This window comes from Cynocephalus volans, chromosome 1, assembly GCF_027409185.1.
Source record: "Cynocephalus volans isolate mCynVol1 chromosome 1, mCynVol1.pri, whole genome shotgun sequence".
In the NCBI taxonomy this organism is placed as follows: Eukaryota; Metazoa; Chordata; class Mammalia; order Dermoptera; family Cynocephalidae; genus Cynocephalus; species Cynocephalus volans.
This window is the reverse complement of record NC_084460.1, coordinates 122,457,223-122,601,401: the sequence shown is the minus strand read 5'-3', so window position 1 is coordinate 122,601,401 and position 144,179 is coordinate 122,457,223. Positions and strand designations below refer to the sequence as shown.

General features: G+C 45.6%; 1 protein-coding gene across 1 annotated transcript; it reads left to right on the top strand.

Annotated features, from left to right (window-relative positions):
* Window positions 1-32,729: 32,729 nt before the first annotated feature.
* On the top strand, window positions 32,730-121,011 carry PDIA5 (protein disulfide isomerase family A member 5). The gene is made up of 17 exons (XM_063113371.1): window positions 32,730-32,784; window positions 54,559-54,685; window positions 58,268-58,355; window positions 67,710-67,793; window positions 68,047-68,092; window positions 72,604-72,696; window positions 75,892-75,952; window positions 80,897-80,964; window positions 88,054-88,145; window positions 88,237-88,308; window positions 95,145-95,281; window positions 104,887-104,957; window positions 105,476-105,636; window positions 109,527-109,657; window positions 114,082-114,152; window positions 120,383-120,517; window positions 120,829-121,011. Exons 1-17 carry the CDS (start codon window positions 32,740-32,742, stop codon window positions 120,907-120,909), a joined length of 1,563 nt encoding a protein of 520 aa, XP_062969441.1. The 5' UTR covers window positions 32,730-32,739; the 3' UTR covers window positions 120,910-121,011.
* Window positions 121,012-144,179: the final 23,168 nt, after the last annotated feature.

Here is a 144,179-nt window from a genome sequence, read left to right as displayed (position 1 = left end):
GCTTGGTTAGAATCTGTGAATCATTTACTTGGAACAAAACCTGGAACATTGATCCCATCATCACAGTGTCATCACCAGTTTCTGCCACCTTACTTAGACCTTTGTAATAACCTGTACAATAATTACTTCCATTAGGAGCTCTTCTCTGCCTACCGAAACACTTAATTAAGCAGAATGCAAATATACTAATTAATACAGAATTATCCAAAGCAAACAAGCTAAAGAGTAGTGAACATAGGGAGTGAGAAAGAGTTCTTAGAATTCACTCTTGACCTAGAGATTCCAAACTCATCTTGAACTAAGGTTCCAAAAGATTAAGAAGTAAATCTAAATTCTCATGTCCAAGGGTGGCAACGCTGAGAGCACAATGCTGTCTCCTCCCTCCCACCTGAGGGCATTTTCTGGGAGATCTGAAAAAACAAGTGCAGCCTCTCCTAGAAGGCCATCAGCGTGTGTTTGTGTGTATCCATGTATCTGTGTGTGTGTGTTTGTGCGTGTTTGCACTTATGCTTGTGCGTAACCCGGGCACAAGCACAAATCTTGTCTTACAGCGAAAAGCAAACAACAGTCAGTCATGTACTGACAGCAGAGAGAGAATTGAAAATAGAAAGGCAGCAATCGCATACAATGTCCAAATAGTTTCCTGGTCCCAGAATTGCCTGCTCATTGTGCCTGGGGACGGCAAAGAAAAAAGAAAATTCCCAAGTCATTGTCGATTTATGAACCAAAAGTATACTCAGGTCAGAGGAACTGAAGTGTCACTGAATGACAGCTTTGCCATTGTCCTGAACTAATGGGAGAGAAGAGACCTTCCTTCCTTCCTTCCTTCTCTAACATTTAAGTGTCACTCACTATGCTAGGTAGAGAGGTCATAGGAAGATCTTCATGAGCAGGCAGGGGAGGCAGATATAATCATAGCCAATGTGAGCACTGCCACAGGACCAGAGCTCTGCAGGCACGTGGAGGGCCAATGACCAGCTCTGCCTGGAAGGGCAAGGAAGTCTTCACTGAAAAGGGTCATTCTAGTTGGGAATAGAAGATGGGGCAGGAATTTGCCAGACAGAGAAGTGGGTGGAGCCAGAGTATTTCAGGCAGAGGAAACAGCATGTATAAAAGCACAAGACGATGTAATTAGATTTCTGTTTGAAGAATTACTTGGCCGTGGTTAACAGATTCAGAGAGAGCTGAAGCAGTAAATGTGAGCAGGTGCATCATCTGGTGGAAAGAGCACTGCACCAGCAGTTAGGGCTTCTCGGTTCTAAGACAAGCCCAGCCACTGACAAGCTGATGTCCCTGGACAAGCCTCTTAATCTCCCCTATCTCATTTCCTCATGGATAAAATGGAAGGAGTTAATCACCTGGTTTCTAAGGTCCTCCTTGCTTATACATTCTATGACTCTAAGTCTACCTGCAGATACTTCTTTAAATTCAGCTCTAGATTATGCTCTTTACCATATTTATGCACTTAGTCCTTTCCATGTGTGTAGCACTTTACAGTTTACAAAAGTATTCACCGCTTCCTTTGACTTCCACACCCATGTGAAGGAGGCAGTGACACTGAAGCCCTAGATGACCTTGTCCAGTCTGTTGGCTGTGAGCACCATCTCTATGCTGATAATGCCCGAGTTTGCATCTGTAGCTCTGACCTCTCTTAAAATCCAGATGCATATAACCAACTGCCTGCTCCCCTCCTCTTCGTGACCATCTAATAGGCATTTCAAACTTCAAATGTCCAACACTTAAACTCTCATTTTTTTTTTCCCCACACCACCTCCTCTCTCAGACTTCTTCATCCTGGTAAATAAAAACTCCATTCTTCTAATTCCTCAGGGCCAAAATCTTGAAGTCATTCCATACCCCACATCCAAACCATCAATAAATCCAGTTGTCTCTGCCTTTGAAATATTTTCAGAATCTGACCGCTAGCACCCCAATTCAAACCAGTCTCTTCTCTCACCTGGCCGCTTGCTCTGCCTGCTTTCACCTTTGCGCCTGCACTCTATTTTCCACATAGAAGCCCTGCTAAGTCAGATCCTGTCACTCCTCTGCTCAGCAACCTTCTATAGCTCCCCAGCTCTCCAGAGAAAAAGCCTCATCTTTACTAGCCCCATAGGGCCCTTTCTGACATCATTTCCTACCATTCTCCACCCCTCACTTCTCTTCAGCCCCACCAGCCTTGCTGCTCTTTCTCAAACACGTGAGGCTGTTACCTCCAGGCCTTTGTACTTGATGTTCTCTCTGCCTGGAAAGCTCTTCTGCCAAATGTCCACATGGGTCATTTCTTCACTTCCTCCAATCTCTGTTCAAACATCAGTTCATCACCAATACGTTGCCATCTTTTCAAAAGTGACACCAGTCACTATCTCCTGACATTGTACATATTTATTGTCTGTCTCCCCTAACCAGAATATAAATTCCATGAAAGCAGAGGCTTTGCTTGCTCTGTTCATTGCTATAAACTTAGCACACAAAACAGTGCTTGGTAAAAAGAAGCACACAATAATGATTTAGTGAATTAATTATCATCATCAACCTCATTTTACAGATAGGAAAACTGAGGCTCAGCGATGCAATTGCTAATTTTCAGAGCTGAGACTTTTCAGATTTTTTTATATCAAAAAGTTCTCTCTAATTAATTCTTAGTTAATATTTATATTAGCACTTTAAAAACTTTTAAATAGTAAATGCATTCTATAGTAAAACATATACTGATGGTTTTTCAACACAGGTAACCACATGGGTCCATTGGCCCACACACAGCAGCACTCCAAGTCACACATAGTGAAGAGTGAGCTCTGAAAACCCAAACCTCTAGAGTGGTCACCAATCCTCCATACACACATTTATCCTGGAATCACTTTTGTTTCTTGTGTTATAGCTTCAGTATTTTTCATATTCTGTTTCCATGCCTCCCAAGTCAAGGGTGCGGTGAGAGAGAAGGAAGGCTGGCTTTGTAGCTTGCCCTTGGGCTGACACCCAGGGGTAATCACATCTCTGTCCCCAGGCTCTCCTGAGCACCTCTCGCCCTTCCTCTTTCCTGCTGTCCTGCACAGACTGTCAGATTTGAGCTGAGAATCAGTGAGGAGGAAGCGAAGTTGGGAGGGGTATGAGACCAGAAGCAAGAGAGGCGTGCTGGGCTCGGGAGGACACCAGGCTTCCTGACAGATGAGCAAGATAAAGGGCCAGGTCAAGTGCTCAAGTCCAGGAGAGGGGGCAGGAGTCACTCTCAGGATGTTTAGACCCAAGGGAGAACACAAGGTGTGGTCACCCTTCTTGAAGACATTTGAAAACAAGAGATTTGCGTCTGTGATTATCTCCCAGGACCAGGGTGAAGCCACAGATGTCCTGGATAAGATCAGGACAGGATGGTTGTTGGCTGAGGTCTCCTAAGGCAGTATCCACAGAGAGGGATCTGCATCCCATTAAGAAGAGGATCCTAGGCTGTAAACAAGGAGAGGCATGGGCCTGATGCTTACCAGCCCCTAGCAGGATCAGACCCCTGGACAGGTGATAAGAAGTAATCTGAAGGAGTACCTCCTGCCTGAGTGGAGGGAGAAAACCACTGGAGCCATTGAGAGGTCCAGAGAGGATCCTTTGCCCTGACCGAAATGTTTCTCCTTTTGTTCCATGGCCAAAAATTCTCACAGTAGGGAAACAATGTGTTGGCCTAATGCTGTATCTAAACAAGGCAACCATAAATTAAAAGCACCTTAGCAGGGGTGAGGGATAAACAGTCATTCCTTTTCAATTATATACCAGCACATCACTGTCCCAGGACAATACAAAGCACCTAGAACCCTAGCCCACAGACAGGAAGCATCCAAAACATTATTATTGATGGAATGCATGGAGGATACAGTAGGGGATATGCTGGACCATGGGAGGGCCACATTAGAGAGGCCTTAAATACCCTGTAAGGGGATTGGATTTTTTTTTTCCTAGAGGCCAGGCAAGGGGAATCATCTGAGGTTTGGTGCAGGAGGCTGATGGGGTGAGATGGGTGGCAGTGGATGGACTTGAGTGAGGGAGACCAGTTAGGAGACTGTTACGACAACCTAACAACTTGCTAGGACCTTGATTAGGGCAGAGGTGACAACAATAATGAAAACCCATTACCCACCTTTGTTACATGAGGTAGGACCCTAAGGGATTGGAACGCAGAATAGGGAACTGAGATGGAGAAGAATAAAAAGGAATAAGAGAAGGAATATGGGTGCTCAGAAAAGGAAGGGGGAGGACGCAAGACAAGTGAATAGTGAGCAAAGGCCTGATGAAGAGAACTTCGCCCCTGTCAATGTGGTTTAGCACTGCCTCTGCCCCAAGTCTGGGAAATAAAGAGGGATAAGATGCGCCCTTAACACATCCTGGTGATGCTGCAGGGAGCTTGGATCTCAGATGTTAGCCGAGAAGCCCTGATTTGAGGGAGAGGCAGCAGGCTTCTTCGTTTCAATTAAATAGGAATTTTTGCACCCCTGGTATTTGCTCAGTTCTGTACTGAGGCTAGAGAGGACACAGATAAAGGATAAGCAGTGCTTAAGGGATGATCATCTTATTGGGAACGTGAGGTGCATGCAAGAAGTAAATAGCAGGTAAATGCCAGATTGGCTGCTCCAGGCGATAAACACTAGACAAATGCAGGGGAGAGGGAGCCTCTGGGGCTTAGTGTCCAGGAAGGCTTCTTGAAGAAGGTGGAATTTCCGTGGACCACAAAGAAAATGTAGGAGTAAGCAGGTACAGAGGAAGGGAAAGATGAATTTAGTGGAGTTCTTCGAGAAAGTAAGGGGAAACACCTATGATCTACTTAGACTTTTAAAGAGCTTCTGACAACATTCTCTAAGAAAGATTCTTTTAAAAGGTTAAGTCACCATAGGGCTCAAAGGGGAGAAGGGAATGATGTCTCTTTCATCAAGATCTTATCAAGATTAGGGAATGGCTTGGAAACTGAAAACAAAATGTTGGAGCAAATTTAGGTTTCTCTAGATGATACACTTTTAAAACTCTCTTCTCAAGAATCTGTGCAATGAATGGATAAACAAAATGTGGTATAGACATGCAATGGAATGTTATTCAACCTTAAAAAGGAAGGCAATTCTGACACAGGCTACAACATGGATGAACGATGAAGCCTTTATGCTAAGTGAAAGAAGCCGGACACAAAATGACATACTACGTGATTCCACTTACAGATACAGAGTAGTCAAATTCACAGGTAGAATGGTGGTTGCCGGTGGTCAGGGGAAGGAAGATATGGGGAGTTAGTGTTTAATGGGTACAGAATTTTGGTTTGGAGTGATGAAAAAGTTCTGGAAACAAATGGTGGTGATGGTTGCATAACAATGTGAATGTACTTAATTCCATTGAACAGTGCACTTAAAAATCATTGAGACAGTAAATTTTATGTTCGTGTATTTCATTATGATTAAAAAAGAAAAAAATTATGTAGAATGATCCAGTTTATATATTAAAAAATAAATATATTTTTTAAAAAATGGCTAACATGATAAATGTTATGTATATTTTACCACAACAACAGCAAGAAAAGAATATAAGCCAAGACTGATCTGACTTATCATCTTTATAAATGTTCTGGAAGGGAAGGTCACATGACAAACCTTACATTGCAGACGACTCCAAACGTATTCTTCCAGTTATAGTAAAAAATCAACTGACAGGCTTTGACAAGAGGAGGGACCAGAGCGATGGTTCTCAACTCTGAATGGAAATTAAAATCATCAGGGAGAGCTTTTAGAGAAGCCTCCCAGAGTCTGATTTAACTGCCGTGGGGTGGGGCCCAGGGAATGGATGGTTTGTACAAAGCTCCCAGGTGATTCTAATCAAGGTCAGCATTAATGACTTAGAGCCTCAAGATTTGAGTCTAGGCTCTGCCATTTGCCAACTGTGTGATGATCAAGTTACTTAATTTTTCTGTTTCCCAACATTCTCTTCTTCAAAACTGGGTAATAACAGTCTCTGTCTCATAGGGTTGCAGAGAGGATTAGGAGAGATACTGCGAGTAGAACATTTAGCACAGTGCCTGGGGCATTTTAAAAGCTCACCAAGTGTTAATTGTTATTGTGATCAACTGAATTCATATAAATTGGCAGGAAAGGGGAAGATAAATTTAACACAGCATGTGCAAATATGTTTTAAAATAAATAAATCCAAACTCTTTGACTGATGTCTGTCAAAAGCCAGGAAAGGGCCTTCAGAAGCATCTTGCCTTCCAATGGGTGAGTTTGAAGTACTGCTTTGCTCCAAAGGCCAGAAAACACATCAGACATTAGCAAGGAGAGGGGTTGGCTGAAAATAACTGAGCCCACACTCCCACATTTCTTTAAACATGGTCCATCCACCCCTCATTGATTTGTGACAAGTTCTAGTCACTGAACCTCTAATGTTCTGAAGCCTGGAGAAGTAACAGAAGAATTGAGGGCTGTCGAGGGAAGATGGGCTATAGAAGGTTAGAACTCTCCAAACTGGAAAAGGACACAATGGAAATCAGTAAATTCATCAATAACCAGAGGAAGGTGAACAAGGACTTATTCAACCCAAACACTCGCTGGAGGGTAAGATGAGCGAGGAACAGTCAGAACAAATGAAAGGGATGGGTAATAAATTCGTGGAACACATTACTCCAAGATGTAGTACATGAGGAAAATATAAATGAATTCACAAATGGTCTGGATAAATTAATGTCAGAGATGTAAATGGACGCCCAGGGAAGCTGACATATGCCCACCCCGAACGTTGGCATCAGGGAAGGCGGTGAGCATGTCTCTTCCAACAAGGTCCATGGTCTGAACAGGATACGCACTCTGATTTTCTTAGTGTCCCCAGGGAGGGATCTGCCAAAGGGTCAGGAATGAATATGAATGCGCTGGATAGGTAAGACTGGATGAGGTTATCAAGGAGGGGCTGAAGGTAGTCCAAGAACCACGGAATGCTGTAGCTACTGTAGTCTAACCCCTTCCTTTACAAGATTAAAAATGGAGCTCAAGGGGATAAATTCACTTGTCCCAGGGCCTGCAACATGTTAACAACAGAGCAGAGATGGGAATTCTGAAGCTTTTCCACTATATCATGTGCTGGACTGGGTCTGTGAAGGACTTCAGAGAAAGACCATTTCTAAATCAACGACCTTGAGAGAGTGTCTTATCTCCTCTGAGCCTGCCATGAAATATCAGAACCCTCCCCAGGCCACTTTAGCCTGGGGTATTTCTTGGGCTCCAGACCTTTAGCTCAGTGGGAATTGCGGCTTTCTCCAAATTCTTCCCAGTAAGTCCCGGCAAGCCTCAGTACACATCTCAGCCAATCCCTGGGCCCAAGTCCTATCAGATGTCCTTGCTTTGTCCCTCCTCCTTGCTTTGGTTGTTTGGGTTAATGTCCACAGACTCTACTGTTGTCTCATTTGAGTGCCCTCCCGGAGTCCAACAATATATCCAACTCAAGTGTCCTGATGTTTGCGTTGAGGGCATTGTTCCACAGGATGCAGAACCACTGGCCTTGATTTTCCTCTCATTGTGCTTTTTTACTGTCTCTTGAAAACAGAACTGAAGCAACTTAGGGTGTTTCTCTGAGTGTGCTGCTGCTGTCATGCTTTAGGACTGTGGTCGGGGTTAGAGGACAATCTGAGTGAGGTACTTACTCCCCACTTTATTCAGAATTCTCTCCTCCAGAACGGGCTCATTGCCCTTGCATTTCTCACAGTTGTATCCCCTGGGCCTAGCACAGTGTTGGGTACATTGTAGATGCTCAATAAATATTTGTTGAACGAATTAATGAACAAATTTCTCTTTTCCAGCTGGATTCTCTCTTCGAGGCTAGAAAATTAAATTTTTTCACAAGAACCTCAAACCAATCCCTTTATCCTTGTTCACTCATTCCCCTGAAGCCTCCAGATAGGCTTGTCTGAACTTTAGGGTAAACACAGCTTAGGCTCCAGCAAGGACCCCATAAATTTGGGATGCCTGCAATTAGATAATGTAGGTAAACGTGTCTAGCATACAGCCTGGGATATCGTAGATAACTCAACACTGTTATTCCTTTTCTTTCTTTTGCCTAACAAGAATCACTAACTCAGAAGGGGGGAGAACATCAAAGGCTCCACACAAAGAAATTTATTCAGAATGAAAGCAATTGGAGACAGGAAAATTATAGTGCCTCCACAGCTGGCATAATGTGGGTAGTTCTAGTCATTGAACCTTTAAAGGGCGACAATAGTGTTATTTATTACAATTTTACTTTAGACCTCATCTATTTCTGAAAAGGATTCAAGGCAAGTAAAAAAGTTAAAAAATACAAATAAACAAACACCTATGCAGAAGAAAAAAAGGATGAGAAACATAAACATATCAAACAGTTGGTTAGGTTCATTTAATTCAGGAATGAAGATGGAGGTCGAGATTATACTTAGGAGCAGAGTGACAGGTCCCAGGTGCAGGGGACCAACGGCTGGGGAGGGTAGAGACAGTTGGATGAATGTGTCACAGGTCGGTGTGTTTGGGATGGAGACCAAAGATGTACAGCTGCGGAAGTTCCTGAATGAGGGGGAAGTTCTCATTGTTTCTTTGATCAGCCTAAACAGAAAGTAGAAACCTGGTTAAAAGGCAACAAAAGAGGCACGTAGGTAGATTTGAACTTGAAAAATAGCATCGCTCTGGAGGAGGCAATTTGTACAGATGCAACAGAATGATATTTGAGATGTTGATCGCTGTGCTCTTTTCTCTTCTTTTTCCTCTTCTCCATCTCATTCTGGCCTCAGAGCAAGGGAAGAAGCCCCCTGGATTTTCTAGTCCTTGGGAGTGGCGTGAGAGGGCACGTCTAGTTCTTATGAGTGGGGCAAGAAAGTTAACTGAGAGAGTGAGGAGAGAGCATGTTCTGAAGCCCTAGGAAGGGTATCTCAGTTGGGACAAGGGAACACACATCAGAGGGATGTGGTGTGGGCAGTCCCTCCAGTGAATGTGCGTGGTAGGACTGCCACCCAGGGATCCCCAGCACCGAGACAGTGCAGACTCCATTCAAGGGGGGACGGCACATTACCCCAGCCACACCCGACTGTGAGGCCCACCGAAGCTGCCGACAGACACGCCTCCACTCAGAACCCCACTGCAGCCGGGATCCATGGAATCCCACCTTCCCCTGGGAGCTCAGGAAAGGGGAAGTCATCCTGAATTGACTAAGTTTTAAATCAAAAATGGCTAAGAAATACTGAATTGTGTTGAGTGTCTAGAATACATTTCTTGCATCAGGCAGAATAGGGGCTTGGGTCAGAAATTAACTTGTCATTAGAAATGAAGTTACACGTTTGCACACCTAAGTCTGCGGATATGAAATTTGTGTCTATTATTCTGATTTTATTGTTGCTGTTGTTACAGTAACACTTCAGTTAACTAGAGAGCATCCTTCCAGGTGCTATAAGCTTCGGAAATCGCCCCAAAATGAAGATGAAAGCTATTTCTGATGGCAAATAGTCCCTGGATGTGGAGTGATGACAATGAAAACAGTAAAAGAAGAAAAGGTCTGGTAGAGTTCATGCTGAGATTGGTTGATTTGTATGCCAGAAGCCTTTATATTCTCTTCTCTCCTCTACCACATCTGAGCTGTGTGACCTTGGGCAAGTCATTTAACCTCTCTGAGAACAAGGACTGTGGTGGAAGAATTGTGAGCGTGCCTGGGAAATCATGATGTGCTACATGTGTGCAACCCATAATTTCCCAATTAGATGATTTTCTTCTGAGAGACATGCCAGGTTGTATTCTACTCTCAGCCCCCTAATACAGTGTTTGGCTTATGCTAAATGTTCACTATATGTGTGTTGAACTTAACTGACAACAGCTAGTAAGGTCAAAGTGCTCCCTGGGGAAATAAAGAATGCAAGAAGAGGATAAAGAGAGAAAGGAGGGGAAAAAGGGGGAGGAAACAGAGCAAAGAATGAACAGAGCTGGGAATGGTGGGAAAGTCCGGCAGGAGCCCTCCAGAGCCAGGCTCACCAGCTGTGTGACCTTGGGAAAGTTAATTTCTGGACCTCATTCTGGACCTCATCTGACAAATGGTAATAATAATAGTACCTACTGCGTAGGGTCCATGTGAGGATTAAATGAGTCAGCATAAGTAAAGTACCTGCTGCATAGTAAGACCTCCATGTTATTTCTATTATTAGACACAAACACAGGGCATATGAAAAATGTGCATTCTCACTAGTAATTAAAGCAATGCATATGAAAACAAAATACCATTGTCACCTACTGGCAAAGAACTTTTAAAAATTATTTACAATTCTTGAATCCCTCACATTTTACGAGGATATAAAAGGAATTGAGGGGATGGCAATTGGAGAGTTTTAAGATGCTTTCTTTGGAGAGAATTGTGCTAAGTCACATACACACACAAACACCTTCAAGGGTTGGATGCTGGTGCCTGTCCCTTAACTCAAGTCTAGTTAAGGGGGATTCAACAGGATCACTCAGAAAACTAAATACGTGACCCCTGCAGTTGGAGGAGAAGAGAGCAGGAAACTAGTGTCTGTCTTCCGCTCCATCAAACCTGGAGGACATGAGAGATGGGCAGGTGGGCTGCTTGGGAGGCTGAGAGCAGGAGAACTGTAGTCAAAGAGACACAGCAGGAGGGTCTCAAAAATGTACATGAAGGTGCCCAGGAGAGAAGCAGTCAGCTCTAAATATCTGCTGGGCTGTGAGAGCACAAGGCCATTTTATGACGGTACCAGTTAAATAAAAACTTTCTTTTCCTCCTTCCCACTCCTTCCTCCCTTGCTGTGACCATGGAGGGATATAAAGCAGCCGGCAGTGAGAAGAAAAGAAGCTGAGCATATCTCTTTGCCAAAGGCAGACATTTTACCAGCAACTAATCCCAGTTGGCGGGATAGGGGAGGAGGCTTATCTTTGAATGAAGATTAAAGTGCTAATAGAATTAACATTTTATTACTGAATTTAAGATTATGTTTGCATCTTAAAGTAATCACAGGCTGTTTTATTATTTAGAAGTGAGTAGAGTTTAAATTCACCGAGAGAGGGTAGATTTCTTCCACCAAGCAGTTTTAAAGAAACATGGGAAGTAGAAAAAAAGTTGTTTTATTATTATATTCTATGAGTCCTATTTGCTCAATGTCCTGATTGTGTATTGTTTTTAGGCTGTTGCTCTGGATGGCTGTATTTGCCTGCCCAGCATCCAGTTCCCCTCTGCTGGCAGAACAGTTCTGGTATGCATGGGGGTTTTGGGGGGTTTTTTTGGAGGCTGGCTGGTATGGGGATCCGAACCCTTGACCTCAGTGTTACCAGCACCACACTCTAATCAAGTGAGCTAACCAGCCAGCCCCTGGTATGCATGTCAGTCAAGGTGCCCCACTAGTCTCTGGCTAAGAGAAGGGCATGTACCCAATCTCAGCCAGTCAGACTTTCTCTCCAAACTCTTGAATCTTGATGGCAGGACTGGCATGCAGGACTTAATTCTTCCTGGCCACTGTAATTAGTTCCTGGAGCCAGATCTCTGGAACTTCCCTTGATTCCACGGGCTGTCACATGTCCTTTAAGTAAATTCCTTTTTCAATAAATTAGCCAGGGTTGGTTTCTGCTATTTGCAATGGAAAGATCTTAAGTGTCAAACTGCAGGGAAGACATATGTGGCAGAACAGAATTGGCGATATGACAAGTGTCATCCTATGAGAGAGATTCCCAAGTTCCTCTAATGAAAATGTCACAGAACACATCTCAGCTTTTGTAGAATGTGGACAGTTATAAAAGGTGGCAGGTAGATGGATGGATGGATGGATGGATAGATAGATACAGACATATAGGTAAACATGGATAAAATTTCTATTTTAAATAGAGTATAGTCCTCCTCTTTCTGCCCCAGTGCTAATTGAAAAGGCAAATAGATTTGAACAAGCACATGTAGTTGATGGAGTCATGTATTTTCTAAAGGGCTTGCATTGGCATTTCAAACTGAGGCACAGAATTAGAAGATTATACCAAGTTAGTAGAAAGCAATCACTTTGTCATGAAGCTGTATACCAATTTTGTGGCTTTTTCAAGGAACTCTTTTTTGAATACTGTCTCTCTTGAACAGTTTTATAGTGTTCTGAAACCAGTGTGTTATTACGTGAGGCTTATTTATCTCAGTAGGTGTCAGTGAATCAAACGTCCTGGGGTTTAAGCAGAATAAAATAGATTAAAATCAAGAAATGTGTATTAAGCCCTATAGCAGACGTTGCTGCGCTCCCTACCTGGTAGCTACTTCCTTGCTGATAGAATAGGTGCACTCTTCAGATATCAGGCAGTCATGTATTTCAGGGATGAATTTCCCCAGCCCCAGTCCAACAGATAGCCATTCAAACTAATTCTGTTTATTTTGCTGGTGATCAGCTTTGAAAAGAGCATGAGACTGAATTCTGTCAGGTGAGATATTAGTAGCCATTTGCTCAGTAGATTGTTCCAAGAGAAGTTTCTTGATCTTAAATAAAAGTGCAGGGAAAAAAAGGTTGTCCCTTTTCTGCCTCTGGATGTTGGTATGTGAAGATGTGATACCTGGAGACAGTGCAGCCATTTCGTGACTGAGAAATGCCAACTAGCGTGCTGAGGATGGCAGAAAGGAAAGATGGACAGAACTCGGGCCCTTGACGCTGTTGTTAAGCCAATAAATTGACCAACCCTAAAACTGCCTTACCTCTCTGTTCTTGTTATATGAACTAATGCTAAATCTCTTCATCTTTTCTGCCATTTTAGGTCATGTTCTGTTATTTGAAAACCCTTTTCCTCGAGGAGTTTACAATCTTTTTTAGAAAATTCACTGAATGGATCTTTCAAATATATGGCACCATTTGCTCTCAGACAAAGATATTTTTCCTAACTGATATTAACATCCTTTTGAATCTTTCATGAGTGATTATTTGAGAACCACAGAATTCCCTAGGTAAGCAAAGCTATCTTATTACTAGATAATTATGAAATGCTCCCTGAAGTTATGATTGAACAACACTCTCACCATCTTCCTGCCCTCTCCTGTCACCCTCCCGCCTCCACGTTACTTCCTGATCTGACCTGTGGACCAAGGGGATATTCAAAATATGAAGTATTATTACAAAACAAATGTCATGAGCAAGCTGCTCTATCATGTAGACACTACAGAGGATTTTTTCAGCCTTGTGACAATATTAAAGATATGGCTTTCATATTGCTTATGCCTGAGAAGTTGTTTAAAGTCAAACATTAAAAAGAACTTGTGAATTGTGACCAGTGGCATATTTGGAGAAACATATCACCTGGTGGTGGGAAAGATGATGATGTCAGTGACAGATAAACTGAGGTCAAAACACTCCTGCACAACTTCTTAGCAATGGCAAAAGATAATCTTCCTTCACACCCAAACACAAACCTCCAAAACATGAAGAAGGCACAGTGGGTCTGGGTCTAGCTCCTGGTGGTGGAGATGCACAAATAACTGACACAGCTCTCATGGCTGCTGAAGAGTTAAAGACACCAGTGTTTACAGTGAATAAGAAAAAGCTGTTCTGGAGGACCAAGCAATCACTGGGGAGAAGGCAGCTCTGACCTTTGGTTCACTAATTAATTTTGCAGTAAGGCAACCTGCAGTACATTGTCCCCAAGAGCAGGGGGACACAACCTTCACCTAGCTTTGTGAGAGAGAAACAAATAGCCAAAAAACAAGCTGACTTTGGGGCTTTTCCAAGAGAGCAATCTGCAGGGTGTTTCCTGGGGTCAGTGATCACTCAGCCCTATGGCCATCCTGTCTGTGCCAATTACTGCAGTACAAAGACATGGAGGGTTTGGGGAGGCTGACCTGGGAGACTGCAAAGCATGGAGGGACAGCCTGGGCTTTGATGCCACCTCTCTCCTGCCACTCCTGCCTCCAGTCTCTACCTATCACTAGTTGTGTGAATGTGGCCAAATTCCTTATCCCTTCTCTCTCTCTCTCTCTCTCTCTCTCTTTTTTAATGTGTGACCGGTAAGGGGATCGTAACCCTAGGCGTGGTGTCGCTGGCACCGCGCTCAGCCAGTGATCGCACCGGCCATTCCTATATAGGATCCGAACCCGCGGCCTCGGCGCTCCCAGCGCAGCACCGCACTCTCCCGAGTGAGCCACAGGGTCGGCCCTCCTTATCCCTTCTCAACCTTAGTTTTTCTACTTGTAAAATACAGATAATAAGCTCACCTGCCTTATGAGGTCATTGTAAAGATTACAGGAGATAATGTGACTGTACTAGTGGATGCCTATTGTTCTGTGGATCCATGTCACTTTATATGGGGACCCCTCCAACTTCACCTACTCCAATTTTTAGGACAGTCATCCTGTTGGTACCAAGACCCCCTGCTCCTTGGCTACAGTTGATTGGTTCCGAGATACACACCAACCAAACTGGGCCAACTAGAGTCCTATTCTGGGAAGTTTAGAAACTGAAAGAACAGAGAAAGAAAGGCCGGTCTCACTCCTAAAACCGAGGACCAATAAACTTGGAAGATAAAAGCAGCCCTCTTCTGCAGAGCAGAAAAAGATGGTCCGCAGTGGGAGACTAAGGAAGGAGGAGCCCAAAGATTAGCAGAGGCGAGAAGACGGAGCTCGTCCTCGGGGTCCACCGGCGCCAGCCTGGTCCCAGTCACTTCACAGTCCTACAACTCCACTACAGACCCCGTAAAGCCCTCTGATACACCTCCATTTTTACCTCGCTTAGTAAAAGTCATTTTCTGATACAACGGATGGAGTCCTTCATAATACAGCATATTAAAGGTCCGAAGGTTCTCACTCACCCACTCAACAAATATGTCTTGGGTGCCTTCTCTGTGCTAGGCATGTTCTAGGGGCTTTGACACTGTCCCCATGCTCACAGAATTTACAACCCAGTAGGGAATATGGGTATTTTATCCAGATAAATATATTATGGTATAACTCTTGGTTCTTTTCCCTCATGTTATTAGAAGAAGGCTAAACTGAGTCCCATACAGACACTTAAGAAGACAGGGAAGCATCTTCATGGGGTTAAAGGTCAAGTCCTGGCACTTCAACAGTTAAACTTCAGTCACGTGGAAAATGTACTAATCCCAGCAGCTCTCTCCCTCCTGCCAGATGAGGGAGGCAGCCCTGTGCATCTGTGGCTTCACGCTTCCCATCATCACCTTCATTGCTCTCTTTAAATCCTGGGGTTTCAATTTTTCTTCCCATCAGAATGACTCTGCTTTTAACAACCCCAGACCTTTCTCTCTGTTATTCTGTTGCAGACCCAGGCTGGTGCAACCACATCATATGAGAGAGGCATCTCTCCCGAGAGGAGGGCTGCGCAGAACCCAAGGAGCTGTGTTGTCACTGATTTATGACTCCCCTTCCTCGGCTTGTTGAGGAAAATCACTTTGTCAAGATGAAAAGTCAGGGTGGGGGTGGAGCAGGTTTCCTGATTGGCTCCAGTCACTCTCCTGAATATTTCAGAGGCACTTATATTTACAAGTCATCAGGACTGCGTGTGGATGAGGTGGAGAGAAATGGCCAAATATTGAACAGAGGTGTGTGATTTGTCTTACATTTATTCAGTCATGATTTCAGGATTTAAAGGGTGGGGTGCAGCAATTCTGAGTGTAAAAATAAGGAGCAGCGAGCAGCCTGCCTGCACACATTTTAGGGGAGACACTTTTCTGCCTCTTAATCTCCCATTCAACAGTTCCGAATGCACTTGGGGCTCATTAGTATCACTTTTATTGTCATCAGTATCACTTTTATCGTCATCAGTATCATGATCATCACATTTCAGAACCAGAGGTTCTCAAGCATCCTCCTTGTTGAATCCATTGTTTCACAGGGAGGAAACTGAGGTCCAGAAAGGAGGACTTGCTCAAGGTCAAGCTGTGAAGTTGGGGCAGGGGCTAAAAGCCAGGCCCTCTGACTTCTGATCCATTCTGACCAGGCCTTTTGAAGGCAGCCTGAGGTGCTGGATGTTATGCAGTGGCCTTAGAATGGCGTGTAGCGATCTGAACATTAGGGTGCCCCCAGCCTCAGACAGATGGATGAGAAAACAAACAAGGCAGAGTTTTCTTTTTCCACTATTTGTTTCCATCTAAGTAGTAATGTAATCATATTATAAAAACTTGTGAAGTAGGAAAAAGGAAAATTAGTCTTATTATCCTAACATAATCTATGTTAGTGTTTTGCTTTTATCCTTTCTAATTTTTTTCTTTATGTTTAGTTTTCTCTGCATGTAGTTGTGACTATTGCATATCTGCACATTCTCCTGTCCTGTGTTTTCATTTAATTTTGTGGCATAAGCATTTTCTATGTTACTACTTTGTCTTCACAGCCATAATTGTAATGGTTGCTTAATATTCTACCAAATAGATGTACCACAGTTTACTTACCCATTCCTGTGTCATTGGACATTGAGTTTTCCATCAACACAAATAATGCTGTAACAAATATCATAGAATATAGCTTTCTCCTTATACTGTATTTATGTTATTTCTTTAGGATAGCTTCCAAAAATGGAATAAGTAGGTCAATGATTTGGGGTAGTTTTATGGCTCTCGATACATATTGCCAAATTGCCTGCTGAAAGCTTCTAGCAATTTATATAAAGAATTTCAGATAAGAGTCAAAAGGTGACCAAATAAAAACTTAGAAAAAAATTAAGCAAGAACCACTGCATGTACGCATCACGGAGGCATGACGGTTAAAAGCCTTCTGGCTTGGATGCTCTGGGATAATTACATCTCACTCACAGAGTCGAAAGGAGGAAGAAAGTAAAGGCCCTCAGGCTTGTTATGCCATTATCATTTCCAGGCTTCTGCACAGTAGTTCTCAGGGCTGCACAACAGAGTCGCCTGAAATAAGTACCAAACTGCTGATACCTAGAGCTGGCCCCCAGAGACTCTGGCTTAGTGTGGTCTGGCTCTGAGAGGGCAGAAGTTCCCTAGGTCTATCAGGAGGCCAGGTCCAGCACCGCGACATGGGCCCAGACGCACTCAGGGAGGCCAAGGAGGTCACAGACACAAAGACCCTGAGTGATGTCCCTACACCTGTTTCCTTCTCCGTTTCCTGTGCCCTGGGGAAACCTCAGCCCATGGGTGCCAACAAGTCACTCACTGCTCCTCCCATCCTGAGGCCGGAAATGCCTGCTACATCCAGTTCCCACAGGCCCTGACTTGGAGGCCCAGGGATTCCTAAAAGGGTGAAATGAGGAAGAGCACAATGTCAGAGCCGACTGTGGAGCCTCCAAACAGCCACCCTGAGGAGACTTAAAGGATGGGGATCCCAAATGTCCAACTTTAGGAACTGGTAAACACATTATAATATATTCACATCCTGGGGTGTCATGCAGCCACAAAAAAGAGTTTAATTGAGCTAAAATGAAAAGCCCTTCAAAATTTTGAATGAAAAAAGCCAGGTGCCCAAGAGATGTACAGTATGTTTTGATTTGGGTAAAAAGAGTCCCATTCCATAGTTGTTCACTTGCATGTGCACAGAAGGTGTCTGAAAATGCACATGGGAAGGGAATAGGGGTGGTGGTCTTAGAAAAGACGCTGTGAGGGCTGGGAGTGGGGAGAGTGAAGGGTAGTTGAACTTTCACCTTCGACCCTTCTCTACTGCTCGTATCATGTACCTCAAACATGTATTCCGGTTATGGTTTTTTTTTACTATTATAAGGTTTTCCAATAACAAGGGGGCAGGGAAGAGAGATAATAGTAAGAATAATAATCTCATGCACACCTCACAGCACATTATAGTTCTAAAAGCACTATCGTGGGCTCTTTGGGGATGAGGTGGGTCAATATTATTCCCATTTTATGCACAAAATAACTGAAGCTCCAAGAAGTAAAGAAACAGCAAGAGAATCAGGACTGATAAGAAGTGGACTGCAGGCCGGGGCTTCTGACTTCTAGTCCTCCGACCTCAGCATCCTTTTTACGATTCCATACTTCAGAAACAAACCCGAGAGAGCAGGATCTTCATGTCCCAGAAGACACTGACTTCCATCTGCCATGGCTTTTCCTGTACCCACCCCACACACATTGGAGTTTGAGTGGGCACCTAAGGGTACCCGGAGGAACGCCCTTCCAGAGGAGACGGGAGGTGAAGAAGAGCTGGGTAGCTTGCTTTCCAGGGGGTCAGCAGTGATGATGAGGCCCAGGTGGCAGGCAGGGCCCTCCCCTGGAGGTTCCACTGCCACAAGCTCCTCTGCCACCCAGGATGGCTTGGACATCTGAGATGAGCTAGCTGGACATGTGTGTGGGAAGAAGAAATATAATCATTGATCACTGAAAATGCAGCAAGTAGCATGAAGGCAGCTAGAACTTTCGGCCGCTAAAGCTGGCTCCCAGCCCCACCCCCTACACAGACTCTGGGCAGTATAAGGTTAACCACCAATCACCACCAAGTCTGGGCCTGGGGCAGAGCCCTTCAGAACAAAGCAGAGAGAGATAATAAATAGCTCAAACTCCATCAGAGCCCCATAAAACACCACACACAGGGAGAGAATCATTTAAAAGTCCTTTGTGTACCTAGCTTCCTCACTGCACCCTCTCTCCACCTCTCTCTACTGGATCTTGAGTTCTTTTTGGGAAGGGAAGCACCTTCCTTACCTCGGTGTCCTCATGTCCCCGGCAGCACTTGCCTCCTGGTGGCACAGAAACTCTTCCTAAGATGTGTATCAAAGCAAATGGAATGGACACCATCAAAGATGGTGATGACCAATATTTATTCCATTTTATTAATTTAATAACTTGTTATCAATTATATAAATTTTATAAATGTACACAGATTATTAGTTTATAATGCATATTTATTTACAGCTAATTTATTATTAAACTTGTGAAATAGAAACTAACCCTCACTGATTCCATTTTACAGATGGAGACACTGAACCTTACAGAGGTAAATGAACCTCCTCAGTAAGGCCATACCGTGAGTAAAGGGAAGCCAGGTCAGCCGGACAGTGTGACACAGAGCCTGCCATTCTGCCACTTCCCCTACCACTTTCCAAGGTCAGCATGTTTCTCCAAGAGAAAGTGTTGAGCCATAATTAAGCAGTGGGAGATTTCCCAAGGAAGAAAGGGGTAGTCAGAGTGGTGGATTCAGAGGGAGGCTTGACAGGGAAGGATTTGGGGTTGTTAGGTAAATAATGAACCTGTGAGGTGTGTCCATCTGATGAAAAATGCATCAAGCCATTCTTATGACTTGTGTACTTTTTTTGTATGTAGGTTACGCTTCAGTAAAAATTAAATTAAAAAGAATGAGCTAGCAAATGGTGCCCCAGGCTCCTGGTGCTGTTTTGTATAGAAGGGTGACTGGTTAATTCTTTTGCTTCCCTGTGGGGTAGGAGAAGGCAGGTGTTCACTCCCCTGGAATCTCTCCTTGCTCCACGGCATCCTCTGCATGCCACCCAGATGTCATCCTGAAATAAAGGCCCAATCATGTCCTCCTCTGCCTACAGTGGCTTCTTCCTAGAGTGTCCACTCTTCCTCAGTGGCTTCTTGTTACCTACAGAATAAATTCCAGACTCCTTGGCAAAGCCAGTCACATTCTGTGCCTAACCAACTTTCCAACCTAACCTTTCATAGAAGAGGTGGCTTAGCAGTGGCTGAGCATGGAGACCCTGTGCTCAACCATTTCCTGACCATGTGACCTTGGGCAAGTCTAGACAGAGAAACAGACATGTACAAAGGGGAGACAACGTGAAGACACAGGGGAAACACCATCTGTAAGCCAAGGGACACCTGAGGCTACCAAAAGCGAAGAGAGAGGCCTGTAACAGATTCTCCCCAACAGCCGTCAGAAGGAACCGGCCCTGCTAACACCTTGATTTCAGACTTCTGGCCTCCAGAACTGTGAGACAATACATTTCTGTTCTAAGCCATCCAGTTCGTGGTGCTTTGTTACAGTGGTCGTAGGAAACGAATAAGTCCTCCTTTTGGTGAACTTTCCTTCCCCTCTCAAGCTTACGGTGCAAGAAGAGTTTACTCCTCTCGTCCCCTCTCCTCCACAGTGGTCGTGGTTGTTGTGGTCATGGTAAAGGTCATCATCATCATCACTGTAATCATCATAGCTGACACTGACTGAGCACTATTTTGTGCTGTGCACTATTCTAAGAGCTACAAGTTTAATCTTTATGACCACCTATGAAATGGTTCCTATTATTATCCTTGTTTTACAGACAAGGAAAGTGAGACACAGAGAGTTTTAAATACCAAGAGTCACACAGCTAATAAGCAACAGAACCAGGATTTAAACCCAGGCACTGTGACTTCAGAGCTTGTGTTCTGTCCTCTCCCATGTCCGGTACCTTTCCTACCTGGCCATAGGGGTGGAGATGGGTCTTAAGCTGGATCAGTTAGAGTCCACTCTAATGATTTTTTAAAATTGGAATTTGACGAAGAAGAGCAACCTTCTTGGGTGGCAAGATTTATCAGGTGCCATCAGGAGTCATGTCCTTTAACATATGGAAGGAGTAGGTCTATATGTAAAAGACAGGATGCTCACAGTCAGAGATGAGAAACAGACAGATGAACGATATCCAGCCCCTGTTACTCTCTGTCTAGAAGGCATACCCCCACCTGCCTTCCCACAGCTTGTTTATAAGAGCCCATAAAATATGCTTTTGACCAAGCTAGTTATTTTGGGTTTCCATCATTTGCAAGCAGAAGATTTGTGACCAGCACACCTGCAAATTGGAAACTGGGACTGAAAGACTCCATTCCATTTCAGGGTGGTCTCTTGAGTGGCAGAGATAAAAATAAACCTTGGCTCCTGTGAGGCAGCAATCTTCTGCAAGAGGCTGGATACCAGAGAGAGCTGGGCTCTGTGGGGGGAGATGGGGGAACAGCTGCTGAGAAAAGCAGAGGGAGCACCCTGGAGTCCTGAGAGTTTCCCAGCTCTGAGGCTTGGCTGCATTCCTGCCCTTGAGTTCTGCGAGACCTCCCTCTATCTGTGTAACCCATGACCCTTTTCAGTTTAAACTGGCACAGGTTGGTTTCAGTAGGTTACATGCAAAGAATCACAAATAACATGCATACAGTAGGAACTCAAAAACTATTGAATACAACGGAAGGTTTTTAAGTGAGGCAGCAAAGAGGATGGAGACTACTCCTTAGGAATATTGCTCCAGAGCCTGTATGTGGGGGAGATTAGTTGGGGGAGCATAAATGGGGGCAGGAATAATAGAGAGGTACCTGCAGAGGTCAATATAAGTGGTGACAGGGCCTGAGTGACTGGAAAGGGAAGTGGGGGACACTGAGAGAAAGGACCTGGTGGAACTAAGCCACTGAGGAGATGTGGGAGTGAAGGGAAAAGGAAATGTCAAAGATGACTGGGAATTTAAGCCTGATGTCCAGAAGGAAGGATGACACCCTCAATAGAAGGAGGAAGTCAGGAGAGAGGATGAGCAGCTCTCGCACACCGATGTTAAGCTAAGGTGACAGAGCAAATTAGAGTAAGTGAACAGAAGGAAATGTGGCCTGGCATTCAGGAGAGGAGTCGGCTGCAGAAACAGAGAGTGGGGAGTCACCCTGAGCTGAGAGCTGGAGCCATTAGAGGTCAAGGCAGCCCAGGTAGAGCATAGAGGAAGAAAACGGGGGGGGGGGGGGGCGGGCACTGTACTTAGGAAGAGAGAGACCTGAAAAATAAAGTCCGAGAGGTAGGGCGGAAATGCAGCCTGTGCAGTGTTGGGGAAATCAAGGAAGGAGACAGCTTCCAGGAGGGGATTGTGGTGAATGGTGCTCAAAACTGCAGACAGGCCAAGAAAGACCAGTTTTCAGGAGACTGAGACAAGGTGATTTAACATACTGAGGAGGAGATCATGGGAAACTGCCATGGGAGCAGTGAGCTGGTGATCAGGGTAGAAGACAGATGCAAGGCCTGGGGCAGCTGCTTTTGCTTGCTCAGGGAGTGGTGAGGATGGTTTTATAAACAGGAAAAGATCTGGACAAACTGTTTGATGAGAAAGGCAATGCCTCCAGGACATGACCTGGGTGTGCTGATGAGATCAAGAGAAAACTGAACCACCCTGCCTGATAAAGGAACAGGTTGGGAGGTTGGGGCTGTGGGTGGAGGTCGATATTAGCAGTAGTCTCATCAGCAGAGGGAGAAAATGGGAAGAAGTGGAACCACCCAGAGCTCTTTACCGTAAACAGCAGAAACTGACCCTGTCCCTGGCTAAGCAGAAAAGGAATTCACTGGAAGGTTCTTTTCTGGCTCACAGAATCCAGAAATGTATTAGCTATTTATGCTACATAACGAATTATCCCCAAACTTAGAGGCTAAAAATAACACACATTTATTATCTCATGGTTTCTATGGGTCAGGAATTTGAGAGCAGCTTGCCTGGGTGGTTCGGTTGGGGGGTCTATCTTTAGATTGTAGTCAAGATGTCAGCGGGGGCTTCGGTCTTCTGAAGTTTGACTGGGGCTGGAGGAGCTGCTTCCAAGACAGGTCCCTTACCTGAGTGTCAGCAGGAAACCTCAGTGATTCCTTAATTGGCTATTGGCAAGAGGCCTCATTCTCTTGCATATGGGTCTCCATAATGCTGCCTGAGTGTCCTCATGACTTGGCAGCTGGTGTCTCCCAGAGTGAGCAACCCCAGAGAGAGTAAGGAGGGAACCACAATGCTTTTATGATCCAGTCTTGCGAGATACACATGGTCACTTCCACCACATTCTATGCATGAGAAGTGAGTCGTGAAGTCCAGCCTGTCCTCAGGGGTAGGGGAATTAAGCCCCAGCTCTTGAAGGGGGAGAAGAAGCAAAGAAATTGTGGACATATTTTAAAATTAAAACTATCACTGGAAAGTTAGAGAACTAGACTTGAAAAACAGGCAGAAAACTGAACAGCCAGTGCCCCAGCCAAGGCCACAAGAAAGAATAACCTGGTTAGGGATGGATACTGGAGGCCCTGCTGCTCAGGCCCAGGTGCCCCTCTTGTAAACATTCCATGTATTATTTGTAGCACTTGCTCCAAGGGCAAAGTCGCCAACCTAAGCAGTAATTGGCAGAGTTTCAATCACTGTGCCTACACCTTGGCTGGGGCTTCCATAAATATGAGGCAGGATCTACTGACACCAAGACCTGTGTAGTTGCAGATCCCCCAAACACACACACACACACACACAGAGAGAGACAGACACACACACACACACACACACACACATCACAAGAGCAAACCCCATCACAGAAAGGCTCCTCTCTGATTCTTCAACACAAACTGGGTGTCCAAAAATTCAATTCAGTTCTGACACTGACTGCCAGAGTTAGTGTGGACCCCATGGGTTAAGGGGCTGTATCATGTTTGTGTCAGCACAGGATGGAGAGACATCAAAGTGCCAGTGAGATTCATATGCTTCAGTGGGAACAAGATATTGGAGCTGGGGAAGGAAAGGGAGAGCATCCCATCCCCAAGAGCCCCCAGGATCCCATCACTAAGAGTCCCTGAGACTCCCAAAAGGTACTTGGTTGAGAGGAGGTATTAGGCTTCCCATCGCATGTGGGGTGAGGTTTTAAGTCATTTAAATGTAATTATTAACAGAAGGGTGACACCACAAGGTAGAGGATGTAAGGATATTCTGGATTCTGACACTTGGCTTTAAATACAAACTTGAAGTCTTTAGTAATGTGACTGTTATTGTTAAGGAAGAAAACGGTGTCTTCTAAGGTCAATTCTGGTTTTAGTTTCAGCAAGCCGATTTTTTTTTTTTTTTTTTTTAATGAGCTAGAGCCTGGGGACTTGTAGGTGAAGCCAGCTAGAGAGCTAAGTTATGAGAAAAAAAAGAGAAAGTGAAAAAAATACAGCCACATCAGGGATATAGATCCCAAGGGAGATCTTCTGACCAGGACAAAGAAGTCAGAATGTGCTACCTCAGGGTTCTCTGGTCTCATGTAGGGTCCAGGCTTCTTAAGAGGCCTGAAAGCACAGGCCCAGCGGGTATGACTGGGTAGAATTGTCAGGGGATGCCAGCTGCATGGGGAGTGTCATTGTACTAACTGAAGGCCGAGGGGTGGGCTGGGGGAGGGGGGCGGGCACAGGTTTAAGCAGCCTGCTAGCTGAAGCCAGGAGGGGTAGGTGGGAAGGATGGCAAGATGGTCAGAAGAGATAAGGATCAAGGCCAGAGAGGACAGGCAGAAAGGGCACTCACTCACTTGAGAACTGGACTTTGTGCTCTGATGTTTTCTTAATGAAATGTCAAATGCAGGCCCTACAAATGAGTCTATGACGAATGTCCAATCAATGTCCAATGATGAATTAGTAATCATTATTCAATAACCAACTACACTCTTTCCAAGCCTGCCATGGAAGCAGGGGACTGATGAGATACCCTGAAGCTGTCCTTCTGTACTCCTGTTTTGGGAAGGACATATCCTAACCCAGGTCTGTGAGGATTCTTTTTTGGTCTTAATGTAATATTATTTGATCAGGCTGTTCTGCTGTTTGTCTATATTAGTATTGAGAAAGTTTCCTTGTCTGTGTTATTAAACGTCCTTGCTACAGTTCTTTTCAAGCATTTAATGAGCACTGCTGTAGATTGGATGTCCCCAACCTCACTGAAGCTTAAATTCCCACTGTAACTGTTGAGGGCGGGAAATCCTATTATGGTAATTGAAAGGTGGGGTCTTGAAGAGGTGATTAGATTGCAGGACCATGCAGTAGTGAATGGATTAATAATGGTGGTCGTGGGAGTGGTTCTGAGGGCTTTAAATGGAGAGTAAATGAGAAGTTTGCTCTCTCTGCTCCACCATTTTCTGCAGTGCAAGACCCCTGGGTCTCGATGCCACCACCAGGACCCTCACCAGATGTGTTCCCTGGACTTTGGACTTCCCAGCCTCTAAAACTGTAAGCAATAAATTTTGTTTTCTTACAAATCACCCAGCTCAAAGTATTTTGTTATAAGCAACAGAAATGAACTGATATAAGCACCTACTATGTGCTGGGCACTGGGGGTACAAAGATAAACAAAGTAAACCAGATGCAGACTTTGTCCTCAATAGTCACATCGTGTGTGTGTGTGTGTGTGTGTGTGTGTGTGTGTGTGTGTGTGTGTGTGTGTGTGTGTGTGTGTGTGTTGGAACATAGGGGTTAGAGCAGTTGATAAACTTGACACTATAGGAAAATATAATACTTTGTGAAGAGGACTATTAGAGAAGAGTTAAATATTCAGTACAAATGCTATATTTTGCATATATTATCTCACTTTTTTTTCATATATCATCTCATTTACTCCTCAATGTAACCATGTGAGGAAAGTACGGTTATTATCCCCATTTTACAGTAGCGGGACCTGAAGTCATGTGACTTCTCTAAGGTTACACAGCTAGTAAGTGGCTGTGGCAGACACTGGACTCATATCCACACCTTTCTAAGATTAGTATTCTTTTTTTTTTTTTTTTTTTTGGTAAATACACATAACATAAAATTTACCATTTTAACTTTTTGTATTTACTGAAGTCTTTATTTATTTATTTAGAAATTTTTTTCTTTTATACTATAAATTTTTAGAATTGTGGTAAAATATACTTAACAAAATTTACCATCTTAACCACTTTTAAGTATACATTCAGGAGTGTTAAGTACATTCGCATTGTTGGGCAACCAATCTCCAGATGCTTTTCATCTGGCAGACCTGAAACTCTGTACCTATTAAACAACTCCATGTTCTCACCTTCTCCCCTCCAGGCAACCACCATTCTACCCTCTGTCTCTGTGAATTTGACTAGGTACCTCATGAAAGTGGAATCATACAGTATTTGTCTTTTTGTAACTGTCTTATTTCACTTAGAATAGCGTCTTTAAGGTTCATTCACGTTGTAGCATGTGTTGGAATTTCCTCCCTTTATAAGGCTGAATAACATTCCATTATATACCACATTTTGTTTATCCATTCATCCATTAACGGACACTTGGCTTGCTTCCTCGTTTTGGATACTATGAATAATGCTGCTGTGAACATGAGTGTACAAGTATCTCTTCAAAACCCTGCTTTCAATTCTTTTGTATATATACCCAGGTATGGAATTGCTGGGTCGTATGATAATTCCGTTTTTAATTTTTTGAGGAACTGCCACACTGTTTTCCACAGCAGCTGCACCATTTTACATTCTCACCAACAGTGTGCAAGGGTTCCAGTTTCTCCACATCCTTGCCGATACTTCTTTTCTTTTTTTGATGGCAGCCGTTCTAATGGGCGTGAGGTAGCATTTCCCTGTTGATTAGTGATGTTGAGCATCTTTTCATGTGCTTGTTGGCCATTTGTATATTTTCTTTGGAGAAATGTCGAATCAAGTCTTTGATCACTTTAAAATCAGATTTTTTTCTGTGATTGAGTTCTTTATATATTCTGGATATTAACCCCTTATTAAATATATCATTTGCAAACACTTTCTCCCATTCTATAGTTGCTTTTTCACTCTTGATTGTGTCTTTGGTGCACAGAAGTTTTTAAATTTTGCATAGTCCAGTTTATTTTTATTTTGTTGCTTGTGCTTCTGGTTTCACATCTAAGAAATCATTGTCACATTCAATGTTATGATGCTTCCCCTAGATTTCTCGTAAGAGTTTTATAGTTCTAGCTCTTACAGTTAGATCCTTGACCCATTTCGAGTTAATTTGGGGGTATGGTGTAAGGTAAGGGTCTAACTTCATTTTTTTGTATGTGAATATTCAATTTTCCCAGCATCATCTGTTGAAAACACTGTCCTCCATTTTTAACTTTTTTTTTTTTTTTAAAGATGACCGGTAAGGGGATCTTAACCCTTGACTTGGTGTTGTCAGCACCAGGCTCACCCAGTGAGTGAACTGGCCATCCCTATACAGGGATCCGAACCCATGGCCTCGGTTTTATCAGCACCACACTCTCCCAAGCGAGCCACGGGCCGGCCCTCATTTGTAGCAATTTTTATGTGTACAGTTCAGTGGCATTAAGAGCATTCACGTTCTTGGGCAACCATCACCATCACTCTCCATCTCCAGAATTTTTCATCATCTCATACTGAAACTCTGTACCCATTAAACAAAAACTCCCCACTCACCCCTCCCCAAAGCCCTTGGAAACCGCCGTTTTACTTTCTTTTCTGACTCTGAATGTGTCGTGGTCCGTGTTCTTAAGGACCATGCTATAGATGGGAAATTGTGGGAGCACAGAGCAGGGACACATAGCTCTGGCCTGGTGGAGGTGTCTGTGGGAGGATGACACGTGTGAGCAGAGGCTTTCAGAGGAGGGATGCCCGAGCTGGGTAGGTGCCAGCCAAGCAGGGGAGGGAGGTGGAGCCAGCATGTCAGTGGCAGTGGCGGGCAGAGGCAGCACTGGGCATCTGGGCACTGCCCATTGCCATGGTCAGTCACTCATGGTGGGACTAGCTGCTCACCCAGGCATAGGGGTTACTGAATGAGCTCCCAGCTGTTTCTTCTTTGGGATCCCTGCTCCTTTCACCTTCCCTATTCAGTACTGATTTTTCTTTCCCTCCATCTTATTCCTCCTCTTTTAAAAATTGCGAACTTCTTATTGAAATATAACATATGTACAGCATAATCCATGAATGTGTGTGATGAATTTTTGCAGTGTGAACATACCTATGTACCCTAATTTACATGGTGAAACAGAGCCTTACCAGGACCCCAAGAGACCCCTTCCAGGGACTATTCACACCCTTCCCCCCAGGGGAACCACCACCCTGACTTCTAACAAAACAGACTACTTTGCCCCGTTGTGTACCTTATAAAAGGGTACTTCAGAAAGTTCATGGAAAGATTCATGTTATCTTTTAATTCTTTTTTTCCACAAACTTTTTGAAGTGACCTTATGTAAATGGAATCATATAGAACGTACTCTTTTGTGTCTGGCTTCTTTGGCTCAGCATTTCTCCTGTTTTGTTCTGGGCCAATTCTCATCCTGCCTGAATGTCAGACAACGGTTGTTGTGCTAGTCCTCATCCCAGTCGAGATGATGGAGGGGAACTGGCCACACAAATAAAAGGTGGCGTCACAATTCACAGTGAACCACAGGACAAGAAGTTCCTCTGGCCTGGCCCCGCGGGGCTGCTGCTGGAAAATGGATGGTTCCCACTGAGGACCGTAATGGGCAGGGACAGCACTTGCCCGGTGCTGTTCTCCTAATATTTCAAGGAAAGTGAAGTTTGGAATTGTTAAGCATTCCCAGAAGGGCCATAAATTGCATTTTAGCCTGTTTCAATTGCAGAATGAAATGGACTGTTTTCCTGGCAATTTTTATTTTTCCCTCTCAGTCTCTTGCTCTCTGGTTCCCTGGCTCACAGGCACATGCCTTTCTTCCTTCCTTCCTTCCTCTTTCTCCTTTTGGCAGTTACCTCTCTGCAGAGTTCAGCCTTTCCCCTGAGCCAGGAGCTTTTACCCAGTCTTGGACTCAGGAGATAAGAGTTACAACGAATCCTGAAGATTAGCTGACTCACCCGACCCTCATTGTTTAGACTTTTATAAACTTGACATATCATTTACATACAGTAAAGTGTAAAAACCTTAGTATACAGCTCAAATAATTAATTAATTCAACTCAATTAATAAAATAATTTTGACATATGTGACCATCATGTAACCATCATTTAATCAAGATATAAACATTTCCAGCACCCAGAAGGTTTGCTCATGCTTTCTCCAATCTCTACTCCTCCCCCACTTGTTTTTCTTCTGTCATCGTAGATCAGGCTTGCCTGTTCTTGAACTTCAGATAAATGGAATCATGTAGTATGTCTTGTATTGTTTTGTATCTTGCTACTTTCACTCATCATCAGGATTTTGAGATTTATCCATGTCGATGCAAGTATCAGAAGTTTGTTCTCTTTATTGCAGAATATACTACTATTTATTTATCTATTCTTCTGTTCAAGGACATTTGGGTTGTTTCCAGTTTTGGCTACTGTACTAGTCTGCGAGGGCTTCTGTAACGGAGTACCACAGACTGGGTGGGTTAAACAACAGAAATTTATTTTCTCACAAGTCTGGAGGCTAGAAGTCCAAGATCAAGGTGTTGGCAGGGTTGGTTTCTTCTGAGGCCTCTCTCCTTGGCTGGTAGATGACCGTTTTCTCTCTGTGTCTTCACATGGTCTTTCCTCTATGTGTGTCCTAATATCTTCTTTTTATAAGGATACTAGTCATATTAAATTAGGGCCCACCCCAATGACTTCATTTGACCTTAATTACCCCTTTAAAAGCTTCAAATATAGCCATATTCTGAGGTACTGGGGATTAGTACATCAACAAATGAGTTTTTTGGGGGGGGACACAAATCAGCCCATGACAGCTATTATGAATAAAGTTGCTATGAATATTAGCTATGGTTTGAATGTTCCCCCAAGCTCATGTTGGAGCTTAGTTCCTGATATAGTATTTGAAATGTGGGGCCTTTAAGAGGTGATTAGATCATGATGGCTACATGCTCGTGAACGGATTAATCCATTTATGGATCCATTAATCCAAATGGATTAATCCACTTATGGATTAATGGGTTAATGGATGAATGGTTATCACTGAAGTGCCAGTAGGGGTTGTATAAGGGAGCAAGTGAGCATGTTGGCATACTGTTGCCCAGCCCTCATGAAGAGATTGCCTGCATCACCATGGGACGCTGTAGAGAGTCCCCACCAAGAAGAAGGCCCTCACCAGATGTGTCCCCCTGGACCCTGGGCTTCCCAGTCTCCAAAACTGTAAGAAATAAATTCTACCCTTTTATAAAGGGCTGGCTGGTTAGCCCAGTCGTTTAGAATACAGTGTTATAACATCAAGATTAAGGGTTAGGATCCCTGTACCGGCCAGTCACAAGAAAACAAAAAAAAAACAACCCCCCCCCCCACAACTCTGTTCTTTATATATTACCCAGTTTTGGGTGTTCTGTTATCAGCAATAGAAAACTGACTAATACAACATTTTTGTACATACTTTGCGTATGTACAGTTGTCCCAAGTGGTTGAACAAATTTACAGTCCCATCAGCAATCTGTGAGTGTTTCAGTTGCTCTGTATCCTCACCAGCCACTTCATTTTACAGATGAAAAGCAGAGAACTGCAAAGAAGAGGTGCAGTCTCACCTCATCTGCAGACCAAGAGTTTGAGATTGCAGGCAGAGCATGCTGGCAAGCCCTGTCCCTAACATGCCTTAGGAATTTCTGAAACTCCCCAACACATTACCTCTATCATTCGGTCATTCATCAAAAAGAACATAGAGACCACCTGTGGCCCAGGTCCTGTGCTAGGGTCTGGAATTGAGGAGGTGAACAAGAGAGACAGGAAACTTAGACTCAAGTTGGAGCAACAGACAATAACATAACTTAGTAAGTAATTGCAAATGGTGGTAAGTGCTGGGCAAGGAATCAACAGGACCTCAGCTAGAGAATAGGGAGCTGGGGGGGGAGGGTAAAATCCCTTTAGATGGGGTGTTTTGAAGGGCCACTCTGAGGGGGTACAGATAAGGGAACCCCAAAGGATTAGAAAATGCTAGTTAGACAAAGGCCAGGGGAAGTGTTGAGGAAGAGAGAATAGGAAGAGCACAAACCCCGAAGTAGGAGCAGCTCAGGGGAGAGGACAGTGGGGGGCAGGAAATGATGGTCTGTGTAACTGGAGCTTGGTGGGCAAGTGTGGGGGAGAGGCAGGAGATGAGGTCCAGAGAGGGTTGGGGCCCAGACAATGCACATCATGGGGAGGAGTTTGGATTTCATTCTAAGGGCAATGGGAAATCATTGGAGGGCTTTGGGGGAGTGACAAGCAAAATCCAACTGACATTAACAAATGGATTGTAGGGGAAGAAGCAAGCACACTCTTTCTTTCTTTCTTTTGAGCTTTATTTTTAAAATTTTTATTGAACCATAATTGATTATACATATTTTGGGGGTTTCATGTTGACATATGTTGATCAAATCAATATTACTAGTATGTATATCGTTACAAATCATACTTATTCTTTATGCCCCTTGTCCAATCTCTCCCTATCCCCCTCTTCCTCCCCTCTCCCACCACTGATAACCCTAGATTTCTTCTCTCCATCTGAAAGAGTAATGGTTACTCTGTTGATTTGTTGCCTAGATGATCTGTCCAATGCTGAGAGGTGTGTTCAGGTCCCCCAGTATTATCCTAGAGCAGATGCTTCTTCTGTCACTCTGGAATGGGCTTTGTGGAGAGAGACATCCTCTTCTTCTCTTTGGTCTCTGCTGGTGACTCTCCTTGTGTCAATGCACTCCAGTGGCTGATGGACCATCTGCGTGGTGGTTGTGGTGTCCAGCTGCTTTCACAGCAGCCATGGTTATTGTGATGGCTGTGGTGGGCCACCCGCATGGAGGTGATGTTTTTGGCATGCTCCTTGGTGCTGGCAGTGTGCCTGGCTGTGGGAGGGGGGTCCAGTCCCCAGATCCATATCTCAGGTCCCCAGGCGGCAAGCATACTGTTTTAGGAGATTGTTACCCTTGCCTAGGTGAGACATGTCAGTGACTTAGATTCAGGAGGTGGCAGAAGAGATGTATTTTGGAGGCAGAATGGACAGGACATGGGGAGGAGTAGGATGGGCCAGTTGAAAAGAGGGGGTGAGTCAAGGATGACTTCTAGGTTTTGAGCTTTGAACCTTCAGATGGTCGGCAAGGATGTTTCAGCTATAATTTACCAACCCCCAACTATACACTTCTCTTGTCCACCTCACTACTGTGTATCTTCAGCCTTGTGATATAGCAGGTGCTCAATAAACATTCTTGAATGACTATCTGATCACATACATGAATGTTTTAGCACATGGAATGGGTTCAATAAAGGGTTTTTTTTCTTTTCAATTTTTTTATTGAGGTTAAATTCATGTAATATCAGTCAACCATTTTAAAGTGTACAGTTCAGTGGTATTTTACATTCACAATGTTGTGCAACCATTATCTCTATCTAGTTTCAAAATATTTTTATCACTTCCAAAGGAGTCCATGTACCCCTTGAGCAGTCCCTCCCTATTTCCTCCTCTAGCCAGCCCCAGGCAACTACTAATCTGCTTTCTGTCTCTATGGATTTACCTATTGTGGACATTTGATGCAAATATAATCATACAACATGTGACCTTTCTGTGTCTGGCTTCTTAGCATAATATTTTTGAGATTCATCCACATGGTAGCATGTATCAGTATTTTTAATGTCTGAATAATATTGTATTTATGAATATATCACATTTTGTTTATCCATTCATTCCTTGATGGACATTTGTGTTGTTTCCACCGTTTGGCTATTGTAAGTAATGCTGCTATGAACATTGTTGTACAAGACTTGTTTGAATACCTGTTTTCACTCTTCAAGCACCGCAGGACTCTGTCGTTTACAAGCTATGTGATGTGGATCAAATACCTTAAATTCTCTGAGCTGCCTCCTCATGCTCAAAGTGGGGAAAATAAAACTTCTGTCTGCTGAATGAGATCGTTCCTGAAGCTCCAGGCACAGAGTAAGCTCCCCAAATTTAGTGCCTTCCCTCACTCCCTGACCTTTCCTTTCCGCACTCGACTCGCGCAAAGTGGCCGGGAGCCAGTCTACCCCGGCCGGCCCCCAGCTCAGCTTGCTGCAAACTACAACTCCCAGCAAGCTCTTCTTCTCGGCGCCCCTCCCCGCCTGGTGCGCATGCTTTGGCAGACGTGGCATCTGGAACTCGGAGGCGGGGAGCGGCTGGGAAGTGGCTGTGGCGCTTTGCCGCGGCGGAGCTAGCGGGCGCGCGTGCGGGCGCGGGAGCCCTAGTCGAGGCTGCAGCCGGCGGCTGGCAGCTGCGGCGGGGATGGCGCGGGCCGGGCCGGCGTGGCTGCTGCTGCTGGCGATGTGGGTGAGGCTGTAGGACGAGGGTCCCGGCCGGGGCCGGCACGTGCACCCCGCGTGCCGGACCGCGTTCCCTGCTCCCTATGTTCCCCCGGACATGCTGGGAGCTGCCTCCGGGCATTGAGGTGGGGACGCGTGTGCCCTGTAGGCGGGCAGCCGGTGGCCGCGCGGGAGGAAGCGGGGCGCTCCATGTGCCCTCCCCGCCGAGCGCTCCTGGGTGCAGCGGCAGGAGGCAGCCCTGGAGCGCTGGGTGATCCTCTGCAGGGTGCTTGCGCCGCAGGCACAACTTTGCCGGGGTGCCGGTCGGGGACGGCCACCAGATAGGTTTGGACGCCAGCGGGCAGGGGGGTGCGCCCCGCCCCAGACTCCGGGCCCTGCACCTGTGTGAATGTGAGGTGGGATGGGCGTGCTTTCCACCTGCACTGCCGGAAACCTTGGGGCCACCTTGTTCTTGATTTCGACCCCTGGCGGCTGAGAAACTGCGGGTCACCACCTGGGCCTCCGCTCGCAGGCTAGACAGGGAGGGGTCGTCGCTGCCAGCCCTACCGCGGAGTTCTGCACCTCCACCTAACTGAAGCTGGCTGGAACTTCAGCCACTTTCTAGCAGTGGGGTGTATCTGTCTTAGTCTCCTCGTCCATGAAATGGGGAAGGTAAAGACACTCTCCCCTTACAAGGTTGTCACGAGGGTCAGATGAGATATTGGAGGGGGAAGCTTTGTGAACGGCCCAATCATACAAGAGTGGAGGATGGGTGGGGTAGGGTGCTGGCAGGGGTGGGCTCCCGAGAGCAGTCTGCTACACTTGGGGGCCTCCAAGAGCATGTGTGGGCCCGCTGTGCGCAGGACCCGGGGTTTGGCCTTGCTCTGGGTGTGTGATGGGATATTGTGGCTTCCTTTCACATCTATCTCATAACTTATGGTCTCCCTCATTTTAGGACAATCCTGACTCTTTTTCTGAGTTCCAAGGAACTTCCTGTTCCTGACACCCTCACCAACTCAGACTTTCCAGTGTTTTCCTTTTGGGCGTGGCAAGGATAGCTGGGCAGACTTGAAGAGAAAAAGAGTATGGGTTGAGTTACTTCAAATGCTTCCATCTCCCAGGACTCTGCCCTTTTGGGATTCCCGGTGAGGAGCATATTTTGTGGTTGTCTGGAAGTAGGTGAGGAAGGTAGCTCCTGGTTCCCCTAGGTGTGCATTCTCCCTCTGGGAGAGAACCGGGCTGGAGTAGGGCGGTGTCACTTCAGCATCTGGGTCAGACAAGACTGTGCGGGGAATGGGGCCATCTCCTGTGAGACCCCGGTCTGGTCTTCACACTTGGGCTGTTTGAGGAGGTCCTGCTCTCCTCCCTTCTTCCCTCCCTCCCTCCTGTGAAAATGAAGGACTTGGGAATCTGAGTTTCATTCAGCAAACATTTATTTATCAACCACATTGTTTGGTGTTGGGTTGGATTTTGGATGGGGAGCAAAACACACGTTGTGCCTGCCATCTGGTGTAGTCCTGAGTTAGGCAAATGAGTCAGTCCTGTGAGCAAATAATGACAGAGCAGTGAGTGCCAATACTCTATGTGCTGGTAGCCCCCACTGAATGGGAGCCATACATTAATTTAGAGGAAGGGTCAGCCATGGTTTTCCTGAGGCAGTGGATGGAGCAGAGTCTAGAGGAGTGTTTTAGTTAGCCAGGCAGTGGAGGTCTGAAGGTGCCCTGCATTGGGAGGTGGGGAAGAGCAGGTAGGTTTGCTGAGAGCACTAGAACCTGGAGTCCTGGGCAAGCAATTCACATCTTCTTTCCGGAAACCCTAAGTTGGCTTAGCAGGTGCCAGATAGAGGGAGCATGCCAGCAGGGGCAGTGATCAGTGGCAGCTGGACACTTGGTTGGGCTTCTGTGAATTTAAATGCTGTGTTCATCTGATAAGGGCTCCCCAGGTCCCTGGGTGAGGATTGGGTTTCTCTGTTCACTCAATATTTACTGAGAGCTGATGACCAAGGGGTATAAATGGGTCTACAGAGATTTGCATACAGGGATGTACACCCCTCATGTTTTTTAAAAGCAAAAATATGGAAATGCTTAAATGCTTAGTAATAGCGACATGGTTAAATAAGTTATGGCCCTGTCCGTGCCATGGAAAGTAGTGTTTGTCTTTGTCACTTTAGCCTGCTATCGAAAATATGCCATCAACTGGGGGCTTGTAAACAACAGAAATTTATTTCTCATAGTTCTGGAGGATGGAAGTTCTGAGATCAGGGTGCCAGCATATTTGGGTTCTGGTGAGGGCCTTCTTCCAGGTTGCAGACTGCCTACTTATTCTATCTTATGTGGAGGACTAGAGAGCTCTCTTGGGTTCCTTTTTTAAGGGCACCGATTCCATTTGTGAGAGTTCCACCCTCAAGACCTAATCACCTCCCAAAGGCCCCACCTCCTAACACCATCTCATTGGGGGTTGGGATTTCAACATATGCATTTGGGGGGGACACAAACATTCAGTCCATTGCAATGTTTATAAAGAATATTTATGTTTACTAGAAGGTAAAGTTTATTATTCAAATATTTTATGATGTTTATGAAGAGTATCTAAGGATGTGGAAAAATGCTAGAGCATGATAGTTAAGGGAAAAGCCCAGGTGGCCGAAGTTATGTGTATAAAGAATTAGCAGTGCATCAGAATGTTAAAAGCGATTGTTCTGGAAGGTGGAGTTGTAAAGGACTTTTGCTTCTTTCTTTATGCTTTCCTCTGTTTTCCAAGCTTTTCACATGAATATGTATTAGTTATAATTAGAAAAGTTAATAAAGATTTTCAAAAAGGTTTCTTTGGGTGCTCTCAGCCTTCCAGAAGAATGTTGGGTTAGGAAGCATCATACCTGGGACAAGTTCATCCCTAGAGCTTCCAGGCTGGGCGTCTCTGCCCTTGGAGGCTGCGGAGGGGGAGGCTGTGCTATCCCACCCCCCTCCCTGCAGCCGACTGCCTATGTTCCTGCTGTCCAGCTCCGCTCCTCCATGCAGCTGACCCTTCCCGAGGGCCATCCATGCCGATTGTCCTATAGGATCCATCCAGTCTGTAGAATGGAGAAATGTCTGAGCTGGAGAGCACTTCAGACATCCCTTAGCTCAGTGGTTCTCAAATGTTAGGCCAAGGGCTGGAGCTGAGCTGTGACGAAGTTTTCACTGGCCCACAGACAAATTGGAAAAATAACAACAGTGAATGTTTTTTTTTTTCCCATGAATCCAAATATTTTCAGTTAAAAAACTTGTCCATTTTTTTGACATGATGTTCATATTTTGGGGGATGGGATTTACAGTGTCCTTTTGAAAAATGAAGCTGGTGAAAGTATATTGTGATTTTTTTTAAAAAAGTTCTCTTGATAACATTTTTAAAAATACATGACATAATACATACTATATTTTAAAAATATATTTTAAAAAATATTTTGTGGCAATCTGGGAGATTCAGCAGTCTGAGAACTGATCTAACTCTGTGCTCCTGTTTTATAAGAGAATAATGACAGCCAGGCCTGCTGAATTATAAATCAGGGTCTTCCCACTTCTTGGTCATGCCAATCCCCCATCTCCTGTCTGCTTTCCTGCCTCTGCCCCTGATAGTAGCTGGAAGCTCAGACCGTGGGGGACCGTGGGTGAAGATGCGGGAGGCAGATGTTTGCCCTGTTCTCTCCTGCAGAGCTTTTGAGATATACTTATTTAGGTTCTGTACTTCTCTGGGACTATTATATCTTTAATAGGCTTTTGTGGGCTGGCCTGGGGAACTAATTGCCATTTATAATGCTGTTTGGAACCTGGAGTGCACTTTTCCTACAGAAATAAACACATTATGGAGGAAGTCTTGAAACAGACCTGGCGTATAAGGTAGAGAGGTATGGCTGAGTGCTGTGTGAGTGGCAGATGCTGAGTGCTGTGGATTCGGGACAAGGCCAGGCAGTGGAGCACTGAGTGACCAATGAGGCCGCAGCAAAGAGTCGGTGGAAGCTGGTCTTATAAGAAGGGCAGACTCTGAGCTCTCACAGCAGGGATCCTCCTGTCCTGGCTGCTGTGTCCCCCACACCTAGTCCAGGGCCTGGCATGCTGTCAGCTTCAGTCCATGTTTAGCCGAAGGAATGATGTTGCAGGCAGGGAAGGAAACCTTCTAAGACAGAGAGGTGGGAAATGAAGAATGATAGGCCAGGATGGATGGAAGGAGGATTTGAGTCTGGGGATGGGGGGAATAAAACTAGAAAAGTACGTTGTAAAGAAACTTAAATGCCTGGCAAAGCCGGTGGGACTCAGTTTTGTAGGTAATGGAGAGACATGATGAAAGCTGCTCTTTTAATAACAAGATCAGTCAGGCCACATGTAGGGTTGGGTTGGAGGGGGAGAAACTGGATTAATTTGCCCAGAGAAACGCTTTCATTCTCTTGCTTTCCTCTTAGTTTTCAACAAGATAAAGTCAAGTGTGACGTGGTAGAAAGAACATGGGCTTTTAGCCAGCTAGACACTCTGGAGCTGTGTGGCCTTTGCCCTGCCTCAGTTTTCTTGTTTGTAGAGGGTGGTAATGATATCCATCTTGCAGAGTCGAGAGGATGAGAAGTACTACAGGAAGCGCTCCCTGCACAGTGCTTGGCACATGAAAGTGCCCAATCCGTGCGAGCCCCAGCAGCCATCCTAAGTTTTTGAGTAAGAGGTGATGGGGAAGTCAGTTAAGAGGAGTGGTGGGAAGTGAAGGGCCAGAGGGGGCGTGGGAGAGGGAGGCTATGTGACTTGGATGCGGGTGGGATGGGGGGCCCTGTGCTGCTGGGATTCTCTGCACTGGAATTCTTTGGAGCTGGGCTCTTGACTCCCTCCTCACCCCTCTCTGCTGGGCCCCTGTGGAGACCTGCGGGAGTGGTGCAGAGGGGCTAAGGATTTAAGTGAACTGTATTTCTCTCCTTCCTCTTGAGAACAAAGGCTCCAACCACACTATGTCCCTGGAGGGTTTCGCCCCAGCTTTGTGGCTTTGTTCTGTGGGGCTCTTGTGTCTTGCTTGGTGGTGGCGGTGAGTTTTGAGGCTGGCTAAGTGACAATGGGCTAGAAAGGGATGCATTAGGTATAAGGAGAGCTTAAGTTCTTTTATATTACCTAGACTTCGGATGGTTTATTTTGCTCCCCACCCTTTCTCCTTCCTCTTTTTTTTTTTTTTTTTTAATACACCTGGCATCTGAGGCCTCAGTGGAGAGGAAGGAGCAAAAATGCGCACCTGCTGTGGGCTGGTCCTTTCCTTCTGCCCAGCCCCTCTTGCGGCACTTACTGGAGCTTGTGGCTGCCCATTTGATCTGTTGGTGAGAATTGTAAAAATTATGATGCACTTGCAGAGGGCTTTAGAGTTTGCAAAGCACTTCCACATATTTCATGTCAGTGTAGTTTTGAGCCCCACATTAACTTAGTGAGATAAGCTGGTAAGTACTGTTACCTCCAAGAGGGATGGGGGGATGGACAGAGAGGTGGGGAGGATGCAATGTTAGACAGGATTGGGGGGTGTGGCCTGGAAAGTGACTGGGTAGGGAGAGGTTGGGATATGCAGTGACAGTTCTCAGTGGCCTGTGTGAATGTTTAAGCAGCATGTAGAGCCATCTGATGGCATTGGTGCAGGAGGAGGGGCAGCAGCCAACACTCACTGACTCTTCTTCCCCAGTAGCTCCCATTTACTGTCCCCGCTGACCAACAGGGCCTCTTTCCACACACCAGTTTGTGACTACTTCTTAGTAATTAGCTTTGCCATTAGGCAGTGGGGGTTTGAAGATGCTCATTTGGAGTGTGGGGTTAAAATAGTCTTTCTGTGTCTTTTTAATCCTCAAAATCATACTGAGGCCCCAGTTCTATGGGGACTCTGTTCCTGGGTGGTGTGATGGGAGCTTGTGCCTGGCATCAGAGTTTTCAGTGCATGACAGCTTGTTGGGGGCAGGAGTAGAGTATTCATTCCCTCCAAAGAATCCTACAGTTCTTCCAGCCCCTTGGCACAAGCAGATTTCTTGCATTCGTGAGCAGGTCCTTTAATCCTTACTGGAAGATATTAACAAAGATCCAGGTTGAAGGCTGTGGGCCGGGGCTTCAACATAAAGGTGGTCCAGTATCTGAGCCCAGACGTGGGCCTGGCTAGAAAGCTCTCTTGTTGACCAAGTGGGGCAGGGACCTAAGGATCAAGCAGGTTTGTTCTCATCAAGGGGTCTAATCTTGTGGGGTCCTGGGTAGAGTACTGGACACACCCCCTATTTCAAAGGAATATGGACCAGCATCAGCATCCTATATGTGTCACAGGTGTTTGTTCATTCAACAGATTCTTCTTTTTTTCTCAAATGGGTGTTTCCTTGAGAATCTTTGATGAGCCAGGCTCCATGTGAAGGCTTTGGGGATATTATGATAAATAAGACGTACACCATTCCTTCCTCCCATAGCCTAGTGGGAGAGCCACTAATTAATTACTTAATTCAGGTATTAAGTGCCAGAAAAAGAAAGTATCAGGTGGTAAGAGAATGTGTTACAGGGATCCCTAACCTAGATTAGAGTCAAGAAAGGCTTCTCTGAGAACCTATGGACCCTTTTTTAAAATAATGTTTTAAAATGTATAAAACAATACATAGAATTACAAAGGAAAAAGTTATATTGAAATACAGTTATATGGGCTGAGCCCGTGGTGCACTCGGGAGAGTGTGGTGCTGGGAGTGCAGCGACGTTCTGGCCGCGGGTTCGGATCCTATATAGGAATGGCCAGTGCACTCACTGGCTGAGTACCGGTCACGAAAAAGACAAAAAAAAAAAAAAAAGAGAGAGATACAGTTATAAAAATATTATAACTAAGTTTGTGATAAAATTTTTTATATCAATTTATCATATAAGAAGATCTAAGTGCAGATTTGATAACTTCTATAATTTTAAGTAGTGATGAGCATAAAGTGTTTCAGAATATCTGCATCAATTGTAATGTGATAAGAAAATGTGATTTCTGCTGGTAGCAAGGTCACAGACACTGCTACTCTAATTACTACTGTAATCTGTTGCCTACAATCATAAATACATTCATAATAAAGGAAAGGCTAAATTTCAGTTGGAGGTTAGTGAAAATAAAGATATAATTTCTCTCCACCCAAATTTGTAGACCCCAGTGTAAAGAAAAGTTACCCAAAACTTGGAAATAAAAGATGATGTTGTGGTCTTTTAATGTCTTACCAGAGCATTGCCTGAGAAGCCTACTTAAGGCCGTCTGATGCTTCAGGGGATGCAACTTTGTTTATTATTCTTTAGCCCCTGGACTTTGTAACGGTAGAACACAAGTGATTTCTGTTTGGTAGAGAAGAGAAACCGAAAGGTAATTGTCCTGAAGCACATTAACAGGTTTGGTATCTAATTTAGCAATCTTATATCAGAATTCTTTTTTTTTTTTTTTTTTTGACCATATGTATATTGTTTCTTGTATCCTCTTCTTTAAAAGCTTTTTTTTTTTCTTATATCCTCCTTTAACCTAGCTTTATCAGTTTAGTGGGTCCCTTATTAAAGAGTTAAATAAAACTTTGAATATGTTCAATATCTATTTGTATGAGAGTTAGGATTTTAACATTTGAGAATGGTGCTTGTTCACAGTTTGAGAGCTGCTGAGTGAGCAGGATGTGAGGGTGTATTGCTCAGAAGAGAAGTCAGGGCTGGAGATGTTAATTCGGGGTGCTTATCAGGAGAGTGGGAGAGATTGCCTGGGGGAGAGTGTAGGTGGACTGACTGAGAGCCAGGAACTACAACAGTTAAAGGCTGGAGGATAGAAGGGTTTACGAAGAAGACAGTAGAGATGGCTAGAGAGGTGGAAGGGAAACCAAGTGCTATGGGTTGAAGGTCCCCCAAAAGTTCATGGGTTGGAAACTTGGTTCCCATTGTCACAGTGTTAAGAGGGTGGGAGTATTAGTCCATTTCTGTTGCTTATAACGGAATACCTGAAACTGTATAATAAAGAAATACTGTGTATATCTTATAGTTCTGGAGGCTGGGAAGTCCAAAGTCCAGGGAACACATCTGGTGAAGGCCTTCTTGTTGGTGGCGACTCTCCACAGCAACACGGGGTGGCCCATGGTGAGAATGGGCTGAGGAAGAGTGCTCAGCTTCTCACTCGCTCTCCTTGTAAAGCCATCATAACCATACCCGTGACCACCCATTAAACCACCAATGGACGAATCTGTTCATGAGGGTACAGCCCTTACAGTCTAATCACTTAAGGCCTCATCTTTCAGTTACCGTAATTGGATTTCCCACCCTCTTAATACTGTCACAATGGGAGTCAGGCTTTAATAGATGAACTTTTGGTAGACACATTTAACCCATAACAGTGAGAAATCCTATTATGGTATTTGAAAGGTGGGTCCTTTAAGAGGTGATTGGACCATGAGGACTGTGCCCTTGTGAATGGATTAATCCATTCATGGTAATGGGTTAATGGTTTAATGGGTTATCAGGGAATGGTTCTGATGTCTTTATAAAGAGAGCAAGTGGGCACGTTAATTCTCCTGCTCATGCCATTCTCGCCATGTGATAGACTGTGTTACCATGGGACCCTATAGAGAGTTCCCACCAAGAACAAGGCCCTCACCAGATGTGTCCCCTGGACTGTGGACTTCCCAGCCTTCAAAACTGTAAGAAATAAATTTAATTTTCTGTTTAAATTTCCCAGTGTCAAGTATTCTGTTATAAACAACAGAAACAGACTAATGTACCAAGACTGTCCCATCTGGTTCAAGAGGTCGAGCAGAATGAGAACTGGAAGTGCCTGTAGGGTTTATCCACGGGAAGTCATTGTTGACCTTTTCCGGTGCTGGTGGGGGCAGATGTGAGAGAGATGAGGAAAAGATGGTGGGGGAGGATGGAAAATTCTGGCTGTGAAGGAGGAAGAATGATGCAGGGTCTAGAGAGAGGGTTTTTAAAAGGTGAGTCAGTGATGGAGTTTCTCCATCCTGGCTGTGGATCAAAACCACTTTAAGGAAGTGTGTATAAAAATGTATTTTCTTCAAGGACAAAGCCCAGGAACCTGTATTTCCAAAAAGCCTGTACTTAGAGCTGTTATACATCTACAAACTCAGGCAAATGTGAAAGTTAACAGCATTAACTTTATGTGGCGAATGTGTTTTGCCAGTCAAGGTTGCTGCTCTCAATTGAGCAGTGTGGCACACGTTATGTTCACACATGGACTGTGATGACGATGGCTGCTGTGGCATCCCATGGCCTGAGCATGTGCCATTTTTGCTGTTCTTTTGAAGCGATTTGGGGAATTGGGGACACACAGGCAGCAGAGGAAAGATTGATCAGGTTGTCACTGCAGCTTTTTTCAGTGGGTGACTCTCAATAGCTAGATTGGAAGGGGTTTTGTTCTTGGTGGAGCTGTAGGGAGTGGGAGAGGGCTCCCAGGGGAACTGTTCATGTTGATGGGGAAGAGCATAGCATCAAATCTGTGCTCACAGGCCTCAGTCTGGGTCCTGGCTCAGCCGTTTTAGGCTTGACCCAGGGAGAGTCCCTTCTCTGAGCCTCAATTTTCACATCTCTAAAGTGGGGGCAGTACCACCTCCCACACAGATTGTTTATCACAGTTTTTCCAAACATTTTTACTGCAACTCCTGTGAGAACAGTTGTACACTTTATAATGTAACCCAGTACATAGATACATAAATATAACAGATATGAGCATGTTTCATTGAATGCTTAGTCTTGCTACCTATGATATGCCTGTTTTCTATTTAATGTCATTTAAAAAAATGCTGGTGTAACCCACTGAGTTGATTTTGTGACTCAGCTCTTGGATTGAGACCTGAAGGGTGGAAAATGCTGGTTTAGAATCTAAACTTTAGAAGGTTGAATGAGATAATAATGTGTGTAAAAGCATGGATGTATACCATGGTTCATGAACACTTAAGTTGTTATTTTCATATCAATTAATGGAGTTTTGAGGCGGAGTTGGATTTCCGGAGCAGGAATTCACCTGCTCTCCCTCCCTCCCCTGCTGCCTGATTCAATGTTCCCTCTACCAGTTCTTCCTTGTTAATAGGCCTGGCACACCAGGCTGGCAGGAACCCAAAGCCCTCTTGGCTCTAGAAGAGGTTTTCCAAAACATTAAAAGCTTTAGAGACTTAAGTCCTGGTTAAATGCAGTGCAGTTCCAATTTCAGCATAAGAAAACCTGTTTTTATAAGCTCTCAGGTCAGTTGTCCTGCCCCTGAATTGTCCCTTGTTGACAGTCGCATTTGTATGGTGGGGAATACAGGGGGGAAACTGTACTGTGTAGCCCTGAATATAAGGTGTGGTTTTTTTTAAAGGCAGCAAAGTATAAGAAATGCAGCTGGCCTTTTATTTATAGGAGCAAGCAGCATGATGTGCGTGGCTCTAGGAATCCATCTTCTCTATGCTCCATCTTGGGCACTGGAGTCTGGCAGACTTGGAACTGAATCACAGCTCTCCTACTTACTTGCTGTGTGACCTTGAGCAAGTTTCTTAACTCCTCTAAGTTACAATTTCTTTATCTATAAAATGGGTATAATAAAAGTACTTACTTCATTCATACACTTGCCAAGATAATTAAATTAGATAACCACATGAACTGCTTAGCTCGCTGCTGGTCACACAATAAGCACTTTGTATTTTCAGCGATTATCGTCAATGTGGGCTAATCCCTAGGCCCTGGATTTTAGAATTAAAGCATCCTCTCTTGGTCATTGCCAAGTGCGTTCCCATTTCTCTCTCTCTCTTAATAAACACATTTAGCTCCCTCAGCTGTAGCCAACCATAGGTTCCATATCCCAGAGCCAGACCATCTCTTCGCGTGCTCTCTCTCGCTCTCTCTCTCTCTCTCTCTCTCTCTCACACATGTGGTATCACCACTGAGGGACTCATTTATTTCGAAAGCTGCTGGGTATACATTTGAACATTGGGAAGCATCAGTGGTGAGATCCCCAAACTTGATTTGAGGTTAGGCCTTCACTCTTTGTGAAGAATAGTGTTTAGCCTTGTTGACAGATGCTTAAAATTTGTCCTTTTAAGAGTCATAAATTACCCATATTTAAAAATTAATGTTCTTTTGTATATCTCTTTCTCATCAAAGCCATTCTACGAGAATATGCTTGGTATGTGTTGCATGCAAAGTACTTTGCAGATTCCATATTATAGTTCCTGTTAAAAACAAAACAAAACAAAACTACATAATGTCCCATGAGGGGACAGTCCAGCTAGAAGTGAGGAAGGGCAGATGAGCACTATGCTTGCATGGGCAAGTGCCGGTGAGTACTTGCTGGGTGGCGAGAGTATCAGAAGGCCTGTGGAAGATGTGGGGCAGGACTTGGTTGTGTTCTGGGCCTCTCTTTTTTTCCCCTTCTTTCTTGAGGCAAGTTTTTTTCTAACTCTTATTTGGAAATAATGTCAGACTTATAGAAGAGTTGCAAGAAGAATACAAAGGATTCCCATAGGCCCTTTATCCAGATCACACAAATATTCATATTTTTATCACATTTGTTTGGTCACACTCTTCCTCTACATATATAAAGTTTATATGTGATGCTCCTTTGCCCCCTGAATACTTCAGTATTTCCTAAAATACAAGGACATTCTCTTACATCACCACAGTATAATGATCAAAATCAGAAAGGTCGTATTTGGGCCGAGCCCGTGGCGCACTCGGTAGCGTGCTGCGCTAGCAGCGCGGCGACGCTCCCGCCGCGGGTTCGGATCCTATATAGGAATGGCCGGTGCACTCACTGGCTGAGTGCCGGTCACGAAAAAAGACAAAAAAAAAAAAAAAAAAAAAAAAAGAAAGGTCATATTTGGTTCAGGACCCAATCCAGAATCATTCACTGTATTTAATTGTCCTTCTTTTCTTTAGTCTCCTCTAATCTGGAACAGTTCCTCAGTCTTTGTCTTTTGTGACCTTGACATTTTTGAAGAATTTCCCTCAACTTGGTTTTTGATGATGTTTCCATTTAGTACATTATATCAGGAAGCACATAATGTCAATTTGAGCCACTACTGCTAGTGTTAATGTTGGTCCTTTAGTTAAGGGGGTTTCTGCCGTGTTTCTCCACTGTAAAGTTATATTTTCTGGTGGGGAGATACTTTGAGACTTTTAATTATTTGCATACTGGTAGCCAAATGGGGGTAATGTTTTTCTTTAAATATTTAAATTGGGCATGTCTATTATGGTGAGTTAGAAAAATAGAGAACGGAGAAGATTAAAACTATCCAAGGACAAAAATCCTGACTGGTGCATTTTTTTTTTCTTCCAGTCTTTTTCTGAGCATAATTTTGTTTACTTATAGTTGTGGTCATATATATTTTGAATTCTTTTTTTAAAAACTTAACATTAAAACATAAATATTTTTGCATTGCATGGTCTCTAAAAGCATCATTTAAATGGCTCTATTATTCTATTGAGTTTTACTCTAATTTGTATAACCGTTCCCCTACTGTTGGACATTTAGGTTGTTTATGGGCTTTGACTCTTATGAGTAGGGCTGTGTGAGTCATATTGTGTCAGAACTTCTGCTAATTTCCGCAGGAAAGATTCCCAGAAGTGGAATTACCAAGTCAAAAGAGCATAAATACTTTCAAGATACTTGATAAATTATGCCAAATAGCTTTCCAAAAGAATTGTACTAGTTTAGGTTTTGGCCAGCAGTGTATGACAGATGGGCTCCATATTTTAAGAGATTCACTAATGGCGTTTTCTCAACTTTTTTTTTTTTTTAAACTGTGGGGCTCATCAGTGAAGATTTGTATGGAGATTAATTTCCTGTATTTTGAATTATGAAAGCATAGGTATTTATTTCCAGAAATAAATTGTAGTATAATATAACACATTACTCTTTCCAAGCTGTAACACTCTGCTTCCAGCATTGGGATGAGCTCTGCGAATCACTGAGATGGTTGTGTCTAGGGAAGATGATTGAGGACAGTAAGGGATTTGAGGTCTCTTGTGAGGAACCAGGGTGTTTCACCTAGAGAATCTTAAGAGGGAGTGTGTTTGTCTTCTTCAGAGTGTGATGATACTGACAGATGGGCGTGGGAGGGGGAGGAACTTTCTAATAACTTTCTAATAACTGGCGCTATCCATGATGAGATGGGTGGGGCGAAGGACATGAACTTCTAGATACTGACACTGAGTTCCCACAACCTCAGGGTCTAGCTGAGCTGAGCAGTTCCAGGAGATTTTGAATCCTCGGTTCTGGAGGGCTACCTGGAGGCTGGAGATGGCATGTGAGGAATGTTGAGAGGATTCCTGTTTAGAGGAAACCAACTAGCCCAACTCAAACCTGTGAACAGCAAGAGATGTCCTGATCTCTTGGTCTCCTGCATTGATCCCCTTACTAGAAGTGGGCTAAGGTAGGGAAACTGGAGTGGTCCCAGCAAACTCTCCTTTCACTTGTGGTAGGTGATCAAGATACCTAATAAGAATAGGCACAGTGAAAGCTTGGGTAATTAGGTAGAACACAGCGTAAATCAATCCCTTGACAGTCTCTGTCTTCTTCCTTATAAACAATTTATGTAAAGTATAATGCAAGGTTTGGTGCCTTAGGTATTTTGAAATATTCCAACTGGAACAGATGTTGGTATTTATTTCTAGTTAAGCTTTTGTTCCAGCAGGTACTTAAGATCTATTTGTTTTTTTTTTTTTTTTTGTCGTTTTTTCGTGACCGGCACTCAACCGGCACTCAGCCAGTGAGTGCACCGGTCAGTCCTATATAGGATCCGAACCCGCGGCGGGAGCGTCGCCGCGCTGCCAGCGCAGCACTCTACCAAGTGCGCCACGGGCTCGGCCCTTTAAGATCTATTTGTATGTGTGCCAGAAGGCCCAGAATGATAGTACTTTAAAAAGGTCATTTATTTCACTCATGTAGGAGCCAGGAAAGGGATATTCCAGGGTCAGTATACCCCTCTGTGGTGTTAGGGACCCAGGTACCTTTTATCTTGTTAACTCTAGATGTTTAGCAGGGCCTTTCTCCTCATTGTCTCAAGGTGGCTGCTTGAGTTCCAGTCATCTTGTCCAAATTCCAATGGACAGGAGGGAGGAGAGGACTAAGAAGACTCATACCAGGTATCTGTGAGGGACAGTTCCTAAAAGTTGCCACATAAACACTTATGCTTATATTACAGGGGCAGGAATTTAGCAATATGGCCACACTGGCTGCAAGAGAGACTGAGAGGTGAGGCTTTTATTGTGGATGGCCACATGCCCAGAAACAGTCAGCAGTTTCTTTACAAGGTGTAAGAAGTACCAATACTTCTCTGGTAGCCGTCACGAGAATAGGCTTACCAAATGTCATAATTGGAGAGGACTTTGGAAATCACTTTCACTCTCTCCATTTTACAGAGGGGAAACCAAGACTTAGACAAGGAGAGGTGACTCATCCAAGGTCACACAGCCAGTAACTATCAAACTTAGCAGGAAACTTGGGTTTCTGACTCCAAGTACAATGCTCTTTCCACCAAACCTCAAACGCTAAATTCTCAGCCAGCTGAAGTGCTCTGACCTTGGGTTCAGGCCCTCATCTGTTTTTATCCTTTTCTCTGAGTCTCTTTACCACTAGCTTCTTAAGAGTCTAGACTTTTAAATTCTGACATTTCACAACTATTTTGAGCAAAATGTGAATTAAACTAAATTAAACCAGTTTCTTCACAGCTGCCAACATAAGAAGGGTATCTTTTCTCAGGTGACAGAGTAAAAAAGGTCAAGTCCTTCTTCCACCCTTTTTCCTAAATGTTAAATTCTGTCCCCAAATCTTCCTCCTTTAGCTAGCTGCTTTTACATAATTGAATATCTCTGTCTGCACGATCTGCATTGAATAGTAAATCTTTAATGACATACAGCTTTGCGAATTATACAGAATGTGAGGGTGCTGGTACATGCCCCAGAGATGGGAGCATTTTTAAGCTGAGAGAGCAGTGTGGCAAGGACCAGCTCCTGATTGTTTTTCAGCATTGTGCAGCTCTTAATCTCTTCAGTCTGGTGGTATGGTGGGTGGGTATCAGCCCCAGGAGGTGAGATTTTAGTGAGAGAGAGGAGTTTGCATGTGCTGTGCTTGCAGGTGGGGAGTGGGACGTGCGAGGTGGGCAGCAGCACACACTCCTGTGCAGTCTCTGACTGGGAACACATCTGGGTTCACTGCCATGTTTACGATCTTCATGCTCTTGGCCTTGAGAACGCTGGCATACCCCAGGACTCTTCGGGCTTGCAGAAAGCAGAAGGTTAGTGAAAATCCCTGCTGGGGCCCTCCTTGCTGTAGGGTTCTGGTAGACGTAGACTTCTCCTGGTTGCTTCGACAGGCCCTGCCTAGGAAGGAGATGCTCCTCTGCTGCTTGGGTTGTCCCATCTGTGACAGCAGTCAAGGGAGCATGTGGGGTTGAGAGAAGCAAATGTCCTCTGGCCAGGAGTTCTAGTCCTGGCTCTGCTACTTACATACTGTGCGACCTTGGTAAGTCAGTGAACCTCTCTGAGCCTCAGTTTCCTCATCTGTAGGATGAGGTGATTACCTGCACTAGGGTATTGTGAGGGGTAAATGAGTTAATGGGTAGGAAACCTGGCAAGCACACTGTAAATGTGCTGCGTGACCTCTTGGTCTGGGTCGCTGTGCAGCTGGGTGAGGGTTCCAGGTTTTCTGGTGCTGAAAGTGTGTACGTGTATACTCCTTCCTGCTTGGACCAGCCGTCCTGCCTGATTGCAGGCAGGGCCCTGGAGAGGAAGAGGTGGTCCCCGTTTTGCTGTTTTCCTCACTCCCTTTGTGAGTTGTCTCACTAATAGTGCTAATAAAGATAATTACAATTATTACATACTTCTGTATGCCAAGCATTATGTTAGATTCTTTATGTCCTTTTTTCCCCCCTCATTTAATCCAGAGCCAACTCCGCAAGGTAGGCTTTGGTATTATCCTCTCCACCTTCTGGGTGGGGAGGTGACACTCAGAGGTCTACTAACAGACCTAAGGTCATCTTGCTGTAAAGGGTGGCACCTGGATTAGCCTCGAGTCTGTCTGACTCCAAAGCCTCTTTCCGTGGTGTCTGGAAGACTGCAAAGGGAGGACAAGGGAGTGGGTTTCTAAGCTGAAGGTCGTTTGTCAGCAGGCCGTGATACAGGCAGATACCTGTTACAAGAGCACTGCGGGGGGAGGGGGGATCTGGAAGATGAAAGATCTTAGCTATGGTGGAGGATGGAGTGTCTATGCCAGGCACCTGGGGTGCTGCTGGGCTCTGAAGAGAAACTTGTACTCTGATGGGGGGGGAGGGGTTGGGGGCAGCAGTGTGCTTGTGCTGTGACAGGGGTTGGGGGTTCAGGGGACTAGTGCTCTGACAGGGTGGGGGTGCTGGTTTTCTGAGACAGCAGGACCTGTTTCTGGGGACCTCTATTCCCCAGCAGCAAAAAAGGGCGGAGCTGTCCTTCCCAGCAGCATTCTGTCCTGTACCAGGGAAATGTTTTATGGGTCTTGGCCCAGCCCTGATGTAAGTATTGTTAAAACTGAAGGTTGGTGAGCAGAAAGAAAGCAATTATTGGAGAAGGTCAGAAGGGTTTGCATCATGAACAAAGGGGATCTTTTTTCTTTGCTGTACCTCTAGAGTGATGACTTGGAATGTATAGAGCCTGCCAAGCCCAAGAACAATATTGTGGCTGGCTTGGCACTGTGGCTGGCTTTGGAAGCACTTCTCAAATACTGCCCTTTCTCCCCTGAGGGCTTGATAAGGGAGCAGCTAGTTTGTGCATCATTAATGTTGTTATTGTTGCTGTAGTTATCATTGTTATCAAGATCTGTGGGTTGTGACTTACGAAGTCTGCAGGAGGACTCTTGGCCACGTGATCCAGGGCCCACTGGAGCTGCATCTTAAGGGAAGGAAGGAGCGTGCACATTGGAAAGGTTAAAACAGACTGAAGTGGAGGAGAAGGGAGAATGTTAAGTTGCTGGAGGAAAGTCCCCTTGGGCATTGCAGGGGCTAGGGGCGTAGGAAAGGGCCTCCCTCCCGGCTGCCTCTGCGGTTGCTCGCTAGGGTGAGGGTCTGTCTGAGGCCAGACATAGAGGACCTTTCCTCCCCACTCCTCTAAAGATGCTAAGCCCAGTATCTTTGCTCTTTGGACCCCATCTCCCTGGATTTTCCCTGGATCTGGCTATCCCAATTATTTTTAGTCTCTCTCTCTCTCAGATCTTCAAATGCCCATAAATGCCTGCATGGTTCCCCTGTCTTCAGTGGAGACACCCATCCTTGTCCTGACCATGTGGCACCTCATTCCCATTGTCACCCAGCTCCTGTGCTGGACGTGCTTTCTTGCCTTCCAACTGCACCCCCTGCCCCCTGGAAGTTCTTTCAACTGTCCCTAGGGACTTTATCACAGCTTTGGGCCCCTCCCCAATCCCTCACTGCCCTGCCGGCCTTTGGGTCACCACTTGTAAGCATCTGCTCCCTGGTCTGTGTTACACAGCCTCCCACCTCCCTCCTAGTGGGAGCTATTCTGTCTTCTCTGTCTGAGCCTGGCTGCGGAGACTTTGTGTACCCCACGGCTCACCCTCCAGCCTAGAGGATGCCAGTCTTTGGATGCCTTCCTATCTGCCCATCCAAGCCCTGAGCCCAGCATCCTCTTCCCTGGCTGCTGCTTCTCCATTCTTCCACCTGTGGCTGTCATTCCAGTCTCAGCCCAGAATCCCTGGAGTCCTGTTAGACTTCTTTCTCATCCTTCCTGGCTCACCTATGAACACTGCATTTTGTTCTTCCTTGCAGGCTTTTGGATGGCCCGTTTCTCTGTACTTGGGTGGCCGCCCAGCTGGTCCCTCCACCTCTAGCCTCTCTGGCTGCTGCCCAGTCTGAGGTCACAGCCAGACGAGTCTCTAAAATACCACATTCATCCTTTCACTCCCCTGCTGAGCAGTCAAAGATGCTTCCCACTTGCATTCGGCCAGGTTCTTGAGCCAGGCTTTCGTGACGCCTGACCTGGCCCCACCTGCCTTCTCCCACCATGCTCTAGCCCAGACCCTCACTGCACTGTGGTCTCTCTGGTTTCTGTGGTCCCTTTCAGGCCTCCGAGAACTGCTTGCACTCACCTGGTAACGTGCTCCTAGCAGGTGACCTCTGCAAAGGTCAGGAGGGTGATCTGCCATTTATTTTGTTGGACAAATATTTCCTGAGGGCTTTTAATGGGCCCTGCCCTCCAGAGCTCTTAACCTTGGGGGTGGGGAGGGGACAGATCCTCCAAAAAAATTTTGAAACCAGGTGGGCTGTGGGAAGTGCCCAGGTTAACCCCAGCTTCATACCCAGTGATGGTTTTTAAGCAGTCAATTTGCTCATTGTGTTTCTGGCTGAATTTAAGTTCTCTTCTGTGTGACGGGAAATGCTGGGTCGGGGGCTGGTTTGTTTAATCTCAGGTGGCCCTTGGTTAGATGACCTGAGGGATTGACTGGGTTTTATAGGAAGGAAGCTGAGGGCATGCCATGAGACGCAGGCTCTTGTGGTTTCTCTTGTCGACACTTCGCTGTCTCTGTGGCTTGGCTGCTGCCACGCCGTCCGGGCAGGTGAGTGCCAGGCTCACCTGCCCTCCCTGTCTTCCCTTTTCCTTCTCCCCAGTTCTAGAGTGTAGGCTCAGGAGAGGCTGGTCAGAGCCCTGAGGCACTGGACAAGGGCAGTTGATTTTCTTGACTGGTCAGATTAACTGAGGATTAAAAACAGAGCAGCGACTTAATGTGTTTTTCCAACAGAATCTTTTTTTGTTTCTTTTAATCATGTGTATTGAGCTGTGGACTTTTTAGTCTGAAGTCCATTAGATCCCTGGGACCAGTAGGATAACATGTGATAATAAAGTTGAATGAACTTTTCGGTGTGCTTTTCAGGTGGGCTGCATAAGGGCAGTGGGTCCTCAGGTACTGTACACAGCTCTGGCAGGGTGGAATGAAGGAGAGATAATTCCTCGACTCCTCCTCCTAGATGGTTTTGCTCTGGGGAGAAGGAATCTCTGAATTCCAATGACAGATAATTTTGATATTTTAATTTTTTTTTTTTTTTTTTTGGTGGCTGACCTACATGGGGATTTGAACTCTTGAGCTTGGTGTTACAAAGCTGTGCTCTAACCAACTGAGCTAACCGGCCAGCCCCCTCCATTGGCAGATTATATTTAGAAACACTAGAATATGGTATGCTTCTGTCTTCCACTCTGCTGAGATGGAAATTTGTATTATATATATGGTAACTGATGCTATCAGAGTGCTTTATGATTTACAAAGCATGTTCAATAAGTTATTCCATTTCATCCTCACAGTGATCCCATGAGGGAGGTATTGTTATCTCCATGCCAGACGTGAGTCACTAAGCCTCTGCAAGGTGGCGTGACATTGCCTAAGCATCTTAGCTATTGAGTGGTAGAGCTCAGACTCAGCTCAAGACTTGTGGCCACAAAGAGGCAGTGGACTAAGGCGGCCTATGGTCAAATCAGAGAGACAGGGATTCAGATCCTGGCTCTACTTATTAGCTGTGTCCCTTTGGTCAGATTCTTTCTTTTTTAATATTTTTGACAGAATACGATTGAGCATATCAAATAATCTACAATTGCCCCTTTCTGTTGTCCACAACCCTCCATGACCCTCTATCCTTGCTCTGTTCTGGGCTGGTTGCTCAGACTGCTGAGCAGTTGCTGTCCTGGGACTTTTCTTCACCTTCAACATGGTAATTCTCCTTGCCTTTTTCTTCTGTTTGATCCTTTGGTCCCTAGGTTCCATGTCTCCCTCATTTTTCGTTTATTTTTTGTTTTGGTACAGCATGGGTTCTAGTAGCTTCCTGAGAAAGTGTGCATTGGTCGTAAATTTTGCACATTTGGTATCTTTAGTCTGTTTGAGTAAATCTTTATTCACAATTGATGGATAGTTTGGCTGGTTATAGAATTCCAGTTGGAAGTCATGTCCCTTCATTGTCTTCTGGTGTGCTGATGAGCAGTCTTAGGGCAATTCTGAATCCTGATCTTCTGCGTTTGTTTGTTTGTTTTCTCTCTGAAACTTTTAGGATCGCCTCTTTGTTAGCAGTGTCCTAAAAGTTTTCAATTCTACTTCCAATCCTAATTATTTCTGTGATACTTTTACTTTCTGAGAGTTTTTCCTGATTGACTATTACTTTTTCATAATGTTCTGTTTTCTTATGGATGCACCATTTTATTTTTCTTAGAATAATAATTATAATTTTGTTGTTTTCTTCTATTCTTTTTATCTTCATTTTCTTGTAAGTTCCATCTTTGCATTGGTGTATTTTGTTCTCTGTCTTTTTTGGTGAACAATAGATATGTGGTGAACCTTAGTTATGTCTGAATTGAAGAGCAAGGCACTAGCATGTGGATTAGCAGCTCTGTGAATATGAAGAGGGAGTAGAGGGCACTTATTTACTGGGAGAGCCTCACAGTGGAGATTGGAGCAGGAACTCAGCTGTCTTATTGGAGGAGCTCCAAATCACTGTCTTTAGGTTGTTTTTCTTGTGCTCCTTAGTTTCCCCAGAGAAAAATGTTCTAGTCTTTTGCCTAGGGAATGAAACTGGCATGCAGCATTCTGGAAAAGAGAAGGGAGATGCTGGGGGTGGGAGCTTGGAGGGATGGGTGATCTCGAGGTTCAGTTTGTAGGCTTTCACTTAATTCCCTTGTTTTTTCTAAGGGCCACCCTCCCACCCTCTGCCTGGTGGCTCCCAGTGGAGCTTTTCTTATTCAGTCTCTCCATATAGTAACTCCCTTGTTTTCTGCCAGGTGGGCAAGGGGCAGTTGCCCAGCTGCATGGGCTGGGCAAGGAGATCTTTGTGACTGCTCTTTATTCAGAGTTTTAACAACCCCATCCCCACCCCCTGACACACTGCTTTCAGCCCACCCTTCATCGTTCCTGCAGAGGTGCCTGGTACCACTAGTTCCCAAAGTTTTCCAGGGTTCTTCTCTGGGGAAAAATTGGCTTGTTTCTGGTTGGTTGGCCTCCTGAGATCACTTGGCTGAGTGAGAAAAGCTGAAAACCTCTCACCCATCCATCCCCATCCTTTTTTTTTTTTTTTTTTTTTAAAGATGACCGGTAAGGGGATCTCAACCCTTGCCTTGGTGTTGTCAGTACCACGCTCAGCCAGTGAGCGAACCGGCCATCCCTATATAGGATCCGAACCCGTGGCCTTGGTGTTATCAGCACCACACTGTCCCGAGTGAGCCACAGGCTGGCCCCATCTATTCCCATCCTAAACATTAAGCGGTGATCTTATTTCTCTGTGGGTTTTATGTTTAGGTGCTTCTAGGTGGGATGCTCCAGTGCCTGGCATTTGGGATAATGTATGGAGTACAGACATTGGCCCCCTGGGGAGCTCTAGATAGATGGTAACAATGCAGCGTGTACAGTCATGTGCCACATAACGACTTTTTGGTTCATGACAGACCACATATACCATGGTGGTCCCATAAGATTATAATGAGGGTACCATATAGCCTTGGTGTGTAGTAGGCTGTACCATCTAGGTTTGTGTAAGTTCACTCTTTGATGTTCACACAATGGTGAAGTCGCCTAAGGATGCATTTCTCAGAATGTGTCCCCGCTGTTAAGTGATGCATGACCGTGTACGTATGTAATCCATACAGCCTTATAAATATGCCTGGAGAGGAAGGGTGAGTTGAGCACTGGGAGTGGGCCGGGAGGTAAGGAGGTAGGTGAGGTGCTGTGAGAAAGGTTGGTTGCCCTCATCCTCCAAAGTACAATGTGCTCTAGGCAGCACATCTGTGGGCACTTTCCTCAGGCCTGGCCAGAAGCTGGGACTCATGGTCCTTGGCTCCTTGATCCCCAGGTGGTCCTGCTGGCTTGGCTGTCCTCCGCAAAGTTCTACTCACTCATCGAGAAAATCTCTGAACCCAAGGACTTGAAAAAACTTCTCAGGACCCGGAATAATGTGCTAGTGCTTTACTCCAAATCTGGTGAGTGCCCCCTCCTGGCTTTGGGACCATCTATCGGGATAGGATGGGAAGGGGCGGGAAGGAGCAGAGGTGGGAGGCAGGAGACCTTAGGACTAAAAGCACCCATCCAGCAGGGCTCGAGGGACATAGGGTTTGTCAGCTTTCCTCAGAAGAGGGAGGCAGAGGCATGTAGGGCATTAGTTCTGCCACTTTGGGATTCCAGAGGGGCAGTTCAGTTCCTTTTTATGAGTATTTCTTAGGAAAAGCCCTTTGGAGCCCCTCATTTCCTTGGGAGGGAGAGGACGTATGTGGAGGAGGATAGAGGACCACAATGGTGGGCACTGGGATGGACGCTGGCTTCCTGCACAGGCACAGGGCCGAGCACTGCCAGGGCTTGCTGTGCCAGAGCTGTTGATTAACTGACGGCCGCCTGTCATCAGCTGAATTGGTCTCAGGCGTGGGGGCACTCACCCAGGCTGGCAGCCCTGGCCCTGCCTGGCCCCCATCTGTTCCGCTCTGGGGTCAGATGCAAGACTGGATTTGGAGTGGGCTCTGAGCTTGGGACAGGGCGGCTTCAGTGGGGGTAGGAGCAGCGGCCTGCCTCTCTTCAGACCTTTAGGCTGGCGAGGGCAGAGCGGATGGAGAGAGGTTTGCCTCGCTCTTGGCAGCAACTCTGGGAAGGGTGAACGGCTGACTCTGTTGATGGTGTTCCAGCAGAGCTAAGTGTTTTTCACTGCTCCCAAGGATGCCAAGTTTTCTGCCCCTGGAGAAGCATTAGCCAGTGGCTGGGCCCGTTCCGGACACAGCTCTCCCTGGCAGCTCATCCTCGACACTCATTGGCACTCAGGGCTGATGGATGTTTTGGACGTGTGTCTCTCCTGAAGCCCGCATCCTCTAAGCATCCCTGGCACATGGCTGTTTTTGTGGCCACTTGCTGCTCCTTCCCCTTCCGAGGGTCTGGCACACGCTTCCTGAGCTTGTTGTTGGGAGTCCAGCATGTGACTGGCATTTCTCTGTTGTCAGGAATAGTGGGGAAACTGAGGCAGAGGGAAGCAGTTGTTCCTCTTCAGTCCTGGGGTGCAGGGCCCTGAAGAAATTAGGCTCATTCCCTGGGCTACTCTTGGAGTTGAGGTGATTGTCAGTGAAGGAACACACCCAGATTCATCTCTGGGGGAAATCCGTCATATAAGCTCATCATCTTAAAAGGTCTCTGCAAGCTACTTTTATGATTCAGTCTCATGTGCTCCTTTGCAATGAGGGAGGCAGTGTAGGTTGTCAGGTGACATCCAATTTGCAAATGAGGAAATTGAAGCTAATAGAGAATAACTGACTCGTTTGAGCTCTACCAGCTAGCAGGCGGTAGAGCTGGTCCCCTATGCTGCTTCTGCCTCTCATTTCGTCTGATGGAGGATAGGAAGAAATGTATTAATTCTGCAGTGACAGAAGGGCTTTGAGACAGGAGATCATTATGGTAAGTTAGCAGTGGGAAGGTGGGTCTGTCGATAGCAGGGAGTGGGGCAGATGGCAGGGTCTGAGCTCTCTGTCTCTTGTCCCCTTGCCCAACTGCTGTCTCGGTTCTTTGACAATAGAGCCCCTGGTGCTTCCCTCTGGCTGAACTCCCTCCTGCTCTGGATTGCTGGGCAGAGGGGCCTGGGCAATTATTTTACCTTCTTGCCTCCTTGCCCATGCCTGCCACACGAGACTTGTGACCTTCAGTGGGGTTTTTGAGCATCGCAGAAGCTGGATTCGTTTCCCTCCCTCCTGTCCTTCCAAGCAGGGCCTCCCTTTCTGTTGCTGAGAGGCAGGGTGGGGGGGGGGTACTTCATACTGCTGGGTTTTATTTCTCCCTCTCCCCCACTTCCCAGAACCCAGTCTGAGTGGTAGAACAATGGCTCTTCCCACCTCAGTGGCTTGCCCTCCTCCTGTCGCCCTGGTGGTGGTTTCCTAGGAGGGCCTCCTCCAAGTGACTCCGTGCATGTCTTTTGAACGATGGTTTTTGTTCGCGTCTGTGAAAGGCTCAGCATGCTTTATATTCACAAACAGCCACCATTATCCACACTAGAAGAGGAGACCTGTGGAGGCACATAATTCAGACATCCTCTCTGCTTGGCTTTGGGATGTATCATATGGTTTTTGGTGGGAGAAGGCAGCAGATCACTCTCCCGCCAGTGTCTGACTGGCAGGCCTTTCTAATGACCTCACAGGTAGCAGTGTTGAAATCCTGGCCCCAGACGCTCTGTCCCCAAGACCCTGTCCTCCCACAGTAGTATCCAGTTGCTTTGCCCTGACCTACAGGGATTGACACCAGCACGAAACTCTTCTTTTTGTGTTTACTTCATCCTGCCCCAAGAATAGCCACATTCCTGCGGCTGACTCCCTGACATGCTACCAGGGCTGGCTCTTCCCTGTGGCTTCTGGGAAAGTGGGCTGTGAAATGTGACTTGGATACACTTGGCACTGTCCATCAGAGACCAGTGTCACGTGGAGCCCTCCATTTCATCACCAGGTGTACCGAGCTCCTGGATGAGTGTGTGATGAAGGGTAAGGGTAGGATCTGGTCCCAGCTCTCGTCAGCTCCCAGGTGGGGCACCAGGACAGGGGAGCGTGGAATTGGCAGGATTGATCCCTACTTCAGTTATTGAATTGTAATTGTTTGTTTGTAGAATTTTCAAAATTCGTCCCAGAAAGGTATGAGTCAGAGATTCTACTGTAGTGTAGGACCTGGCTGAGAGATTCTTGGAAGAGTAAGGAGTAAGATGTGGCTTAAAGGAGGGGTGAGTTGGGAGTCCTGTGTCTAAGAGAAGGGGCCCTGAGGATGGCAGGATCAGGGGTTTCTGAGAAGAGCTCGGACACTGTTCTCACAGCACGGGCCCTGGCATGGTTGAGTACAGGGACAAGTGTTTTACTTTACTTTATTTTATTTTATTTTTAATTTAATTTTTTAACTTTTTTTTAATTTAAATTTTTTTCATTGTACATGTTTATGGGGTACAGTTTGTTGTTTCAATTCATGCATATATAGTATAATGATCTAATTAGAATATTTATCATATCTATCACCTAAACATTTATTATTTCTTTGTGGTTATAACATTCAAGATCCTCTTTTCTGGCTATCTGGAAATACACAATACAATATTATTAGCTATTGTCACCCTAGGACACCAGAACGTATTCTTTCTATCTGACTGTACCTTTGTAACTTTGTACCAGTTTACTAACCTTCCCCCCACCCCTTCCCTCCTTCTGGTAATCACTGTTCTACTCCCTATTTCTCTCCTTTTTTCTCTTTTTAATTTTTTCTTAATTGAACAACAGTAATTGTACATATTTATGGGGTACAATATGATATTTGGGTACATTCACATTGTGTGCAATGATCATATTAGGGTGCTTAGTGTGTCCATCACCTCAAACATTTGTCACTTCTTTGTGTTAGGACAGGGGCAGGTATTTTAATTGGTGCTCAAGGCTTCACTCGCTCTGGGATTGGTCTCCATCCTTCCTCACCCCTGAGGGAAGATGGCAGGGGTGGCCTGGTGCCCTTGGGCAAAGATGTTTATTTATTTATTTATTTTTATTTATTTTTTTATTTTTTTACAGAGGCGGCAGCTGAAAATCATCTCAGGTTATTGTCCACTGTGGCCCAGGCAGTGAAAGGACAAGGCACCATCTGCTGGGTAGACTGTGGGTATGTCCTGGGAACATGGGGCATGGTGGCTGGTGGGCAGGGGGTACTTGGGAACTTGGTAAGTGGGGTAGGGAATTGTTCCTTGATGAATACTCTGGGAGTGGGGATGTAATGGAGAGATCCCCTGGTGATACTTCAAGGTCATCTCTGGGCCAGAGAGGGAAGGTCTGGCTTTCTTTCAGCACCTGCCCCTTTTCTTCCCTTGTTCCCTAGAGCTTTCACTTTCAACTGGGTTTTCATGTGTTGCTTTATTTTGTCTTCCTGGAGAGAGGTGGGGGACAGAGGGGGCTTCCCTGCTTTATAGAGGGGGCCTTGATGCTCAGAGAGGCAGGGTGATTTTCAGGGTCACCGGTGGGTTTGCTTATGGTAGGTCTGCGGCAAGAACCACAAGCTTTACCTCCAGCCCAGGCTGTTGCAAATGTGGTGGAATCTGCTGGCCACCTTGGCTTCTGAGGTGGCTCAGACCTCAAAGGGGTATTTAACCTTTAAGGTAGCTATTCTTTCCCAAGTCACAAGACCTGCTACTACCTTGCAGGTTAAGTGAGCTTCTTTGGGCTCCATTCCAGTCTAATCCTCTTCCTATTCAGTTTGAGTTCTAAATGGCTGTTTTTAAGCAAATTTTGGGGACACAACTGATTTATGAGTTGATGACCTCAAGCGTGTTCTGCCTGTGATTGGAGAGAGTTGAAGGAGATCGATATTTTGACAAAGCACTGAATGAGACCAGGAGAGTAGGTCTAAGTGGTTTGTGCCATAGGGGTGTGTGTGTTGGTGTGTGTGTTGGGGTGTGTGTGTGTGTGTGTGTGTGTGTGTGTGTGTGTGTGTGTGTGTGTGTGTGTGTGTGTGTGTGTGTGTGTGTGTGTGTGTGTGTGTGTGTGTGTGTGTGTGTGTGTGTGTGTGTGTGTGTGTGTGTGTGTGTGTGTGTGTGTAGGTGGCCTCACACCTCCAGATTCATTCAGATCCTCGCTAGACAGTGGGTAGGATCTCAGCCAGTGGTTAATTCTAGTTCATAGTTGGTCTGAAGGTGTTCTCGTCTTCTAGGCATCTCTCAGTCTCCCATATTCCACTAGCAGCACTCTGTGTGACTGGCAAAGTGACAAAGCCTGTTAGACAGGACAAGGCTCTGTGTGACTGGCACTTTGGAATTTCCATATCCAAAGATAACAACAGTTCTGCCAAGCTGGTGGGTACTTGTAGGGAATTCTTTTGAGGCGTATAGGTGGCAGAAATGGGCAGTGGAGCTTTGATTTAGTTGTTGTCTCCACCTGGGTCCATTCAGCAGCTGTTACCCAGCACTTGCTGTGTGCTTCAAGAATACACAGATGCCTAACAGTGTCCTCAAGGAGCTCATGTGCAAGGAGGAGGCAGACATATAACCAAGAGATCACAATGCCAGGTGAAATGTGCTATGAACAAGGCTCTGTGTGTAGAGGGAGAGTCACTTAATTCTGCCTGGAAAGGTTAAGAAAAGCTCCACAGAGGAGGTAAAGTTCAAATTTGCCTACTACATATTCGTAGTGCCCTGGCTTTCCCTGAGAGCATCCTGAATGTGGGCCCCCAGTGCTGCCTGTGGAGGTGAAAGTATTGCTCCAGTGCCAGGCAGGGTCGGGGACACCCAGAGCAGTATGCTTTGATTAAATGGGGTTGGTGGGGTGTGAAGACAGACTTTGAAGATTAGAATTCAGGACTAAAGTTTGGAGACATGCTGTCTAGAGTCAATAAATGTGCCAGTGGGACAATCCTGTGAATTCTGATGGGCTAAAATTAAAACTGGGGGGGGGGGGTACCTTAGAACTTAAAAGAGGCACCTTAAAACAAAAGGGTGGACTGTTCTCTGTAGTTGCCTCTCAGTTTATTGAATTTATCCCTGTAAAAGTAAGTACAAACTGAAATGCTAAACAGCTTTTAAAATAGTTTAGATAAGCAGGTAGATTATGGTGCCAAAATGGATTATGTTGGAAGCAGGAATATCTGAGTTTGAAATAAGAGGTACGGTGCAACTAAACCTTCCTAGAGCAGCCCCAGGGACAGAACTCGGGGCTCTGGTCCATGCAGGCCACCCCAGGTGCATTTCCATGGACCACTGTTTGTTAGACAAAGAGACCCTAAGGGTGTGAGTTGGGTTCTGCCTCCTGCTCATCCACTCCCACTCCTAGACTTCTAAACTTGCCCCATAAATCATTATGGACCCACCATGTTAGCTCCACGGTGCCCTGGGATGGCTGCTGTTACTGATGTCCTAAGCTTGCGCAGTCTGTGTCTGTGAGTCTATGAATGAGGCGCTCCCAGGGATAGGTAGAAGTGCTGTCGGGAACGCTTTCTGTTGCTCTCTGTGGAGGCGTGAGGAGGTGGCACAGAGCCAATGCTGCTCTCTGCATCCCTGCTGCTGCTGAACAGCAGGTGGTCAGCCAAGCTCGCCTTTCCTCAAGTGGGCCCTGCTGAGGTTCCCATTGTGCATCCTTTCCAGCTCTGCCTCCTGCCCTGCCAGCGAAGGCTTGGCAGCTAGATGGGGATGCCAGAGCTTGGGGTGGGGGTGATCAGGAAGGCCAGGACTGAACAGGCCGCTCTACTTTTCCCCTTCAAAGGGGAGGAGAAAGGAACAGGGAGCATCTGGGGTGAGAGCAAAGGCTGCTGTGGGGTTGCGGTGCCTTTGCAGGGATGGGGAGTAACGGAAAAGCCTTGGACGTAGGAGGTGGCCTGCGTTGAAGGGCAGCTCTACTACTTAACTGCCCTGTGACTTTGGATAAGTCAGTTACCCTGAGTCTGTTTCCTCAGCTGTAAAATGGGATGGTAATACCTATTCTGCCTTCTTTGTAGGGCTGTGGTAAGGATCAGGTAGACGAAAGCTCTACGATAGAGAACTCAGTTCTAATGCAAGATACTGCTCTGTTGTTATTTTTCATGTGGGCAAGCTCGTTCAGGAAGAAGCTGAAGGGGGAGAAATGGTACCTTCATTCATTCAACAACTTTTTATTGGGCGAGGATCCCTTGGTTCTTATGGAGATTCCCTGAAGAAAGTTTGTGCATGGAGTCAGCCCAAGCCCACGGGGCTCTACCCTTAACAAGTGTGGGGTGCAGTGGAATTTGTGGGGCTGCAGGTCAGGAGGCCTGGCTTTGAGTCCAGCCTCCAACATTAAAATAGCTGCGGGACCTTTTGTGAGTTACCGCCCCTCTCTGGGCTTCAGTTTAACCTGTGAAACATGGAGTTGAATCTTCCAAGTTGCTCTCATTCCTAAATTGCCTGGTTCAGAAAATGCCGGCAGCTGCCAGGCTTGGTGTGCATGCTGTACATGTGGTGGTGGGCGTGTGCCTTCCAGGGCTGGGGGTCTTCCGCTCTTTGTATCTCTCTCTCCATTCTTGGTGTCTCCTATCCTTCCCCCTGAGGTTCTCTCCTCTGTCCCCCCTTTTCTCTCCCCTTTCCAGGTTTTTGTTGCCTTTTCCCTACTCTGAGTCCCCGCTTCTGCTGTTCTTCTGGCCTCTTTTCCTCTCTCTCCTCCATGTGGATATTTCTTTTCCTCCCTTTTTCGGTTTTCTGGCTCTTTTCTCCCTATCCCTGTGTGCGCACCTGCAGTTACACACATACCCCTCTCCATGGGTTTTCTCCCTGGCCCCAGGCCCTGTAACTTGTTGCCGTGAGGTGTCTGGAGGATATCTGGCTTCTGTTCAGGGGTTTGTCAGCTCTCCTTCCCCCTTACTCCACCTCCTGGCTCAGACCTCAACAGCCACACGTGGTTTGGCTGATGGTTGTCCGGCTAAGTGGGTTGGATGCAAGGGAGTCGGTACCCTCCATGCCCCGCAAACCTGGCACTGGGGCTCGGCCTTGGCGTGGACTGCCTCTGTCTTGGAAGCTGGGCTGCAGCCAGCTGGGCAACTGTGCCTGGTGTGCTAATTCCTGAGGCTGAGTCTCACTGGGGGCAAGACTGTACTATCAGGTGTTCACTGCTTTCTTTTTCTGGGGGCTTAAGGTCACTGCCTAACCACATTTTCTTTCTTCCTTGCTCCCCTTCTTCCATCTGCTTGATTTCCCTGGAGCAGGGATGGCTTCCCAGATGCAAGATTGGGGGCCTGCCAGGGCAGCCATAACATATTTTGAAGTCTTATATTTTCTTCTAAAAATTATTTGAATTTGGCATTTGCTTCTTTTTAAACATGTTCAACGTTACTTACCAAGGGATAAAATAGACTCCCAGAAGCAGTGACATGTTACGTTGTGGCTTCAGATGCCTTCTGACATGTTGCCATGCATTTGTTGGGGTGACATGTTTCCACTGAGGACCAGAGCTTCGGAATGGCTGGGCCGGGAAGGCAGTAGAGAGCGGGTACTTTACTCATGTGCGGAGGAGAAGCCACGTTCTTCTCTCTCTCGTTCCCACCTCTGTTATTCACTGTACTGCGTAATTCATATCCTATTATGTACTTTCTTCAGGTAGGTACCAAGGGAGCAGCCACGCTGGGAGGCTCCCTGTTGTAGCGCCCCTTCATCAGAGAGTGTATGTGGCCACAGGGTCTGTCTGAGCTCAAGGTTCAGCTATTCCAGGACTGTTCTAGTTGCCTCCTGCCTTGTATCCTTGTAAGCTACATTCTTTCATACTGTCCTTGGTACTCAGTGCCTAGCAGTGACTCTCAGTATCTCTTGCTCATGACTTGTCCCCATTTTCTTCATTTTCTTTCTGCCTTTCTTCTACCCATCCCTAGGGGATTGCAGTTCCGTCTGCAGAATCCTGCCACATTAAATCAGGCAGATGGGAGGAAGAGATCTACTCCTTCTTTGACTGATGGGGAAACGGAGCCTGGAGCAGCTAGGGTAGCCAAGGGCACAAAGTTAATGGCCAAGACAGGTGTGGGCATGCCTCCTGGTTTTCAGTGTAGTCTTCTTTCTACCCCACCAGGGGGAGACTGGATATGGCTTGCTGTGGATGTGAGGACGCCAACCGTGGCTGAGTGAGGGTCTGGTTAGGAGGCTAGGAGAGGTGACAGGGGTTCTCCATCTTCAGTCCTGGATTCTGGCTTTTGCTTCATCTGTCAAGTTATAAGGTGACCTGTCTTGATGCTTTAGTGCTACTTGACCCTGTAGAGGAATCAGAAGTTCCATTTAGCTTATGTGGACAACTCCTGCATTTTGCCGCTTGGGAAACCAAGGGTCCAGCCAATGGCAGAGCCAGATCTGGAAGCTGTCATTGCAGCTGGCTGTTGAGTGCCTTTAGGGAAGGTTGTTGCTTAGGCTATGACCTGTGCAAAACCTCAGACTTCCCTTTTCTTGGCCTCTAGCACCTTGTTCCTTCTCTTTCTTCCTGCTTCCACCCGCTTTTGACACCTGGGTCTGATTCCCAGGAGTGTTAGGCAGCAGTCTCTTGGATGATTATTACTGCACATGGAAATGTAATAAACAGCACCATGTACCTGTAGCAGCCACTCCAGACTAACAGCCAGCTGCCCTGCAGCAAACTGTGATGAATATGCCCATTCATCTGTGTCTGTCTGGGTGTGGGGATGTAGGGTGGGGAGGGAAGTGTGTGCAGGCCTCTGTAATCTTTCCCTCCACTTTCTCTGTAGAGGAGAGCCAAGCAAGGTGGGGAGGGATGGGATGTAGCAGACTAGTGGCCTGGATGCCCCATTCCCTGGAAAGGTAGGTGAGTGAATGGGCAGAGGGAGGGAGGGCTGTGGCCTCCCAGCAGACTGATGGCTGGTTCCTGTAGGACAGGGGCTGGGGGAGTGCCAGATGAGGGCCTTTACACTGCCACCTCCACTCTCCATGATCCATGGTGGTATTCTCAACCCCCTCCATTCTAGGAAAGCTTCTCATCTCCCCACTCACTGCCTATGTCTCTTTCCACCTAGAGCCTCAGGCACTGGATGGGGAAGGAAGGTAGAGAGGGAGAGAGGCGATAGATCAATTAATTGTACTTAATCTATCAACCCAGATCCTTTTCAGTCCCTGAGCTTGGATAATTTTCTCTCCCTCTTAAACTCTTATGACCTTTATTGTGTGCACTGCACAATTAGTATATGCACATGGGCACATGCATGCTTGCACACACACATACACACACACACCCTCCTTATACATTCTGAGAGTCAGAATTGTAGGAAGGAGGGGAGCAGAGCTGAGAGAAAGAACACTGTCAGAAATTGTCACCTGGCAGGATTCCTGGAGCTCAGTAGGCAGAGCCCAGAGAACCAGAAATGCAGAGCCTCATCCCAGCAGCAGCCAGACAGCATCATTCATTTTACTCCTTCACCCGATCAGGTTACTTATAGAGCACCTACTGTGTGCCAGGTGCTGTTGTAACCCTGGGGAAATAGCTATGAATGAAACCGAGCTGTCACCTTCATGGAGTAAATGTGTCTGACGGTGACAGTCGGTGGACAGATTGGTCAGGTGTCAGTAAGACACCATGGAGAGAAAGACAGCAGGGGAAGGGAGATTGGGAGTGCAGGAGTGGTGACTGAGGCTCTCGGGTCTGTGCTAGAAGTGTGTTCAGACAGGACAGGAAGGTGCCTCCGCATCCACCCCTCACAGAAGGAGAGCAAGAGAGAGAGCATGGGAGGCAGGGAAGAGGAGAGAATCCTCGGGGAGTGCCTCATGACCTAAAGCTGAGGCTGTGAGCCAGGCTTGCTGGGAGAGAGAGCCTGCCTGGGGTCCAGCTGGCTGCCTCGCAGAGCCTGAGCCTCCAGGGCAGGCACTACAGTGTGAGCAGCAGGATGGGGCATGGTTCCTGCCCTGGCCTGTCCGCTACAGTCGCTGTTAGTTGTTGCAATTGGGTGAACAGTAGGTGGTCACAGAAACAGTTGAGCGCAGCAGCACAAAGCTGCACAAGGGACATGCCAAGTGAATGGTTGTAAACATCCCAAGTCGAGCCCTCTCTCCTGGAGAATCAACTCAGGCAGGGAAGGGGCACCTCATTCGCAGTTGTTTTCAGACAAACCCACTGCCTGTCACTGTGGCTTTACCACAGAGCCTTGTGGGGACAGGGCAAGCCCAAACAGTCATTAGCTGTTGTCAGAAGAGGTGTGTGTGGCACCTCCAGAGGGTTTTAGGATCAGAAAGTTTCCAGCCACCTGATGTCAGGGGCTGCCTTCTGATGTGTACCTCAGCTTGTCCCTTTTCTCTGGACTCTCCCTGTCTTAAAATGCCATTGTCACCTTGAGGGGAGGAAACACTGCAATGTCATTAGCTTTTCCTTTCTGGATTCATCATGCACTTCTTGAGTCCCCTCCTTGCCAGGCCTGGGGCTGTTAGACTCTCTTTGTCACTTCTCTCCCCCTGAGTGATGGGGATGCAAAAAGGATTACTCAAAGCCCATTTCTTCTGAGCAGTGAGAAGCCCTGAAGGGGTTACTTTTCCAGGAACCCTCAAGAGAGAGGCATTCCTTCTTGGAAAAATAACCCTGGACTGGGGTCTTCTCCCAGTATTTATTCTCCAGGCCAGAAAGTTACAGAAAAGGAACATAGGTGGAGTTACGGCTAAGTATAGTTTAACAATAGAGGCTGGTAACATCAGTGAAATAATAAAGTGACATTCCATAATGCAATTTGCAAAAGGTTAAGTCAATCCACCAACAAAAGCTTGTTCTTAGCAAATACTGTCTTTTCCTACAGCAGTTTCCTCAGTATGTTTACATAACAATGAAGTAACTTTAGGTTAACCTGCTCCAAGGGCATCTGTCCTTGAGCCAACAATTTTGCTGTGTTATAATTCTTTATCTACAACAGAGACTTTAGCCTGGGGAAAGTTTCCTGTCTCTTGCAAGCTTAACATTTCTATATGTAATTTTAAAAAGTTAGGTTATACCTGAAACTACAGGGCTTTGGAGGCTAGGCCCTGTGAAATACATTTGCTTTATAAATGTTAGTATACTCCACATGGGGCTAGAAGCAGCAGTGGTCCTTGAGACAACTAGACAACTGGGACTAGTAGGTAGGGACATCCTGGGCCTGGGGAGGTAGGGGCAGGTGACCCTTCTTGAATTGCAAATTGCATCTTTACACTTAAAATGAGGTCCCACATTTGCTTGTCCATTGATGAATGTTGCTTCTAGAATTGAGCTGAATGGTTTAATTAGTCCATCTTTTGTGGGGCTAGTGCGCTGCTTTGTGAAGCTGATGACTGCAGAGGGAGGTGAGATGTGTAAACACATGTGAGATGAAGGGACTTGCCCCTCAGGTGGCTGTTGTACCTGGCAGAACAAAGTTCCTCCAGAGACCTCCGCTGTGCTGTCCATGCTGAACAGTAGGTACTGGATGGTGAGATACCCTCACTGCATCCTTCCAGATCTGGGGAGATGGCCCTGAAATAACAAGCAGGCCTCAATGCATGTGGAGTGACTGGCTGCCTTTGGCTGGCTCTTGGGGGACTTGGCTGAGTGCAGTGAGGATGAGGGAGCTGGGAAGGCAAGTGAGGTCTGTGAGGGCGGGCACGGGGGAGCAAGCCGAACCTCGTGGAGGTAGGGGGAGGAGGAAGAGCCCGTGCAGATAGTGGTCTAACACAGTGGTTCCTGAACTTGAGCATGCGTCAGAATCACCTGGACGGCTTGTTAAAACATAATTGCTCAAGTGCCTCTCGAGTTTTTGGTGTGACTCTGGGATGGGCTCAGAATATGTATTTCCAACAGGTTCCTGAGTGATACTGATGCTGCTGGTCCAGGGACCATGTTTTGAGATCCATTGGTCTAACAGGAAGGAAACCCAGATTGGATGAGATCATGCATGAGACTTTGTAATGGTGAATGGCCCTGACAGACATTTCTCATGGAAGAATTGCAAGAGCCTAATATCTCAGATGCCAAGAGAGGGTCTCCTTTAACAGAAGCTTTCCCCTTTCTTCTTGATTTCATAACTTCTTCAACGTGGTAGAACATTTTCCTCTCATCCTGGCTAGATGCTCTATAGCAGATGGCATACGTTAGAGCTTTATAAACAAAAATCTTGCTTGGGTCCCACTCCTACAGAGATTCTGAAGTAATGATCTAGTGAGGGCCAGGGAATCGTTATTTTAAACTTTCCCGGGTGAGTCTAATGAGCGGCCAGGATTGGAGTTTTTTTTTTTTATTACCATGGGCTGCCTACCCCCTAAGCTGCTGGGCACTCCCTTTGTCTGAACTTGTCTCTGTTGCTACTTACAAGTCATAATACATCCTCTGCTGTCTGCTTGTCTATGTCTTTCTTGATTAGTCCACGTCCTGTTGGTTATTCTTTCCTCCAGTTCTCTAAGAACCCATCTATGGTAAGGTCCTCATCTGTGATTGAGAATTCCAAGTTATCTGGCTTATTTCATAGGACACTAGCAGATTTTGCTGTCAACATCTTTGTGAGAACTTTAGGTAACAAATGGTTACCGACATTTGTGTCTTTCAGTGATGCAGAAAGTAGAAAATTGTGCAAGAAGATGAAAGTTGACCTGAGCCCAAAGGACAAAAAGGTCGAATTATTCCATTACCAGTAAGTACACATGGGCATTTCCAATTTCCAAGTAAGTGCTGAAAGCTTTCATTGGTATTCTCAGTGAACAGCAATTTTTTAGTTAGGTTAATTTTATTTTAGAATGATTTTTTTTCTGTTCACAATTATTTCTTTTAAAAAAATCCTGAACTGTGTTCAATAGCTGAACCTTATTAAGATGCTGCAGGAAACCACAGGTATGTATCTTCACAACCATTTTTAAAGTTAACACCTTTCTCTCCTCATTTGACAGGGATGGTGCATTTCATACTGAATATAACCGAGCTGTGACATTTAAGGTAAATTCACCTCCCTCGTTCTCAGCAGAGGTAGAGTCTGAATGGATGCCCACAGTCTGGCAGGTTTCCTCCGAGAGAAGGAAGGGAGGATTACACAAACTGTTCTTCTAAATGACCTTGTGGATTCTTAATCTCTAGAGCATATGTCAACAGAATATCTGGAAAAGTTTGTGACTGAACACAACGGGGATGATCCAGTGTATTGCGACCAGATAATTGTATTGCTAGGGCTAGGGCTCACAGAACCTACAAACCCGTTGTACAGGCTGGGTCACAAACCCCTCACCTGAAGGTCCATGAGCTAGGTAATAGGAAAAGATCCTGGGAGCTGTGGGTAAAAATTAATAGGCTTTATTCAGATGCAAGCTCAGGTGGCTAGCAGTAGCCATCCTAGTGGCCTGCTGGGGCGTCCGAGGGCACTGTGGATCAGAGCTGTTCATCCTTTATACTTAAGTCTGATAACCCAAGACACCTGAGCACACATACACAATTACATTAGATAATAACCAAGAAACACCTGGGCAAACATGTGTATTTACACCAAATGCTCGGCAAGACTTCAAACCCCTTGAGGGACCCTGACCATTTATATTTACTTTCCCTACACCCAGCCAGCCTTGTAGATAAGAATATATTAGCAGCTGTCCAGTGAGGAAGGTGACATCATGCCTCTCCCCTCCAAAGGCCAGGGTCTCCTTTTGCAGTGACTTCAAGGCCTACCCTTTTTCTCTGTGGTGGTGTCCATAGGGGCCACCCACAGGCCGGACAGGACCTACTATGCCCAGGTCAGCACAGGGTATTGGACATGGGCATGTTGGCACCTTTGGGCTGATGCAGCCTGTTCTCGATGAGATGTGGTTGTCACTGAGGTGTTTCCTACTATCAGTCCAATTTAGAAGTAGATGTAAAAGCATAAATGAAAATAAGTGAGATCCTGTAATCTACAAATGCTGTCTTGTTATTGCGAAGCATCTGCCCCAGCCCTTAGTCCTTCTGCTGTCCTTCGACTCTCTTCCTTCAACAATGGCATTCCCTTGCTCCAGCCAGTCTTCGACTTCCAGTCCAGGCGACATTCCCCTGCCTTGGCTGGGCCTTATATTTCTTCTGGTCCTGACATGTGCTGAACCACTTTCCCTAACTCTTCCACTTCTCAGACTGGGTTGGACCATGCACTCTTGTCTCTTCGTCTGTCTGTCTTTCTCTGCCTGTGTCTCCTTCCATCCTTTTCTGTCTTCTGTCCATCTGCCTATGCGGCTGTCAGTGCACTTCTCCCTCTGTCTCCTCCTCACCCCCATCTTCCCAGGTTATGTTTATCCACTAATATTCACTCTTTTAAGTTGCTACAGCTTTTACCTTATATAGGGACTGAGCCTGATTACTCATCTAAACACCCACTTAGACATGTAGAAAATTCTTCCAACTGGAGTCGTTCAGCCCTTTTTATTCTGTGTTAAGATGTCAACCAAAGTCCTGGGAGAGGGAACATGTGCTTCCCAGGAACAAGGTTTAGTTGGGTGGGGTGGGGGAGGTGCTTATACAGTGATGGAAAGGGGCTGGGTTTTTGTTTTATTTTTGGAGGCTATGTTCAGTTTCTATTTAGCCAGGACCCCTGAGAAATCTGTCCTGCCACGAAGCTGCTCAGAACTGCAGTAGCAGGAAAGTAGAAGGAAGCCCAGGTGGCCCCAGCTTGCCACCGAGTTTCTGGGTGGGAGAGGCAGAATCCTGGTCTTTATCCCACTCCTTACAAAGATCAGGTGTCTCGGGTCAGCTTTCTCTCACCCATCCTGTGATTTCTGCATCAATAAGCTGGAGAAGTGGGCTGAGCATTGTACAGGGTCAGTCTTTTTTTCAGATGGAGAGAGGGCATCCTTAGTCCCAGGGTCTCCAAAGCCCACAGGGCTACGATGGACTGGGGCAGAGTCCCTGGAGTTCTCCAGGGCAGGAGGAAGGTGGTGTAATGTTTCCCATGACTGCCTGATGACTTCTACCTTTTCAGCTTGAGCATCTGAGATCAAAGCCTGCCTCGGTCACTGATTAACTTTCTTTTCAGGGTTTCTCCTGGGACCCTATCTCCAGAGAGATGGAGGGGCCCTTGGCAGGGGTGGTACACAGTCTGCAGGCTCATGCTCTGGCTGTTTTTGCTCTTATCCTGCACGGTTGGACAGGGGTCTTGTCACAGGGACTGTGCCGTGGCCCCAAAGAGGTCAGAGGCCAGATAAATGAGGGATTATTACATCTCCCCATTTGCAAAGAGCAGGGAACTCAAAAAGGGGAACTTTGCTCTTTGCTCGTCAGTGTGTGTCTACCAAAATTCTTATTATGTGAGTGGTGAGGACTAGAGGTGCCTGGAACCCCAGCTTCAGATGACCCTCTGATGACCTTCCCCTAAGGCCCTGTAGCTACAGCCAGGAGGATGTCCCGAAGGCCAGCTGCGGATTTCAGGCCATTTTCCTGGGATTGAACACTCAGAATAGTACAGCTGAGGGTGGGCTCTCTGGTGCTGCTCCCTGCAGGCTTTCCCACTCAAGGTCTTATTTACTTAGACTGATTTGGAGAGAGCCTATAGATGGGATTATTGTTACTTAACTTTGGTGAAAAGAGAATAATCCTCAACTGAAAAACAAAGTTGTGAGCATGAATGTGTCAAGTTGTATTAAAAGGAAACCATTTTTCCTTTTCCCTCCTCACGTGTCCTTTTTTCTTGATGCTGGGGTGGGGGTGGGGGGCAGGGAGGCTTCGCTAACGCTGAAGCTTAGCTTATACTGAGTGTGGGGACAGGACCCCCCCGCCCCTCAAAGCAGCATTTTGTAACATGTTTTGGGTTCCTGATCCCACTGAGAATCTACTGAACATGGACCTTCTCTTCAAAACCAGTGTGTGTGTATACACTAGAGTAAATGTTTTCCTGTAAGTCTGGAGTTTCACAGACTCCTGGAGCCCATCGCACTCCCTGCGCCAGGTATTTCTGGGATAGTTGGCAAGGGGCACCACCAGCACCTTTCCCACATGGCCAGGTGGGCAGTGCCTCTGCAGCTGTCGGTGATGAGTATGGGCTTTGGAAAGGCCCTGCCAATTCATTTTGGCTTTTGTTGTCATGGTGAAGCTTTGACAAGGGACTGAGAAAGGGTGAATCTGCCTTTTGCCCTAACAGAAGTGGCTGTTCTCTTGCCAGGAGGCATTTCACAGCTCCATTTGGACAGACGGGAAGTGCTACCTGACAAATCCTGCGAGATCTTGTCTGTCTCCCAGTCTTCCACCCTTTGGAAGGTAGTTCCTTCCAAATAGGAATTTCTAGAAATAATGAGCCTCACTGAGATCTTCTCTGTGTGTGACCACTGCATGGACTAAATGTGAACTTTCACCAAAAGGGTGTATTTCTTTCGTACCTCAGACCTCCCTCCCGAAACAGACATACAGACACACTCACACACAGACACACCCAGTTCAGCATCTGCTCACTGGAGCTTGATCAAAGTTGACAGAGGTAACAGAATCTTGCTTCTTCTAGTTGGGGGATATGGAGGGCTGTGTTGACACAGAGGACAGCAACTCGCTTCCAGTATTGGAGGGATGGAGGCTTGGCTGGTTTGGGTACCCCTTCCTGGTTCTCTCAGACTTTCAGCACCACTTCCCAGACAGACTGTCAAGGGGAAAGGGAATACCACTGCTGTCCTAGGCCAGCGAAGTGTGGCAGGTGGGGTAGGGAGGGGAATGGATGGACAGTGCCCTTTCTTTCCTGCCCTTGTGTGTCCTCCCCAGAAGGAATGGAGGTTTGAATCAATCCTCCACATTAACAAAGGCCAGCTAAGCCCTTTATCTGTAAAGCCATCATCAGATCTTCATTCCAGGCAGTCTAGAAGGGGGAACTTCAGGAAGAGAAGTGCAGCCACAGGTGTAAGGCCAGCTGATGAGCACCCTGCCCTGGGGGCTTCCTAGCCTGAGCCCCACCAGGTCACGCACAGCAGAGGAGGGTCAGGATTCAACCCACTCCAAAACCACTTTTGGTCATGAATCACCAAGCAGGTAATAAGTAGGTGTTATTATCTGCTTAGGGGATTGACAGGTTTAAGGGCTCCAGGAATGTGAAAGATCTGCTTTGGACAAGACTGGAAACCTTTATTTAACTGATCAGAAAGACTTTTTGGAGGAGATGAGATTTTGTAGAAGCACTAGTTTGTCTCTGGTTTGAATAAGCTAATTTACTGTCTCAAATTTCCTTTCTTTGTCCATGAAGACGCATGGTAGGTGTGGATCAGCTGACTGGAGTGAGTAAGGTGTCATGTGATTGAAAATGCCTGGCGGGACTGGTGGAGGTGCACTTCTGGGGCACATAGCAATGATGTCAGTGGACAGTGGAAATCACACACCCTCCAAGCATGTGCCACTTGCAGACCCATGCCGAGCGCTTGGTGTACCTGGGTCTCCAGGCAGGGAAACAGGGCGGGTTCCTAATTCCCCACCTCCCTATTTTCCTGGCTAAAATGCATTTTCTCTTCTCTCTTTTTCCTCAGTCCATAGTGGCCTTTCTGAAAGATCCAAAAGGGCCCCCACTGTGGGAGGAAGATCCTGGAGCCAAAGATGTTGTCCACATTGATAATGAAAAGGTAATTTATTCCCCATCAGTTCTGATGGATGCTGAAAGCTTCCCTGGTAGCAGGGTCTCCTGAGGAGAGGAGCCCAAGGAACTGAGAAATGGGAGTATCCAGAACCACTTTTAATTCCCTCCAAGGAAGCTAGGCCAGGACCCTCATCTTTGATACCCCTGCCCAGCTTTATGATAAGACCAGCAGGAGATGAGAGGCTAACTGCCTAAGAACTTGCTCCATTCTTTACCCACCTTATTTAATGTATTTTAACGTGTTTAGATTTTCCTAACAAGAATATAGATTTAAATATCCTGTCCTTATTATGTAATCCAGATGCTGCTGGGATTGGCTTTGCATTTTGTTTGTTTGTTTATTGTTTTTATTTTGTTTTGTTTTTAGAATGATTTGAAAGATTTAGTTTGAGATTCTAGAGACTTGGGTCTGTTCTCTTTAATTCTGAGTCATAACTCAGTGTAACTTTGACCAAATTATTTACCATTTACCCTCTTAAGCTTCAATTTCCAGATTTGGCTAGGAGTGGGGGATGGAAGGGTAGGTCTGGTTTATAGTCTTCATTAGTTCTTCGAGTATTTAACAAAAGCTGTGATACAGCCCTGTGCGTCTTTATCCATGTGTACTGGTTTGTACTGTGCCTTACTTGCTCAGTGTGCGTCAGCAGTACAGGTGGGCTCTTCTTTGTTACGTTTCAAATGGTCTATGAGTCAAGCAGGGCTTTTGTGGCAATGGAGGGAGAAGGCTCCCTCCTATCTCAATAAAATAAAACATAACTTTTGTCTTCTTCCATCTCTTCTCTCTTTTCATTTAAAATTGTTGACTTGACTCATACTGCTTGTTAGCCCAAAGGAAAATGATGCCTTTTTTGCTCTCTGGAGGAGGGATTTCAGGTGATCGGTGGGCCAGCCAGCAGGGTCTGTGGGATTCAAATGAAGTGGTGGGCATCACGTGCTCTGGGCTGGACAGTGCCACTGTTGTCAGCTACAAGATAAAGTCTTGTTAAAAGCATTTGGGGGCAGAACAGAGGGGCAAGTGTCCTAAGAGGGTGACCCATGTGCCTACAGCTGTGAAAAAACAGGGATCCCAAACCGAGTGTTGCTCCCGTGATCATAAATGTTTTTGGCTTCTCTGGAAAGTGGTTGCCTGGCTCCTCCCCCAAATATTATGACCGGAACTTCCGTAGATTGTTCCTCTGTAACTGTAGGAATATTAAGCAGAAATGTTTTCTTCACACCCATACACAGTCCTCTTATTGTTATACTTTGTGCTCTTTTCTCTCATTTGGAAATATAAGGTATTGCTGCTTTTCCTCTAATAGAATCCCCACATGAAATAACTAGAAGTTCTAAATTCAAGTTTGAATTGCTGACTCAATTTGTAGGCTTAGAATTCCGTACTCAGTGAAGGTAATTAGCATCTTTGAATGTAATATATTTGTTACTGTTCAGGACATGAAACCAAATTGCTACAGGCTCAATAAAACTTTTTATTCTCATCTCCTAAGGGGTTTTATCGCCAGCAAACTCAGAAGGTCATTTTAAAAGTATTTGCATCCTCCACCCCTAGTTAGGATCAAATACCTTGGCTACTAATTCTGTTTTGTAATGAGTGCCTTAACCCTCTAGTTATGTAAACAAGAGTAAACTTTTTCAAAATTTATTATAAAATGTTTTAGATACCCACAAATATTTGTAACTTTTTTTATTTAACTGAAAAATTTTAAGTAGTACATATTCATTGCTGAAAATTTGGAAAATACCATACAGCTTAAGCATAAAAGAAAAAAATCACCCCATACCTTTCCATTGAGAGAAACTCACTGATGTTTTTGTAGTCTTCCGAGCTTTTAACATGATGCATACATGAACATTTTCACTCACAAAAATGTCATTACGTTTTATATGCTATTTTGTTAAGTTGCTTGTTCCCCCCATTTAATGTAATGTGCTCATCTTAGTGTGACATTAAATATTCCTCAGGGCCGGCCTGTGCCTCACTTGGGAGAGTGCGGTGCTGATAACACCAAGGCCGCGGGTTCGGATCCTATATAGGGCTGGCCTGTGGCTCACTTGGGAGAGCGTGGTGCTGACACCAAGTCAAGGGTTAAGATCCCCTTACCAGTCATCTTTAAAAAAAATAAAAATTAAAAAATAATAATAATAATTAATAAATAAATATTCCTCTTCCTTGTTTTTAACGATGCAGTAGTGTTCCACTGTACGGATGTGCCGTCACTTACCTAATGCCTTGTGTTGCTGCCAGAAAGCTGCATTTTGAAATTTTCTCTTATTTTCCTTATTATTCAAAAGAGGAAAATGTCTAATTTTCTTCTGCAAAAACTGGTGAGAGGAGCTAATTTTAATCAAAATATGCTCTTTCATGGTGCTTCACCAGTCCTTGACAGAGTTGCTTTTCCCCATCCATCACTGGCCATCTTTGGAAGGAAAGTCTCTACCCTGTGTACACTTAAGTCTTTGCATTAGCATGTGTGACCATTTGTCTTTTTACATTTGTTGTATTTATTTATTTAATGAGTCATTATGTACTGCCTAACCATACGCCAGGCATTGTTCTAAGCAGTTTACAAATACAAATGATCCCTTGCTTATAACTTCCAGGAGGGCGGGGCAGGCCTCATCCTTCTGCCTGTGGGCACAGTGGAGTCCTGGGGACAGGGGTGGTGGTAGGGCTGCAGCTGGGGGAAGAGATAAGCAGGTGTGAGTTAACCTGCGTTCCCACAACCAGCAGATCCCCCTCCGGCCAGGTCGGGCGTACGTGAAAACAACCACCCTTACCACAACGAAGCCACTCCATGAAATCACACGAAGAAGGCGCAGCCTGTTTGACAGCCTCATGGGACAAAAATAGCCCCTTGCCATCTCAGTTGTTCAGGTGGAGGTGAAAGTAAAGCCAGTAGCCTGGTCCTGACTACTTCATCTCACCAGATCCCCATGGGCCTCAGTTTACCATCAGCAGTATGTGAGGGCGATCTGGAATAGACCATCTCTGAGGTTCTTCCAGCTCCTGACCCTCCCTGACTCTGTACTGCATTCCCCCATTCCCAAGCCAGATGCCTGTGGCTTCTGAAGTGCTCCCCCCTGTGCCTCCAGCCCCATGGGTACAGGGTGGGGGAGGGAGGTCACATCTCGTTATTGTGTTGTGTGTGACCTGCCCGTATTCTCTCTCTTTGTGCCTCAGGACTTCAGACGGCTCCTGAAGAAGGAAGAGAAGCCACTCCTGATGATGTTTTATGCCCCCTGTGAGTGAGCTTTCTCCTTTGGGCTGGAGTTGGTTGTTCAGTCTCCTTGTGGGTCATGGGTGGCTGGGGGTCACAAAGGGGAGTTGGGAACTAGCCTGGGTCTCTGGCACTTATAACGCTGAATCACGTTGTTTGCCCCACCTCTCCGTCTGCACCTCTTTCCTTCCTGTTGGCCTTTTCATCTGCCCCCCACCGCGCCCCCCACTGCCCACCAGCATCCTTCTGCCCGCTTCACCCTGAGCTCCGCCTTCCCCCACCCCTCTGCCTCCTGTGGGCCTGAAGACACGTGTCTCCTTTGCTGCTTGATGGAAGCACACCTCAGCATCAGGTCACCGTCTGCGGTGCTGCTGCTGTTCCGCCCCTCTCAGTCATGCCATGCATCTCCATCCAGAGCCTGGCCTGCCCTGGGGGCAGCAGCCCATCCAGTTCTGGCTACTACATCCCTCTGCTGGGGCTGCCTGGGAGGGGTGGGGGACCAGGGTCAGAGAGAAAGGGGGCCCCTATATTTGGGCTCAGTCCCTGATTGAGGCAAGAGGTCACAGGGAAAGAAGAATCACAGAGATGACATCCAGAACACCTGAGTTCTGATTCCAGCTGTGCCACCAGTGAGCTAGGTGAGTTAGGTCAAGTCCTGCACCTCTCTGGGTCTCAGTTTCCACATCTGTAAGAGAAGGGGTTGAATCAAAGCATTGGCTTTCTCACTTGTGGACTGCATTACACAGAATTAAAAATATTTTTTATTTTTACGTGGTATTATAAGTATATATAAATTATATGTAAATAAGCTGAAACAAAAGTTTCATGAAACCATACTTACTACTTGCTATCTACTCTTTTTTTTTTTTTTTTTTTTTGCATACTTTCCATTTTGTCACACACAGTGGAGTCAGGATTTATTTATTTATTGAAACATAATTGATTGTACATATCTGTGAGGTACAGCGTTGAATGTCGATACCTGTGTACAATATGTGATGCTCAAATTTGCCATATACTCTTCACCAGATGTAGTGCACACTATTTTCTATCCTGTTTTATTTAAAAATTATTGGTTATTCCTATTGCTTTATAACCTCTAATAAAGGGTCAGCAAACTATGGCCCATAGGCTGGCTACCTTTTTTTGTAAATAAATTTTTACTGGATCACAGCCATGCCCATGCATTTATGCATAGTCTGTGGCTGCTTCTGAGCTGTAACAACAGATTTGAGTCTGATAACAGAGACAGTATGGCCCACAAAGCCTCAAATATTCACTGTCTGGGCCATCCCTGCAGTTGTGGGGCTCCAAACCACAGATTGGAAAGCCCTGGATTAGAGCCTGCTAAGGCCCTTTGAGCTGTGACTCCGTGAACTGTGTATGCCCTTCCGGAAGCCAAAGGTCTGCCTCAAGGCTGGGGGAGCTATATGTGGTGGGATGTGGGTAAGGGTGTCATAGGTTGTGACACCAGGCTTCCATGTACTGTCGAAAACCCATCCCAAATCCCCCGTCCTGAGAAGTTCTTTAGCAAAGGCCCCTCCCATCTCTACCCTGCTGATGCCCCTCTGTGGGGTTCTGATGGTTCTTCCTGATGTGGACCTGTAGTGTGTTCACCATGACAGTAGCCTCGGCCAGCCCATTCTGACTGCTGGCTGTCCTCCAGCCCCAGCCTCCTCCCTGGCCCTTTGCTTGTCCCAGGATGCACCTGCCTGGGGAGGAGGCCATGGTATCCCGCTTCCTGTAGATGTGGCTATGCCCAGCATGGCCTGTACTGTAACCCTAGCTCGTTCTCTGTATTAGTGTTCACAGTTGGTTTCACCCCCTTTTTGTTTTTTCTTGGAAAGATCTCATTAGCTGCCCAGCTGTGAAATGCTTCAGGAATTATCCTGCCTACACAGCCTGTTGAGGACTGGGGCCTCCTTTGGCTTACCTCAGAACCTTCAGGGCTCAACACATTGGTTAAATGAAACCGGGAACCAGAGTGTGTATCAGGATGCATACATGCCACAAGGCAGGATTGTGGTGCGACTGTGCAGGCTCAGTGCAGTGACACTCATCACTGCAAGAGTGGCTCACTAGCCATCTGCACCTGAGCGTTTGTGCTGGCTGCCCTTCACACGCCCCAGGCGGGCTGGCAGTGTGCCACCCACTCATGGTAGCAGAGGTGTGAGCGTAGTTATCTTTACATGATGGAAAGGGGGGAGGGAAAGTTAGTACCTTGTAGGTGTCACAGAGCATATTAGTCATAGGGGAGGGAGGAGGAAACGTAGTGAAGTTAAACTTTTGGTGGAGGATTGGATTGGATGGCCTCCTAGTTCCCAGAAAACCCCAGGACTTTTTGTGTTGTGTGTATGTGTGTTTTTAAAAATGAAACAAACTCCTTTTATTATACCAGTCTAATCAACCCTTCATGGCATCATAATCCAGCTCACTCCTGGGATACACAGCAATTCCCTACCTGGGAAGTCTGTCAGAACTCTGCTCCTTTGTCAACTTGTAGGATGAAGGAACCCATAGGCAGTGAGGGACTTCACTGTGGCAAGGAGGAGACCTACTGCTTATTCAGAAAATGTTTGTTCACTAAATTAATGAGAAAATAAAGGGCTGACTGCTCTGACTGTTGGGGTTCGAGAGTGATGATTAGTCTTACCTCTTCTCCTGCCTCCTACTTGAAGCAGTTGAAAGATGAGCTCAGATAGGAATCACAGTGCCACCTCTGTTTTTGGTAAAGTTAATTGGAAACTGGCTTGGCCTGTGACTTCCTATTACTCCTCCATCACCTCTTTCCCCAGTAACTTCTCCACCCAGAGCTGCTGGCCTCTGCCTACAGTGATGACTGGAAGATTTGTCAGCTGTTTGGGGAAGGGTGAGGTAATGTTGCTGCAGGCTGCAGACCGAGCTGGGAGGGGGATGCCTCACCTGTGGATACAGGCAATAAATTAAGCTCTTGATATATGAATGTGGCCCAGTGGGTGTCACACTCAAGTCACTGAGTGAAGGGTAGGTGAGAAGCTGCAAGTGCCCCCCTGACTTTCCCTCCTGGGGAATGGAGTGACATTCTTTTCCTTCTGTAGAAGTGTCTCCCCCACCACAGACCAGGAGGCAGACTCTCAGGCCTTGCATTGAACTGAGATGTCTCTGTGGACACTGACATCCCCTGCCGAGTGCCAGACTTTGCCTGCCCTCCTATGTCACTTGCCCAGGAGTTGCACAGGCAGCATGGGTGGAGGGGAGGTGCAGGCCAGGGTCTCATTGTTCCTGGAGCTGAGCTTGCTCTATGCCAAGAGGCCTCCCATTTTCCCTCCCGTGCAGCATCCACCTGGTGTGTTCCCACTGGAGCATTGCCCCTGTATCCATTCTCTCTGTGAATCCTCACAGTGGGAACAGTGTCCCCTGGCAAGCATCATATTCCTTCCTTCATGCTGCTTGTGGTGTTCGTGCCCTGGTGGCAGGTCCCGAAGAAAGGCACCTCTTGTCTTCTGAGGGCTTGTGCTGGTGCCACGTGATGACTTGAAGCAGCGCCTTTCCTCCTGCCTCTCCCTGGTCTAAGCCTGGACTGATGGCAGGAACTCAAGCCCAGGGTTGATATGCTGTGGTGTGTGCACACGCGCTTGAGTCTGTCTGCTGTTGCAATGTCGGGGAGGGACCGTGGGGCACGTTGAATTCTCCTGCATGCAGGAGATGCAGTCTTGTCCAGTACCCTTGGTGCTGGGAGGTTCAGGTGGTCCAGGAGGAATCTGACCTCCCACTGCTTTTCCAGTGTCTGTATCTGCCCCAGTGAGCAAGAGTGCCCTTCTGATCTGTATTATTCTGCTCCTGGCCTGCCAAGGCATTATTAGCTAAACATGGATTAGAGCTTGTCAGCCTGCTGCCATGTGTCCCTGTCCCCGCTGTGCCAAGTTGAGATGAGAACCAGCCTGACACGTGGTTCCAGGCAGCTTTGGTTTCTGTGGCTTTCAGATGCATCTCAAAGCCTGTTTTGCACAGAGAGGCTGTCAGTAAGGGTAACAGCCTGGCATGTCAGAAATCCTGGTGTGTGAGAAAATGGAATCTCGTGTTGTGAGGGGTCAGTGCTGAAATGTGGTCTGCTCTGGTTTAAGGGAAGGGGTAGGTTTAAATCAAGGCCATTTGGGGCCTGGCCACCCCTATCCCTAGTCCCCCAAGACTAGGGGAGCTTCACCACCCCAGGAAAGGAGTGTGACTTTGGTGGACCACAGAACCCCAGAGAGCCTTGAGCCAAAGCCATCACAGAATCCTCCAACGACAGAGCTGGAAGGGGCCTGAGGTTGTCTGGTCCAACCCCCCTCATTTGCCAGAAGAAGAAACAGCCCAGAGAGAGGAGATGACTTGTCCATGTCCATCAGCGAGTCAAGTGAAGATTAGAGCCCGTCTCCTGAGTCCTAGCCCGGTGCTCTTCCCAAGGGGCCAGAGCCAGCACCTTTCATGCTCAGCCTGCCTCCAGTCATCACTTAATTCTTGTTAATGAAAGAAAAAGGAGGCATGAAAATCCCAAAAGTCGTTGTGTTTGCAGTCACAAATTTTCCTTCCTAATAGCATTTGAGTCTGGTTAATTTGCAGTCCCTGTCTGGGCATTAGGGACAACTTTTAGTTGTGCATGTAGGGATTGCTCTCCTGACACCTGTTCTGGTTCCCTGATTCCTATTGAACTCATTCTCAGTACCGAATTATTCTGGGCTCAGCTCTTCTCCAGTCGTGTCATGTTTGCGTACTCAGTCCAACATGTATGGGTGGACTGCTGGGCTCTGCCCTGTTTTGTGCCGTTGAGACTGTAAACTCTTTGGGGGTTTCTATTCTGTTTGTGTTCCCTGGTCCAGGACAGTTCTGAGCTTCTGGAGGCTGGATAAGTGTTTGCTGGGTCAAGGACAGCCTGAGGGGACAAAGGGCAGGGCACAGGGCCCAGCAGTCACTGTAATTGGGTTTGCTTTTTCTCCTGCCTGTGCCCAGGGTGCAGCATGTGCAAGAGGATCATGCCACATTTCCAGAAGGCTGCGACCCAGCTGCGAGGCCACTCTGTAAGTGAGGCACCATGTGCCATGCAGGGCTGGGGTGCTCTGGGACTTGGCAGGAGAACAGTGCTGGGGGAGGGGTGGGAGGGCAGGTTTTGAAATGGTGAAGATGGCTGACCCTGCTCCCCAGGCCGTTTCTGAAACAAAGCCTTTATGTGTGGCTCAGACCTGTTCTCTGCAAAGGTTGAGAGCTCCACAGAGTTGCCCAGACCAGGAGAGCTTGGCACCTGTCAAAGGCCAGTGATGAAACAGTCAGGAAACCCACAAGATGCACACATGGTGTTGCTGGGAGACCAAGGATCAAGCATAGAGCATCAGGTGGCCAGAATTATTGGGGCTGGGCTCCAAAGTGGGCTGAGGCAGCTGCTGGGGGGCCCCGTGGCAAAAAGAGGGTACAGTGACACTAAGGGTAGATCAGAAGCACAGAGCAGGCTCACAAAGGCTGTGTCGTGCCCAGGCTCCCCAGGCCCTGAAGTTCCACCAGAGTAGAAGGAGGTGAGTCCACATGGGGAGCTGGAGAATGGAGGCATTCTGTGAATGAGAGAGTGCAGAGAGGTGGGCATAGATGGGAACAGGAGGAGGAAGAGGAGCCACTAGGGAAATGGGCCTTCAGAGAAGTGGGAGCAACCAGGATGGTGCAGAGAGGTAGGAGGGAAGGCCTGGGTATTCAGGAGAGAGAAGAGAGGTGGGAAGGGTGTTCAGACCTTACCCAGCAGGGCTGCGGATCCTCACTGAATGCTCCTTGGTGTCTCTGCATTTCCCCACCCTGGCCAGTCTTTTTTATTCTGTGCCATATGTCTGTCTTTTTTTTTTTTATTGTGGTAAAAAACACATATCATGACATTGGCCATCTTAACCACTTTTAATTGTCCAGTGCAATAGTATTAAGTATATTTACATTGTTGTGCAAAAGGTCTCTGGAAATTTTTATCTTGCAAAACTGAAATTCTATACCCACTTAACACTAGTCCTCCTCCCCAACTCACCCCCACCTTTGGTAAACACCTTTCTACTTTCTGTTTCTATGATTTTGACTATTTTAGATTCCTCATGTGAATGGAATCATGCAGTATTTGTCTTTCTGTGACCAGCTTATTTTGCTTAGCATAATATTCTCAAATTCATCCATGTTGTAGCTTGTGACAGGATTTCCTTCTTTTCTAAGGCTTAGTAGTAGTCCACCTTATATATACACCACATTTTCTTTATCCATTCATCTGTCGATGGACATTTGGGTTACTTCCAGCTCTTGGCTACTGCTGCTTGAATAATGCTGCTATGAACATGGGGTTGCAAATATCTCTTTGAGATCCTGCTTTTAATTCTTCTGAGTATATATTTGTCCATTTTTGAACTTACCCTGAGTAGCCAAAGTGGGTTTTTGTTTTTTTGTTTTTTTTTTTTTGGTGGCAACAGAAAAACAGCTGCTTGCTCCTCTAGAGAGCATGGAAAAATCCCATACACTCTTCATGAAAAGTTATCAGGAGTAGCCATCTCAGTGGTGCTGGCCAGAGTCCCATTAAGGGAGATCTGAGGTCTTGAAACTGCGTCATGATCTTTATGGATCAAATTAAGTGGTAATTAGCTCAAAGTCAACTTAAAAAGTTTAAGTGGCAGCACCTGGGCATGGGCATGGCCCTGCTAGCCAGCTGCAAAATTGGGTTGCAAAGAACCAATGGTTTCTCTTTTGACCTCATTCTGGGGTAACACCAAGGTCCTGCTTGTTTCTCACTAATGAATTTTTAGTAACTTGCCTGGAGACGTTTGGCCTTGGGGCACACATACATCATGCTGGAGAAGTTTCACTTCACATTTTTGGAGCCTCAATAGATACCATATTTTAAGATTATTTAGCCTGGAGAAAAGACTTAATTACCCACAGTGTTCTCCCTGCCTGCACCCGCTTACACTTAGAAAACTGCTCAGCTCAACTTCCAAACTCTGTGGTGCTGTGGAAGGTAAATAGCTACAGCCCCAGATCAGATCACAAATTACCCCGGCTGGCCCCATCCAAGCAGACAGGACTTGTTGCCAGTCTTGTGTGCCTTATGGACGGTTCTCAGCCAATGCCACATCCAGTGCCAAACTCAGTATTCCTCCAGTTCCCTCCCAGGCTGCTGCAGAGCTTGTCCCCACCACACACGGCTAGGTCTGCCCATCTTTGCTTTTGTTCCCAATGGCTTTGTTTACCATTTGATCCTGATTATGATATGTGAGCTCCTTGGGCATAGGAGCCATGTTTGATTTACGTTTGTTTCTTCAGGACGTAGCACAGGGCCAGGCTCATAATGGGTACCCAATACATGCCCATGAATGAATGAATGAGCGTGTGGCTTATCACTCCTGAGTATACTTTATTTTAAACTCTATGTTTATATTAAGAGTGATGTTCCCCTTTTTGAAGGAATTCAGAGCATTTGTTATTAAGGAGATACACAGGGGGAAGGACATTTGTTCCCCCTTGGCCCTGGGCTCACACCAGTCCCTTTCACAAGGTTAGCCCTAATGATCACTTGTGTTAAGAGTGTCTGCTTCTCCTGCCTGCGGCCAGATCTAGAAATATCAAAGGTACTGCCCCTTCCAGTTCCCTCAGCATTGTCAGAGAAACATCAGGGGGGTTGTCCATGAGCCTCGGCAAGCCCAGCTGTAGCCAGGTATTAGTTACCTCAGACTTAGACATCTGTGTTGTGGGAACTGATTTTTCCCTCCTTGTGTATTTTCTTGCTTGGAGTTTGTTTTGTTCTGTTTTCCCTGTAGTTTCTTAGAAAAGCACTGTTTGAAAAGTTCTGACCCTTTCCCAGCTACCTAAAGGGGGAAGGGCCCTGGCCACCGCAGGCACCGCCCACTGCAGGAGGCTTCTGGAGGCCAGGGCTCATGGTGCAACAGCAGCTCCCCAGATGCTGGAGGCAGGGCTGGAGGGGTTGGGCGACCAGAGGTGTTGATTGCTTTCTGTCTTCACACACACAGAAGAGATGGGATTAACGGATGGGCTGCTCACCTCTCGCACTGCTGAAATCCAGGTGGATCAGGGCCTCCTGTCTCCTCTTGAGCTCTGTGGTCTTTGATCCTGTTCACCTGGCTGTGTCTGTGGCAAGGGTCAGAAATCTTCCTCCTCTGGGTGTTGGGAGATATCCAGTCAGATGATGTCATTAGGAAAGAAGCCAAGCCAGGTCAAGGATGCACAGCCTTTGCCATTTTCTAAACTCAGATCTGCCTCTTTTTCTCTGTCAATGACGTCTGGTGAGTCATCGGCGTCTGTCCCATCTCCTCTGCTAATTGACATCCCCATCAGCAGCTGTCCTGCTCCCCATCTCAGAGAAGCCGTCAGAAAGAGCCCCATCCTCGTCTGCCTCCTCTTCCCAGCCCTGCCAGTTATCGCCGTCCACGCTGAACCTTCGAACTCTGCCCAGTCTCTTGTTCACCTCAGCCATGAAAGGCCAGGCTGGGTGTGAATACCGTGAAATGGAACTGCCGTGGTGACAGATTTGTACAGATCAGGCTCTGGTGTGGCTGTTGTAACCGGCTGGGAGATCTTGGGCAAGCTCCTCAGCCTCGGAGCCTCCGTCTCTGTGAAATGGGGATGATAATGCCAGTCCTGCCCACCTCGCTGGGTTGTTGTGAGGAGCAAATGGGCTGGTGTGGAAACAACCCTGTGCCCTACACATCCCTTCATAGATTCAGGCGATTGACACCCCCCACACAAACTGCCCTGTACCCGTTGTTTCCTCTGCTCACTAAATGGTTGTGCTCCCAAAGTTCTGTTTTCTTCCTTATTAACACATTGGAGCAAGGATCTGGCACTGTGCTCTCCTTGTCTTGTATGGTCTGTCCCTCAGTGATCTTCTCTATGTCCATAACTTCCACAAAACGTAGCTCCATAGTGCCTGAGTCCTCCCCTTAAGTGCTGGTAACACACGTCAGATGGCCTGCTTGACATCTTGGTCTGGATTTTTTCCCTGTGTCCCAAATGCAGCATGTCTAGAATAAAATGCAGCATCTCTCCATCCAGCAGACTTCCAGCCTTCCTTCAAGACCCTTCCCGAGCAACCGGGCTCCTGTCCCCATGTGCCCTTTGCCAGGCTCCTCATACATCTCTTCCTCTCACGCCCTTCGTCCTCTCCCTGTCCGTCAGCCTGGTTCAGGCTCTGGTTAGCCACACTAGGTGGTTACCAGAGGTGCTGACTTGTCTCCATGACCCATGACCTTCCCCTCACAGCTCATCCTTTGTACTCAAAAGATGCAACTGGCTGGCAGTTGCTCTCTTACTTAGAAACCCTCAATAGCTTCCCATCATCTCCTGAATGATTTCCTGATTTTTAGGCATTTAAAGCCTTTTCCACAGTGACCCCAGCTAACTCACTCAGCCTTCTCTTACTTCTTTCTGTGTATCCCTCAGTCCAGTTAGACGGAGAAGTTCTCCGTTTCTTGGGCCACATCTTGCTCTTCTTGCCTCCGTTCCCCTTCTTGGGGTGTCTGTTGAAATCTCACCTTCCTTTGAGCAATAGCTCCCATGCTGCGTGCACTGTGAAGCTTCCTGCTTGTTCCAGGCAGGAAGGCTGAACGTGAAGAGCGTGCTGTGAAGAGCATGCTGTGCCGGCTGAGTAGCTCAGGCACACATGTTCAGCTCGGGGCTGTGGCCTTGTCCTCTCCTTAAGTGGAGACCAGCTGTTTTGCCTCACTGGGCTTCACAAATTCCAACTCCAAAGTGTTTGTATGTAGTTGTTAAAAAAATATGTCTTGTTAACTAATAGATGCCCTCAGATGCCCCAAAAGTGCAGCAGAAACTCAGAGAATTAAGAGTTCACCCCAAGCAAAGGTGGTTTAGAAAGGCTGCCCTGGGAGGTGAGATGTGATTTGCTTTATAGGATGAATGAGTCTTCAGTGGTAGCCAAGAGGTGGGGGCTGGATGTCCTTAGCAAGGGGACCGGAGGGCAGCAGCTGAGGGCTGGGAAGGAACAGCTATGTTCTGCAAATGTGGGCAGAATTAGTGTACCTCTTAGTAGTGTTAATAAAAGTAGTTTGTACATTTTGGGTGTAATAGATATATTATTTAATCTGCACGACAACCACATGAGGTGGCTGCAGATGAGAAAACTGAGGTACAGAGAGGTAACTGTGACTTATTTGAAGAAATGTGTCTACTACGTGGGGAGTCAGGACTCAGACTCAGGCATCTGCAGCCCTGAGCCCCCTCTCCTTGCCATGGTGGTGTATTGCTGCTGCTTGGCACGGTGCCTGAAAAGGCAGACAGTTCAACTTCCTTCCTGTGCAGAAGTGTCAGACTGTCTTGTCCCTGGGAGAATAAAAAGTCTAGACCCTAGCAGGTGTATAATTAAGGGTTTTGTAAGAAAGAAGGAATCAAAAATGAAATAGGGACCATATGGGCTTTGAGTAAGTAGGGAGTTGGATTTTAGCCTGTATTCAGTGGGATTGAAAGGTTTTGTGCAGGGAAGTGATGTAATGAAAGAGGAGGATGTGTAAAATTTATCTTGTGGTGAATGTGCAGAGACACTAGGGAGATCAATTAGACAGAAAAAAAAACCTTGAAGTAGACAAATATTACTGGAACAGGCTGCTGACTCAGTCTGGGAAGTGAGCAGGACAGCTTTTAGAGGGCTTCTAGTAAGTTCTATGTCAGGCTTATTCTCCCTGTATTCTTTGCAGCATCCCAAAATAAGCTGGGGAAAAAAAACCAAAACAGTGATTTAGCAAGCATTTATTGTGTGCCTCTGTATGCCAGGCATTGTACTAGGTACTGAAAACAGTTGGAAAGACACGTTCAGATGCCTCTTGGGATGGAGCGGCCAGAGGCACAGGGGGTGCCAATCACCAGGAAGATCTGGTAGGAAATTAGGAACTTGACTGTTACTGATCCCAGTCTTGTGCTAAAACCTCTGACGAAGGTCGTCTCTTCTCTCAAGAGCCCTGTCATAGTCTCATCACATCTTCCCACTGAGGAACCTCAGTGAAGGTGGGTGACTTCCTTGTAGGTGTAAGCAGTCTTCTGAATCAAGTTCAGTGTCTCCTGAAATCACCATTTTCTGTTCCTATGTGTCCTTATGTAACGTTCAGTGAAATTCAGCTTTCTGGGTTTCTTCCTTCTGCTTCTGTAACTGCTGCTGGCGTTTTTGAATTTCCTTTCTCTTCGCTTCTATGCCACCCTGCCTTGTGGAACAGCCTTCCTGTTTCTGGCCATTCTAGCTATGTTCTCTGGTGAGAACAGATTCAAAATCCTCTTTCCTGGCACCTGATCCAGCCTTAGAGAAGAAGGTACCTGCTTCAGGAAAGGAGAGTTTTAGGGGACTCTCTTCTGGGTTGTTCTTAGTACTGAGCCATGTCATCGGCAACACGGCTACTAAAGTTCTCCTCTCCAGTTCAGGAGCATTGGCTGTGTGGACCCCTGGAACCAGAGCATGTTCATACTTAGGAGATTATGGTCAAAACAGGCTGTGGGTGATGGTCACAAACAGGAGGAAAGAGTCAGGGAGGCATAGGAAGGTCTGGAGGGACGAGGGTGAGGCAGGTGTCAGGATACCTTGTTTCTCATGGGGTGGCATGAGAACCAGTCTCCATGGCCACAGGTGAGCTGTGAGGCCTGAGAACATCGTGCATAAAGCCCAGGTGGACAGACTGAGGGCAGGCCATGAGCTATCCAAAAAGGCGTCTGAGGATGTTGTGCAGAGGCTGAGTGGTGTACAGAAGCCACTTACTTCCATGACTTAGAAGAATAGTACAGCCTAATTGACATGGGCAGAGAAAAAGGTGTAATTTGCACTTGGGTGGCAGAGGCCCCACTCTAGGTAGGACCTGTGTGACTTGGCAGCAAGGCCAGATTTCTTCTTCAGCTCTCAGAACTTTGCTGTTTCTCCTGCAGGAAAAGGGAGCAGCTGTACCAAGTGTAGCGCTTGGGCCCAGAGCTCTCTCACTTGGCCATCGTTCCTGGTTGGCTTGGCTTGCCCTGTACCCCAGCACCCTGGTTGCAAGGCTTTGTCTTATATCTCTTTCTGGTGGCACAGCAGGACAGGCAGCACATGGACAAGATGAGGGTGTCTGTGGGGCAGAGGGTAGACAACTCTGTTCTCCCTTTCCATGCAGGTGCTGGCTGGGATGAACATCTACCCCTCTGAATTTGAAAACATCAGGGAGGAGTACAATGTGCATGGCTACCCCACCATCTGCTATTTTGAGTAAGTCTCTGTATCCCTTCTGAATTTTATTCCCTGCCTGATGGCGTCTGCATCCCTGGCTGAGCCCCTGTTGTCTCTCCACATTTCACAGGAAAGGACGGTTTCTGTTCCAGTATGACAACTATGCATCCACAGCAGAGGACATTGTGGAGTGGCTGAAGAAGTAAGTCGGGCATTTGCGTCAGGGGGTGTGTACCCAGGGAGGGTCAACCGCTGGGCCCAAGGGTGGCCCCTCAGTAGCAGGGCTCTGGCTGGAGGTGGGGAAGGGAGGAAGGGAAAGAGACTTACTGCGCTGCCTGCACAGCTGCTTCTGGGTTGAGTGGGATCTGTGTGAGTTTAGGTTGCAGGAGTCTTGAGGATTTGGCATGGCTTTGGCCTGTGTTGATTGGACCCTGGCTGGTGTGCTGGATGGGGGTCTATCTCCCCTACCTCCCTTCTCCACAGCCTGAAGTTGGGGAGGGACCACCTAATCATGTCACCTGTCCTGGAATAGTCAGGAGCTTTCTGTTCCCACATTGCAAATCGAGTTTTTCCCTCACTGTCTATCTGATGGATAGAGATATTTCTCACCCAGGACATCAGGTTTGAGTGAGGTTCCACTGCAGGTCTCTCTGAAAATAGAATTGTCAATGGAACATGTTCTTCAAACACAGTACTGTATCAGTGCTGTGAAGCTAGTAAACAACCTTCTCAGGCCTTGGATTGCAGAGCACTTTCCTGTTCGCCCCCACAGACCCTGATTCATAACACCCTGCGATCCCATTCTGTAACATCATTAGAACCATGTATCACAAAACCTTGTGTAATGCCCACTGTCACTACTCCCCTCACCCAGAGCCCCCACTGGGCTAGGCCTGCTGCGTGGCCCTATCTGATCACACCATCACCACTTCTACCTATCAGAACCTGACCAGTGCTTTCACAACAGGCCCATAGTGTCCTCTCCTGGAAGCCTCCCTAGGCCTGCTGAGCACCAACCCTGCTTACCTTGCACTCTGTGTGTCAGGAGTTTGGCACCTACTAGTCACTGCCAGTTTATGGTTATTTGTGCAGAGGTCTTGAAATAATAACAGCTAATGTTTTTTGGGTTCTACTTTGGGGTTGACACTGACATAAGCACTTTATGAGGATTCTCATTTAATAGTGTTATAAGGAAGGTAGTATTATTATCTTCATTTTGTGAATGTGGTAACTGAGGCACAGTGATGAAGTAGCTTGCCTGAGGTCATACAGCTGATACATAGTACCAGGGCCAGGACTGATCCCAACCATTGACCTTGCCCTCCAACAGCTCCCCACAGTCCAGCTCAGCTGCCTCGGAGTTCTGCTCAGAGTCCCACCCCTCCCCCAGTTGCCAGCACAGTTACCTTAGGGACACAGCGTGCAAACCCCAGGGTTGAAGAATTAGTTATCCAGAGAATATGGAGGTTGAAAAATGTGTATTTTCAGATTGGTAAAGAAGGGTGATTTCTGTACCAAAAACAAAACAAAACCCCACAAGAAACAAACTTAGATATCCGAAGGGTACAAATCTCAGTCTTCTGTATTGCCCTCTCCCAGGGGTCCAGGAGATGAAACGCAAGTGCTAGACAGTGTTTGCATAGCATCCTTTATTTCTTGGAAGCATTTTCACATCTCTGTGCCCATGACCACCTCATTCCCCGCTCCTGCCTGGGAAGGTCACTCCCCATTATCATGTATTCACTGTCTTAACGTGGGCTCCGCTTTCTTGTTTTCCTTTTTCATTTGATAATAAGCATGTTCTCTGCTCCAGCCAGACATATCTTGTTCTGCTTTTGGAGAAGGTTTCAACAAATAGCAATCTCGTTTGTCACCAGAGCATGAAATCTGTCTGCTTCCCTCCCCCTTCTCTAACCTTTTCTGGTTTCAAAACACCCTCATATCTTTTTAGAAGGATAAGGTTTGGGTTTGTTTGTTTGTTTTTAAGTGTTCAGAATTGCCTGCTAACCCTAGACAAAGGGAGCACATCAATGGAGTTTCTGAGCCAGATTATTATCTCCCTGCTGGAGCCTGCCACCCTGTCCTCCCACCTTCTCCTCTGCACACCCAGCCCAGCTCCCCCACAGATTCTGCTCTGGCCTCTCTGCACACAAGGCCTGCCTCTAGATTTCCGGCCTGGGCTGGTGCCTCTCCACTTCCTACCTCCACCCTCCTTCTATTCCTCACCCCCCCACCCCCCCACCCCCCGCACCCATGAGAAGCAGCCCTTGGTAGCAGCCTCTGGTTCATCCCTAGTCTCCAGGGTGAGAAGGGTGATGGGTATCTGCCGGGAAGGAAAGGGAGCATCTGAGTCCCCCTGCAGCCCTTCCCGAGCACTCTTGTTGGGGCGCACAGGTGAGACAGTTCCTCCAAAGGCATGACTGCAGCCCACTCCCCCAGTGGGGCAGGGAGATGACCTCCTGAAGGACATCCAATGAGCTGCATAATGTCATGCCCTAGCAAGAGCTAGCAATATTACTGTGCTACCTACAGGTTTAGTTTTTAAAAATCTTTTCTCATTTTAAGGATATTCAAGTAAGATATATTTATTATAGAAAACTTAAAAGTGTAGTCAAACAAGAAGAAACACCCCCTAACCCCCCTGCCCCAGTACCCAAAGATAACATGTTGTGATATTATGATTTTCCTTCTAGATTTCCCCCCCTACATATCCAGCTCTTCATGTGGTTTTTCCCTATCCCAGGTGTTCTAAGTCTTTACCAGTTTTCCTCTCAGTCCTGGCTGGCAGTAGTGATCTAGCCTCTCCTGCTTTCCTGGGCCTCTGCCTTGGCCCTTAGCTGCTCAGGGCATATGTGCAGTCAAGTATAGAAGGATAAGGGTGAATCCAGCCTCTCGGATTCTCCAGATGACTTTCGGAGGCCCAGGAGAGAAGAACCTAGATTCTGTCCTCTACTGAGTGACTGGTGGGGGGGTTTGGGTAAGGGTGGCACAGAGGGAGGCAGGGCAGGGAGGCAGTCCCTTGTGTTTGAATGCATGAGGGCTCTGGAGTCGGCGCATCAATCATGGTGGGCATGCCCCCTTGTGCTCCTCATTTGCCCCCTGTGGCTCTCACACTGGTGGGCTGGGCTAGGCAGGCAGGTAGAGGGGTGCATAGCGGTGACGCATTTTGGCCTAGCCACGCATTTCTGCCTGGGTATTTTTATACCAACCAGTGGTGAAGTAACACACACTGAGTTTCCTTGACTCATAATTCCTGACATTGCGTCTTCTCATCTATGGCATGTGCACCTCCCTCAGATGAGGGTCTGATTGTGTGACCCTCCCAGACCTAGAGAGCCTGGGACAACTCTGTCCAAACTGCAGAGCACGTGAAATCCGTCGCAGGGTCAGAAGGGAACGTGAAAGTGATCAGGTGTGCCCCAGTGATTCCTCTGTGAATGTTTGCATTTCCTCAGTCCTGTTGCGCTCGTTCTGAGGTTGCACGTTCACGTTTGAATGATTCTCATGATTTGAGTCGTGAATGATATCTAGGAACATTTGGGTAGTACTTTATAAATTTAAATGTATCTCACGTCCATTACCTACCTACATGAACCTGAGAGGTAGATAAAGAAAGGACTGCAAATGCACTGTCTTGTAGATGTTTTAAGCCAAGCTTGATTGCCTAAGCTCCTGGAGCTGGTAAGTGGAGGAAACTTGACTCAAACCCAGCTCTTTCCCTCTCTCCTACTGTAGATAGGACGTTCTTACTCATAGTTGAAGTTTTTTCTCTGGAGCTTCCGCCTGTTGGTATTGGTTCTCCTCTTCAGAGCCGTAGAAAATAAATCTTAATTTCTCTTCTCGATGCAGTCTGAAATACCTGAAGATAGCCACTGTCTTCTCCTCTCCAAATTAAACACCTCAGTTCCCTCAACTATTTTTCTCTCATTCAGCAAGCATTCTCTTATTCAACAAGCATTTATTGGGCGTATGCTACATGTGAGATACAGGAGGTAAAGAGATGAATGGGAGCCCCAGTCTTCAGAGAGCTCACTGGCAGGGGGAGACAGACAATAAAAAGCATAATTCAATGTGTTTTGGGTTCAGATTCCCCCGAGTCCCTCTCTTTCTAGTACATCCTCTTACCCCTGTGCCCAGCTCTGCAGTCCTCTCCAGAGAGTAAACTTGCAGTTGTCTCCTGGGTGGGAGCCCTCCCAGTCCTGGCAGGCAGCAGTGATCTTGCCTCTCCTGCTTTCCTGGGCCTTCCCATTGACCCTTAGCTGCTCAGAGCATATGTGCAGCCAAGTGTAGGATAAGGGTGAATCCAGCCTCACTGATTCTCCAGGTGACATTCAAAAGCCCAGCTCACCAGTGTGGGAGCTGCAAGGGGTGAATGAGAACGTGGCCACTAGGAGCCCAACGTGCTTCCCAGGATCTGAGGATCTAACTGCTCCAGTTTTCGACTGAGTCCCTGTTTTCAGCCCCAGGCTGCAGCCCTGCTTCAAGGAGCAGAGCCTCCACCCCTTAGCACATCCACCTCGTTCCCGGGCCCCTACCCCGCCCGGCCCACCCAGCACCTCTGGTTTCTGCCCTCTGTTTTGCTAAGTCGGTTTTCTAGCTTCTAAAATTGCTCTGACCTCTTTCTCTCTCTTCTGTTTTGTCTTTCTTGTTCTGTTTGCTCCTGTGGGTTCATACTTATTTTAAAACTCCTGTACTGAAAATGTGGTACATCTACACAATGGAATACTACTCAGCTATAAAAAACGAATGAAATACTGCCATTTGCAACAACATGGATGGACCTTGAGAGAATTATATTAAGTGAAACAAGTCAGGCACAGAAAGAGAAATACCACATGTTCTCACTTATTGGTGGGAGCTAAAAATTAATATATAAATTCACACACACACACAAAAACGGGGGGGGGAAGAAGATATAACAACAACAATTATTTGAAGTTGATACGACAAGCAAACAGAAAGGACATTGTTGGGGGGGAGGGGGAGGGAGAAGGGAGGGAGGTTTTGGTGATGGGGAGCAATAATCAGCCACAATGTATATCGAAAAAATAAAATTTAAAAAAAAAAAAAAAAAAAAAAAACTCCTGTACTGTTAATTTAGTGGTTTTAGAGTATATTCTCCTCCATGTTTAGCTAGAAGTCTCTCAGGCTCTCCTATGCTTACACTCGTGCTAAGCCACAGCTTTTCCATGCTCTGTTTGTGCTTTTGCTGGGTTTTTACAAATTTAATTTTTGAATTGATTATATTCACATAATTTAAAAAAAAAATTTTTAAGGTACTTAAAAATATACACTGAAAAAGTCTTACTTCCACCTATTTCCTCTTTCCTATTCTCCCTCCCACCCTCTAGAGGTAATAGCTATGACTGCTTTCTTATATGTTCTTAAAGTGTTTCTTCATGCAGATACAAGCAAATGTAAATAAGTGTATTTTATTTCCCCCTTTTTTATGCAAAAGTTAGCATATTATAGGCTCTTCCATCCATCTCCAGCAGCCTGTCCACATCAGAGCATAGAGAGCGTCCTTGTCCTTCTTTACAGTGCTCAGCCTCTGTTGTGTGGATGGATGCAGTTTACCTAACCCATCCCCCGCCAATGAACACTGGGTTGTTTCCAGTCTTTGCTGTGACAAATAATCTGCAGTGAATACCTTCAAATGCACATAATTTTGTTTTTGTGCATGTGTGTTGTAAAGATAAATTCCCTGCAGTGGAATTGGTGATGTCTAGTGGTTTGAGCCCAAATATAGGAACCTAGATTTCAGGATGTTTGTCTGGGGCCATTGTCTGGCTGGTGACTCATTCCAAAGCTTGATTTTGTCACCAGTCCCATCTGACATTGGATAGCATGGGCTGGGAGTAGTTTGCCCTCTCCCTGCTGCTTTCCATTTCTTGGGACCAGGGAGGCTGAGGCCACCATTGGGGTCCAGGTAGAAGCACCAGAGTGGGCTCCTGAAGGTGACGTCAAAACCAAGGCTTCTGCTATGGGGCAGGTGTGGGGGCAGATTCTATTGTGTTGGCCACATTGCTCTCTCTGATCAATTCTCTAGCCCTGACTGCTGGAACATTAAATTTTTTTCTATTGTAGGCTCTCAAAGGCAGGAGACAATGGTTGTCTTTTCACATTTGTCATCCTAAAGAGTTTTTCAAGCTGCAATTAAGGTGCTCTGGCAAAGGTGCTTGTGGCAGTAAAGCAGCAGGGAGTTTGTGTCACCAGCCGTCTTGTCCTGAACTTTGGAGTGAGGGAGGGCACCTGCAAGCCTCCTCCTCATAACAACTGGTGACACAGATATCAGAATGCGGCCATACGCTGTGGAAACAGGCTCCAGAGAGGCCAGGCAGTGGTCCAAGGTCCTGTAGTTAGTGCGTGTTAGAGTTGGAACTTGGCCTCTGGGAATGATTAGTGGCTTAGACGCTGTCATAGTTAGGACACCCCCACCCTGCTTCCCTCCTCGTCACCCTCCTTCCAGCTGGCCAGTGAGCACCCCTGCACCCCCAGTGTGGCAGCCTCCTCTTGCCTGGCCCAGATTTGGTCTTTCTCAGATACCTGTCCTCTCTTTCCCCCGCTCCCCCATGCACACCTCCCCCTCTCTGTTATCTCCTTCCTCCCCTCCCCTCCTGTGGGGCAGCTCTCAACACCACGCTGAGCTTTTCCAAAGGTCACTCTTCGCTGTTGCTATTTATTCTTGCTGGTTTGCTGGAAGTTTGTAATAGCTTGAGAAAGCTAACAAGACCCCATATTCCTCAGAGGAGGTGAGATTTCTGAAGCTGCCTAGAGAGCTATAGCTAAAAGCCACTATTTGTAACAGGATATCAGCTTAGTGCTTCTCTGGGGCATTGAGGAGAAGGTGGAGGTGGGCAGGGCCTTACCACTCACCCCAGATTCCTCCACCGGGGGAGTTTCTGGTTTGTTATAGGCTGAGCCCCTGGAGTGGGCCAAGTTGAGCCCGTGGGGATTTGTGTCCAGGGGGCTGGCTTTTGTCAGGGTTGCTCAGGCCCTGGGGCTTGCTCTGAGCTCTGCCTGTTTTTGGTCTTCCAGTCCACAGCCGCCACAGCCCCAGGTCCCCGAGGCTTCCTGGGCAGATGAGGGCGGCTTCGTTTATCACCTGACCGATGAAGACTTTGACCAGTTTGTGAAGGAACACTCCTCTGTCCTCGTCATGTTCCACGCCCCATGTGAGTGGAACTTTGTTCCTCCCCTCCGCCTTCCCCACTTAGAGCAAGGTGGGCTCACTGCTCTGGGATGTGAGTCTAGCGAGCACTTGCTTGCTGGATGCCAGGAGCCATGCTCTGCCAGGAGATGCAGTGGTGACAGACTGGGTTCCCGCCTTCAGGGTGCAAATGACCCACCCTGCATGGCTGTCAGACTGCACAGAAGTCCTAGCCAGGCTGCCTGTGTCCCTTAGCTAGAGCTTAGGGAGACCTACTACCTGCGAGTCCGAGCGGCTTCCTCCAAGTCAGTGTGAACTGGAGGGATTAGGACTGGAAGCACCCTTAGGCAGTACCTAGAACAGTAATCACCCTCTTCCGTGGTGGTGGGGGGAGGGGATATTGCAGCCCCAAGGGGGACTGTACTTGCCCAGTACTGAGAGGGCATGGCGAGGCCAGGGCTGGAGCACCAGGTCTCCCAGTGTCTAGAAAGTCTTCTTTCTGCTTCACCTGGTTTCAGCCTCAGCCCGAAATGACCACAGTGAATCAAGGAAGTAAAATGGTGTAAATGCTATAAAACGTGCTTGCAGTAATGGCCGGAAGGCCTGTAGCTTAGGATTTGTCTTGGCCAGCGTCCTCCCCATTCCCATGGAGAATGGAAAATTGATGGTAGTTGGTTTCTTAGGAGAAAGCTGCTCCTAGAAGGGTGAGCTAGTGATGCACCGGATCAAGGGATGGCAGTCCTGGGCACAGAGCTGGCAGGAGCTGCCCTGGGAGGGGCTGTCCCATCCAATGGGCAGGGAGAGGTGGGTCCTGAGCACGGCCAGGGCCAGGGTGTGCATGTGTGGGGTGCTCTTCTCTTGTAGCCTCCTGCCAGCAATTTGGCCCAGTGATGGTGGGTAAGAGATTATAGAGAAGACAGAAAAAGCAAGGAGAAAAAGCTTCATAGGTCAGTGCCATAATTGCAATGTCACGGTGCATGAGGGTAGTGAGTCTAGTCCATAGGGGCATATTCTGTGATGAGAATACATTATTAATCTGCTTAATCATAGGATCCTCATGCTAACAGCTATGTGTCACCCTATGGTGATAACAAAGTGGCTTCCTGAAGGGTCATGTCCGTTCTTACCACAGTGCCACAAAATGAGTATGACCAGCCCCATTTTATAGGTAGGGAGACTGTCACACCAAGAAGTGACACAGATTGTCCATTGCTCCACAAGTCCTGTACTGCTTCAGACTTCAAGAACTTTCGGATCCGTGAGGAACAGGGTCAAGTCCTGACCCCTGGTCTCCTGCCTGTTTCCCCTTCCCTCACAGTGTCACAAGAGTTTGGTTAGTCCAGGAATTGTTCATAAACGTACAATTACTGTGGATTTCCCTAACTCTTTCTTTCTTACACATGCTAAATTCTTAAGAGAATCCAAGGGAAAAGTATTTCCTATGGCTCTTTTCCTTCTGAGTTTCTAGAAAACAGACAGAAAACCCTAAAATCTAAGTTTCAAAGACCCTCCAGTCTTGTGATAACCTGCTAATTAAGGGCAATGACAGATAGGGCCTTAGGAGCATGTCACCCCCAGGTCTGCTAGGGCCTTAGTGAAGGCATCCCCAAGGTTAGAGGTACATGAAAACTGCCCACTTTTAAGACAGCCAGGCAACACTGCAATGGTCTGTCCAGCCAAAATATGCCCTCCTGGCCAGTCCCAGAGTTGCCGATGGAAGCACGTCATGTGGGAAGTCATTATGTTGAATCCAGAGCTGAAATCACCCTGCCAGCATTTCTGTTCCAGCTGTAAAGGCAAATACTAGCTGGCTGTTTTCACTTCCCCCTTGAGAAGCTCTAGCATCTTCACTCCCAATGTCTGTCCTTCTGGTCTGAGTCAAGAGAGCCCACCTTTCCCCTGGCCATTCTTGGCTCTTGCGTGTGTGCGTTGATTTCTGCTGGACTGGCAGAGTGAGAGGGATCAGGTCAAAAGCCTGAGGTTAACTTCCTGATGAACTGCCTGTTAGCATTCCCATCAGATGGGAATGGCTCTGCATTAAATAATCTCTCCACACACTCCTTCTTCATCTAGGAATGTGGTCTTTAGCCTGGGAAGGGATGGAAGGCACTTGGTTTAAGGGAATTCAGAGCTCAGGACAAGTGAACTGAGAGCAGAGAGCTCTTAGCAGCCTGGCTTTTTACATTCATGCCAGAGTGCTACAGAGAACCCCAGTGATGGGGAAACCACTTTTGCGGTGTTTGAGAGACCTGGAGAAAAGGACAAATGTCAGAAGTCCAGACCAGCAGTGCTGTCCCAGGTTTTCCAAGTACAGAAAGGGTGAATTTGGGAAATCACAGTATTACTGGTGTCAATCCCAGACCAAGTAAGGAGTGGTTTGGAAACAGACCATTTTGGAGACTTAGAAAAACAGGTTAGGATCTGTGGACTTAGAAGACCATAGATTATACTCAGGATTGCTGGATGCACTTGGTTTGTTTCTTGGGATTGGATTACTAGATGATGGATTAGCATGTCTTTCTTTTATCAAGACTTTTGACGAAGTGAGTTGCTGTTTTCCTGACTGTGATGCAGAGAATCGGACAGGCTGGATACACCGTAAGGGAAAGCAGCCCCTCGGGGCTTTGTGACTGTGAATATGGCCTGAGTCTGTCTAGATGGTGTGTACTTGTTTTTCATCAGCAACTTTGTTGAAGTTGTTAATAGCGAGGCATACTTTCAAATTTGCAGGGGTTAGAGTTGGAAAAAAGATAGCCAGACTGGGAAGGACAGTCTGAGCATAAGTGAAGGGCTCTGAGAGGACATGCACCTGGTGCTGTGGGTCTCAGCAGCCCCCTTCACTAGCGAACTTTGTGCCTGTCCTGCACCTGACCCACAGTATGGAGTCTCCATGGATGCAGGAGGCCGCCACACAAGCCCAGGTTCCCTATCTCCTAGAGGACAAAAGTGCTGTCCACGAAGGGCATGTCAGCGGGACACAGCTGCTGCTGCTGCAGGGTACCTTCTATTTCCTTCTGCAGCATTTGGAGTGAGGAAAGTCCAATTGTCCCCATCACTCCTCTTCTTTTGTCGTTGTCTTTTTTGTCCCTCTCCATGTAACCCCAGCTCCGCGTTGGGCAGGGGGAGGACATTGGGCTGTAATAATGCCACCCGAGTCAGCATCACTTGAGGAGCAGAGTGGGGGATCCCAGGGAGGGGTGTTCCTGAGGAGAAGCTGGTCTCTCTGCTAGGCCCCTCAACACCCATGTGGGTGCCGAGGTCTGAGTAAGAAGCCACTGCGGACCCAGGGCTCCCCTTGTCCTTCCTCTCCCAGGCACAGGGAAGGTCTGCCTTCACCCACCCCCTGCCCCAGGCTCTTTCCTTGTCAGCAGGCTGAGGTGAGGTATTTCTTTGCCACAGCTTAGCACCCGCGGCATGTGCTGGAGACCATTGCCTAGCCTGCCTTCCAGCGGCTGGGCTGTCTGGTGGCAGGTCCTGTCAAACTCCAGACTTCGTGTTGTCATTTTTTTTAAAGCTTTTTACTTTATTTTTGTCTTATTCTCAAAGTAATATATGATCTTTGTAGAAAATCTAGGAGGTACAGAGAAATATAAAAGATGAGAGAAAAAAACTACCTATAATCCCATTATCCAGAGGCAACTACTTTTCGCTTTTCAGCATCATTCTTGCTAGTCCCTTTTCTTTTATTTTTTCCCTTATTTTTAACTTTTATTTTTCAAATTAACATACAGTCAAATTGACCTTTTTTTGACAAGTGTAGATTTGTGTTACCATCATGCCATAAAATGCCTTAATGCTATTACTTTTTTTTAATTGTATAAATAATTTAAGAATAGTATTATCAGCATTCTTGTTATTGTCAGTGCAAGATTCAAGGCATACATAGGAATATAATGCAAACAGCGAAAATCCCCCTTCTCATGCCCTGTCCCCCTTCCCAGGGCTGACCACAACTAATAGGTGGTGTATCCTTCCTTCTTCTTCTGCAACAGGGTTTTTGTTGTTGTTGCTGTTGTTTTTATAACATGGATAGGATCATTACCTATCCATTTTTCTGTGGTTTGCTTTTTTTCCCACATACCACCAGGTCTTGAAGATGTTTTCATGTATATGTAGATGTTGGCATATAAATGTACCTCAACCATTTTAACCACTGAATAGTATTTTATAATTTGGATGTGCCATTAATTTTAAACTGTTCCCCTATTGATAGACATTTGTCTGCAGATTTTCACGATTCAAACAACATGGTGAGCATCTGTAAACATAGCTATTTGAGAATGTCTAATATTTGTGATTAATTCCTAAAAGTGAAGTTGCTTGGCCATGGTGTAATTATGCTTGAGCTTTGATAGGTACTACCAAATTGGCCTCCAGAAAGGTTTTAGCAGTGTGTGACAGAGCCTGCATCCTTGCAACCATAGATACTGTCAACCTTTCATATTTCTGCTAAACTAGGCAAAAGTGTAACTTTTCTGACTTCTAGGGAAGTTGATCATCCTTTCTTGTGATAATCAGCCTTTCATATTTCTCGTGTGGACCACCTATTTATACCTTTGCCCATTTTTCTACTGGGTTGTCTTTTTCTTTTTGACCTACATTTCTATAAATATGGATATTAATCTTCATCTCTTTTCTGTGTTTTCAGTGTTCTCTCTCTTAGTCTGTTGCTTGCTTTAACTTTGTTTATGGTGCCTTTCATTGTACAAATCTTTACATTTTTGTAGTCAAATAATAGCTGTAATACTTACTGAGTACTTACTATGGATCTGGCATTGTTCTAGGCATTTTCCATATATTAATATGTTTAGTCATCACAATGAATCCTGTGAAGTCAATATCATGATTATTCCCATTTTATAGGTAAGGAAAAGGAGGCACCAAGAGGTTAAGAAACTTGTCAAAGGTCATATAGCCAAAAAAGTGTAGCCAGACTGAAACCTAGACAGATGTGGAGGCTACAGTCTAACTATTGAGCCATTCTGCAAGCCTGCCTTTTCCCATCCTCATCTCTGGCATTCATGAGTTGCTTAGGAAATCCTCCCCTAGGATATATAAATAGTGCCCTATATTTTGTCATAGTATTTTGCTTTTTTCATTTCATTCTTTAATTCATCTGGATTTTTCATATGTTTGTTGTGCCAGGTGGAAGAAGGGATTTAATTTTATTTCCTTAAGTCTTTTTCTGTGCATCTTTTTTCCTTTTCATTTTCCCCTTAATATTATTTTGTAAGTATTTTCTTACGTTATTAAAAATGCTTTTTTGTATATGCTTTTTGTGGCCATATAATATTCCATTGTATAATGGCACCATAAATAACCAGCATCATAATGATGAAGGTTTGAGTTGTTTACCATATTTCCCATTAGAAATCATGCTGCAAAGAACATTTTAATGCATAAATATTTGTCTACATGTCAGATTATTTCCTTAGGATAGAAGGCTGGAAGTAAAATGTTAAAACCTTCTTGCCAACGTTTTGCACTAATGTAAAGAAAAAAGCTCTCTTTGTTGAAGAAGAGGGGCTGTGTGATGAATAGAGGCATCTGTCAGTGTGTGTTGGCCCCAGATGTCTGAGTGTCAGCGAGTCTGCTTTGGTGCAGGCAGTCAGAAGCCTGGAAAGAAAGAGAGTTGGAAGCCTGGAAAGTCAGAAGCCTGGAAGCTGAGGTCTCTGCTCACATTTGTAGGAAATCCAGCTTCCTGTCATGCCCCAAGCCACATTCCAGGCGAGGCAGGAACTAGGCCCATCTGGAGTCCCAGATACTACCCTGGTGCCCTGGCTACCAGGGAGCTTATATTAATTAATTAATCTAATCCCTTGGAAAATTCTGGCCCCGGCATCTAGGAAAGCCCCCATAGCTGGACTGTAATAAAACCATAAGTTTTTGATGAAATCCAAAGGAAGTTGAGGGCTTAGAGTTGACAGGACACCAGCATTCCCACAGCCAGAAAAGAGCCTGATCGAGGCGTTGATGTGCAGACCTCTGTGCCAGGTCATGAAAATAAGAGTACAGATGATAAAAACCAACAAAGAAGCTTGGTGATAAAACTTAATGGCCTATCACATCACAATCAGGACACTCAATGCAATGGGCCAGAGTCCTGCTCCCTCATATGTCCCTCCTCCTGTGGCTGTTCTGCAGCTGGGACATCCTGAAGGCCAGGCCCAGGAGGCTGGGGCCCAGGTCATGGCAGGCACTGTCGATCACCCTTGGCTCCCCGGGGAAGACAGTGTCAGGCGATGGCTCAGCCACACCTTTTTCCTCCTTAGGGCCTGGCCAGTCTTTTCATCATAAACTCTGTTTGCACAGTTTATTGCTTACCCTTAGTGTCTTGTTCAGGGGCAGAGGGAATCGATGCTAGAATTAAAAATCTTATCAGGAGAACTCTAGGGAAACTTTAGACCCACATCGGAAATGTAAATGTCGGAGATTTCTGAAGACGTTTTCCAGGCCTAGTGAGGAGCAGGGGAAACGCATAAATGGTAGTGGGGAGGGGCGGGAGTGTGCACAGTTACTGGCTTGGCCCAGTTATACTAATTAGAGATGTTTAGCCAAATTAGCAGCTGTTTGGGTGCAAACCATGACCCTTGCCCATAAAGAATTTAGTCCAGTTAAACCTTGTGTGCACACAGGTAGTGTAAACCTGAACAATACACTCATGAGGTTAATTCATTCAAACTGTGTGTAGAGCGCTGTCATCAGTGTCAGGGACTTGGTGGTGGGTGGGACAGCTAATCCCCTGCCCGTATGGAGCTTACATTCCAGTAGAGGGAATGAACAGGGAGCAAGTGAGCAGATTGCTCCAGCTATTTTGAGTACAATTAGAAAATAAAGCAGGATATTGGAAGAGAGCATGATGGGTGAGCCTCCTTTGGGTTAGGTGGCTGGGGAGAGTCTCTGTAGAAGTGAAATTTCAGCAAAAGCCTGAGTGATATGAAGGGGTGAGCCACGCATAGACCTGGGAGAAGACCGTGTTCCAGGCAGGGACGAGAGCACGTTCAAGGGCCCTGAGGTAGAAATGCCCTTGCTGTGATAAAGGAAGAAAACGGGGGCTGAGGCTTTGGGGTAGAGGACAGGAGGGAAGTGACTTGAGTTGAGGTTGGAGGGTAAGTGGGAATCAGATGTTGTGGAGTTTTGGGCTGTGATGAGGAGTTTAGATTTTAGTCTGCCTGTGATGGGAAGCCACTGGGAAGTTTTAAGCAAGGGAATTTCACGTGATTTATGTTTTGCAAAGGTACCCTGGCTGCTCTTAAATATTAGGAGACAGCAATATAACAGTCACAAGGCAACACAAAATTAAATGTCACAGAAACATCTGAATAAGAAGTATTTTGTTATTAGAAGAGAAATAGGCCAATCACTGGGGCTGCAGTGAACTGGGAACACTCAAAGCAGGGGCCAGAACCCAGGTGGGATCATGAGGGCTTGTCTGGGGTGGGCACTCCTTTTCCATCAGGGCAGGGGCTATGACGAAGAGGGGGGCAGGCATTGGTGACCCCGGTAGGCTTAACTTCATTTCCCAGAGCCGCGATTTGTGGCTCTGTAAAATGGATCTGCTGAGCTCTGTCTTGTGTCTGGTGGAGCCACTGAGAACGTGTGTGGCTCCTGATGGGCCCTTCTGTCTCTTGTCTCTTACTGACTTGCCCACACGTGTCCTTTCATCTGCTTCCTCCAGGAAGTCTTCTCAAACCCCTGGTTACCCTAGTGTTGTCTACTAATTATTTAACTAGGTCTGTTCTTTTCGTTGCTGACCAATAAGTGTTTATCATGTTATCTATTAAATGGTGATCCCTTTTGCTTCCTGTGGCAGTACAAGGTAAAAAAATTCCAAGGCTCCGCCTTTAAGGAGTCCATGTGGTAGGTAGAGGCCAGTATGATGATTGTCGTAGCAGGAGTACAGGGAAGAAGCTGCCTGCTCCCTGGGGCCCCAGGCGAGGGCAGGGATGGGGAGTGCTCTTTCTCTGGTTCACGTGTGCAGTATATTCCCCTCTGGACCAAAGACCCTGGTCCTCTCTGTCTTCAGGCTGGAAGATCACAAGGGCTGAAACCTTTTCTCCCCTTTTTTCTGCATTGCAACCCAGCAGGAGTAGGGAGCTGCCTATACAGCAGTAGGAGGGGTGCCTGTGTGCTCGGCGGTTTCTCCCCTTCCTGCCCATTGGGTGTCATGGAGCCTGTGAGTTGAGGGTTAGAGGTGTCCCTCTTCCTTGGGCCCATTTGGGAAGAACCAACATGTTGGTACAGCTTAGAATTGTAGCCACTCCCTGGCCAGGATCCCTTCGGGGTCATATTTTGACCAAGTCCCATCTCCAGTGCCGTGTCCAGAGGAGGGGCTTGACAACACTGCCTGGAAGCTTGATGATCGTTTGCTGTTTTCAGTAAGTGAGGGGTAGTCGCTCTGGGGTCTCCGGGAGGGACAGGTGAGGATGGACTGAGGAAGCAGGGTACAGGGAGGAATGGAATGGAGAGACTAAGAATGAGACATGTTTGTGTCTTGGTGCCACCTGGAGCTGAGCTCTGCAGGAGCGACCTTGGAGGAGACAGGAACTTTCATCGCAGCCAAGTGCTCAGATGGAGGCAAGAAACCGATGTCATGGCTCAGATGGTTTCTGGGAGGGCGTGGGAGGGCTCCTGTGATAATACTGGTGTGTGACTTTCTGTCTTCCTTTCTTCTTGCCTTTTTCCTAACAATTGGTAGTAGAAGTGCGGCGCTCTCAGCTCTGACACAGTAGCACACCCTGAGAGGCTGAGTCACGGCCTGTCATCCAGGAGTCTGATTTGTGCGTGGTCCCCACACAGCCGGGCTCCCCTTTAGAGCAGCCTCAGCCTGAGCCAGTCTGGCCCTCAGCGCCTCACATTCCCACCAGCATCAGAAGTCAGAAAGTACTCTTCCTGTTGAAATGAGAACAATTTTCCTTACCCTGATGTCTGTCATCTGCACAAAGTGCTTGTTTTCTTTTTAGTGTACAGGTTTTATTATTTGTGACATCTTACTGCATTCGTGTGGTTGTGAGGAGAGGACAAAGCAGTCTTATCCCAAGAAAATGCCGTTAGTTTGGAAGAAGTCAAATCCCAGTGCCCATCATATGTACCCTCTGTCACATGGGGACAATTGGAACTTAATTTTTTCTCACACTTTTGCTTCTGTGAATTCTTATTCCTAACTCAATGCCCCAGACCCCTTTCTGCCTGGAGAAGACGCTCATAGTGACAGTAGCATGGTTGTGCTACTGGCCTATGGCTGTGGCTTCTAGCCAGACTGCTCAAGATTTCAGCCCAGCTCTGTGACCTATGGCTGTGTGGGTAGCCTTGGGCAGTCACCCACCTGCTTGGGGCCTCAGTTTTCTCATCTGTAAAATGGAGATTAATGTCAGTTCCTACCTTGTAGGGTGGTAATGAGGATATGAAGCACTAGATCAGTGCCCAGCACACTGGGGCTATATACCTGTTACCATGCCACCCCTGGTAGATTAGGCAAAAGATTTCTTTTCTTTGAGCTGGCGGTTGTTCTTTTCTCCCAGGTACCCCTGTGTCTGGGATGGGGCCGAGCTGTTGTACAGAGGCAGCGTAGGGGAGCATCGCCGGAGCCTCCGTGCCATCGGAATGGTTTCTCTTGATCTCTCCCCTCAGGGTGTGGACACTGTAAGAAAATGAAGCCGGAGTTTGAGAGTGCAGCCCAAGTCCTCCATGGCAAAGCAGATGTAAGCCTCCTTTCCTTACCCGTCACCATTCTCTTTTAAAGAACCACTGACCTGTAAATCATCACAGCGACTTCCTCCTGCAAGCCCTGCAGCCGCTCTCCCAGTCCTTGGAGTTACATCCCTGTCCCCGAGTAGACATGTCTTGGTCAGACAGCTGGGTCCCCTACCAGTGATAGAGAGGGGCAGAAAGACTATTGGGGCCGTGTTTCCGTACCTGTCCAGGTGACGTCTGCCTGCTCCGTCTTTCCTCTGGAACCCTGGCTCTTGGGAACAGGCTTCAGTCTACCCAATGTGATTGGCTGGACAGATTCAAAAGCCTCATCTCAGCCCATAAATGGGGAATGCTGTACTTGCCAGTGTTCAGTTGTCCTCTGGGAGACGTGAGTCCAGGGGGCCAGCCACCCCCAGTTAAGTTCCCGTAGGTCCAGGATAGGTTTGGGGCCGGCTTCTGGGCGCCTCTGTTCTGCCAGCACCACATCTGAGGCTATAATGCATGGTTGGCCTTTCCCCCATCCCAGAGCTCTGGTGTCCTTGCAGCTGTCGATGCCACTGTCAACAAGGCCCTGGCAGAAAGATTCCACATCTCAGAATTTCCAACACTGAAGTATTTTAAGAATGGAGAGAAACATGCAGCGCCTGTGCTCAGAACAAAGAAGAAGTTTCTTGAATGGATGCAAAAGTAAGTTTTATGATCTTGGTAGCATATCTTAACTGCCTGCTGCCGGCCGCTGGAGAGTACCTTAAGGAGATGAAGTAAACTTTATGGTCCACTGTCCTTGGCTTAGGGCCACAGGTGACAAGACAGATTTGACTTCCTCAGTCCTAAAGCCATTCCTCATGTGCTGGTCATGAGTCCATTCTAGCAGGTTTAGGTAGCTTTTCTGGATGCAATTGTGTCAGATCCACTAAGCCGTGTGTTTCCTTTTCTCTGTCTCAGTCTCCTTAGCCCCATGTCTCACCATCTGCATGTTATTCCACCCCCTTTGAATAAATGAAGGAAACAGAGCTCTTCACGTCCAGAGCTGGACTCACGTCATCCTAGGTTTGCTGGACTCATTTCGTCCCAGGTTTGCTGGTGTTGACCGAGCCTCCTGTAGTGTCAACAGCACAGACTGCAGTGGTTTGGGGTTGAGCATAAAGATTCCAAAGAGCCCCCTCAGCCTGTGTATTAGTTTCGTAGGGTCACCATAACAAGTACCATAGACTGGGTGGCTTAACAACAGAAGCTCATTTTCTTAAAATTCTAGAAGCAGGAAGTTTGATATTAAGATGCTGGCAGGGTTGGTTCCTTCTGAGGCCTCTCTCTTTGGCCATCTTCTGCCTGTGTCTTCACATGGTCTTCCCTCTGTGTGTGACTGTGACCTAGTCTCCTCTTATAAGGACCCCAGTCATATTGGGTTAGGGCCCACCCTAATGATGTCATCTTAACTTAATTTTCCCTTTTGAGGCTCCATCTACAAGTACAGTCACATTCTGAGGTACTAGGGGTTAGGACTTCAGCATATGAATTTGGGGGGGACACAATTCAACCCATACAGCCTGCAAGTTCAGAGAACTTGAGTAGCTTTGTGATTACTGGTCCAAAGACCCCCTATTCACCCAAGGAGTTTGGAACCTGCAGTTCTCAGCACTTCCCTCTCCCATGAGGGGACTGACTATGCCCATCACACAGATGCCCTGGGAATGGGAGGAAGCCTCCAGCCATGCCTGAGTAGCATAGGTTGTTATCAGGATACAGCTGAGCAACCTTTCGTCTGCCTCCCTGCCCCCATCCCCATTCGAATGCTCACACATAACTTAAATATTGAAGGATATTTCCTCATTTCAGCAGTGGGGGGAAGATGAAGTAAAAGAAGACATATTCCAGCCTTTTTAGAGGTGCCTGGTGCATGGGGTAATGATGCCGGTGTGACAGCCGAGACTTTAAAGTCACAAAGCAACGCGAGAACTCTGCAAAATAATGGCATTAGATTGAGTTACTTTGTTAGGATATTGGTCCTCAAGCTTGGACATATGTAAGCATCCAGAAAAGATGTAAGATGTTTATTTGAAGCACAGATTCTGGGACTCCTGTTCCTGAAGCTCTGGTTCAGGAGGTGTGAATGGGTATTTTCCATAACACCAGCTTATAGACTAGGAGCAAAGTTACTACCAGGTTCAGGAGAGGCCTCTGGCAAGAGGTGACTGGGCTGATGAGGTCTTGGCCTTGCTTCTTCCATTTTGTCCTGCTCATCCATTGGGGAAGGATTCCAAGAGCAGCCAGGGACCAGAGGGGAGTGGTGGTTTTCCAGCAAAAGGGGCAAGGTGCTCATTCCTCTGAGGCTTCTTGTGTCTGAAGCAGGTGGTTTATTCACACATGCCTTGCTCGGGTGCCAGGGCTGGCTCACTGTGAGGGACTGAGGAGGTGGGGGATCAGGCCAGGTCCTTGTGGGGCTGGACTTGTGGTTAGAGAGCTGAGGGACTCAGGAGCATTTATCGTTGCTAATCAGTGCTCCAGAGCCCTGGACACAGTGAGCACAGAGGGCTTTGTCCTTCCTATGTAGGTACTGCCACTGAGAGTCTGAGAAGCTCTGGCTTAAGAACGTGGGCTTTGGAGTCTCAGAGACCTGTGCTCAGATCATGACCCAGACCCATTTATTTGACCCTTCTAAGCCCTATTTTCCCATCTGTACAGAAGAACCATACTTTTCCCATAGACTTGCCTAGAGAATTAGACTATTGTAAAAAGTTCTTAGCACAGTGCATGATGTGGAAATATTCAAAGAAAGGAAGCTGTTTTTATGACTGATCCTAGCCGTCATGAGGGCTTTAACTGACAGCATCAATGCATAAATGGTAATAACACCCAGCTTTGCAGGATGCTTTTCTATCTTTTGCCCCGTTTCCTCCTCAAATCCTACTGAGGCCAGAGTCTTTATTCCTGTTTTATTATGAAGAAACTTAGGTTCAGAGAATTTAAGGGTCCTTCCCTGGGACAAATAGTAGTTCTTTCGGGCACTTGGGAGATATCCTTCAGGTGGAGCATGAGCAGCAGATGGCTCTAGGATGAAGGATTGAGGCATGTCACCCAGAAGCAGGGTGAGCCGACAGTGTCAGGCGAGGTGAAGGGTGTTTCCAGGCATGTGCACAGCTGGCCAAGTCATGGGTGACAGACGTGCCTGCCAACAGGCCGGCCTAGAGAGGCAGTGTTCAGAGAAAGAGCATAGCAGAAAGGGTGGGTGGCTGGTATTGACCATGGAGCCAGGGGACCTGGAGACTGAGCAGAGGGAAGAAGATAGGAAGGCTGGGAGTAACCGGTCTTGGTCAGCACACAGGGGTTCCGTTAACCAAAACAGAAGATGGGACAGGGAAGCTGATTTGGGAGGTGTGAAGGAGGAGGGAAGAGTAATATGTTGTACGTTATGGTTGATTTGAGATAACAGTGGGACCTCCATCTGGAAGTACCTGAAAAACACCTGGAAATAGGGGGCTTAGATGAGAGGTCAGGACTCAACTTATCCTCATCCATGGGAATCACTGAAGCCATGCAGGGGTGAGACCTTTTGAGAATTGTGGAGGCTCGGAATAGAACTGGAAGAGGGAGGGCTGCTGGAAAGACGGGGAAGTGGGGTACTGTGGGTGCTTGGTAGAGAGGGCTTCCAAAAGGCGAGAGTGTCGGGGTGACTCAGTGCCACACTCAGCTGGGTGCCAGGCCTGGCAGAGCCAGGCAGTGTAGGGGCTGTGGCGAGAGTGCAGGGGGAGGACGTGGTGACATGGCTGCAGCCCACCCCTCAGAGACACTCCTCAGAGAAAGAAAGAGAGAGGTTGGGCTGTAGAGGGCAGCCAGGGCAGCAATGGCTTTTAGAAGACCCTGGAGATCCATACTTGTGTGAGGCAGAGTGGAGGGAACTAGTGGACAGGAGGAGACCTGAAAAACTGTAGACATCTATTCAGCGCCTGTCACTTATTAGAGCATATAGGCTCTCAGTAAATGTTAGTTGCTGACTGACAAGGTGCTTTACACACACTGTCTCTGCTCTTCTTAAAGATCCCCTCTATAGATACCATTGTCCTCATTTAACAGAAAAGAAAGTGGAGGTTCAGAGGGCTTTAGTAACTCACCTAAATAAGGTCACACAGCTAGTATAGTCTGGATTTGAACCAGGCCCACTTCACTTCTTGGCCCATGCTCTCTCCACCAGAACAAAGGCTTAGGAGCAGAAGGTAATAGATCATGTAGGGTCTCAGAGGGGACAGGAAGGAGGGAGCCCAGGTGGGGGAGGTTCTGTGTCCTTGGCAAGGAGGTGATGGCTCACACCTAGAGGCTGCCCTGCCCTAAAGTGGGACCAGGTCTTCTGTCTTCACGAAATGGCTCCTTGGTAGGCTCCTTGGAGGGAATCACAGTATCTTTACTGATTGTACAGATTGATTTGTGTTTAAACCGAGGTTTTAAAATGAAATTTTAGAAGAAATGCAATGTGATTTCTTCCTGTGTGTTCCCCTGAGTGGCTGGGACGTGGCGGGGCCAATGCGCTTGCCTGGCCGTGAATCCCTCCTTCTGACTGCCTCCTCTCCCCTGGCTTCCTGCAGCCCTGAGGCCCCCCCACCCCCCGAGCCCACTTGGGAAGAGCAGCAGACAAGCGTGTTGCATCTGGCAGGGGACAGCTTCCGGGAGACCCTCAAGAAGAAGAAGCACACCTTGGTCATGTTCTATGCCCCTTGTAAGTAGCTTGGGTGCCCACTGTGGGGCATGGAAAGAGGGTTGGCCCAACTGGATGGAGAACTGCCCACCCTCCCCCTACCCAGGGAACCCAGGCAGCTGCTGGTGACTCTGGGTCATCTCCACCATGAGCCAGGCTCCCCGCTTCATTCCAGGGCCTCCTCTTATCAGCCCTGTCAGGCTCTCCCCTCACTTTAGGGAAGCCTTTCTTGGGTCAGGCCTAGAGCCCTCCGCTCTGTCTGTGGCAGGGACTGGTCTCCTCCTGGCCCTGGGCTCCTCCTGCTGCCCCTATCTGGCCATTTCCTCCCACCCCTCAGCTGCCCACTCCTCCTCCAGGCAGTGACTCCACCTTCAGAACCTGGCAAGCCCCTCTCCCTGAGCTTCCCAAATGGCACTGAATCCAGCTGGATGTGAAGCCATGGTAGGCACAGCCATGTTCACCCCCAAGCTCCTGTGTGATTCTCATTTTAATCAAAGCTTAAGTTGAGGAAGCGACATGTCTGCTAACATTGGTGTTTGTGACCTTGGGTCTTTGTGTATTCCCCCATTGAAGTTGTTAATTCATACTTAAAAGGAAAAGGTCTTAGAATTTCGCACTCTTGCGTCTCCCTTCTCTCTCTTCCCCAGGTTACAGCTCAGCTTAATGGAGTGAGGATAATAAAATCCATGTCTACAGAGAAGCCAGGCACTCAATCCAGTCATAAACCCGCTCAGTTGTAGCCGGCCCTCCTGCGTGCTCCCCTCCCGCCCGCACTTTTCAAGTGTCAGTACTTCGTGATGTCTCTCCTCGGCTCCCGCTGTCTGCGAGGGGCCACCACAGCCTCAGACCCCATCCCCACCAAGCCAGCCTCCCGCCCTCTGCTTCTGCCCTTTCCCCTTTCTTCTCAGAGTGGGGCTTGTTCTCTCTCACTTCCTTATTAAGCTTCTTGCTGTCCTCATCTGTTCTTAGAGTGTGCCAGAGCCTGAGTAGATTTTGAGAAGTTACCCTCTTCCTTCCGGGCAGATGGGGGATAGAGAACTGAGACCAGGACACGCATGGCTTGCCCAGCGCCTTGCAGCGAGTCAGTGACAGCCCCTTCCTGCAGCCTGGGTGGGTCTCTCTCTCAGGCACCATTCAGTGAGTGAGTTTTCTCAGCAGCAAGCTAGAGCCTGACTACAGAAGTAGGCTTCCTTGACCAGCCACTGGATGGACTTTACAAAGTCCAGACTAGATACCTTCCCCAGAAATGCCCCCTCTCTTTCCCAGACCTCTGGACCAGAGCAACGGCATTCCCTCTGCCTCTCCCCAGCTCTCTCCTGACCTTCATGGCAGACACAAAGGCCATGACAGACACTGGTTGCTGGGGCAAGTAGGTTCCTAAATCTCCAGGCAGTCTGAGATAGGGACTCTGACCGTGTCAGGCTGCTGATGAGCATGACCTTCCTTCCTTCCTTTTCTTCCTTCATCAAATAACAGCTCTGTGCTGGGCAGTGTCCTGGGCCCAGGGTACAGGGAAGGAGACATGTCCCTGCTAGGCCTCAAGGAGCTCAGTCTACTCTGACAACTCTAAACACAGTCCCGTCAGGGCAGTGTCACTGAGTGACTCAACTTCTGGCAAAGGGCTTGGTCCTTAGAGTCCATCTCTCTTACCACATTTTTCTGTCCCTATATCTTGCCGCAGTACTCCTAGGGAGATATGTCTTTATCAGTGGGTTAGAAGTGTGTGTGTCGGTGGGGAGTATCCAAGGAAAAGAAATTTATCTTTTTATTTTTGTTTATATATAGATATTACTATATTTATTTTTTTTTATTTTTTATTTTTTTTAAAGATGACCGGTAGAGGGATCGTAACCCTTGGCTTGGTGTTGTCAGCACCACGCTCAGCCAGTGAGCGCACCAGCCATCCCTATATAGGATCCGAACCCGTGGCCTTGGTGTTATCAGCACCGCACTCTCCCGAGTGAGCCACGGGCCGGCCCGATATTACTATATTTATATATACTGTATTTATATGTAAAGAATAAAGAATACTATATATATAAAGAATCTAAACATGACAGAAAGACCAAACAGTAAAGTAAAACACCTTATAAAGGCATAAAAGAAAAAAAGCCAGTCCCCACATCCCTGCTCCTCTTATGTCTGCCTCCCCCACATCTCACCCCCCATATCCTGCCTCCTGCTCTTCATTGTTCCCTTTACTCTGAATGGTCTGGTCGTGGTGACTACCCTTAGGCCAGCGTGGCTGGGTCTCTGGAACTGGAGTTTTGCATCCTCTCCTTGGTCTTTGTTCTTCTCTCCCCACTCTGGGAAGCTTCTTTTCTTTCCTGCTACACCGAGGTGGTGCCTTTTATTTTTAAAAGCCAGAATAAAAAAATTATGCCACCTCTGGCCCACCTGACACCTCCTGGAAACATCTTCATGCACTTCCTAAAACAGCCTCCCCTCCAGTGATTCATCTGCTGTGCTCTTTCTTTTGGATAATGAGAAAATTAGATGCAGCAGAAGGCCATTAATCTGAGGCCTAGATATTTTAAATCGATGGTAGCAGGAATTTATACTAGGCTGATAGTTACATTTATGCTTTCAATAAGCAAAGAGGTTAAAAATAAAAAAAATTAATGTGAAACCACATTTTGAGGAAGGGGGTAGGTGACCAGCCTAATGCTTTTAGTGGGCATGTGCCAATCATAAGGGGCCCACGGTTGCCTTGTTAACCAGTGGATTGGTTTTTTTAAATGTTGGTTCTTTTGGCTTTTTAAATGTTCTGAAAATTACGTAACATCATTCCTTTATAGGATGACATTTTCATGAGTTCAAGCTATTTTCTCTGTGTTAGGTCAAATTACTGAAGTGTTACCTGTAATTGCCATTTTAGGTGATTAAAAAGTCATCCATCCGGTATCTGCTGTGAGTTAGGCTGTGCTAGGCACTTTGTCTCATTTTTTTTTTTTTTTTTTTAAAGATTACCAGTAAGGGGATCCTAACCCTTGACTTGGTGTTATCAGCACCACACTCTCCTGAGTGAGCCACAGGCCGGCCCCCACTTTGTCTCATTTAGTTCTGATATAACCCATAACCAGCCCAGGTCTCTTTTGCCCCTTCTGTGTCAGATTTTGGGAAAATCCCTCTAAGCCCCCTCCCCGTCACCCCCCACGCTGTTTTGGGGCCAGCTGGCCCTGCCACCAGCCAGGCCATATGGGTGGTCCCGCCCATCTCAGGACCCAGACCAAGTGCTAAATTCAGATTAAACTTGTAGCTTAGCCTTAATTTATTTTCACAAAACCCTTTGAAGTGCCAGTCATTATTATCTTATTTTAAAAAGGAGAAAGATGAGAAAGCCATTGCTGTTCCCACTGTGCAACTCCATTGCTTTCCCCAGGCTGCGGGAGGCATGTGTGGTGGCTGTTTGTCTGGCATTGTGGGCTGGAGCCAGGTCTCCACACTGGGCATGTGGCCTCTCCCACCTGTGCTTTGATCAGCTTTAATTACCACAGGGAAATCCTCCCCTCAAAGTCCTTCTGTCCTCCTTGGCAGGAGGACAATGTGGCCCGCAAACAGGTCCCTGCCCCACTGCCGTCAGAGCTGGAGGGGTCCAGGGTGGCTCACAGAACAAGAGACAAGATGGCTGGGGGAGGGGTGCACACCAGTGTAACGTTACAGGCCTTCGTCCACCCTGACAGGCATTTCCCTGGGACAGGAAGTGTTGGGGGAGTTGGGCACTGTCTGGCAACTCCCTGTAATTCGTCTTCTTCTCAGGCTGACCTTGACCTTCTTGTTCCCAGCTTTCGAGGTCCAGGTTGATTGTAAAGGAAGGGTGAAAGGACCGTCGGAGGACCAGGGGCCTGGTTTGGCGGCTCCCAGTCGGGTGGGGTGGGGTGGAGGTCACTACAAGTGTGGGAGTTAGCAGCAAAGCCTGAGCAGAGGGGCTCAGACAGAGTGGTTGCCCCTCGCCCCCACCTGTCCAAGTGCCACTTTCTCTTGGTCACAAAATGGAGAGATTTACCAATGTTGCTGGGGCAAGAGAAGACTGTAGTAGGCTCAGAGAATCCCAAGCGCACATCCTCCTTTTCTAAGCCCAAATCTCCCTGTATGTCCTGGATCAGGCTCTTCCTAGTACTGAGGGTAGCCCCTATGGAAAGAGCCTGCAGAACATGACCACAGTGACCATCCCCCCACCTCCAGCCCTTTAGGAGTAAGATGGGAGGCCCTGGGACAGGGATGGACCTGGTGCTTGCAGCAGGGGTTCCTACAAAGCTCCCTCTCTGATGGATCAGATGCGGGGGTGGTTTGAGTGGCAGGGTTCACACATGGATTCTGACTGTGGAGTGGGCAGGGGTGGGCTCCTGGAAAGGCCTCTTCAGAGGTCCCAGGAAGTACCCTTGGCTTGGTGGCCTCCCTTATGTGAAACATTGCCCTGTGCACTCTCTCTCCCTCTCATGCAGGGTGCCCACATTGTAAGAAGGTCATCCCCCACTTTACTGCCACTGCTGACACCTTCAAAGATGACCGGAAGGTAAGGTACCCCTGTCCATCTCTTGCCCCACCTCCAACTTTACCTTGCCAGAGTCCTGCAACTGCCTCCGTCCCTCCCATTCAGGTGCCCATCCCTAAATAGGTACAGTTCTGCTGAGGCCTGTGAGCAGGGGATTCCTTGGGACCAGGACATTCTCTTCATAAGGCAAGATAGAGTAGGTGGGATTTATGCTATAAAATCAACCAAAAGGAATACACCGAACCATTACAGCACACACTTGGAGGAGGGTGGAAAGGGTCATCTGTTTATTATTTTAGCACTCATACCTTTTTATAGTAGGATTGTAGTCATGCATTACGTATATAATTAAACACACAAATAAGAAAACCCAACAGAAGTCACCTGGAGGAGGCCACAGTGGAGGAGAGCAAGGCTGTGTCAGTGGAACTCATCCTGCCTAAGTGAAAGGCTCCTGCAGCTGTCGACTGATGAAGCATAAAATTAACAAGCTGGAGCCGCAGATTGGATTAGAGTGCAGGCCTCCCAGCACGTCCCTAGGCAGCTCCAGCAGCCAGGGCAGTGGGGGCTACCGGGAGGGGGCATGTGTGGCTCCCTGGTCAAGGGCTATGGAGCAGGGAAAGACCCCTGAACTCACAGAAGTCATATCACTTCAGTCCTTCTCATCTGTACTAGTTGGAGTGCTGGTATGGATGATGGCGAAGACTCTTCCTAGCCCTGGGACTCGGTTGCAGGAACCTCTCCCCTTACAGGCCCCAGAAACACACGGTTGTGTGGGGACCTACACTCACTCATTCCCAGACCCAGAGTCATGTGCATTTCTGCTGTGGTAACTTATTTTCCTGGGTGGAATCCTCAGGCTGGGCCAGGGCAGGCTGGAAGGAACCAGGGCCAGGCACACGCCAAGCAGAGTCCTAGACGATACACAGGCCAGGCAGGCAGGGAAGGTAGGTGGTGTCCGTGAAGCAGCACAGTGAGCAGAGATAGTGACCATCCTAGGGCTGGGCAGCGGCAGGGCTCACAGGCTTTGATCAAGGCCAAAAGGAGGCCGGTCCTGCAGGTACCCCCCAGACTGGGTGGAGGCAGAGATACAAGAGCTGGGATCACCATGACGGGCCCTGAGAGAGAGGGCTTGAGAGAGTGGGATGGGAACTGTACGGGGACAGTAAGTTAGAGGAAACTAGACTGTGGCAGGCACCTGTATGCGGTGTCAGGACAATCTGGGAACCTGATTCCCATGCAGACCCAGACCCTGGGATCCTTCCCTGGTCTTAGGGAGTCCCATGGTTACCCTGGCTGTGCCCTTGAGGCACATGTCATCCTTGCCAGCAGGGAGTATAAGGACCAGAAACATTTTTTCTCCTCTGCCTTCCACTTGCCCTGTGCTGAGAGGGTGTGGTAGGAAGGGGCTTTCTGTGTCCCATCTCCCTCACCATTGTCCCCCTTTTGTACCACCCAGGCCCTGTGCACACAACAGGGTGGTTGCTCCCGCTTCAAGGGCTCCAGGGATGTCCAGCACAGCCCAGGCTGCCCATCCCTAGGACTGGAATAGCAGCCACTTGACATCGCTGCCATCACCATTCCCCCACAACACCGGGCACTCTGGGCAGGCAGGAGAATGGCTGAGCTGTGCGTGGTCTCCCAGCCCCTGGTTGCTCAGGTCTTCTCAGACTCCAGGAGATCTGTGAAGGGATCCTGATGCATCACTGATACACGGAGCCTGGCTTGCTCCTCCCATCCATGCTGGGGAACGTGGTGTCAGGGAGCACGGTCCAGCCAAGGCACCAGGGTGGCTGGGGAAACCCTGGAGGGACAGCCCACGATGACCTTGGCACCTCTCTGCCTACTAAGCCTCTGGCAAGTGTCTGTGTGTCCCGTCCTGTGGCCTGACCCTCATCAGTACAGGTGAGGTCAGGCTTGCCAGGCCTGCAGTGGGCAGCAGAGAGCCCCGCATCCTCCTTGCTCCTCTCTGCTGATGCCCAGGGCCCCATTTCCTGGATGCCCCTCCTCTTAGACACTGATAAGCTTTTGTATAATTATCTTAACTGGGGCCAGTAATGTTGCTGGCCTTTTCCTAGGTTCATTCCCTCTGTGTCTTTTGTTCCTTCTGTTCCTCCTTTCAACTTCCTTTATTCCAAGCCAGGGGTCACCCTCACTTGCTTTCAGGAATGCACTTAATAACCTCGCTGTAATTGCAGGGAAGCCAGCCCTCTGGCCTGGGGGGCTAAAGTTCCTGGTGCCCTCTCTGTGTCCAGGCATGGTGCTATGATTGCTAGGTGCCATCCTGCAACCGTCAGATCAGAGTCTGAGGGATGGTTCCAGAAATTTGTGGTTTTTAGGAGCTGGCTCTTGTGCTGGCAACAGGCTGGTGTGTGGGGACTACTGGCCTGTCCAACCTTCTCCTTTTACTCAGGAGAAATCATGGCCCAAGAGTAGCTGTGTTCCTTGCCCAGGGACACCCAGTGGGTCATTCACAGCCAGAAATGGGTCTCCTGACTCCCAGTCTTCTTGACTCCACTCTGCCACCTCTTAGCTGGAGTCATGCTTTTTCCCCACCCAAAAGCTGGTCCCTGCTCTTTGCCCAATCAATATGCAGTTGGTTGCTTACTTCAGTTGTCATAGCCAAAGTCAATATTAGCTCCTGCAGAGATTTATTTTACTGAATCAATACAGCAGTGTGAGGTAGTTCATATTTTAACTGGGGAGACTCCACCCCCTCCCAGGAGCTTACTTGGGGACTTATCAGTTGACGTGCTGGTGGAGGAGGGGCTGCAAACTGTTAATGTTGGAAAGGATGGTGTTATCGAAGAGGTGCAGAGGATAAGGAGCCATGGTGGAAGGCTGGTGGACCCTGCAGGGGGCAGGGGCCACTGGGCTGGCTAGGAGGAGCTCACCTTTCACTGCACACCAAGATCAAGGTCTGCCCAGCCTGGGGTGCAGTGGGGCCAGGAATGACTGTGAAGGCCATTTCTAGGGGGCCTCCTCTGTGACTGGCCCACATCACCACTGTGACCTGGCCTGTTGTGTAGATCCTCCTGTTTACAGGTCTGGCTGCTGCCCATCAGGAGCAAAAGCATCCTAAGGGAGAGACCTCATTTGTCCTTGAATTCCCCCATCTTGACACCTTCGGCCCACACAAATGTTGCCTGAGTGAAGGAATAACAACACATTTGATATTTCCTGAGAGCTCTTACGGCATGTTGTCTTCACAATAGCTTGTGCAACTAGTGTTATTACACTCATTTTACAGCTGAGGAGATTGAATCTTAGGGAGGTTAAATGACTAGCCCTAAGTCCCTCAGCTGGAAAGGGGCAGAGTTAGAACTGAATAAACAGGGATTGTCAGAGTTTGGGTTCTCCCAGAAGCAGGCCCCATGCCTGGGGCTCACATGCAAGGAATTTATTTGGGAGGTGGTCTCAGGAAGCTCCAGAGGGGATGGAGGAAGTGAGACGGGAAACGGAAGGAACCAAAGCTGGTGTGTATGGGCAGATGACGTGGGTAACTGAGGCTCGGTTCATGGGACACCTCACCAGGAAACATGCCACAGAGCCATCCCACTCGAAGGTTGAGGAAGCTGGTTTACTTGTCTTCACCCCCCACCTGTCTCTGGCCTTACATCCAACTCCTTGTGGCTGGGAGGAAGCTCTCAGACCAAGAGTTGCAGACACTGGCAAGTGCTGGGCTTAGGAGAGATGGCAGGGCACTGATAGCATGTGCCTCAGGAATTCACGCCAAGGTGTTCATTCTGTGCCATAGGTGATGGGTGCAGATTTTGAGTGGGTATAAGGGGGCAGGCACTTAGGTGACATTGGACAAGCTGAGAAGAGCTTTATTTGCTGCCTTCTTTCCAAAGAGTCAAAGCTGCTTCCTTTGGGGAGGGGGGCCGCACTTGTCTCTGGAAGCTAGCTTAAGTGATTCAGAATAAGTACACATTTTTAACTTAGTAGATTTATAAAACCATACAATATGTTTCCAACAGCTCCAGGGCATGTATACAAATTAAATGCATAATTTAAAGTGGGAGGAAGAACAGCAGCCTGGAGCAATACTTGTCAAACACTTTCACAATGTAGGAGAGGAGCAGCTGCCCTGGCCCGGGCAGGACACAGAAGGCCCTCAGCTACCTGTTGAGTGGAATCAGAGTCATGGACACCATGTCCCCAAGGCCGGCCCCACAGCGCCTGTCCCGAGAAAGGGAACCCTGTAGACAGCCAGAGGAGCATCTGCCTCACGTTTCTAAATAATTCAGAAAGTGCTCTGAGGGCAAGCTGGGCTTCTCAGAAGCCCGCAGGGGCCGGCCTGCTGGCCCGAGTGAATTGGGCTCCAGTCTGGCGCTGGTAAAGGGCACGTGTGGCCTGCCTGAAGGACACAGCTGCCTCTCTGCTCCAGCCAGTTGTTTACTGTGGGAATGGAGGACAAATGCCATCAAAACTTTTGACTTTTAAAGAGAAGCTGGAAAGCCACATTTCTATATTAAATCTTTGGCTCCTTTTCCATGTTGGCAGCTAATTCAAATTTATTTTTTTTGATTCTGTGTGGGCCAAATAGAACAGGACTGAAAGCCAACTATGGATTGTGTGCAGTGCGTTTGCAAACTCTGCTCTAAAAAGTCTTACTACATAGACCGTTCTGTAGCTGAAGAGGTAGAAGGAAGCATGAGGGCCAAGGAGGGACACATGTGGGATGCTGGTGGCCAGGGGAGGGCCACAGCTAATTCTTCACTCTGGCTGTCAGTCCTGCAGCTCACACAACAGTAGCCCACACACCCAGGCACAAGGTAAGTGATCAGTAAACCTGGCTGTTGGTGGCCCGCAGGGCTCTCCTATCTGGAAAGGAGCCCTCTGTCCAAATATTAACAACCAGCAGACAAAACCTGTGTAAATCATGGTTATTTAACAGTTTTTAATCCTTATTTAATCACCCTCTTTTAATTTCTTTAGAGCATTCATTAGGCTCTGAAATGATCTCATTTGTCATGTGGCAGTTGCTTGAAGAATGGGCTTTGTCAAGGTCCTCTTTGTACCCCTAGCATATAGAACAGATAGTTTAATACATGTTGCCTAAGGAGAGTCCTTCCCTGTCGTCAGAATCTGCCCTTCCTCTGTAGTGTGATATTTTTGCGGTGCCCTATTGCCACAATGGACCTCTCCCCCTCTTTCCCTGGCTTTGACTCTCAACAGGAGCAAAGTTCCCCATTTCTGCTTTACACTACCCTCTTATTTTGAAATAACAACACACAGTAAGGAAAAGCTACCCAGAATGTGGAATTTGTTATATGGGCAAGAAGAGGCTAATGGCCAGTTTGGGAACCTCTTTCTGACTAAAAACTCTGATTGCTTTAGTCATGCTGAACTTCTTCCCAGTTTCTGGAACGTGCTCCCTGGCTTGTCTGCCTCATCCTCCAGATGAGCTCAGATGGCAAACCTTGCAAGAGTGCCTTCGCTCTACTCTCCCGGGTGCTCTGGGCCTCTGGCCCACCTCCACCATCTCTCACATCACACTGTGTTAGAGTCACCACTCTGTCCAACTGCCTCCCCAGACACCGAGCTCCTAGACCCAGACGGCTTGTGTATGCTGTCAGTGGGAGTGATTGTAATAGCAGCTGATGTTTACTGACCACTAATCCCACGCCAGGTCCTGAGCAGATTGGCCTCACTTGGATTCTCTTACTGAGTCTTCATAATATCCTTGTAATCTAGATATTATTATTATCCCCATTTTACAGCTGAGGAAATTGAGGCACCAAGGGGCTAGATCATTTTCCTTAGGTCTTAATGCGCAGGAAAACGAAGATTTGCACTTTGGAAACTTGACGTCAAAGCTCTTGCTCTTAACCTTGGTGTGACATTGTCCCCACCCCCCAGCAGATGTTCAGAAAATATTAGTTGATAAGCAAATGAATCCCTCAAGTGCCTCACAGAAAACATCACAGAACCTGTGGTATTTACGAAATGCTTTCAGGTCATCATTTCCTTTATGGTCATTATGCTTCTGATTTTAAAGCATAGTCAGAAGACACTCCAAGCTGAGCCCCCTATCTTTCCCCATCTGCTTTAGAAATTGAAAACAAGTGTCATCAGTCTCCAGGGAGCTTTGAGCTGGGGATGCTTTGGTTCAGCTCATCCCTGCTGTTGGGAAAAGAAATCAAAGCGAGCCCATGGTGTGGGCCAGAGGTGCAGTCTGTGTGTGGAGGGGTCCAGGCCTCTGACTGGAGGTCCCCTGTGCTGACCCTCCTTCCTCTGCCCCTTAGATCGCCTGTGCTGCTGTAGACTGCGTCAAAGACAAGAACCATGACTTGTGTCAGCAGGAGGCCGTCAAGGCCTACCCCACTTTCCACTACTACCACTACGGGAAGCTTGTAGAAAAGTATGACAGCGATAGGACGGTATGTTGGGGGAAGACATCTGTCCGAGCTCTTTGGGCTGGTGGGCAGGGAACAGCCACTGAGGAGGCACAGCAAAGAGGGCTTCACAGGAAACCCAGGAGTCAGCCGCAATGCTCAGCGCTGAGCAGACACGGCCTGTGAATGGCTGAGTCTTGGCACTGCTGCAAAAAAGTCCCAAGGGGTTGTCACAGATTCCAGGGTCGCCTCTCTCTGTCCTCAGGAGTGAGCTGCTGGAGGGTGGGGAAGGGAGAGTGCCCATCAGCTCAGATGCTAAAGGCCTTCTTTGTCTCTCTCTCCTCCCTTCCCTGCAGGAATTGGGATTTACCAATTTTATTCGAACCCTCCGGGAGGGAGACCATGAAAAGCTAGGAAGAAAGAAGGAAGAGCTATAATTTCTGCCCCAGAGAAAGCTTTTCCATTGCACTGTGAACAATACCTGTTTTGTTCTTTCTGAATTTCCACATGTTCTGAAGACAAAGTTTTTTATAGCTGCTTATGGCCATTTTGTACAATTTTGAAATAAAATTAAGCCATTTATTTGATGGTGTTTATATTCGTGGGGCCTGTACTAACAAAGATGGAACTGTGCTCCCCCTCGTTCCATGTCTCCTCTGGGGGGAGAGCCCTGCTCCAGTGCCACGTCTGCACGGGGCGGGAGTGGGGGAGGTGGAAGATGGCATGGGGTGCTGCCCCTGTCAGTCATTTGGAAGCAGAGCAGGGAAATTGGACCACAAAGTATCCTGTTGGAAAATGATTAGATATTGAGAGGAAACACAGAATGATCAGGGAAATTGGGATGCTGAAGCAAATGGGAACCAAGCATTTGCTTTTTCTAGATGATTGTGGTTTCCCTTCGGGTGTTTTTTCGTGGAACTCATTTACATGTTTCTCTTTCTCCAACTGTTCCTGTCTTCTCTTCCTCTTTCCACTCCCTCCCTGCTCTCCCTTTAAAGAACATTAAGTCACCACTTCAGGTGGCATGGCATGGAGGAGGGGACCTTTGTGCTGGCTGCTTGCTGGGCACACTGGCTGGAAGAGATGGCCAATTCTCTGTGCAGAGATTAGGTCTGGTGACCAGCCCCACCACCCTGATCACGGTGCCCTTAGCCATTCACATCACCTCACCCATGGATAGGCGCCTCCCTCTGCCTCCTGCCCGTGCACGTCTCTCTCCTGACCCACCTTTCCCACTAGCTAGTCCTCCCACGACTGCATCTTTGCGTGACTCACACCAGCCCCGTGCCCAGCGGTGCAGCCAGAGCCCCAGCACCCCTGTGACGTGTGTGGTCTGCTTGGTGTTTCTCCACAGCAGTAGAGCAACCTTGCTCCGGCTATTTTGACTTTAGTTATGTTAACAAAAAACCATGAGATAAGAAAAAGAAACTTTATTTCCAGAGAAAAGGCAATCGGCAGATTGAGGAATGCAGCCTCTGGGAAACCCAAAAGTGTGAGCTTTGAAAGAGGGAGAGAGAAAATGGTATTTATGTCTTGCAGGGTCAGCTTTACATACATATTTAGCAGGTTGGGGGGAACTCTATGAATATTTATGAGGAAAGTAATGCGTGTGCACAATGGGTAAACATGCATGTAACACGTGCCATGTTCACTTTGGGGTGGAGATTAAGAATTCAAATGAGGTGAAATTTGGCTCCTGATGTCAAAAGGTGACTGAAGGGCACTGTTGTTATAAACCAGCCAAAACTTGTTTGGAGGTTGCAGCTGCTTATCAGAGAAAGAATGTCTGTGAAGCCGGTACTCTGTCCAATCCGAGCTGTAGTGGGGCCACAAGGATGGAGCGGGGGGGTCGGTCAGCTGGCAGCCAGGTGGTCTGTTGGAGATCAGGTGGGAAATTTTCCAGTTGTAACTGCTTTGGAATTATCTTCTAGGAACTGGTTTCTGCTTAATTAGAGAAAAGAAAGCTTCATGACAATAACATATGTAGATTTTGTAAGCAGGGGAATGCGTGTATAACCCCTCATTCTGCTATGGCCATTTGGTTCTGTTTGATAGTTTTAGAGCATCTCTTTCAGCCACAGGGAGCCCATTTTGTCTGTCTTTTGGAGTACAGTCCTAGACTTGGATTCCTCAAGAAGTTCAGAGACGGAATTGCCTGAGCTGCGTACTTGGGAGCATGTTTTGGTGGTCTTGTTGGGGAGTTGGCCTGCAGGAACAGCCCTCCTTCCCTGGCGCCCGGCCTTTCCTTTTGAACCTCAGTCCTCCTATTGATGGATCCACTGGGAGGAGGACAGAGCCACAGAGTTCCGTGTGGCTGTGTTGACTCTGGTGCCACCATCCTCAGCTCCATTAAGTAGAGTCAAGCTTTTGAGAGCCCACGTTCAATGCAGTTCTCCAGCTTCCTGGTTCACTCCCTGCCGGTTCAGCCCCTCTCTTTTCCCCTAAGCTCTACATCCTTGACAGTGGCCCCTGGACTTCCCCCCAGGTGAGTGGATATGAAAGAAAGAAGCATACATTTAAAGCCCATTTAAACACACATTTGCTGAGCTCCTCTTGGGGACCATACATGGAGTCATTTAATCCTGACATGAGTGTTGTGTACCCATTCCTGCAAGTGGCTCCTGAGAGCACGTGTGTGTTTGGATATGGGTCTCCTTGATGGTTGTTTGGGATATTTGTGAGAGGAAGCTATTTGCTTGTGTCTTCAAAAAAATGGTTTGTTTGGTTTTTTTTTACAGCACCTTTAAAATAATACCTAACAAGGGCCAGTTCCTGACTGAGGACTCCTGCTGCCCCCCATCAAGGCACAGGGCTTTCTTTCTGTCCATTGCACAGCCTCAAGGTTCAGATTTTCCTCGCCTAGCTTTTGTGTGAGGACTTGAAAACATCATGAAATGGCATCTTCACATCTCTCTCTTTATTTGCAGGATTTTTTTAATTATAGGGCCTTTGTCAGAATGTCTCGTATTTGCCATGACTTTGGGCATGACCTGAGCAAGTTCATCCCAGCTCTGGGCAGCTTCCTCTGCACACAGAGTTCCATTCCTCCAATCCGGCACTTAATACACACCACACACACACTGTGCACCCTGGTTCTGGAGCTCTGTGCAATTGCAGCAAGTACATTGGCATCTGGATTAGTTTTATTCTCAGTTGCCACCCTTGGTGCATTTGGGGTTCATTCATCTTCAGCACAGACTCCCTTCCCCATCCCCCACTGCCATCACCATGCCCCTGTTCCCCTGGATTCTACATGTACAGGCTGATGTCTCTGCAAGAAGTAAGTATATGAGTTATGGGAGAACTGCTCTCCATCTTCATTCTGCTTGCTTTGGTCTAACCTTGGCCTCTATTTCTCTCCTTTTGGTCACTGCTTCTCTGTTTCAGCTCCCCACTGGTCTGCCCTCAGCTGCCAGCCCAACTCTGCATCCCACACACCTCTTGCCCACCAGTAATTCCCTCATCCATGCCTGACTGGAGCCTTCAGAGCTAGTCCCCAGCCCTTCTCACCTTCGACACACAGCCCCCTCTTTTTCTAGAGGTATTTGGCTTCCAGGAACTGTTCTGTGCCGGGCATGGGAAGGTGATGCTTCTGGGTTCAGAAACTGGTTTGCTCCACTTCAGCATAAGATGTGGAATCTCATCTGGAAAGCACCGGGCCCTCTTAGGTATGGAAGATGAAGCTCAGAGTGACCTGCCCGAATCACACAGAATGAATGCGTGCCAGCCCTGTTCCCTGGAGGCTCCCAATTTGAGAATGACTGGGCATTGCTAGTCAGAACTCAGCACTGTGCATTGTGCTCTTACTGTTTACCATTATTTTATTGTTGAGACTTGAATAATGAGACTGCCATCTTTGAGCTACATGTGAAAACCAGATTACTTTTACGGACCCACCAAATATATACCATCTCAAAATTCTTTATTTTAGGCCTGTGTTGTTCAGTACAGTAACCATTAGCCACACATGGCTGTTGAGTACTTGAAATGTGGCTAGTGCAACTGAGTGTGTGTGTGTATGCCTCCTTTAAATTATGGTAAAATATGCATAACAAAAAAATTTACCATTTTAACCATTTTTAAGTGTACAATTCAGTGGCACTAAGAAAATTCTCATTGGTTGTCCAACCATCATCATTACTATCCATCTCCAGAACTTTCTCATCAACTCAAACTGAAACTCTGTACCCATTAAACAATAACTCTCCATGCCCCCCTCCCCCCAACCCCTGGTAACCACTATTCTACTTTCTGTCTGAATGAATTCTACTACTCTCGGAATCTCATATATGTGAAGTCATACTATATTTGTCCTTCACTTAGCACAGTGTTTTCAAGGTCCATCCTTTTTAAGGCTGTGTAATACTCCATTTTGTGTATATTCCACATTTAGTTTACCCATTCATCCATCAATGGACATTTGGGTCATTTTCACCTTTTGGCTGTTGTGAATAGTGCTACTATAAACATAGGTGTAAAATACCTCTTCAATATCCTGCTTTCAATTCTTTTGAAAGTGGAATTACTGGATCTTATGGTAATTCTACATTTAATTTTTTGAGGAACTCCCATACCATCTTCCACAGCAACTGCACCATTCTACATTCCCACCAGCGGTGCACAAGGCTTCCAATTTCTCCACGTCGTTGCCAACAGTTATTTTCTGGTTTGGTTTGGTTTTGAGTAGTAGACATGGGTGGGAAGTGGTATCTTGTGGTTTTGATTTGCATTTCTCTAATGATTAGTGATGTTGAGCATCTTGTCATGTGCTTATTGACAATTCGTGTATCTTCTTCAGAGAAATATCTGTCCAAGTTTTTGCCCATTTTTGAATTGGATTGTTTGGCTTTTTGTTGTTCCCTTGTAGGATTTCTTTATATATTCTAGATATTAATCCTTTATCTAATATATTATTTGCAAATATTTTATCCCATTCTGTGGGTTGTCTTTTCATTCTCTTAATAGAGTCCTTTGATGCACAAGTTTTAAATTTTGATAAAGTTCACTCTTATTTTTCTTTTGTTGCCCATGCTTTTAGTGTTCTATTCAAGAAATTGCCAAATTCAATGTCCTTAAGCCTTTCCCTTATGTTTTCTTCTAAGAGTTTTATAGTTTTAGCTCTTACAGTTAGGTTTTTGATCCATTTTGAGTTCATTTTTGTATATGATGTGAGATAAGAGTCTAACTTTACTGTTTTGTAAAATATAGCTAACATAATATTTATCATTTTAATCATTTTTAAGTGTTTAATTCAGTGAAACGGATATCAGTTTCATTTTTTGGGTCTTAACAATAAAATAATGGTAAACAGTCAGAGCACACATGCACAGAACTGAGTTCTGTCTAGCAATGCCCAGTCACTCTCAAACTAGGAGCCTCCCGGGAACAGGGCTGGCACCTATTTCATTCTGTGTGATTTGGGCAGGTCACGTAACCCCTCTGAGCTTTGTTTTCCATACCTAAGAGGGCCTGGTGCTTCCCAGATGAGATTCCACATCTTCTTATGCTGAAGTGGAGCAAACCAGTTTCTGAATCCAGAAGCATCATTTTCCTGTGCCTGGCACAGAAGAGTTACTGGAAGCTAAGCACCATTAGACAATTTTATGTTATGCATATTTTACATAATAAAATGGATATATAGCTTTCCCAGCACTATTTGTTGAAAAGACTGTTCTTTCCTCATTGAATGGTTTTGACACCCTAGTTGAAAATCACTTGCTCATGTATGTGAGGGTTGATTTCTGGGCTCTCTATTCTATTCCGTTAATCCACGTGTCTGTCTGTATTCCAGTACCACACTGTTCTGATTACTGTAGATTTGTAGTAAGTTTTGAAATCAGGAAGTGTGAGTCCTCCAACTTTATTCTTCTTTTTAAAGGTTGTTTTGGCTTTTCAGGGGTCCCTTGAATTCCGTGTGTCTATGCCATTTATCGTATCTGTAGATTTGTATTTGTGTAGCCACCATTGCAATCCAGATATGAAACTGTTCCATCACCACAAAGATCTCTCTCCTACTACCCTTCATATTCATACCCACCACCCCTCCCCTAAACCCTGGCAGCCACTAACCTGTTTTCCATGTCTATAATTTTGTCATTTGGAGAATGTTATATAAATGCCATCATATAATATGTAATCCTCAAGAGTGGCTTTTCTTACTCTGCATAATACCCTTGAGATTCATTCAAGTTGTTGTATGAATCAGTAGTTTGTTCCCTTTATTGTTAAGCAATATTCCACGGTATGGGTGTACCACAGTTTGTTTAACCATTTACCTATTAAGGGATACTTTGGTTGTTTCCAATTTTTAGCAATTACAAATAAATCTCCTATGAGCATTTATGTATAGCCTTTTGTGTGGATGTAAATTTTCATTTCTCTGGGATAAATGTCTAGGAGTACAGTTATATGTAGCTTTTAAAGAATCTTCCAAGCTGTTTCTTAGAGTGACTACCATTTGCATTCTTCACCAGTAATGTATGAGAGACCCAGTTTCTCAACATCCTCACCAGCATTTGGTATTGTCACTATTTTTTTAAATTTTAGCTGTTCTAATAGGTGTGTAGTAATATCTCATCATGGTTTTAATTTACATTTTCCTAATGATTAGTGATGTTGAATATTTTTTCATGTGCTTATTTGCCATCTGTATACTCTGTTCAGTGAAATGTCAATTCATATCTTTTGCCCATTTTCTGACTGGATTTTTAAAAAAATTACTGTTGAGTTTTGAGATTTCTTTATATATTACAGATATTGGCCCTTTGTCAGATATGTGGTTTGCAAATATTGTCTCCCAGTCTGTAACTTGTCTTTTATCTTCTTAACAAAGTCTTTCACAGAACAAAATTTTTAGATTTTGATGAAGTCCAGTCTATCAATTTTTTTCCTTCATGGATCATACTTTTCATGTTGTGTCTAAGAATTCATCACTAAGCCCTAGGTAGCAAAGATTTTCTTCTATGCTTTTTTCTAAAATTTTACATTTAAATCTATGATCCATTTCAAGTTAATTTTTGTGTAAGGTGTGAGGCTTAGGTCAAGGTTCATTTCCAGCACCATTTGCTGAAAAGACTGTCTTTCTTCCACTGTATTGTTTTTGCACTTCTGTCAAAAGTCCGTTGGCTGTGCTGATATGGGTCCATTTCTGGGTTCTGTATTCTGTTCCATTGATCGATGTGTCAGTCCCTCTACTAATACCACATAGTCTTAGTTACTCTATATAATAAGTCTTGAAATCAAGTAGACTGATTTCTCCCACTACTTTTCTTTTTCAAAATTGTTTTAGCTATTCTAGTTCCTTTGGCTTTCCATATACATTTTGGAATAATCTTGCCTCTCTCAACATTTTTCTGGGATTTTGATAGGAATTACATTAAGCCTGTATAATGCATCAAAGAGGAATTGACACCGATTCTTTACAAACTATTCCAAAAGATTGAAACGGACGCAAATCTCCCAAACTCATTCTATGAAGCAAACATCATCCTGATACCAAAACCAGGTAAAGATATAACCAAAAAAGAAAACTACAGGCCGATATCCTTGATGAATATAGATGCAAAAATCCTCACTAAAATACTAGCAAACAGAATACAGCAACACATACGAAAAATTATTCATCACGATCAAGTGGGATTCATCCCAGGGATGCAAGTTTGGTTCAACATACGCAAATCAATAAATGTGATACACCATATTAATAAACTCAAACACAAGGACCATATGATCATCTCTATAGATGCTGAAAAAGCATTTGATAAAGTTCAGCACTCATTCATGACAAAGACCCTCTATAAGTTAGGTATAGAGGGAAAGTATCTCAACATAATTAAAGCCATATATGCCAAACCCACTGCCAATATCATCCTGAATGGGGAAAAGCTGAAAGCTTTTCCTTTAAGAACAGGAACTAGACAAGGATGCCCACTCTCACCACTCCTATTCAACATAGTGTTGGAAGTACTAGCCAGAGCAATCAAAGAAGAGAAGGAAATAAAGGGCATCCAGATTGGAAAAGAGGAAGTCAAACTGTCCCTGTTTGCAGATGACATGATCCTATATATCAAACAGCCTAAAACCTCTCCAAAATGCTGCTGGAATTGATAAATGATTTCAGCCCAGTAGCAGGATACAAAATCAACACACAAAAATCAGTAGCATTTCTTTTCTCCAATAGTAAACATGCAGAAGGAGAAATCAAGAAAGCCTGCCCATTTACAATAGCCACCCAAAAAATAAAATACTCAGGAATTGAGTTAACCAAGGAGGTGAAAAATCTCTATAATGAGAACTACAAACCACTGCTGAGAGAAATTAGAGAGGATACAAGAAGATGGAAAGATATCCCATGCTCTTGGATTGGAAGAATCAACATAGTGAAAATGTCCATACTACCCAAAGTGATATACAAATTCAATGCAATCCCCATCAAAATTCCAAAGACATTTTTCTCAGAAATGGAAAAAACTATCCAGTCATTTATATGGAACAATAAAAGACCACGCATAGCCAAAGCAATGCTCAGCAAAAAAAAATAAAGCTGGAGGCATAACACTACCTGACTTTAAGCTATACTACAAAGCTATAATAACCAAAACAGTATGGTACTGGCATAAAAACAGACACACTGACCAATGGAATAGAATAGAGAATCCAGAAATCAACCCACACACTTACTGCCAGCTGATCTTTGACAAAGGCACCAAGCCTATTCACTGGCAAAGGGACTGCTTCTTCAGCAAATGGTGCTGGGATAACTGGATATCCATATGCAGGAGAATGAAACTAGATCCATACCTCTCACAGTATACTAAAATCAACTCAAAATGGATTAAGGATTTAAATATACACCCTGAAACAATAAAACTTCTTAAAGAAAACATAGGAGAAACACTTCAGGAAATAGGACTGGGCACAGACTTCATGAATACGACCCCAAAAGCACGGGCCACCAAAGGAAAAATAAACAAATGGGATTATATCAAACTAAAAAGCTTCTGCACAGCAAAAGAAACAATTAACAGAATTAAAAGACAACCAACAGAGTGGGAGAAAATATTTGCAAAATATACATCTGACAAAGGATTAATATCCAGAATATATAAGGAACTCAAACAACTTTACAAGAAGAAAACAAGCAACCCAATTAAAAAATGGGCAAGGGAGCTAAGTAGGCATTTCTCTAAGGAATATATACAAATGGCCAACAGACATATGAAAAAATGCTCAACATCACTCAGCATCCGGGAAATGCAAATCAAAACCACACTGAGATACCATCTAACCCCAGTTAGGATGGCTAAAATCCAAAAGACTCTGAACGATAAATGCTGGCGAGGTTGCGGAGAAAAAGGAACTCTCATACATTGTTGGTGGGACTGCAAAATGGTGCAGCCTCTATGGAAAATGGTATGGAGGTTCCTCAAACAATTGCAGATAGATCTACCATACGACCCAGCTATCCCACTGCTGGGAATATACCCATAGGAATGGAAACCATCAAGTCAAAGGTACACCTGTTCCCCAATGTTCATCGCAGCACTCTTTACAATAGCCAAGAGTTGGAACCAGCCCAAATGTCCATCATCAGATGAGTGGATACGGAAAATGTGGTACATCTACACAATGGAATACTACTCAGCTATAAAAACGAATGAAATACTGCCATTTGCAACAACATGGATGGACCTCGAGAGAATTATATTAAGTGAAACAAGTCAGGCACAGAAAGAGAAATACCACATGTTCTCACTTATTGGTGGGAGCTAAAAATTAATATATAAATTCACACACACACACACACACACACACACACAAAAAAAAAAAAAAAAAAAAAAAAACCAGGGGGGGGGAAGAAGATATAACAACCACAATTACTTGCAGTTGATACGACAAGCAAACAGAAAGGACGTTGTTGGGGAGGAGGGGAGGAAGGAGGGAGGTTTTGGTGATGGGGTGCAATAATCAGCCACAATGTATATCGACAAAATAAAATTAAAAATAAATAAATAAATAAAATAAAATGTAAAAAAAAAAAAGCCTGTATAATGCAAATTCTTGAATGATTCAGAAATATATGTGTGTGTGTATGTACATATATAGAGAGACACACACATACGTACAAACAGAGATAAAGCAAAAAAGGTAAAATGTAAACAACTAGTGAATCAGGACAAAGGGAATATGCAGTTTTTTATAAGTTTGAAATTACATCAAAATAAAACATGCTTTCCCCACCTCACCCCCCAGAAAATTATATGTGGGAAAAAAGAGCATGTTATAAATAAACAAACAAACAAACAAGCAAATAACTTAGAAGAGGAAGGACCTGAGCTTAACTCTCTCTGGGCAGCCCTGCTTTCCATGTGGCCAGGACCTGGGATTTCCCTGGGACCCCACAGAGGGGTACAGTAGTTGGCTGAGAGTCTGCCTGTGGAGCTTGCCAGGGGGTGTCACTCCAGTAAGATGACAGGCCCATCTCAGGGGTCCACAGCACCAGTGGGAATGAGGTGGTGCCCAGTTTGTATGGAAAACAAAGGGCCCTGGCCAGCACTAGAGAAAGAAAGAAAGTGCAGGAGCCCCAGGCTTCAGCAGCAGACAGAATGCCCTGGAGCAGGACCAGTGCCCCTCGGCAGCCATCACTCCTGGGGCAGGTTGACTAGCAGAGGGAGCAAGGATCTGCAGGACCTGGTGTGGATGTAGATCTCCTTGGCTGCCACAGGGACAAAGTGAACCTCTGCCCACACCTCGTGAGGAAGGGAGGAGAGGAACTCTGGAAGGCTGGGCATTCAACCAAAGAGTCATCCCAGAATTACCAAAAAGGGGTGGGCTTTCATTTTATTGGATCGGACTGAGATCACCATTTCTACTAAATAAGTTAATATAAAAACACACACACATACCTTTCTCTGCACAATAGGCACAGTAAATTTGCAACTCCTCCATGCCTAATAAAATGTGCCCAGCCTTGAACACAAAGTCCAGGTGAGACCCGGCCCATACAGGGGACAGAGGACGGGGAACCCCTCTTTAGAAATCTTATAACTCAGTTAATCTAGTCCAAGTTTGTAGGCTCACTGTCAACAAAATCCATCAAAACTTTTTTTTTTTTTTTTTTTTTTTGTCTTTTTCATGACCGGTACTCAGCCAGTGAGTGCACCGGCCATTCCTATATAGGATCCGAACCCGCAGCGGGAGCGTCGCTGTGCTCCCAGCGCCGCACTCTCCCGAGTGCGCCACGGGCTCGGCCCAAAATCCATCAAAACTTTTCACACTGCTCACAGAAAAGACCGATCCCTGATTGTTCATTTTCACCAAATACTTTTCTTTGCTAATTTTCAAGGTAATGCATGTGTTATAAGAAACCTTGAAAAGTACAGAGAGCATGCAGAAGAAAATTTAAATCACTCATAATCCTGCTACTCATCAATAACTATTGAATTTTTTTATACACAATCAAATAAAATCTTACTATGTTATAACCTTTTAAAAATTTTACAAAGTATTTTGAGTATTTTCCTATATCGATAGATATTGTTCCTCAGTATAATTTTCAAAGACTATATGGATAGCAGAGTTCCTCAGCCTCATCACTATTGACATTTTGGGTCAGATAATTCTTGGTTGTCAGGGCCCGTTCTGTACATTGTGGGATGTTTAGCAGCATCTCTGACCTCTACTCACTGAATGCCAGCAGTACCTCTGTAGTGGATGGAATTACGTCCCCTCCAAACTCCCTGAAGTTTGAGTTATGTCCCCCCAAGTTTTATGTATTAGAAACTTAGCTCCCACTGTGACTGTTAACAGGGTGGGAAATCCTATTATGGTAATTGTAAGGTGGGGCCTTGAAGAGGTGATTGTAGGACCATGCAGTAGTGAATGGATTAAAAATGGTGGTCAAGGGTGTGGTTCTGAGGGCTTTAAAAGAAGAGGAGAGTCTGTCTTTTCCTCCCTCTGCTTCCACCATCTTGCAATGTGAGACCCCTGGGTCACTGTCGCCACCACCAGATGGACTTTGGACTTCCCAGCCTCAGAAACTGTAAGCAATAAATGTTTTTCTTATAAATCACCCAGTTCTGTGTATTCTGTTATAAGCAACACAAACGGACTAATACAACCTCCTCTCTCTGCTGCAGGTGACAACCAGAAATGTCTCCAGACTTTGTCAAGGGTCCCTTGAGGAGCAAAATTACCCCCAGTTGAGAAGCATTGCTATATAGTAATTCATCCTGTGTAATTACCATCATTTAATTACAAATCTATATTATTAGATATATATGTTATTTATAGTTATTCCCTAATGCTGGGAAAAACATCTCTGGTTGTGTTGTTCTACACATTTTAAACATTTCTGGATCAAAGAATATGCTTATTTTTAAGGCCTGTGATATATATTTTCAATTTTTCTTCAGAAAATTTACCTAATTATATCCTTACTAAGAGGATATGAAATTACCCATTTTCCTAAACTCTTGTTAGCTCTAGGAATTATAATTTTTAAAGATCTTTGCAAATTTTATTTTTGATGTAATTGTAAGACACAATTACTCCAGTTACATTTTATCTTGAAAATTCACCTTCATCTTTGCCTTCCAGGATGTTTGAGATTCTGTTTCTGTCACTGATAAGTTTTCTATCTTTAATTTCATGCGACTTGCAAATTTGATAAGAATTGAAATATTGTAAAAGATAGGGTTTAGCCTAGAATTCTATAAAAGGCCAATAGCATTTTCTTGTCAATTCATTAATTCAGCATGCAGCACACAGTCATTCAGCAAGTTCCTAACCCACTTAACTATTCCAGTACCCAACTCATATTTTCCAACCTTTCCAGAAGGATACAATGAAAGACAATGTCAAATGTGTTGTTGGGGTCTGGATGTACTATATCTACCACACTGCTCTGCTGAATCAATTGAACAACCCTGTGAAAGAGTAATAACTCTTTACCTGTCCATTGCCCATTACAGTTAGGAAGCATTTTTAATCCCACTTCATTTAATGCTCCCACAGCCCCATGACGTTGAGATGAAGAGGCTGAGGCTCAGGGAGGTTAGGTAATTTGTCCAAAATCACAAAGGTGATAGGGGGCAGAGCAGAAGCAACACCAGACCTGACTCATTTGGGCTTCCTTTTTCTTTCTCTTGAGCAACAGGATTTTTAATCCTTCTTGTGCTGACTGCTTCCTTTCCATGCCCCCCCATCATCATTTTCATAACCGGAATAATGCCTGCTCCATAGTCTTCTCTTTCCTTGACTCTTATTTGACCATTTCTCACATTCCTTCAAGACCCTGAGATTTGTCTGTGTCAGAAAACTTGAAATTATTCAGAGCCAGCAGGTGCATTCCTTCAAACTCTTAACAAATCTCATTTTATAAAAAAATTATTTTTATTCTTTACTTCTTGTCTGTAAAAGAAATCAACGAATACCTAACTAATACATACATATAAATGTGTTTTTCCTGATATTTTTGAACACTTCTTAAATTTATTTCGATTTAAGGAATGAAGTTGGAATCTACCTTTTTGTCTTTCAAAACGGATAACCACTTGCCCCAACGCCATTTTGAATAATTCAGACTTTCCACATTGAAATGCCGCTTCACCATATGGTAAATTTCAAAATGTGTTTGGATGTCATACTCTCTGCTCCATTGCATTAATCTGTTTCAATTACTTTTTCTACTTTTGGAATTCTCCTCGCTGTTTTCTGCATGTTTTTTCAGTTAAACTTTCTGTCTTGGATTGCTGTTTCTTCTAACCAGAGATCATTCTGTCCTTTCAGTACAATGATCATTCTCTTTGACAGAGTAAACAGAAATAAAAGTTGTGGAGTTTTCACTTTCTTTTCCTGTCTATCAACATTATATGGTTGGCTCCAGGTCTCCTTCCTTGACCCTCTTACTCTGGACTTAATTACAGCAGCCCTTTCTGTTGTCCTTAGCGTTTTGCTGCAAGCCTCAGTCAGCCGGGCTTTCTGGGAACTCTCCTGCGAGGTCTCTTACATGGGCCTCTTTGTTCCCTGCGCCTTATGATCTGAGCTCATCTCCCACGGCAGCCCCCACTGGAATGTTTTATGTGTGCCTTCCTTTTCTTTTTGCTGAGATCACTTCCAATTGCAAAGTCAAAAAACACATTTTTGAGAACTTCCTCTTCCTCTTGGGCCACATCTCCTTCAGCTCAGAGGGCATTCTTTCTATGACAGTCACCTTCACAGCCTAAGTGGAGAGTAATGCTCGCCCCCTGCCATTCCACAGGCCCTCCAATCTAAAGCCCTAAGTCCCTCACAAAGAGAGAAAGGAAGAGATGCCACCAGCATCTTATTAGAAACTGGAATCCCCAGGGGCTGAATTCTCTGCAGTCACAGTTGTATTTTCTGCCACTTCACTCTCTGGAAAAAGAATAGATCGATATTCTTGCTCATTTTTTCCCTGGTGCAATGGTTCTCAATTCTGGCTGTACGTTTAACCATCTGAGGAGCTTTAAAAACTATCTGGACCAGGACCCTGCCTCAAAACAATTGAACCAGAATCTCTGGAAATGGAGCCCTGGCCTTGATTGGTTTCAAAAAATCTCCAGATCATTCTACCCTGCAGCCAGTTCTGAGAACCCATGGTCAGAGTGCCACAGTCTGCACTGGTATGCAGTGCTGAGCTTACATACATATGCATGGAAGCAAGGTTGGGAAAACTTGGAAAAATCAAGGGAAAGAAGTTTTTCTAACAACATTAATCTCTAACAACATTATTATTAAGTGTTGGAAGTTTTTTGTTATGATTAAGTAAGTTGCTTATGGTCTATTGCTACTTTTAACTCTTCTGAAAATTGTTTCTAAAAAACATTGAATAGAAAGCTATTTATGTAAATCCACATTATCAGTTCAATACAGAATTCATTTAGCTACAAAGATCTTGCCTCTAAGACTCAAAGGCAGTGAAACAAGTGATGTAACTCCACCACTATACTTATACGGACCATAGAGTGAGCAGCACGTAAAGAATATGGCATTTCAAATGCTGCTGCATCATTGGGTGTTCAGCCTGGCATGGTCGTCTGCCAAGCAAATGTCTTCTCTAACAGGATGTTAAGGCCTCAGCAGGACCCAGACTTTAATTCTTGCCATCTCCTGACTGCTTTCCAGTCTTCCACTTTCTGTAGAAATTCGTCTAGGTTTCAAAATTCTTTACATCAAGAAATAAACTAACATGCAAAAGCATAGAGGGGCTTATCTAAATGCAAGCAGACGTTTCATTTTCAGAAGTCTTTGACTTGTTGGAAAATAAAAGAGATGTCTGAAGAAGGGGAATTACTGCTAGTGACAGCTCATAGAAGGAGTTGGAGTAAACCAGTCTTCATCAGCCAGGGTGGGAGAGGGGGAGTTTTCAGCTGCATGAAGTGGCAGCTGGTATCTGGGATATGACTTTTTGTTATGTACATATTCAGCCCATCCCCCTATTTTCAGCTTCACTTTCAGATGTACTGGGGCCTCTAAATCCTAAACCTGCCCAGAGGTCTGGAATGTGAATCTGCTTCGGGGCTTTTTCACTGCCAGGTCGGCTTTCTGGTCTGTGAGCCAGTGACCACCTAAGGACTGCCACCCAACACCTCCTAGTGACATCTCCTAGCTCCCTCACAGACAGTCCTGCCAGGAGTAGATCGGCAATTGCTGAGGACTGAAGCTGATACAACATAGGGACCCTCTTGAAGAAAAATAATACAAAATTAGGGACAAAGACCCATTCATTTATTTAGAATTTTAAAAAATCACAAGTTTAAACACTTAAAAAGCTAAAATATACTGCAAATAACACAAAATCCAGAAAAATAATACAATATTTTTATTTATATTTATTTTTTTCTTCGGGCGTCTCCTTAGGGAGCTCTCCTTTTCTGAGCACAGTGCTTTTTCATCTCTCCATCCTCTTACTCTGCTTTCTTTTATTCCATAGCACTTATCCCAAGGGCTGTTATGTCTGTCTTATTTGTTTGCTTGTTGTCTTTCTTCACCACTAAAATGTAAGCGGTAGAGAGCAAAGACATTTTCTGTCTAGTTTGCCATTTTACCACCAAACCCAGAACATTGCTAAGTACTTAATGAATGTTTGTGGAGTAAATGTTGGAAATTTTCTCACAGAATTCTATACTTTACAAAATGTATGTAGAGTATGATCCATTTTTATTTAAAAAAAATAGTAATAATATGATATTTAAAAAAGACCAGAAATAAATCAAAATATTATAAAATTATGGGTGATTTTTTCTTCATCTTGCTTTTTTAGATACCCATGCCCGGATCAGAGTTTCTACACAACCCAGGTGCACCAGGTCTCTGGAGAGCTGGAAGTACCTATAAGATCAACCATTAAATCCTGAGCTGCACAAAAAGCCTTCCCTAGGGAAACAGCAGCAAAGCAGCAATTGAGCTCAACCACACAGCTCAAGTACTGGTTCCCACAGGAAGTTCCCCTGTTTTAGAAGTAAGCAAAGGACAAAAAATTAGTTCTGGCACAGGCACACCAACAGTGCCTTGGGGCCTGCCTAGGAACCAAAGGCTTAGAGCCAGGGACTGGATCCCCCCTCCCACAACCAGGCACACTATGCCAGCACCTCAGGGCTGCCCGGGGACCCAAGGCATGGATATCCGACCAGACTCACCCCACAACCAGGCACACTGCCAGTGCCAAGGAGAATGCCAAAACATCACCTCCATGTGAGTGGCCCACCACAGCCACCACAGTAACCATGGCTGCCGTGAAAGCAGCTAGGTGCCACAACCACCATGCAGATGGTGCGCCAACCACTGGAGTGCATTCACACAAGAAGAGTCACCAGCAGAGACAAAGAAAAGTAGAGGATGTCTCTCTCCACAAAACCCATTTCAGAGTGACAGAAGAAGCATCTGCTCTATGATAATAGTGGGGGACCTGATCACACCTCTCAGCATTGGACAGATCATCTAGGCAACAAATCAACAGAGTAACCATTATTCTTTCAGAGGGAGAGAAGAAATCTAGGGCAATTGGGGGGGAGGAGGAAGGAGAGGGGGATGAGGAGAGATTGGACAAGGGACAAAGAATAATTACGATTTGTAACAATATGTATGCTAGTAATATTGACTTGATCAACATATCTCAATGTTGAACCCCCAAAATATGTATAATCAATTTTGATTCAATAAAATAAATTTAAAAAATAGATATTCCAATTTCTTTTCAATGATGTATTTAAATTTTTACATAAATTAGAGGTGACATGCTCATGATGAAGTGTGAAGTGAAAAAGCTAGATACTAAATGTACCTAAGATGATCTTGATTTATTTAAGATTTTTTTAAATTAAAAAAAGACTTGAAGGAAATTCAGCAATAAATTGATAGTGGTTAACTCTGGAAGTTGGAATAACAGGTGGTTTTCATTTCTTTCTACTTTTTTGTATTTTTTCAGATTTTATAATGGGCATAAATTATTGTGATAACATGTGAAAATAAAAATGACAAATATTACTATGAAGAAAAGAATGGGGGTGAGAAAAATGAGGTTTCATTAAAATAGAGATGTGGCTAGATATTTGGTGGTGTTCAGAGAAAGGGCAGGGGAAGATAAAAGGAGGAGGGAATAAGGTGGGAATGGGGGATCTTAATGAGATTGAGACAAGATAGTAATAGGGAAAGAAAGAAGGGAGCACAGGGAGGGATGAATGTAACCACAGAGGGGAAGTGGAGCAGAAAAAGTGAGGTGGGCTTTCCTTCATTTTGATTGAAATAAGTGTCCCCCATCAGAGCTTCCTGAATCAGTCCTAGAATAATAAATAAATGAAAATGCGAGGTGGGAAAAAGTCAAAGGCAAGTAGTAAGTAAATGGATATAATTTTGTCAACTTCTGATGAGCTCTTTTAAAAAGGAGCAAAGAAAAAATATATTCTGAAATTGCCCCAAATGCCTTCTAAACTCCAGTTTTTTCAAATGAGTCATCTGAATCAGGATATTCATGACTTGACTTAATTGTACATTAATTCCGGATGGTGATGATTGACTAAAACTGCAAATAACAGGACACATTCTTGTGGTCTCTGAGGACAACCTGGGTAATGGAATAATAACGATAATTAGAATGTGGTGAATCTGCCTTCTCACTGTGAAATAGAATGCCAAATACAAGTAGTTAGTATTCATTGAAAGCAGCATGTGAATAATCAGATAAAAGTTTTTACTTAGTGAAGGCAAAAAACACTTAGTGAAAAGTCATTTAACATTTATTTTTGCAGCACAATAAAATAAAAATGTGGGTTCGTTTTAAAATTCATAGCTTATCTAAAGGAACTCCCTGGGACTTACTGCCTACATATAAAATTACTTTAAAAAGAGAAATAGAGACTGTATTATAAAATGGAAGGAATTCAAAGTTTGTTCTAGAATACACATTGATATGTGAAAGTGCTTTTAATTAGAGATAATTAAAATAATAGGCTATATTTAAAATAATTACATACTAAAAGATGTCTACAAAATGATGGGAACTTGGCTATAATATTTTAACATGAGCAATATCAAGGCATAATGATACCTTATCTACATGAATATGTTTTTTACTAATCTATCTTTTCACTCTAATGCCTTTTTTCTGCCTAGTGGAGGAAAAAAAAAAAAAAACCCTCCCTAATTTACAGACTTTGGTTCGGCAGGTACAGAAGAAATTTACTGAAATTATGTCTCTATGACAAAGTTATAAACATAAATTTCTCATTAAAATAAAACTTAAAAGTAGTGGGTCTCCTGAAATACACACACACACACACACACACACACACATACACACACACACGTATACACGCAGATAGCTACATACTTAATATATGACAAGTCTGACTGTGTTCCTCTCATTAATAGTTAACTTAAAAAGAAATAAAACTATAAAGTTCTACCTAAGAAGAGATGTTTAATTTAAGAATAATCTAAGTAGTAGTAAAATGAAATGCAAATTAAAACAAGGAGCCCTTTTTCTCCCACTCGAATTAGCAAAGTATTTTTAAAGTAATGGTACCCAAAGCAGGAACATCAATCATCACCAACAACATTTAAAAATGATTCAAACATTTTGGAAAGTAATCTGCCAATATATATTGAGATGCACACAAAAAGGCTATATAACTTTCTATTTAGCAATTCTTGTTGCAGAAATGTATCCTAAAGAAATAATACCAAACATGAAAAGGCAAGAAAATATTCATCTGTGCATTATTGACAATAGAAAAAAAAGGTGGAGGGAGAGGATCCTGAAAAAGATCCAAAAATTAATAAAAGAATATGTAAATTATAGTACATTTATTTAGTACATTTTGCAGGTGGTAAGAATGATAGTTATGAAATCCAGGGAGAAACATGGAAAAAATTTTATGGTGGGTTAAATTTTAATAGTGAATATAACTTTGAATATACCATGTAATTGCAATTCATCAAAAGATATGCTTTTAAAAAGTACCAGAAGAAAATACATGAAAAAGATAATGATGGGGCTATTTGGTATGAGAGTGAGGGTACTTGTGTTTTTTCTCTACCTTCTACATTTTTGTGATATGATTATATTACTTTTAAAATGGAAATGTTGTTACGTTTTGGGATTTGAGATTTGCTGGTTTGGGTTTTTTTTGGTTTTTTTTTTTGGTAATGTTTTTTCAGCTTCTCTAATGCCACTAAACCTCTGAAGACTTGATAAAACCAGATAGTATAAATTTAAGGTAAAATTTTGGGAAAAATTTTTAGGTAAATTACTGGTGAAAATGCCCATGATAAAATGTGATATGAAAAAAAATTGGATACAAAATGGATAAAAAGTTGGATAAAAATCTAATATGATTCTGACTTTTGTTTGTTTAACAATATTTTTATTAAAAATAAGGCTTAACCTTCTTAGATGTAACACAAAAAGCACTGCAACAAAAGAAAAAAATAGATAAATTGGACTTCATCAAAATTAAAACCCTTTAGTGCTTCAAAGGATACCATCAAGAAAGTGAAAGACAACCAACCCATGTAATGAAAGAAAATATTTGCAAATCAGGTATCTGATAAGGGACTTGTATCCAGAATATATATATATACATATATATATATATATATATATATAAAATTAAAAGACAACCCAATATTTAAAATTGACAAAGGATTTAAGTAAACATTTCTCCAAAGAAGACATACAAATGGCCAACAAGCACATGAAAATACTCAAATCATTAGTCATTAGGGAAATGCAAATCAAAATCATAGTGAGATACCACTTCACACCCACTAAGATGGTTATAATTAGAAGGACAGACAACAATTAATGTTGATAAGGATGTGGAGAAATCAGATCCTTCATGCATTGCTGGTGGGAATGCAAAATGGTGCAACTGCTTTGGAAAACTGTTTGGAAGTTCCTCAAAAACTTAAACATAGAGTTACCATATGAGCCAAAGATTGCATTCCTAGGAGAAATGAAAACATAAGTGCACACAAAAACTTGTAGATGAATGTTCAGAGCAACATTATACATCAGAGCCCAAGAATAGAAATACCCACGTGTCCATCAACAGAGGAATGGATCAACAGTGTGGTATATATATACAATGGAATATTCAATGGAATGAAGTTCTGATACATACTATAACATGGATGAACTATGAAAACATTCTGAGTGAAAGAAGTTGATCACAAAAGACCACATATTGTATGATTCCATTTATATGAAATGTCTAGAATAGACAAATCTATAAGAAAAGAAAGTAGATTAGTGGTTGCCCTATCTGGTTGCTGGGCAGTAGGAGGGCAGGGGAATGGATAAGGGGCTTCTTTTTGGAATGATTAAAATATTCCAAAATTAGATTTCAATGATGCTTGTCCTGCTCTGTTGAAGGTATTAAAAATCATTGAATTTATATGCTTTAAATAGGTGAATTTTATGGTATTTGAATTATATTTCAATAAGGCAGATAGAAAAAGAAAAGAATGATGCTCTATTTTGATAACAGACATTGTCTAATAAAGTGTATAAATAATTGCTGTTATGTAGAGCCAGTGAGGCAGAGCTGCTAAATGTTTAAGTAAGCTCTGGAGCAGACAGATCTGGGTCATAATCCTTGCTCCAGGTTGCTATCAATTATTAGTTGCACAGTCTTGGGCAAGTCACCTGACCTCTCTGTGCCTTAGTTTCTTTCTGCACAAAGAACATCATGATAATTTCTCCATACTGCATTTTTCGAGCATTAACTTCGAAAGTTTGTGTAAGTGCAGAGCACAACGCACAGCATACAGCAAACTGTCAATAAATGCAGGTTAGCTGAAGGAGTTGTGATAGTAGTGATATTAGTACCAGTGGTCAGAGTAATAGGATTAGTTATTTTAACAGTTTGCATTCTGTGTCTACAGATAAATGGTCACATATTCTAGAAAAATTCCCTTCTAGAAAAAATTCTCTTCTAGAAAAGAGGATGTGTTCAAGAATATTCTTATCAGCATTGTTAATATTAGCAAAAATAAAGTTCAGTCATGCAATAAATGAAACAGTTGGCAGTGGAATTTGAATGAAATGGAACTACACATATCAACAAGAAAAAAAACTCCCTCCCCCGGAAAAAATTAAAAAGTTGCAAAAGATATGGAAGCGTGATCTTTATATAAAGCTTAAAATCTGCAAACCAATACTATTATTTTGGATGCATGTATGAGTAGTAAAAGCATAAAGACTTTCATAGGAATGATAAACACGAAATTCAGGATAATGGTGATTTGGGAAGGGGAAGAATGAAGGCAAATGGAGTCAGGGAGGTGACTTCAAGTGTATTTCAAGGGTTTTAAGCTGAGAGATGAATACTGTGATAGTATTTTTATGTCCTTTAGTATTTTAATGCCCTTTCATGTATTATTACATTTTTCGTAAATTTTTTTAAAGAAATAAAATTGGAGACATGTAGTTTGTTACACAATTCTAATTACTTTTCTGGATTTTTACATTTTTTCCAAATTAATAAAATACTATAATTTAAACTCTACATGCATAACTTCCCCTCTTTATCACCTATATTTTACTACTCAAATGAATTGAAGGGAAGATGGAATGAGGTATGATATTATTTCTAAAGTAGTGAACCAAGGCCTTTTCGGCTGAGAACCAGAACTTGAAATAAATTAGGTTCGGTTCAGTCTGAAGTATTAATTGGATTTAATTATTTATGAGCTAAGTGTCATAAGGGTCCATGATCCTTAAAAGAGCTAATCACATTTCAAAGGGCATTGAAAACCATATAAATGCAATAAAGTTGCATAGTCTATTCATCAGCACGTTATCTTAAGGTCCTGTGAAGACCTTAAAACATTCTAAAAACAGACTTTTGCACCAGACTTTGTACAATGTCTTTTAATACCCAGGGTGAAGAAACAAAGATTACACACATACCACAACACAACACTTATTTCATAAAGATACGTACATATTTAACAACATATATATGAGGGTACTTCAAAAAGTTCACAGAAAAATGGAAATAAAAGATAATACGAATCTTTCCATGAACTTTTTGAAGACCCCTCCTATTAGATACATTGGTGGGTGACTATCTGGAGGGTGGGGGTGAATGGGTAAAAATAAAATTAAATGATATAAAGCAAGAGAAGGGCTTTAATGGACTAATAATGATAATTTGCTATGCATTGAGAAATATGATTAACTCTCAGCACTTAAGGTTAAAAAAACAAAAAACTGGTTCCTTAACCTCAAGATCAAGATTCCCTTCTTCCCAGAGCAAAAGATGTGCTGAGTGCCACATCCTGTGGCCATCGAGCATGTTTGGAGGGACAGAGCTGCCCCAGCAAAAATAAGTAATAAGTCACCAGTAACAAGACATCTCGACATCACGTACCCCTTCAATGCAGGATGCACCGAGAGTGACAAAACATGGTATTCTTGCCCCAAAATGCATAACCTCAATCTGATCATAAGAAAACATCAGACAATGAGGGATATTTTACAAAATAAGTCACCAGTACTTTTCAAAAGTATCGAGGTCATGAAAAACAAGAGAGAACCAAAGATATGTCACAGGTTGGAGGAGTCTAAGGAGATAGAATAACTAAGTGTAATCTGGGATCCTGGATTGAAGCTAAAACAGAAAGAGGACATTGGTAGAAAAACTAGTAAAATTCTATAAGTCTGTAGATTCTTTGTTATTGTACCAGTGTTAATTTCTGGGTTTTGATAATTGCACTGTATTTATGTAAGTTAACAGTAGGGGAAGCCAGGTGAAGATTACACAGGAACTCTCAGTGCAGTTTTGTGCAATTTTTCTTTAAGTTTAAGATTATTTCAAAATAAAAAGTTTTTTTTTACAAATCTAGGCCAGGTGACTTTTTTGGGAGTCAATTTTTGATCACGGATTCCATTTCTTTATCAGTTATTGGTCTCTGTAGGTCTCTGTTCCTTCTCCAGAGGATTTTGGTTATTTACATTTTTCTCAAAAGTTTTCCATTTCAACTATGTTGAATTGGCATGATATTGGCATGATATCAGAATTTGGCATGACATTTACTTATATTATACCCCCAAAAGTTTTGAAATACCACCCTTCTTATTAGTACTATTCATTTGTGCTCTTTCTTCCTCTGTTTGCTCCTTTGATCAGGACTGCGAGAGCCTTGTCCTTCTTATTAACCTTTCAAAGAATCTGTTTTGGTT

What these genes read in the sequence shown, in the direction of transcription:
- PDIA5 (XM_063113371.1), top strand. Translation starts at nt 32,740, where the DNA reads ATGGCGCGGGCCGGGCCGGCGTGGCTGCTGCTGCTGGCGATGTGG. An exon ending in GATGATGTTTTATGCCCCCT is followed by an intron (nt 75,953 to 80,896) that starts GTGAGTGAGCTT and finishes GCCTGTGCCCAG; the next exon opens with GGTGCAGCATGTGCAAGAGG. An exon ending in GGTCATGTTCTATGCCCCTT is followed by an intron (nt 109,658 to 114,081) that starts GTAAGTAGCTTG and finishes CCTCTCATGCAG; the next exon opens with GGTGCCCACATTGTAAGAAG.